The sequence below is a fragment of the Anticarsia gemmatalis genome, chromosome Z (genome assembly GCF_050436995.1).
Source record: "Anticarsia gemmatalis isolate Benzon Research Colony breed Stoneville strain chromosome Z, ilAntGemm2 primary, whole genome shotgun sequence".
Classification (NCBI taxonomy): domain Eukaryota; kingdom Metazoa; phylum Arthropoda; class Insecta; order Lepidoptera; family Erebidae; genus Anticarsia; species Anticarsia gemmatalis.
Window position 1 is genome coordinate 10,137,337 of NC_134776.1, and position 144,179 is coordinate 10,281,515.

General features: G+C 35.2%; 4 protein-coding genes across 9 annotated transcripts in view; 1 reads left to right on the top strand and 3 right to left on the bottom strand.

The window, feature by feature from the left end:
* Window positions 1-1,582: 1,582 nt before the first annotated feature.
* Fhos (Formin homology 2 domain containing) lies at window positions 1,583-96,201 on the bottom strand. 6 transcript variants are annotated; one of them, XM_076134940.1, is made up of 20 exons: window positions 66,099-66,244; window positions 37,969-38,244; window positions 28,499-28,608; window positions 17,632-17,690; window positions 9,834-10,018; window positions 9,275-9,753; window positions 8,885-8,973; window positions 7,796-8,503; window positions 7,376-7,666; window positions 6,738-7,261; window positions 6,622-6,624; window positions 6,166-6,372; window positions 5,702-5,824; window positions 5,325-5,582; window positions 4,797-5,014; window positions 4,351-4,543; window positions 3,993-4,132; window positions 3,654-3,769; window positions 3,085-3,145; window positions 1,583-2,903 (listed from the first exon to the last, which is right to left on the bottom strand). In XM_076134940.1, the coding sequence occupies exons 2-19, from the start codon at window positions 38,191-38,193 to the stop codon at window positions 3,114-3,116; spliced, it is 3,960 nt and encodes a 1,319-aa protein (XP_075991055.1). In that variant the 5' UTR covers window positions 38,194-38,244; window positions 66,099-66,244; the 3' UTR covers window positions 1,583-2,903; window positions 3,085-3,113. The 6 variants fall into 6 exon arrangements, 3 of the variants coding, with proteins under 3 accessions (XP_075991055.1, XP_075991052.1, XP_075991054.1); XR_012960368.1 differs by lacking the exons at window positions 1,583-2,903; window positions 3,085-3,145; window positions 3,654-3,769; ... (5 more) ...; window positions 37,969-38,244; window positions 66,099-66,244 and adding exons at window positions 68,680-68,713; window positions 69,147-72,577; window positions 74,068-74,148; window positions 96,147-96,201 and having other exon boundaries at window positions 6,232-6,372; window positions 6,622-7,261; XR_012960369.1 differs by lacking the exons at window positions 1,583-2,903; window positions 3,085-3,145; window positions 3,654-3,769; ... (6 more) ...; window positions 37,969-38,244; window positions 66,099-66,244 and adding exons at window positions 68,680-68,713; window positions 69,147-72,577; window positions 74,068-74,148; window positions 96,147-96,201 and having other exon boundaries at window positions 6,232-6,372; window positions 6,622-7,261.
* A 3,717-nt stretch (window positions 96,202-99,918) lies between these two features.
* Window positions 99,919-110,336, bottom strand: LOC142986332 (paramyosin, long form-like). Its single transcript, XM_076134785.1, has 16 exons — window positions 110,148-110,336; window positions 110,017-110,073; window positions 108,689-108,775; window positions 107,648-107,814; window positions 107,200-107,437; window positions 106,972-107,091; window positions 106,555-106,821; window positions 106,174-106,420; window positions 105,758-105,885; window positions 104,362-104,474; window positions 102,335-102,524; window positions 101,931-102,065; window positions 101,427-101,621; window positions 101,016-101,111; window positions 100,568-100,849; window positions 99,919-100,450 (listed from the first exon to the last, which is right to left on the bottom strand). Exons 1-16 carry the CDS (start codon window positions 110,256-110,258, stop codon window positions 100,247-100,249), a joined length of 2,637 nt encoding a protein of 878 aa, XP_075990900.1. The 5' UTR covers window positions 110,259-110,336; the 3' UTR covers window positions 99,919-100,246.
* On the bottom strand, window positions 102,566-104,287 carry LOC142986333 (paramyosin, short form-like). Its single transcript, XM_076134786.1, has one exon. The coding sequence runs from the start codon at window positions 103,509-103,511 to the stop codon at window positions 102,603-102,605; it is 909 nt and encodes a 302-aa protein (XP_075990901.1). The 5' UTR covers window positions 103,512-104,287; the 3' UTR covers window positions 102,566-102,602.
* A 28,958-nt stretch (window positions 110,337-139,294) lies between the features above and the next one.
* The window catches only part of Egfr (epidermal growth factor receptor), a 115,698-nt gene continuing 110,813 nt past the window's right edge, over window positions 139,295-144,179 (top strand). The window contains exon 1 of the mRNA XM_076135461.1: window positions 139,295-139,510. Within this exon, the coding sequence (XP_075991576.1) occupies window positions 139,441-139,510 (70 nt within the window). The 5' untranslated portion in view covers window positions 139,295-139,440. The remainder of the gene's footprint in view (window positions 139,511-144,179) is intronic.

Here is a 144,179-nt window from a genome sequence, read left to right on the forward strand (position 1 = left end):
AAGAAGAAAGTTGCTTAATATAAGATAATATACGTTTTTTCTGCATCAACATCGGTTTATTAATAAATTGTGTATTTTGCGTTCGTGTTGTTTCAATTTTTTTAATCTACTTTGATACCTGCTCGTCTTACGACCATCTAAAAGTAAAGTAAACGTGCTAATTATGTAAGAAGTACGAAAATTAATGTTTCTTTTATTTGAAGCGGTGGTGGAAGTGTCATTAGGCATTTTAGTATATCCGTCAGTATTTTGAATTGCAGTCAAATGTCGCCATAATTTACGACAAAGCAGGTAGTCGTTATTCTACGGTCACCGCGCTACCGACGATCGATTTCTTTATTATGCCCATAAAAATTAAATATTTATGCAAATTATAAGTTCTTTAATAAAGCATTTACGTAGCCGTGAATATTAAAATTTTAAAAACATTTCTACTGCAGAATTATAAACGATCTAAGCTGTTAGGTAATCAATTCATAATCAAGTTTTTATCTTTTTACGATACAAGATAATTTAGACTCTAGAGTTGAAACATAAAGTTTAAAGTTGTTTGAGATTTTTTTCCATTTATAATAAGATGCGTGATGATCAAATGTCTTATATTCAAAATACTTTGTCATCAATTTTGGGCTTTACGCAGGTAAGATAAAGTTAGTTTTACTGTAAATGTAATTCGTTCTGCTTGCTTTTATTTTTTCACCTTTGCAGTAAAGTTTCGCAATCTGAACAATATTGATATAACCGGTGACCAAATGCATCAGGTATCATTGGGAATTTATAAGACCTAAGTTTTGCCACTTTTTTATTCCTTCACGGTCATTTACGAGTGTAATTTGAACGTCATGCAATATCGATGTTATGTATGTATCGATTTGCTAATATTTGACACCCAGTAATTAGAATGCATATCTAACGAGTTTACGTACTGAATCCTATTCGCTTGCGTATTTGAAAGTAATTGTTGATACACACTAGATTATTTTGTTTAAAAAGAACTGAAGTTTTCTTACCCACATGCTTTATTGAGATATAATTTTGTCGTGATTCGTGGGTACTTATTAACAGATTTTATTCCTTCAATAAAGTTTGTTGGGACTTTTAGGAGAAAATACATTGTTACGGCCCCTTATTAATCTTTTAGTGCTCTTTATTTTTTAGTATTCGTATCACCTCCAGCATCGGTCTACTGGCGGGTGAAGGTAGGTACCTACCACCTGAGCATATTAAGAAATCCAATGTGGCGTGGTTTGCCACAGATGGGAGTCATTGTGTGATACGATCTACGTGCATCGATTGACTTATTGAAGTAGGCTGACTTTTCTCGACCGACCAATTTTTAGAGTTAGAGGCTTTTGATGGTTTCAAAGAGTATGTACCACACCACTTCTATAGTATTGAATAATTTTGCCTTTATTCTTAAATTCGATTGCGGATTTAAATATATAGAACAAAACGACTAGCGATTTAAGATGAGTTGAATAAATAGCTGATGAAGTAGGGTATTACACCAGCTGTAGACTTTCCTGAAGATCTTCCTGTTCAATGTTTCTTAATATCTAAAAGGATCAATAAAAGAAACTCGTTCAATTGTTTGAATATTTAATTGCAGAATAACAATAATGAAGGAATTATCTATTTTATAACGATTACAATACAATAATTACATAGGGTCACGCTACGAATATTCAGAGACATTGGTATTATTAAACATGCTCAAAATTAAATCTTTATTATGGTTATTAAAATGTTTGAAGCAAGGTGTATTGTTGTCAAGAGAACAAAAATATCCTTGCGACTGCCGTCGTGCGTTACACTACAATGCTCAAATCTGATTCATGCCATTGAACCTGAACATAATAAAATTTATACTAATATAAGAAAGAAGTGAAAAGATTAGATTCAGTTGTCGAAGTAGAAAAACACAAGTTAGACGTTATATAGAGAGTCTATTTACATGAATTATTTACATAAATACACTAACGAAGTTGGGAAAATTCTGTCGATACTTTCACATATAGCTCAAAATACACCGAGTTTCGTAGATCTACAATTGACATACTTGTAAATGTTGCATTACGTAGAATAACACTGTAAAATAGTAGTTTCATAAAAATACTTTATGAGTAGTTAGTTAACAGCCTCGGCATATTTTGTTACTAAGTCTTAACAATCTTAAACTACAATAACTATAATTTTAAAAGTCATTAGACGAAACATGCTACCAGATTTTTTTATTATAAATTTAAAATTGCACATAATTTTATACGGAAAGAGAGATCATCCAATTCTACGAATATTTGACACAACAATGTTAGGAGTTGCATCCACAATATTATCTACCTGTAATTATTCTAGAGTCCTACTTGCCTAATTACGACACAGAAACCCATGCACCATGAAATGCAGACAAAGAAATGCTGTCTTTTCTACCTTCTATGTAGAAAAAACATTTCTTATAATCGGGGCCAGTATTAAATGCTTTTGAAGTGGAAAAATATATGAATTACATGTGATTATGAATTTAATATAGTGTTTAACCATGTGTTACTACTGATCGTAAAATGATGATACTTTAATTTATTACTAGAATAAAAGAAAAATCACCATATAATTTTAAAATGACGACATTTACGTATCTATAATGAATTAACATTGAGCTACACATTTATAATTTAAAGAGCATTTAAAGGAATTATTTGATATGCTTTACTATTTAAAAACTAGTGAAACATTGAATCTACAAATTTAAAACTTGGAAATTTGCTAGAAGTGAGTTTGAAGCCTAAAGCTTATAATCTAAGAGTAACTGATGATCGAGATTCTTGAAACGATTAAAATAATAATATTGTATCGGTACTGTAGTCGGTTATGTGCCACTTCAGAAACGTCGGTACTCCGAATCCCTGGAACACAAAAAAAACTCTATGAGTATAATATCAAGGACAAAACAAAATTATTTTATTGTATCATGATTAGAGTAAATCTTCTTTTGAAAGTCTCTTACTGGTAAAATTCACGCGTAATTTTTAAAACAAGTAGGCCGTTTTGTATTCTTCCTGAAATATTTTTTTAGTAATGACTTACCTTTTCTCTTCTTCGTCATCATCTTCGGGTCAAGATTGGTTACCATCTAGAGTTCTGTTCACTGTAAATAAAATTGAATGTTAAAAATAAAACATTTTGCAAGAGCATACACCACGCAGAATCACGCAAAAATACTAATAAAAATGCGAACAAACATGTAGTAATATCTTTCTTTGAATATAATTGAGAGTATTAACTAATTTAATACTTCGTCTTTCTGGGTATCACCAAGACGGATGGTCCATATTAATAGCACTTCTTTTTTCAAAAAAATCGCACAGCAGCAGATTATAGTGAAAATCCATTTTTTTCGTTGTTTTCCATTGAATTGCAATGTTATTATTATTCGCATAATGACAGAATCAATTTTAAATCTAATCATCTATAAAACTACTTATTTTACATCTAAAATAATTGTCTATTTTTTGTAGGTATCTACACTTATCGTGGCATTACATTGCTTATTAAAGTCTTAGTAAAATAATAAATTAGATTCGATGCCAGCTTTCAGTAGAAGATAGCCCACAATTTTAAAACATGTAGGTATTATAATCTCAAATGAAACTTACAGTTCTTTCTGTCCGAGATTCTGTTCCTTCTGCGTTCCCTCGCCATTGGCTTACGTTTGGTGGTCGCTGACCTCACCAGGCTCTCCAATATCTCATCGTCTGCTGAGAAATCTCCACTGAAAGTAATAAGTTCAATATGATAGATACTGTGTCTTTTTTTAAGTAAACTTTGCTTTTGTAATTATTTTTATTCTAAAACTTCCCAGAGAAATATGTTTTAGAAAACTGATTGTTTTATAAATCTCTTCCATTCAGACTACATACAGACAGCCGCGGCGTTCACGGCAGTGTAGGCGGGCCGACGGGTTTTGTAATGTATAAATACGTGTATTAACTTACTTGACTAGAATCCTCCTGTTATTAGACTGGCTCTTCCTCCTGCCATCAGTCAGACTGTCCGTGTCGGGGTCAGTCTTCAGCAGTTCTTTAAGAGCGTTGTCCGCTGTATGATCGCCATTTTTGGTTGAATAGTTGCTCACCTAAAAATATATTCAGTGAATGAAAGCTATGTATGTTAAGGAATGACTAACCAGGCTTAAGTATGTTTACTTTGGTTTAACTTTACGCGTAATAAAATAAGTGAATGTTTAATTCACTTTGTGAGAGCATGTTATGTATGTACAATCATACACTATAAATGTACTTGTAAAGTGTAATGATAATGTAAAGCTACCACAGTTGGTCGTAGTAAACTTACATCAATAATCATTTTTCCTCTAGTCTTATTTCTCTCTCTATGGTTAGCCTTCTTCTCCAACTGTTGAAGAACTCTCTCCCGTGTCGTCCTGTATTCCAGTGAGAACTCCGCTATGACTTTAAGGAATTCAGCTGGTTTAGTCTTGGAAATGTCACATGGCGGCACTCCCAGGAACAACAAGAATTTGTTGAATCTGTAACAAACAGAAACGTCTTTGTGCTTTGTGTTCCTCGAGTCTTTAGGATGTTATTCGCTAGCGCGCAGTTCGTAAGCATTGCACATTTTGGTGGAAATCGCATCGGCAGTTTTTGCAATGGCTTTTTGTATACAACACATTTTGGGAGGCAAAAAGAACATGAAAATACAACCGTATATTAAATGCCGCTGTAACGTCGAAATTTATTTTAACATATACTGTTTGCCTTATTATTTTAATGACATATTACCTGCTCATCACCCTCTTTCTGATAAGAGAAAGTAAAATAATTCTTTCAGCAGCGTCAGTGAGGAATTCATTGATCTTAGTTTTAAAGATCTGAGAGCCATCATGTTTAGCGACGCGTTTCATGTGGTCCCACGACGCCTTGCAGTCCGATTCTAATTTCTGCAAGTTCGCTGTGAGGACATCAAAATCTACTTTAGATGCACGAATAACTGGACCGACCTGGAAAAAGAGAATTGGATTTTTAATATACAAGCAATACACATACGTAAATTTATAGACTGTATTTTTCCCCTAGGAGTAAGAAAAGAAAAATCAAGCTTGCTACGATTCCTGCGATCTTATTTTGCTTCTTTCAATTCCATGTTTCTTGTTATGCAGAAACACCGAAAGGAACGTAAGGATATCTCGATAGCAAAAATAAACGGGTAATTAGTAAACTTTTAGAAAAACGTAATACTATACCGGTTGGCTACTCTCACGTGAACTACGCTAAATAAAAGACCAAGAGTACACAAATCATACTACTTACTTCGCTGAAAAAGTCAGAGCTATCCGGGAATTTCTCGATGATCATTTCGCATACGTGATACAGGAGTGGGTGTTTGTGGACAGTGTCCTTCACCTCAACGACCTTGGACAAGTACTCCAGGCGGAACCCTTTGGCGTAGTTGCCATTCAAGTAGTTGCCCACTGTCCTAAGAGTCGAGAGGATTACTTTGAACGTCCTGTTCACCTTTAGCAGTTCAATCCCTTGTTTGAGGTCCATCAGTGGTTCAGCGATTTCTTTCTGTAAATTTAAATAGACCACAATGACGACTTATGTCTAATACAAGCTTTAAATAACGAAAATAAATGCATTATACAATAGTGTTATGAGAGTAAAGTACAAATTAAATAGACCCTTACCTCTAGATTATCAAAATCCAATTTAAACACCCAAAGCTTAAGTCGAGATGATAGTTCATTGATAGAAGCCAAGGTGAGTAGGAACTGTTCAGCACTGCCCAGAGGCAGATCTGGATTAGCATACTGGAATCAATAACATTTTGTTTTACTTATCTCTATAAAGAAATAATGGCCCCAATAGATAGACTACTACTGATAATCTTTTTAAGCTATCTTAAATAAAACTATTGACTTTTAGTAAATACACCTTTAAGTTACTCAACCTACACGTCGCGGCGCTAGATTTGTAACTATTAATGAAATAATAGGATATAAAATAAATATAACATAAGGAACTGAATATGAACTGGAATATTGATAGATATTTACAAACTTTTGCTGTCACCCTATCTATCGCATAGGGTATCCAACACTTATGAATACGGCATGGAACTGGCCTTGGATATATATTCAGTCTTTATTACCTGTGCCTCCTGTATCTTGACTTTCTCTTCTTCAGTTGGAAGCATGGTCAACAATTTTTCAATACCCTCTCTGCCGATGACGGTGGCATCCATTTTCATGATAGCCGCTTTGATGGTTTGTGGAGTCGGTAGTTTTTTCATGGCAATATTGATTGCATTAGACCGCTTAGCGTCTAATATAAGATTCCTTTTAGGTTCAGACAATTTCTGTAAATTTGACGTTAGTCAGAATAGCATTTCCAGAAATTAGGGACTATGTGACTTCTAATTAACTCATCAATAATAATAATATATCGCTGGAACTGAATACTCGAGACACTTAGATATTATTTATATACAGTTTTTTAGGATCACGCCATACGAATGATAAGTTATAAAACCGAGGTATAATTTCAAATAATACAAAAATATTGGAAAATGGGATTAAAATCATAAAACCATAAGTGGGATACTTACTTCCTGAAGAACGAAGCACATGAAAAAAAATAAAAGAAAACAAAATTAATAATCTTTTCTAAAGGTAAAATTAATCAATAAAATCTTATGAGAGTTATTGTTCTTTGATTGCCAACCTTAATGATTAAGTCGTTAGTCCTGGACTCGAACAAGTGTTCTAGCATGTGGGTATCCACATTGACTGTTGGGAGATCATCCCAAATAAAGCCGCCGATTTTGGGACGAATTGGCATAGGCGTCGGGTTCTCCTGAATTTCCCTCCAAAACAACTTAACAGTCTTTTTATTCTTCTTGATTGTTGAGCTGTCTGAGTCATTTGAAAGCTCTGAAGACAAAGCTTTTGGAGGTATAGGAACATTATTTTTAGGTGGGGGAGGGAAACAGCCTGGAAGAGGGGGAGGTATGCCCATTGGGGGGAACATAGTTGGAGGAGGAGGCGGAGGCCCGCTTGCAGCGTTCACCGCTGGTGACATCATGTCATCATCGGAGTCTTCTTTCAAGTCTGAAAAATCTAAATCGCATAACTGAAACTCCCTATGGAGACACCCTTTTCGTAGCTCTTCCCAATGCAAATCATTTTCCGAGACTTTGATTTCGTGCACCTTCGGCGACTTTTCGATTGAAGGGCTTTTGATGATTTCTGTAATAAATAAAAAAATGCGGTCAAAACCCGTCAAACTGATGGGTACTCATCATAGCATGTCATAAACACTTAAATAGTCATTTAATACATTTTGTAAGAGTACATAATTACCCTTAGATTGAGATTTGGCTAATTCTTCTTTCGCCTTTGAGACAATGCCAGCCATATCCGCAACCCTTATGGGTTTGTCTTCGGTGGTAGGACTCACTGGGCTGGTCAATCTCTGCGCTAAATCCTTGATACTGTGTTCTCTATTCAACAATATGCCTCGATCATCCTTCACCTCTGGAGTGTCTAGCTGCTTCTGTCGCATTGCAGCAATCGCATCCGCAGCGCTCACACTGTGACCCAAAGTCCCATTTTGGATCCGCTGTTTAAGTCCACTAGTGTATCTTTGGTTACCTGAATAAAGTCATAATAAGGTTTAATCACGAGTAGCAATAATATAAAATAAAATTATCACATCGAGCTATACAGAAGCGAAACAAAGCGGGTGACAAAATAAATTAGTGGGTTAGTGAAAGCACAAACCATTCTTTAAAACTTCTGCTAAATTAAAATTCTTCGTTGTTCTATTGATGTAGCTGTCGTCTTCATCTTGATGATTATTGACTCCATTGCAATTGCTCATACCGTTAAGACTACCATTGACACTCGAATAACTTTTGTTATTCGCATATGTACCATTCGTATAACTTCCATTCATATTTGTATAATTTCCATTTGTACTGGAGTAAGTTCCATTTGTACCAGTGTAATTCCCATTGGTGCTTGCAAAACTCCCATTCGCAGTTTTAAAACTACCATTCAGACTGGAAAAGCTGTCGCTTTGACTCGTAAAGCTACCATTCATGCTTGAGAAGCTTTCGTTCGGGGTAGAGAAAGTTCGATGACTGCTTGTGAAACTTCCGTTTGTTCCTGTGTAGTTTCCGTTGGTACCAGGCAAGATTCCATTTGTCCCTGTGAAACTCCCGTTACTGCTTGTAAAGCTACCATTAGTGCCCGTGTAGGTGCCATTACTGCTTCCAAAGAGTCCATTGTAAATGTCACTGGAGTGGTTCAACATCTCTTGTTGCTGTATTATGTGGTGAGCTTGTCTCGCAAATCTGTCTCTTCTTCTTCTTAAAGCTGTACTCAGTTCTTTATTCTCTTTGTTGTCAGTAATAGATGGCAAAAATTGTTGGCGATGGTTATTTGTTATTTTAATTTCTGGTTCCGCATGAGTGATGACTGGTTTTGCTGCGTTAGTTAAAAACAACACAAAATAAACTCAAGGCGAAAACATAAAACATATTGTTTAGAGGACTATGGGACCATAGATTATGCTTCGTTGATATTAGTTTAAAAATGTAATTATTTTGTTATTTAGCAGAGTTATGTGGTTATATTAGAATTAACTCGCATCATGAAGTAGTAGTTGATTCCCATATTAAGTCTCTCTTGCACAATATCTTACACACATCAACCAAACGAAATAAATACATAACAAAAACATCAAGTCAATTTAAAATAGTTTGAAAATAATAAAGGTATGGGAAGTCATACCATGCAAGACTGATTAATTTTAAGATATTGAAAGCACACTGATTAACAAACGTAAAATAATTCTGGTTGATGTACCTTTATCCCTATGTTTCTTAGATCTCCTCCTTTCTGTGCTGAGACTGGCTCTGCGGCGAATCGAATTTATAACAGAATCATCCAGTTGTCTGAAAAATAAAATAATGGAATATTAGACTGACTAAAATGCGATCTTTTTGGGTAAGGGATGTACTTCATTGCTAGGTGCGATTGCAGATTGCTAGGTTGCGATGTTATCATTTGGGGTCCCTTTTGAAGGAATGTTATGTATTAACAGCATGGTAATAAATATAATTAGATTGACTATAGATTGAGTGTTACAGTTTACATAGGCATATGTTATTAATTTCCTACAAAAAAGTAGAAGATTATAATAGGATAGGTACTCTACTTAGTTAATGAATAGTAAATAAAAACACAAAAACTTACTTTAATGCAGCAGTATCATCGTTGTCTTCGTAAAGGAGAACAGCATCGAATATTTGCAGCTGTCTGAGTAGATCCAAGTCAATCCCCTGTTTTGACATGTATAACTGAACAATTTCATCGATTCCTTGGTCCAGCAATGAATCGACTTGATCGTAGTAAAGATCTTTGTCAGGAGCATTATTAAGACATCTATTTATTAGTGTCATGGCATATATTAAAAGTTCTGTGTCAGAAGCATCGACATCTTGAAGGATCTTCATAAGGTTGTGCCAGGTCTGTCTGTTGTTCGAAGTATCGACGAGAACGATCGCATTAATTAGAATAAGGCAGTTCTTTGCCGTATATTCGGCGAAGACCAGAAGGAGCTTTAGTGAGGTTTTGATTATGTGGCGGAATTTGCAGCCAATCTGTGTGTACAGCCATGGGACGCAGCCATCGTGTGCCATCACTCCGTGCATTCCATCTACATACAGAAGAACCTACAAATTAAATAAAGTATTTTAATTTCATGTAAAATACGGATGTCAGTGACTATAATATGTTTTTATCGTATATTTACCTGGCCCATTGCTCTCAGTATGTAGTCTAAGTAATTGTGGTCGGCCATTTTGCCGACCTGAATTAAGCAGTCGAGACCTTTATTTAAAACAAATTCGTGTACCAAATCCTTGTCCGACTGTAAAATTTGTTTCAGAGTGAATAGAGCTCTGCGAAGCTCGCGACCCTGAGAATGGAGGAGCCTCTCTGAAATAAAGCAAAATGTCCATTATATGCAAATAATTCGTAAGTTGTTAGGGAGGAAGGCCTCTTCAATTAAACGACAATGACACTATTACAGTTCTTATTGACTTCAACAAATGCAAGTACAATACTTCAAAATTAAATTTAATAATTTACGCTACAACCGTAGCTTAGTATGATTCATGGGCGAATGCAATGCGTCGGCGACCGCTCGCCGTTCGCGTCGCCTCCCCCGCGCGTCTGTAGCCCCCCGTGCGAGCCTGCCCCGCGCGTCGCCTGCCCCGCGCGTCTGTAGCCCCCCGTGCACGCGTGAACATGCTCCCGACGTTGAAAGACTATCTTTCAACCAGCTCTTCTTCTTCAGCCGGCAGCCGGATAACGTAATGGATGGCACGGCGAATTGTTCCACGTGTCGTTAAAATGTCTACGACACGGCAGGTACTGTCTGCTCCACGGTGTAGACGTGTTATGCGGCCAAGCCGCCAGCGCTGAGGAGGCAAATTTTGCTCCTTCAGCAGCACCATGTCTCCAATTTTAGGGCCAATAACGTTCTTCTGCCACTTGACACGCTGCTGAAGCTCTGCTATAAATTCCTTAGACCACCTTTTCCAGAAATCCAGTCTGAGTTTGCAGATGACATTGTAGTTCGGCCTGGTGTCTTCCGCTGCGAAAGAGGGCACCGTGGTCAGTGGCCGTCCAATAAGGAAGTGCCCGGGGGTTAAAGGGTTAAGGTCAAGAGGATCGGTAGATAATGGAGAAAGAGGTCGGGAGTTTAAAATTGCTTCTATTTGTGTAAAAAGGGTCGACAGTTCCTCGAAAGTTAGAGAAGTATTTCCTACTGTTCTCTTTAAATGAAATTTGGCTGCCTTCACACCCGCCTCCCAGAGCCCTCCAAAATGAGGTGAATAAGCTGGACTAAACTTAAATTTTATGCCCTCCTGACTACTAAAATCAATGACTGAGTCACGACTGGAGCGAAGCACCTTACCCAGTTCATTGTTTGCCCCCACGAAGTTAGTGCCATTGTCACATCGTATCTCGTAGGGCTTACCTCGACGAGATATAAATCGTTTTAAACATAAAATAAATGCTGATGTAGTAAGATCGCTCACCAGCTCTAAGTGGACAGCTCTAGTACTTAAACAAACAAATAAACAAAGATAACATTTAGTTATATGATTACCTCTACCCTTTTTGCTAGATATTAGAAAAGGTCCGGCAAAGTCAGTACCAGTTGAGTGAAAAGGAAAAGTAGCCTTTAGCCTAGCCGCTGGTAAATTGCCCATTATAGGCTGTATAGTTTTACCACGAAATCTAGTACATATAGTGCATTGTTTATAAACCTTGCGTGCTAAGGCCCTCCCGCCTACTGGCCAGTACATTTCTCGCACCACAGACAGCAGCAGCTGCGGACCTGCATGAAATAAATGTTGATGTTCATTTTTCATCATTAGAAAGGTAAGTCTATGTTTAGAATCTAATATAATAGGATGTTTCTTGTTAAAATCAAAATCCGAATTGTCAAGACGACCTCCTACTCTTAATAAACCTTCAGAATCAATAAAAGGATTTAAATTAATTATTTTTGAATTTTTTGATAATCCCAAACCTTCTCTAAGCGATTTTAATTCTATCTCAAATGATTCCTGCTGACTTAATTTCAACAATACATGTTTTGAGTTATTCAACTCACAAGCCTGTAGTGAACCTGTTAATTTAGTAGTGTTCCTACAGTTATGTATGAATCGTAATACGTAGGCTATGGACCTAACTAAATGATTATACCTAGAGTGATTATTAAAATTTACTACCAAATTATGAGTTGAATCTATATGGACATGAACTTTTAGTTCTGGTAAGTCAACATTATTACAGGATTGCTGTGGCCAGGCAGCTGATCCCTCCTTTAAGAAGGAGGGTCCTTCCCACCACAAGGGTTCATCTTGCAGATGCTGAGGGTCTACTCCTCTAGAAGCGAGATCTGCAGGGTTGAGGTGAGTTGGAACATGCCTCCAAGAAAAACCTTGTGTTAGCTCATTAATCTCAATCACCCTATTAGCTACAAACGCTTTTAAAAGGCTAGGTTGAGCAGAAATCCAGCCTAAAACCACAGTCGAATCTGTCCAAATAATTTTCTGAGATATTTTATATTTAATAGATTGTAGTGCCTTTGTCGATAACTGAGCACCGAGTAGTGCTCCACACAATTCAAGGCGAGGAATAGTTAAAGATTTCAAAGGTGCTACCCTAGCTTTTGCAGCAAGCAATTTAACCGTTCTAGAATTATCACTATGAATTGACCTTAAATAAACACAAGCTCCATATGCTTCTTGGGAAGCATCTACAAAACAATGTAATTCAATTGATATAGGAGAATCACACAATACATATCTTGGTATACTAATTTTTGAGAGATCATTTATATTCTCTGATATCTTTACCCATCTTTTCTCTATATGGGATGGCACAGGATCGTCCCAGCCTAACTTTTCATTCCACAATTGCTGTAAAATAATTTTTGCTTTAATTATACATGCACTTAACAGCCCTAATGGGTCAAATATTTTACAAGTTGATGACAGAATAGTACGCTTGGTAAGTTTTTTACTCCCATCCATATTTACAGTAAAATCTAATGTATCCATCTGAGGTGACCAATTGAGTCCTAAAACAGAAGAGTGTTTACTTAGATCAAGAGATTTAGAAGTAGTCTCCGTTTGTATTACTTCGGGACAATTTGTGCGTATCTTATGAAGAGGAAAACCAGCTGAGGATAAAACCCTACTGACCTCATCATATATTTTAGCAATATTTTCCTCTGTCTGACCGCCAGTGGTTAAATCGTCCATATAGACATCATGTTCTAAAATATCCGAAATTATAGGATTATCACATTCCTGAGCTAACTGAATAAGGCACCTAGTGCTCAAAAAAGGCGCAGATGCTGTCCCATAAGTCACAGTACTTAGCTGATAGACCCTAATTGGTTCAGAACTCTCATCTCGCCATAGAATTAGTTGTAAATGTCTCTGAGAGGGATCAATTTCTATTTGCCTATACATTTTTTGTATATCACCAGTTAGTACATACCTATAAGTTCTAAATCTTAATAGAATGGATAGCAAATCATCTTGTACCACTGGACCTACATACTGTATGTCATTCAATGATTTTCCTGAAGTTGTTTTGGCAGAGGCATCAAAAACTACACGTAATTTCGTTGTTTCACTTTGTTCTCTTAATACCGCATGATGTGGTAAGTAATATCCAAACACAGGACGCTTAACTTCCTGCAAATGACCTAAATTCTAATATTCTTTAATAAATTCAGTGTAATTTTGTTTAAGTTTATGATTATTACTGAATTTTTTCTCAAGATTAAGGAATCGTTTCCTAGCTAAATAATAAGAATCGCCTAAGGCCTCTTCAGGAATTTCTTTGAATGGCATTTTTACCGAAAATCTACCATTTGGAAGACGTTTCATATTTTCTAAAAAATGTTGTTCACATATTTTGTCTTGGGGTGAAGTGTTATCAGTGCAATTAATTTCTTCTACTTCCCAAAACCTTTTGAGATCATCGTGAATCTCTTTAGTAAAATTACATGTTAAGACTGTCTCATTACTATATTCATTTAATCGACCACTAATTAACCACCCAAAGTGGGAGTTTTGTAAAATGGGTTTATCGTTACCCAAAGATATACGTTTAGTGCCTACAATGTTCCAGAAAACATCTACACCTAATAACATATCTATATTTGATGGGCAATAAAATTTCGGATCAGCCAGTGCAATATTCTTAGGTAAATTTAAATCATAAATATTTACTGGTGCACTTGGTAATGCTCCTGTAATCTGTGGTACAATTATGCAATTAATATCTAAATTGAAAGAATTCAATCTTGACTTAATCTTTACATTACAGCGCTCTGATGCATTAAAACATACATTATTAATACCTGAAATCCTTAACGGTTCAGTGATTTTAACTAATAGCCCCAGCTTGTTTTTCAGATGCTCTGTAATAAAACAAGACTGGCTGCCTGTGTCTAACAGAGCCCTAACAAGGTAAGCTTGTTGAGTATTTTCATTTACTAGCTCTATTATAGCGGTACACAACAGCACCTGACTCATAGAGAGTGCAGATAATGACACAGGTAATTGTTTTTCAGTAGAACTAGAACCTTCCTCAGTGTTATTATAATTTTTTGCTTTATCTATATGTAATAAACTATTATGTTTTTGTTTACAAAACTTACATGAGAGTTTCAAACGACAACGAAAAGACCTATGACCCTCTTGGAGACAGTTAGAACACAACTTCAATCTAGCTGTTTCTTTAATCCTATCTTGTACATTCATAGCTTTGAATTTATTGCATTGGTGTATACGATGACCTTGCTCGCTACACAATAAACACAAATAATCACATAAGTTCTCAGCCGAGGAGACAAATGAATTAGACCTTACAAGTTGTTTATTTTTCCAATTGTTGGATTGACTACCTTTATTAAAATTACTGTTATCACTATTACTTTGTTGTGATGTGACTGCTGTAGTTTCTAGTACATCAGCACGGTTACGAATGAAACTAAAAAACTCATTTAGGGTAGGTAACTTAGGTAAAGTTTTCTTAAATTCCTCCCACTTTTCACCTGTTTTGGTATCTAACTTGCCAGTAATTTGAAATATTAATAACGCGTCCCAATGACTAGTTGGCAAACCTAGAGTGTTGAGCGCTCTTAAATTTTTTGAAACAATGTCTACTAACTTTCTAAGATCTCTGAACGATTCTCTTTTTAAAGTTTCAATATTACATAACGCTTGAAGATGATTGTTTATAAGAATTGTTTCATTATTATATCTGTCACAAAGTAAATCCCATGCTACTTGATAGTTTGCAGAGGTAAATTCTAAAGATCTAATGACTTCAATGGCACCACCCTCCAGTGAGGATCTCAGATAATGAAATTTATTGATATTTGGTATAGCATTGTTTTGATGAATCAATGATTGAAAAGTGTCCCTGAACTCTAGCCATTTTAAGTAATTTCCATTGAACAGTGGTAATTTAATTGTCGGCAATTTTATTGAGTTTAAACCATGTTGAGATAGGCAAGTTGCCTGGGAGCACTTTTGGCTACAAGCATCATTAAATTTGTCTTTATCGACGCCTTGTTTGTCTAGAATGTCCTCAATAATTGACATGACAGAAATAAATTTAGATTCTATAGAATCCCTTAGAGATATTTGATCATTTATATCGGATTCATCACAACTGTTTTCTATTAACGTTTGAATTTGATCGAACTGCCTGAATAGTTCTTGACAGTTATCTAACCGTCTACTTAATTCTTTTATGTTAACACTACTTAGAGCACTACCTGACTTTTGAATTTCCTGTATATAATCACATAATTTAGTTAAACGTCCTCTAATATTCCCTCGTTTTCTAATAAGTTCACTTAACTCACTTGTGCATTCCGTATCTGTCATTTTAAATACACAATATCTGAGACAAAACAAACAATGAAATAGGTAATGATTTGTGCATCAAACCAAAACTCCAGGCGTGGCTGCAGCCACGTGGTGACACGGCGCCGCCGCCCGCCGTGCGCACGATGCACGACAAGATGGCCGCCCTGCTACTCTCGCGACGCCCGCGCGGCACGAGGCGTGATGTCTTTGGAGGGACCCGGGAGGGAATGCGTAGGTACAGCCGACGATTCCTGAAAACGTTCGGCAAAGCGATTTGAAGCGGATGCAGTGCAAGGCTTGAAGCGGTGCAACAGTTTTTATATAAACACTGAATAGGGACCTAAATATTAGTACATACAGGAAAGCAGTCGAAAAAGCCAACTAACAGAATAGAAAATAGAAAAGGCGTAACCTGTTAACACAATACCTAAACCTTACTTAGGTATATGGCTTGTGTATAGGCACCAAATAATATAATACAGCCTAGGTAAACTGAATTACCTAGAAAAAAAATAACACACGTATATAGACGTATTTAAAATAGGTAAACTGAATCACCTTACGTAAACTGAATCACCAGATAAAATAGCATGAATCTGCCAAATGCGGTTAAAATAGTAACCAAGCTATACCCGAGGAAGCAGGCAAACCCTTAGTACACAAATATAGGCAGAAATCGGGAACGGAAAGTGATAGGAACGAGCAATACTTCCCTAGGACAAACCACGTGCCGCGGTGCCCACTATAGGTGATAGCAGCCTCCTCTGGTCCCGCTTCCAGCAATTTCGCCGTCGTGTAGTACTAGGTGGTCTCGATGGCGCGGCGCCGCGGCGTGGCGTACCGCGTGGGTGACTCTCGAAAATGGCCACGCTCTGGCCCTTCGCTTCCTTGCAGCTTCTCACTTAGTACACGGTCGCCAAATGTTAGGGAGGAAGGCCTCTTCAATTAAACGACAATGACACTATTACAGTTCTTATTGACTTCAACAAATGCAAGTACAATACTTCAAAATTAAATTTAATAATTTACGCTACAACCGTAGCTTAGTATGATTCATGGGCGAATGCAATGCGTCGGCGACCGCTCGCCGTTCGCGTCGCCTCCCCCGCGCGTCTGTAGCCCCCCGTGCGAGCCTGCCCCGCGCGTCGCCTGCCCCGCGCGTCTGTAGCCCCCCGTGCACGCGTGAACATAAGTCGTTGGCTAAATATCGATTGTCTGTGATGTAGATGATTCAGAATAAATGCAATACCTGATGAAACTTGGGATATCGTGACTGAAACAGCTATCCTAAAATGTTTGCTAGAATTCAAAATTGTCAAATGAATGTCTTTGTGTCAGTCAGTTTGCGAACAGCGAAACGTGCCTTGTAACGTTAATTCCCGTATAAGTAATTAATCAATACTAAACATGAAACGCGAAAGATTCAAAGCTGTGTGGATACTATTCCATCTGAAGCAAACAATGTAATTTGATACCACGACGTATATGAAAATCTATGTCTATCAAGAATTATTCCTTCAGAAATCATGATGAACATGCTTTCAGAAATCAGATACTAGAAACTATCGGACCCTAGGTGTTAATAGGAATAGCTTATGTGCTGAAAAAAATGAAACCATATGTGGGAATTCTCCAATCGATTGTCATATTAACACACTTATTTGTGTTTTAATATTCTAGTGTCGAATAAAAGCGGCCTCTTAGATTTGTGCGCCTGTAGACGAGACGGTGCTCATTGAAAGGTAAGCCGATTACACTATAACAACATTAAAAAGAATCCCCATAAGCGCTTATTCTAAGAAACAGAACATAAAAATATAATTTCAAATTATTGTTTTTATAGCTATTCTGCTGTTCGCTGAAAGCTTCAGTGGACTTCAGCGGAGGTGTAAAATATATTAAAGGAATTCCACCAATATAGTAAGGGGCGAGTGGGTTCGAATTTATAAATGGACCCAATTCGGTACTCTGAGAAGTATTATGGGAATAAATTCTGTATTTCGTGAATTGCAAGTATAATTAAGTGAGTAAACCTGAAACCTGGCAATTATTAGTCTTGAATTATTTTCCCGTGAGTAAGGGTGATTTTCAATGTTACGACCCGTTTGAGTTGTGTTATTAGAAATCACAGCTTACCAATGATGGAGTGAACTCGCACCGACAGCTGCGTCCGAAGCACCAGCGCATTTTTACGGCTGAAAAAGAAAATATTTTATTAATATTCTGCATAAGCCTTTCTAATATATAAAATTCTCGCGTCACAGTTTTCGTTGCCATACTCCTCCGAAACGGCTTGACCGATTTTGATGAATTTTTTGTGCTTATACGGTATCTATGAGAATCGGCCAACATCTATTTTTCATACCCCTAAGTAACACAATTTTTTTTTATTTACGTGGCAAAACAACGTTTGCCGGGTCAGCTAGTAATAATATAAGTTCGTATAAAATTGTAACCTGTTCACTCTGAATATAGATTTACACAGAATATTATTTGAAACCCAGTATTATTTTCACATGTGGGGGCTTGCGCACACTTTGCTTATAAATATAGCTGCAAATATTGTGAGCTCTATAAATGCGATTACTAAGAATTTCCACTGGGCCTAATACTTACATATATTATGTATCTATAATATCAATCATCTTTAAAACATTATAATAGTCTACACAGTATCAATTAACTGTCGGAGTTTGGTAATCACCTCCATATTTATAATTATCAATTTAATCAAAGGAAGAACAAACCTAAAACCAATAAAAAATAGTAGTTCACGTTCATGACTGCCGACAGATGGCGCTAATGTAACCGTTTTTACGTTTAGTAGAAATATATTTCATATAAATTCTCTCTCCATAATTTCAGAATTTAAAAATATCTTGCTGTGTGGGTAGTTCCAATTAGTAGAATACAAAATATAATATTTATTCATTTTTATACTGAAAAATTATTGCTCTCCATAAGCTTAACATTAAAATCCAAGAAGAAAAGATTTAATACTTTTCTACCACCTCCACTATCGTCGGACCTTTTCGCAGAAGAGAAAATAAGGATACACGTGAAAAACATATTTCGATACAAAATATTACTGGGATTTCTGTGAATTTTCGTGCAAGAAAAATATTAAAACAATAAACAAATTCGAAGAACGTCTAGCTGCTATGTTTAAGTAGTTAGTTCAATTTTTTATGGTTATCTTTTGATGCGTTGTGACTAGAGTACAATACACTTGCGTGACTTTGAGCTTACATTAATTTAGTCCACGTGAATTTAGTCCACTGTCCATATTCTTGGAAATTGCTACCTGTTTATCGGGTTTAGGCTTAACATAAACCAACAAAGCGAAACTAAATTAACGAGGAAATGGTGAAAAACATTTTTAAGCTTATATACAAAGAGAGCGATATAAAAAGTTTTAAGTATATGCCTCTGTACTCTGTACTGTCTGTGTCTGTCTCGTTTATGAGGCGTGGTAGCTCCATAAAATGTTTTTTTCTTTAACTACTGTAACGAGATCAATCTTTGGTTGGTAAAAATAGAAAGTAGAAATAGTTTAAAAATAATTTGAAAATTGTTTTACCGACTTTCACAGCATCAAAGGTTTGGGTATTTATAAAATATGTAGTTATTGAGTACTTAGTTCTAAGGATCTAGATTGTCTCGCAAATAAGGTGTCCTTATTTAACCTTAAAGACGGCTCATTCTCGGCGTATTGTAGCAACGCCGCTTAATTAAAACATTTTCTTTTACTGTTTATCGCTTCCCAACAGATCTTAAAATTACACAACGTAAATATTGTAACAACGAGATTTTTATTCTTTATTACGGATAAAGAATAAAAATCTCGTGCAAGCAATAGCAATGTGGACATAAGAAGAAACGTGCAATATTGTGCACCGAAAGGATTTAGTGTTTTACATCCTCTTATATTTACTAGGTACTGTTGTTTAATGATATGAAAATTAAACATACCATTCGTATTGAGAATCCAGAATATTATTTCCATAAAGTTTGAGCCATATTTGTGTAAAACCCTGGCGACAAATATTTATTATTAAACCGACATGCCAGTGATAATATTGGTTGTTTAAAATTACGAATGGGTTATTTTAATTATTCGGTGTCACTAAAAAATGTGACGAATTCAGATTTAATGGATGGAATTTTTCAGTTATTTTATGTTATTGATGGGCTTTGGCTTCAAACATCAATACAGGTAAGGTTTTATGTATGTTCTAATTGAATGCGTGAACGCACTAATAAAAGAACTAACAAACTGTTTTAGATTTTGTTATCAGTTTATAAAGTTATAGGATTCTTAACTAACCCTGACTAAAAGCAAAATGAAATACCTATATCGTATAGAAAATGCTAAAAATAAAAAAAAAAGATATTTCTATTTATTCTCTTCAGATGTATTTTGATTCTGTCGAGAACTTACAAAAATCATGTAACGTTACAAGTATTTGCTGGTACATGTTCAAAATACTTCCTAAAACGCCTATTAGAGGTGCCGATCAGATTCTCATACAAAATTTCTCAATAACAAGTCGGTTGTCGGTCCTTAATAGTAGTGAAGAATCAAGTTAGGCCGCCTATAAAAACCTACTCGAAAAGTACGCCTATAACTAGAAAAAAAGCAACTGTCTCAAGATTCAATAATTATTTAATATCTATGTAAAATTCGCACTTTAAACCATTTCGCTAAAGACGAAATCTTGGAAATCGTAACTAGTAGCGTTTTTAAGCATGAGGCGAAATGTAAAAAAAAAATGACCGTAATCTTTCCGTAATCCGCATGTTTAGTTTTGTTTCGACCGGATACTAGTAAAGATATAATACATAAGATTTGATACGCAGAATACGTAAAGATTGGTATGGATACGTGGCACGTCTACGTAAAGATTTTAAGTTTACACTAATGGCAGTGAGACTCGTAGAAGCAGTCTTCTCACGCTTCAGGGAGCTTCAGCTAGGCCTTAGTCTAATTTCCAAGCAACATCTTCAATTATTTGCTTAGTGGACTTTGATATATCTACGTCGTGATCCTTGATGCTCTTTCTGTCTTCATATTTTTTTGTCACTTTTTCATGTTTTGGCAGAACGCGTTAGCCGTCTTTGTTAAGTCATGCGAGGCTTATTGTTAATTGGAATAAAGTTTGAATTCTGTTTTCTTTTCTTAGACTCACACAGCGCTGGATTTATAGTAGCTAAATATCGGATGAATTCAGGTGCTACTTCGAACAAATTTTCGAAACAATTTTTTGTTTAATTGGAATAGACCCATAAACTAAAAATGTTGTGACTTTATGAACATAAATTATAGCCTCATCACGACAAAGCTGCTTCCGTTTGTCTTATTCAGTATTTACTCGGCTAGGCATTAAACATATACCTGGTTTGGCGTGTAATATTATGTAGAGTGGGTCCACCAGGCTCTCATCACAACACGTGATGTCTTTATTAAACTATTAACTTAACATTCGTCAATAGACTTATTTATCAATGAAGTAGTAAAACTGATAACATTTATTAAAAACGCATATTGGGAAATGGATTATGATTCAAATAATTCTCGTTTACCTTTAATTTGTAAAATTGCACTGGATCGCAGGAGCGTTTTGTCTACGCTACAAATATTTGTTGAGAATTTGAAATATTTGGTTGGATCAACGCTATACAGATTCGATGAACAATCAAGTGTTCAACAACTAATTCAACAATTCCGAACTAACTCCGCCATGTCGTACCTACAATGTAAATATTTATTGACCCAAACAAAATCCTGACAGTTATCGAAAAACTAAGTTTTAATGATACAGGCATAAAGATGAAGCCAGACATGATCTTTTTATTTATTATCGTCGCTTCAATTTTTGCTTCTTTATTCTGTATCAATTATATTTCTGCTACAAGTTTCCCAGTTCGATGCACGTCTCGGATAAAATGGTGTAAAAAATGTACAAGATAGTTATTTTCTTTCAATGAGCAAGCACATTCTCGGTTAATACATTACATACTTCTTTTTTTTACTTTTCTTCTTCATTTTATTAATCCAAAATCAAGCATAAGAAGATATTTACGTCGGTATTGTTATTGATAACCAAGAAAATACGGCTTTGCTTACGCGATTATGCATGGATTAATGTTAATTTTGAACCCTGGTTTATAAAAACCCGAAAAGTATGGAAGATGTATTAGAGAAACAAAATATACCGCAATTTTAAGTGTGATCAAAGTAACGTTTAATAATAATTTTACAGAGAGCAGATCTATAATGACTTACATGTTATATTATTATTCTCTTTACTCTTATTAAAATGGACATTAAAAATTGCATCTAGAATAATAATACTATACATTATAATTATGTAACATTTAGGAATTCGTAAACCCACCTACTTCAACATATTTAGAATTATTTCGTGAATACGTATTAGAATCTTTACTAGTACGCCTGTACATTTTTGTTAGAAACATGTTTCCGCGCATTGTTAAATCGGTCTCTTTTACTTGAGATGTAAAGCTTAAGACTAACGCGACAGTTGAGAGTACAGCACATGTTTAGGTTATACATTTGCCTAGGTCAAACATTTATGTGTTGCAAAGTCTTATAAAATTATACAAGAACCATAATTCTATGTAAGTGCAGTGTAGAATCAAATAAATATGCTGTGTTAAACTCACGACACCCAACAGAGTGGAAGTTGCGTAGCGCCTACGTTAACTATTGCGCTACACAGATTCTACTGAGCGTTTTGCGATGAGTTTCTGCTCACAAATTAATGTTCTCTCAATATTTTAGCTTTTACATGATATTCAAAACCATCAAAAGCACATGTAAAGTCGGTAATAACAAGACAGGGTCCGATAATTTAGCGTTATTAACTCTTAGTTTCAAGAGTATTTAACATAGGTTATAAAAATGCCCGCCAATGATTAGCTTGTTAGCCAATGAACATGAAGTTCCCCCACCGGTTGTAAGGGATTTGCGTGGCATCAATAATAGTTGAACTCATAAAATTATCACTCAAGAGCGCTCCATATGACTAAAACAAATTCGTCAAATAAAAGTAGGCGAGTTAAAGATTGTTACAATAAGAATTTGGATCTTTGTAATTCTGGAATGACGGAATACATTTTTCCGACGTACGTTATTTAACAAACACATAGCTAATCTCAAATATTTCTAACATATATAGGTAATACAGGGTGAATTCATGAACCAAGAACTAAAAATATAGACTAAGACATTTGATTACACAACTAAAGAAAACCCACGGAAACCTTAAATTGTCGTTTAATTTAATATAAGAAACTTGAGGCAAACCTACGTAATACATAATCAATACATTAATCAAATCAATTGACAAAATACAAATCTTATTTAGTCATTTACTGTTACAATATTTTCCTCAAACTTTATTACTTAGAGCAGATTGTATGTAATACTTTTCACCAATTGAGGTAAATACGCTACGCGGCTTGTTTTATAATTCTTAATATTGATTTTTTGTGCCTTTGGCCACTAGATCAACTACGATTAGATAATCCTCTCGTCTTAGCATAGAAAAATACATAAATAACGCTAATTTGAACTGCAGCCCGATGAAGTGGTTCGATTATACAAATGCGCGTTAGATTTCAAACGAAACGTTTAAAAATTAATAATATGAGATCACTAATACAAAACAATATAGTAGGAGTAACGATAGTATTTATTAATTACTGAGGTGCAAAGTTGCAAGAATAAACATTCAGTCCCCCGGAAATGTAATCTCTTACGTATTTAATACTCTGGATTAAAAAAAATATTGTAAAGGTAAGTTATTTACTCGTAACTTACGTTAACGTTTTACAACACCAAACTTTTATGCAATCCGTATACTGTTTAAATCACAACAGTAATCTAATAGAAGTTCGAAAATATTTATGATAATAAATAAATCTATGAAAAGAAAACTCTTACATTATATAAATTTCCTCGAGTATCGGGTCCTCTTCATCATCATCGTCGTCGGACATGTCACTTAGCTCGTAAGCCACGTTGTACTTTATTTTAGCAGGATAATATTTCTCTTCGGCTGCAGCGCGTTCGGGGTCGATTGGTAGCTCCCAAGATTTTCTGATCCGTCGCCGCCGTACTGGCCGACTGGGTTGTGCATTTCCCTCGACTGAGCAAGACTGTGTGAACTTCGTTTCATCTGCCATTTTTCTCCCACAAATTATCTACAGGCTGTTTAATATCTTCTCGTTTCGACTAAATTATTTTTATAGTGCTATGAGATACAGAATCAAACATGAAAAGCACGTTGATTAGACTCTATTGTGAATTTGTAATCACCTATTCAATTATAAGAGTATGATCGAATTAGTGCTCTTTCAACTAGAAATTAGTCATAGTCTAGTAACAGGAGTAATTGAGCCCTTTACTAAACAACTTGTTAACGGTTGAACCTCAATGTGCAAATTTTGCATAAAAATTTAAGTTTTAATTAATAAAAATCACCGTTCATAATATTTATGTGTGTCACAAATGTTAACTTAGTATCACTTATTTACGTAAATATTTGTGTTAGCGTGATTGGACAATAGGTGAGCGCCTGTGTCCCGTCGATGCCCGTCGCCGACTGAGGCTGGAGGCTATCGCGTCGCTGATAATACGCTTTTACATACATTGGCAAATTTGCGGATGCAACTCACAAATTATTACGATTCCCGTGCAACGTTCCGCCTTCCTTTCTGACATGTAAGTGACGTGTTTAATTATAATAATATGTTTGCTATTGACGGTAAAATGTTTCGTTGTACAAATTGATTTAGGCAATGAAAGCACTTTGAAGCTTGTTTATTTGGATAGGTAAAAGTTAAAGTAACAATTTCGGCTATCATTATTCTTTCTAATTCTGAATAGTGCAATTTGTTCGATGTTTTCTTAAGATTTCTCTACAAGTGACTACAGCCTGTATGTTTCTTTTCGCAGTGTAAGTTCATTGTTCAAGCAGTGTACGTTTTTATTAGCGTTCGACTTCATCACGATTGAAACAGTCGAAAAAACTGCATTGAACAAAACATAGGCAGTTTCGCTTGCTAGTAATACCCATACTTTCTATCGTGACGATATTAATGACATTTTACAATGAAGACATTATGTTACACTGCAGCTTATGTAATTTTCTAATAGGTTATTGTTAACGTTTTTAAATTTTGCAGGAAGAATGTCAGGTTTTTAATAGAATAGTTTATTTCTATGATGAACAGGGCTACATTGATAGTATTAAATGTACGAATGAAATAGTAATACATAGGGACAATTAATATGGAAGTACCTTAAACTTGAACTTTTATCTAATATTAAGTATATCAACCATAACCATTGTACAGTAAAATATATTTGTTTACACCTTTTCCAGTCTATCGAACAATTCATGTGTGGCTGAAAGACAAGATGTAATCAAAGTCCCCCGATAGCCGGAAATTCAAGTTGTGGAGGTAAATCTAGGAAAACATTTCTAATATCCTGCTGCTACAGCCTTAAAACTTTTGAATTCTATTTACTCGTAGTGTTCAAATATACTTATATTTTCTTTATACATATTTAAAGTAACTGCTAAAGCCATTGACTTTTATTTGACATTTGTGTAGTAAAGGCAAATCTGTTTCTTTATAAAACTATTAGTGAATCGCGAAGAATCAAATTTGCCAGCCATTTTTACCATACTGCTATAAAATTGTTAAAAATGCGAAAGAGTTAAACAACGCAGTACGTACATTCGGTTCAACAACGTAGCGAATGGCGAATTTGTATAAAGGTGGCACTAGTTCTCCATATCTCAATTAAAACACACAATAGAAAATTGATTAAAAAATCCACATTCCTGTATGTATGAAACCGCGAATCTACGTTTACCGGGTTAGTTGTAACAGTAACCCAAATAAATGTACATGTGTCGAATCCGGTACCGATCTATTTTGAATCTCGTGGAAAATGGTGCGGCAACCTTTGATAGTTGTCTAATCGTTTCTAGAGCAGCCCTAGCTGATGAAAATGCGATAATATTGTTGATCAATAACAACAAAGATTTTCAGAAGAAATTGCAAGAATGTTTCGAATTTTTTTATCATAAAAATAATTTTGTCTCATTGCGGCACATAAAGAGAATTGAATGTAGTAAGTTTGATTCAATTTGTTTCTTAATTTGTGTACGTAGGTTTTCCTAAATACTTCACTTGAATTGAACTTCTACATAGTATGTGTAGGTATCACTGTGAAACCAGTTCGAGGCTTTTCCATTGTATTAATGCATAATACTAGAATACTAGTGGAAAATCTATTATGTTAGCTAGTTTGTAGTACTAATATTTGTATTGTAATGCACAATCCTTATTATGAAGTTCCGCTGGCGAGATTCTAGTTAAGACTTGATTTATCTTGGATTTTAACGTACTTGGTGCTCTTCGAATCAGTAAAAACATGAATTGTGGTGTATTAAGCTGGTATGCCTATTTATTGCAATTATCCCTTACATAATTTAATTATTTTTATCAATATTTTTGAAACTAGGATTTCAATTTTTTATTTCGTAAGTCATGCTACGGAAAGAGGTTTTATTTGGTTTAGCAATAAAGTTAATAATATAAGAGCGATCGTCGCCGCAACGGTCACCTGAAAGTTTTGTAAATCGCATAAGAATGACTGCGTCGCAGTTAAATACTGTACCACGTGCCGTCGCCACACGACAATGTATTGATGCTTTGTTAGGCTTCTCTAGACTACCTTAAAATGTAATTTCTTCACTCATGTATCGGAATATCCCCGTAATTGGCGGTCTTTAAAGAAACTTATGTAATATTATATAGACTACTTAGTATTAGGCAGAGATTCATAAGGAGGCATTGTAAGGTTCAGACGGCAGACGCTTGGAACCTTAGTACTTGTTAGTTTCTCATACATGTCGGACAACCGGCATGTGTTTACAAACTAAATGCATCTTCAGATGTCATTTAGCGTCACCAAAACTTGATAAAAACATTTAGTGTTTTCATGACAAATATGGCATAGGTAAAAAGGCCCATGCAGTCTTATAAGACCATTTAGATCTTTTTTCTTTTACGGGCTAATACTAAATATATCGGGCAAATATTTCATGAGACAGTCACAACTACGCCAGCGTTTCAGGATTACAACACAAGACTATGAGTGCCCTTGTACAGTTGTATATAGATCGTACTACAAGCACTGCATTTATATGTCAGCAACCATTATAGAGCTATATTTGTGACAGACCCTGCACTTGTCCATCATCTGTTGAACATAGTACCCGAGCCATTGCATAAAATTATATTTTTATAACCCGATACTTTAACCATCGTGTCATGCATTTAATGTTGGGCGTCGTTGAATTCAATTTCAATGAAACGATTATTTACTTAATAAAAATGTTCCTTCGCCAAATTGAAAATCATGCCATTGAGATGACGTCATTTTGAGTGCCCCGTTCCTCCGCGAGTTCAAGCTAAGGACTTTCAAATATGCATATTTTTGTACCTTTTTGATTGTGGGAACGTATTCTGGGTGTTTAGTAATGTGCTTATGTAACGGCACTTTGAATATCTGGATCTTGATCGCGCGTGTCTGCCACCAGTTAAAATGCGGTCGGATGATTATCAGTATATGGTGAATAACAGAGAAGTAAGCGTTTACTAATTTTACCGCATTTGTGTCACCTTAAGACCTGTTAGGTATACTTACTAAATATATTTATACATTTGGTCATTCTTCAATCGCGATATAAACTTTTATTCGATGAAAAGACAGAGATGCATGCTAGTTTTCTAAATATGAATGTTTATCTATACCTTTCAAAGATTTCAACGGCGAAACAGCTGAAATGACTTTGATGAAATTCAACATGAAGGTAGTTGATCGGGTAAAATTTTTGGTCGTCTGCTATGACTGACTTATTCTAATTTTTCAAAAATAAACCACTTAACCAAATTATGCTCGAGCGGATTCTGCCGCGTCGCTATATTGCTACCTACTTCGTCTGGTAGAGAATTCAACAGGTTGGTCGATGGCAGAAGTAGTATAACGCTATAATTGGCATTCTGCTAGTATCGAGTCTGAAATTTAAGTAACATTTCTTGCAAGAGGGCTTGTTTCAATTAATACGTTGGTGTGAAAATGGTCAAAATTTAATCAAACCTTAAAAAAGAAATTACAAATGTGATGCCATCGTCTGTTCAGGCTGCAACATTACCGTACCTACTTGGAAATCTCAGATGACCTTATTAAAATGCCCAAAAAATTGGATTTCAGTTGGAGTTTAGAGCGTTTTCGTCCAATAGTTAAAATCAGTAGAAATATTATGTAGGGTCAAAGAAAGCTTTATTCTAGAAATCAATGTCAATGGACTTGTATAGTCTCTCAGTGGATGGTGTAGTTCGTCATCAGATCAATTATGGGAACAAGAGGGGAGTATGGAAGTGCCGGAACAGAACAATAATCGCGGCCGGGGACAACGCACATTCATTCATAAATCAATATCCCTATTTATGTAACATGTTTGTAGGTTTATGCTTTTTGAGAACACCAACAAATAACGGTCACAGCATTGAATTGTTATATTTTTTATGGCAGGTGCATAGCTTCTATTCATTGTTTACTGTCGCCTATTTTTTTTAACTGCGAGGTCGCGGTAATACCTACCTCCTTGAAGGTCATAATACCCTTATCAGACTTTCAAGCTTTTGACTACTGGTAACAACGTCAAAGGACTTCGAAAATGACAACCAGGACCCACAATTTAACGTGCCTTCCGAAACACGGAACTCGATATGTATTAGATATCCACCCATCCACGGAACAACCTCGGCAAGAGTAGCTCAACCTCAGGGATTGATCTGTGTGGCTATTGTTACTTAGTCACGAGCTCTTCGTAGTAAATAGTAATAAGTACTTAAACTACATAAAATGACAAGTGTCATTTAACAACTGACTTACCTGTCTTGAAGGCCCTCCAACTCCTCATCCTGCTCTCCCAGCGTAGAGTCCAGGTCTAGGTAGGGTCCGTAGTCACCATCTTTGAACACCTGGAGAGTAGCATCATCCAGCTGAAACAAGCAAACAAGGAGATCTTAGCTATTGTTGTCCTACAGCTGGTCTCGAATTAATTAATTGAAAGGTATTTTTGTTTATATCATAGTCGTCCAATCGCCTTTGACCACTATTGACGAGTTAGTTTCCACTCAGCTCTAATACCACTATGTGGATCTTTAGAATGTCCACACCAGAAATAAGAAAGGGTTAGAATCAGTGTCTAATTTTAATATGCATCAATGACTGAACATTTATCTTCCGTCTTCCATTGAGTGCCTATTCTTTTTCTCATTCCAATGGTTTTTAATTATAACTTGCATCGACCTAATTTAGAGTAAGATAAAGGCATAGCAAAAATTATAATTTAGATAATGATATTAATTCTAAAAGAAAAGGCGTCGGATATCGTCTGTAGGTAACCGCTCCTTTTCTTTTGATGTATCAACGTTGTAATTTTCCGTTACCTTCTAAAAACCCACTTATAGACAGAAATAAACCAATCTTGGAATAGGACTTGAGATTTCTATTATCACGAAAAAAGTAAGCAAGTAAATAAATAAATAAATAAATATAGTGGGACAATTCACACACGGTCATTTGATTCCAAACTAAGCAGAGCTTGTACTATGGTAACCAAATAACTGATAAACATACTTATATACTTCTAAATACATACTTATATAGATAAATTCACAACCAGGCTCAGAACATATACTCGTGCTCATCACACAAAGATATGTCCCGGGTGGGATTCGAACCCACCACACGCGGCGCTACGGTTGTCGCGGCGAGGTGACCGCTTAAACCACTGCGCCAAACGTGCAGTAAGAAGTAAAATGACTCGGAATGTTTCCATGTAAAGGTAGGCGCGAGGAAAATCTTCACTATATAAAAATGGCTACGAGTGCCATCTAGCGAGGTTTTTTGTCATTACAACATAACAATGTGTATTATAGTACTACGTGAATAAGTACAGATGGCGCGGCGTGTCTTGACTAGACGCTAATAGAATGATAATGACAACAATGTTAATTAATAAAGGCCGTGTTTATTTATTAATCTCTTGTGTCTTCGATGTAAACATAAATCATAGCTATTCTGAGTTAATTGATTGATAAGTGAGAGGTACTTTCCACCGTTCTTAATGAATGTAGATAAAATTATCAATTAGCTAATGATTTACGTGTAGGAACATATGGTGACATTAGATTAGATAGTACTTGCAGTCTTTTACATTTCACGTGGCTGTAACCCTGTGTATTCACACGCGTAAAAACATTCATATGCGTATGTTTCTGCGTCCGCGTATCTGTGCGAATGTGGATGACCGGTATAAGAGGAATAATGTATATAATTATGGGAAAAGCGCGTAATCGTGCACCTGCCGCTTAACAACTATCTTAGCTTTCTTGCTCGCAGGTCGCAAGGAAAGACTTACATGTTTCTTTACAAGCAATAAAAGTAGATCTATCTGCTACAATATATACCACATTATAGTTTTGGAAAACTATTTTAAAAAAAAGGTAGCCTTTTTTTATACAGAACATCGTAATTAACCGCCTTTTTATCCGTCCTCGATGAATCATTATAGTATTTCATGTCTATAACTAAAAAAAATGTTAACAAATTAATTTATTTAGGAAACAAGTAATGTTGACCCGAAACCTAACAATACTCTTGTGAATAAGTTTAATTATGTAACCATTAATTTTTAAATAAGATGTTTAGCACAAGGAAACAATATTTATCCATTTTTATTTAAATTCTCACACATAACTCCAGTTTCCGTATACATTTGGTTTCAAAATGAGTATGAATATGGTATAGAGATAAATAGAATTCTTCAAGTTCATTCCGTTGATTGCAACTCAAGGTGCAGTTGAAGAAATTAGGTTTTAATTAGTGTTTTGAATCTATCACGCTGGCGAGTGGCGAAGTCCGGGTTAAAGGGCAAGTTTCTTAACGAAGTTTTCCTTTGCAGTTGTTACAGCGAGTGATAGATATCTTAGATGCCAAGGTTGTGAATTTTCATCCATTTTATTGTATCAATGATCGAATTCAGTCAAATTTGATCTGCCTTGGCTGTAGTACTATTCGATTTGAATCGTGGCATTAGAATTATTTATCACTGATTGTACCTTTGTCAAATTAGCGCTAATATTACAAAGGCACAATGATTGCAGTGAGTTCGTCAGTGATACAGGCTAATTATATTATGAAGGGCTGGGACTAGGTTTATAGCAACTATTTCCTATCAGTGTTTTTCTTCCACGCGTTTGAAACCCTATCTATCTAATGTTACATGAAGTCCGCGATCAAAGGTAATTTTAAATATCTAAAATTTTCAGTTATCTGTGCATGGCGATGACGTGTTTTTAATGCGGTTATTCAGTAACATATTACATTACAGTTGCTGTGTTTTGATTTAAGTTATAATTTCCAAGTTTAGGCAAACCTAAACAAAAAGATTTAAGGAAACTCAGTTAAAGTTTTTATTTCGTTGCTACGAATTCATATAGCGTCTGTGAAATTGCTGGAAAAACCAGACCCTGTTGCTTTAAATTGTTTCTATCTATTATTTTGAATATCTTTACATTGCCATCATACTTTATTATCTTCAGTAACAAATCGCTAATAAGTGTTCTATTGCATAAAAAAATGCCTTATAATAAATTGTTTGCTTACATGTCCATCACGAAGACGATGGACATTACAGTTTAAACACCATAAATAACTAACCCAAAATATCGGCTAAATGACATATTAATATCGATTCCTAGATATATCTTGTTTTCGGAACGTTCGCATTACATTGAAAGTCTTGGCATAATGCCAGAGTACCTGCTGGAACTCCCACTGGTATATATAGTCTTCACACCGATTAAAAACGCACTAAACTATAGTTTACAATTAACAGCCTAGATCTGTTTTCAGAACGCAATAGTTATTTTTAACGTGTGAATTTCAACAGAACAGAATTTCGCGTGCATATCATGTATTGAAATGGTTGTGCTCGGTAGATGGCAATTGGTTACGTGTTATCAAAAACATAATTTATACAATGTGGAAGTGTAATCAATTTATAGGTGTTCGGTGTAGTTATATAGTATAGTATATAGTTGGCCGAAACACAGGTCTTTTAGCACGAATTAGTTTGCTTTGTAGTAGCATGGAGTGGCAAAGACGATTTATGCACCGAAATTAAATACCGAGAGGCACCAGACAGCCACCAAATTTAAATAGAAACGAGGACTAAACGCACCCGCTAATGTTTGTGTGGGGTAGGCCTATGACTTAATTGATTTCCAGTCTAATATTACTAGGACTCTATTCAAACTAATTTGTTATTACAAACGGGATCAGCTTGAAATGGTTGTTTGAACTTATAAGGTTTCTCTGACATTGAAAGGTAATTACGTGGTCGAAAGTAATACGTGAGGATGGATCTACATACGTCACACGTGTGTGATTGCGCAAATTATAATATTGCGCGTCACTTTTAAATGTATGGCAGATAAGATTGTCGAATATTTAAATGAATAAACGCAAATTATCTCTAAACCGCTATTTCTATCCGGATGCTCTTATATAGATGTTGCTTTGACTGAACAATTTTTGTACCAAAGTACCTACAATAGTTTACAGTATTTTTAGTTTTAACTCGTTTAAATTAGATCATCCGATTCACGGTCATCCTTTTTGGTCAATTGGTACTACAATAAATGACGTCATGGTTCTATTGCACCAAATTGACTGTACAGTCTGTACACAATAGTTTATTCTTCTGCCAGCTCACTGAGTTTCACTTATCTTCCGTAAGTCTTACGTCAGACAATAAACAGAATAATAATTAATCTTTACTCTTTAGCCAATTTGCGACCAACGGTCGACAAATCCGTCAGGTAAAGAATTAAATTTTTAGCCCGGTCAAAGATATGCTGTTGTGATTAGTCAGCCAGTCAAATTCTATCTGACATCGCCCATGTTTTTGAAAGCTGCGGTATCTTTAGGATTGTAGTAGCGACATTAATTATAATCTAATAACAGGTATTCCATAGCTAATCTAATTTCTACGAAACAAAGTCTTAGTGATTCAAGTACAGAATTACTTGTTCTTCTGAATATAGCTATAGAATTTTTCCTATAATATGAAAGCATTTGGTTAATATAAACGTTAGATTATAATATTAACTATCGTTGATAATATAATCTCATATTATGATGACTACTATATGAATCACTTGAGAGTTTCTCTCCCAGTAGCACAGATCTTTTCCAGGAACAGAGTGGGCATTATTTTTGGCAGATGTAGTAACACGATGACACAGTTATGAGTCCCGGATGGAAAGGTCGGGACAATGTACGGTTACATCACGGATGGTATGCCATAACACGTCGCTTTAATGCCCCTCTGGAATTCTGGATTGATTCATTTAAGATGCTTCGAATAAATGTTAATGGGTAAGGAAAATTGTACGTATGCTAGTGCTTGTTTAATAATTTTAATAAGTTTAGTTGTGGCAAAGTAAGGTTTTCTTTTTTTTGATGTTGGTTTTTCCGTCGTCCAGTACTTAATTTATATAAACATTTTTACGTTTAGCGTAATAAATGATTGTAGGAACAATAAGTTGAAATCTGTTGAATGATGATGGCAAAGCCAATCCAGAAACGAGTAATAATAAAACTACATTATTCTTTTATAAGGAGTTTGAACAATATACGAGTATCATTTTAAACTAGTATCACAGAATCTTTACCTAACATTATTTACATCCGAATAAGATAAGATGATTAATAAACTTCTGACGAATTTTACACGGAAAATGTAACAGATAAAACTAATGAGTAACTGAACAATCATAAATGATTTGTAATACTATGCTTTATCTATACTAATATTATAAAGCTGAAGAGTTTGTTTGTTTGTTTGTTTGTTTGTTTGAACGCGCTAATCTCAGGATCTACTGGTCCGATTTGAAAAATTCTTTCAGTGTTAGATAGCCCATTTATCGAGGAAGGTTATAGGCTATATAACATCACGCTACGGCCATTAGGAGCGGAGTAGCAACGAAAAATGTTACAAAAGCGGGGAAAATTATGTGACGCAAGCGAAGTTGCGCGGGTCAGCTAGTGAGTTATATAATACTATTCAATTATAAGCACTTCAGTTTTATAGTGCTGATACTTAATAGGCAAATTTAAATTAAATGTCATTTATATGAGTAATAATGATACTTAAATTTTAAAGGACATATTAATACGCATATAAGACCTATCAATGATATAAAATTTTCTCGCATTCTAGCGATATTATGCATAATATTAAATCAAAGGGCCTATCGTTAGCGATGCCGATAATAATCTGATAGTTTCGATAGTGTATGTGTTAATTAAGGTAGATGAAGGTATTTAATTTCAAATGTGTTTGCACCTACTACGTCTTCGAATCTATTACGAGGCATTTCCATCTATACAACAATAATAATCGAAAATCGGTGTTAAGCAGACCAATAATTATCTAACAATCTCAATTGCTGCAAAATCAATATTATCCATACGACGAACGAAATCTAACAATATAAAACTTTTATTTTATCAATAAGTTACGTAAAGTTAGAAGCTTTCAGTCAGTCAAGGTCGCAGTATACCGCACTTCTATGAAAAACGCCTGTTAAACTGTCAACTTGTCAATGTCTACGTAACACGCTTTGTTGAACGTGGAAACCACGCTCACAGCCTTTTGTTGGCCGGTGAAGTCTTTGATCCACACGTCACCTGAACTGGTAGGCGTTTGAGTTTTTGTTCAAACATAATTATGTTTATCGACACAATGACATAGATAATATAGGTCAATCACCTTAAATAAAACATGCAGTTTTAAATTCTTCATTGTTTCGAAGTATCGTAAAGATCATTCATGCTCATCTACTGAGACGTGTCTTTAGTCTGAATATTATGATAAAGGTTTAAGGCAGATAGATTATTAAGTAAGCGATTGTTACTTTAGCAAAGAAGATTACGTGAATTTTGCACCTTTTCTTCTCGCACGGAAAATTGAAATGTTTATTTGTTTGTCGACTTTCAATCTTCCAAAACGTCTCTCCAGAATGACCTTGATTATAGCTAATATTATCGTGGTTATTAAAAGCAATATAAGTGGGCGGTTGCACATAACATTCTGCACTGCTATTTTAATGCATTTGCGATGTGTATTTATAGACGATCCTTATGAAGCATACTGTAGATAGCACAATGTATTTGAACTAAATCAATAGTAACAGCGTCATAAGAAATGCATCTTCAGTCTGAAGAGAGTCTTCGAATCCCGTACAAGGTTAATAAATCACTTAGAAATGTTTTATAGTAGCAGTGTCGCAATGTCGATATAACGATTGGGTTATAGAGGTCGTCTGAGCATCGTGGGACGGGAGTGCAAAAAACAAGAATGTATTTGAATGACGCATCAAAAGAGCCGTACATGTATAGTGTATACTGTACGAGTTCCATAGGCTTTGCACTTGCGTTGACCGACCAATCCACACTCAAGTACAAATGATTTATCCTTATCTCGGACATTCTTAAGAGAAACACTTCAGTCTTGTGGTATTTCCAGCCTAAATATTGACCATATTAAATGCTTGTTGACACTAAAGACTAAATGTTTTGTCTTTGACAAAACCGAAGTTTTTCCTTAAAACTGCTTTAACAAACCGTCACGATTCAGAGAAATGATCGTTACGCGGAGACAATGTGCCATTCAGGGTTTATCTTAAAAACGTCTATGTTATGATCTAGAAATTCGGTATTTTAACTTTGAACTAAACACACATCTTGTGCAGTACTCGTTCTCGTACTCGTTCGACTTAACTTATTTATCTTAAGATGGTTTCTCGTAAAATTGTTTGCAGAATACTTGTTAAAAATGTGCTAATTCTTTAAGTTTCTGCACTTATCTTGTTAAGTCAATCTCTTTTGTTCTCGTCTCATTGAAATTTTGACAGTAACGGCTAAACATTCAATAGGTAAATGAAACAATGCTAATATGCGTTTATGAATGAGGGTCTTAGAATTTATGGTACATTCGCATAATGATGAAGCCCCGCCCCTAGAACCAGTTCCTATTGTCATAGGAACAGTGCATTCTCAGTTACAATGCTGAGTAAAATCACTTACTGTAATATGCTAAGGTAATAAAATCAAGTGATAGATCATGAAGGAATGGCTTAAGCTTTAGAAATGATAAATTGTATGTTTAATCTATAAATTGTAATGTTAAAAACGCAAATAGAAAATAATGATAATATGCTAGAGGTGCTTTTGCGACATAGATTTTTTTGTGCGAGTATCCTTGTCTGACTGATACTGAGTGTTTTATTTTTCGGGGCTTATTTTCACAAAAAATCTTACTACGTGCCATTCTCTATCAAATTTTTTACTGATTTTATAGAAACACAAGTGTTAAAATGCTTGAAAAATTGATTTATAGGAAATGAATTTACTCTCATTATTCAAAGGACTTGACGCGAGACGCGTTGAGTTGTTAATGTGTCCTTTTCACTAAAAGTGATGTCATTCTACGGACCGTATAATCAATGTGAAACCTACAAGTGAACGAAACTCACGACACATACATACACTTAACAATGTCCTTTTAACGTAATCTTGTAGGAAAACCCAAGTGATACGTAAACCTAATCTACAAGTCAAAGGTTTGCGACAATCGTTATTGTGACTATTATACTATTTATTGCGAATTTGCGACTAAATGGTTATTGTCTTGGTGTCCTGATTTGGTGAGATCGGTCCCGAGTTGCGGGGGCGTTGTTTATCGATACGTGTTTGACATTGTTTCTACTATTGTTTAGTTAACCGCTATAGTCTAGACGAGAAAGGACTAATTTGGTGATTAAATGTTTTATTAGGTCTGTATAGCACTTTCAATATGGCTTAGTTTAACTATAACGTGGTATTTTTATCTGGTCCAAACCTTTATAAAGAGAGTGACTGTGATGTTTTGCTACGCGAATTTTATAAATTTCTGTAATCAATAGTAACTATTTCCATAGAAAGAAAAGCTTTCTTTGACAAAAGTACGTTCCTTATCTATAGATATTTTTTTATTAAGGTAAGGGATCAGTGACCCTTGATATCATCATCATCTTCAAGCTCTAATTCTGCTTCGCAAACACGATGACGTCATTGACCAGATAGGTTACAATTTTCCTCGACGATTAACATAAATTTAAATCTTTCATTCTGCAGATTAGATGAGTAACGCTATTCTTTGTTACGTTCTCACGACAAAGCATAACATAAAGTGGCTGTAGCAAAAACTTGTGAACACAACAGACTACAATGCTTTACATTATATCATAAATGATGTAGGTTGAGAGACCGACATTAGGTATTTGTTTAAGAAAAATACGACCTACCGCACCGAAATTAGTGTTGTGTTTTGAAAGACGGTACACCGTTTCATAAATTAAATATAGTTTATAAAAAACTTGCAGTATATAATTAGGTTATTTATTAAATATTAAATAATTTTTGTTTCCCAAAATTCTGTGATAGTTCAAGCTAAGCGTCTTTCTGAATCTCATTGGTAAATGGCCGTTAGTGATCACGAATGTGATGAGTAGTAATAATGTCCTGGTATTTTATAATAGTAATTAGTATATGTGTCTAGGAACCAAGCTCTCTGCCTATCCTCCTAACGCAGCACACCTGAGCTAGGTGCGAGAGAATTTAGAACAAGTAATTTTAGCCAAATACCACGATGAGTAAGCCTATTAGTAATGGGCTTTACAGCTCTATTACATTTATACTGGCCACTAATATTAGACGGGCCTCCCAGATTCTATTGTAATTTCACCTGCTTGTTCATTTCCTGGTTGCAGTTATATATTCCACGAAAAAAAAAGAACGCAAGAAAAAAGTTTGAAAAATAAAGTCTTCCTTTTTTAATCGGATTAAAAACATACTTCGGTCGATGATAACACGAAAATGTTCCTTTATTAATTTGGGCGCGTCATAAATGTCGCGCCATTATTTGTGTAACCCAAATTAGGAACATTTTATCAAATTATTATTTGCAAAATATTTTACGACAGACTATCTTTGACGACCCTAATAATTTCCAAACCCTATTTTCTTCGCAATCAGTCATTTCTTGTTATCTTAACTAACGATTATTATCAGTAACTGAATTTATTGTCAATATTTACGTGTGCGTGTTTCCGAACTGCGAAATAATCGGCGATTGTTTTTTTAATTAACGTAGGAGGTCGTATACAGGTATTATTGCGAGTAATAAAATTTTTACGACGTTCAAAATGCTTACAAAAATACATGTTTGATATAACCAGGTGACTTACCCGATGTGGGGCTTGAAGCAAGCGATGTACGGCGGCAATTTGATACGACAGAGGTATGGTCGTGTTGAATGTATGGTAGAGTGGTCGCGGAGGTTCCCGGACGTTGTACTCCATAAAAGGATCCAAGTCGTCCAGATATTGAACTCTGCACACGAACGAGTCTGTACCGATGTCCCTCATCGTTCCGTTTACCCTGTTATCGTTCACTTTTAACAGTTCAATCATATTGCACTAACTTAAAATCACAGTTTAATCACATTTTACACTAAAACCAACCTAATGAAAAATAAAAATAAATTGATTTAAAACATTCTGTTTTTAAAATATAAAAATACAAATGTTCGGAGCCGGTTAATTTTTAAATATTAGCGCGGAGGTTTTATGTTTTCCAGCCAGCAGCGTGTGTAATCGCGTGCGCGCGCGGACTGAAGACTGAAGTGTTTGCGATGGCAAATTCACGTCCACAGCTGATCGTTTACGATAAGCGTGCAAGATGTCCGAGATTAAGTTTTGTGCATTGAGTAAAGACGTATGGAGCGAGGTGTACTTTTGTTCGGTGATGTAGGTACCGTTATTGAATGATGTTAATTCAATTTTGCACCTGTATAATATTTACTTGCACACGAAAATCCTAATTCTTGTGCAGTTTAATTATAATAGTTAAACCAATCAATTAGGTATGCCTAATTTATTTGACTGCCGATTCTCGTTTAAAACATATGTTATCTAGATTTAATCAGTCCTATTTGACTGGATGTCAATAGGACTTGTTTATAATAATAGAGATGGATGTTCCATTCTTTCATATGCAATAGTTCGTAATGCGAATTGTATTGGCATCAATTTGTGTTGCGTTCCTTGCGATTTAACCTCGTGTAATGTTTAGTAGTAGAAATAAGCTGGTGCTTTGATTAATAAAAAAAAAATAGTTAAAAATATTTTTGTGAGCTAGAGATTTATGTATATATTGATGACTGGATGTTTAATTTAATTTATTTTGTAAAAAATAGCGTACAGAGTTAATTGTATTGTTGGTGTCCTTTTTGATACATTTTATTTAAAATATCAAAATATGTCAAATTCTAGACACTTCATATTATTATTAAGGTTATTTGCCCTTAATTTATGTATTAACCATATTAATACGGAAACCTATAGATATTCGTTGCTTTACTTAATCAGCTCCATTTTTTCAATAATTTTGTGTAAGTAGGTACTAATCTCATTAGCAAGATAAATATCGTAGTTCAGCATACAGTTTTTAAAAAACCCTACGTACTTGTGTGACAAAAGTTTTTTGTGAGTGCGTATTTCCGGAAGCGAATAACTTCCAATGATTCATAACATTATACTAGTAAGAGGTGATTCTACTGAGCAAAATGGGGAAAGCCCTCTCCACTGTACATAATGCATATTTAAATATTAATCAACACGACAACGCACGGTTAGACCAATGGGTTTTTTATTTATTTCCGACCTTGAATCATTAGTATATTTTAAATCAATAAATTTCTCTTTTATTTTAAATCAATATTCTTTATCTGTGTGTATTTTTTCTAATGATTATTCTTCGGCAGTTTCTGATCTAGCATCAAAAACTGCCGAAAATGTAATATTTGTATTACGATTTATAATTAACAATATGTTGAAACTCTGAGATTCGGGATTCTTAAAATTTTTATATATGAAGTTTCGTTTATCATTTTAATAAACACTATTGATATTTTAATTAATATAAGCAAAATTCGTTGATAATAATAATAATTGTACAGTGTACCCTACAAGTAATTTGTACTTTCCACTTATAACATAAAAACCGCACCGGAAAGATACTACCTATATAGTAATATATTATAACCTTTTCTTGTTTATTTTCTGAAATAGGATTTTCCAATATAAATGTTTCCTATCGCAGCAAGTGCGACGCAGTGACACCTAATGATAAATATCGTTAACTTTAATATCAATTAACAAGCATTCTCGAAACGTCGTTAATGTTATATATATTTATCTGTTTCATGTTCCGACATTGATAACTTGGAAATTAATAATTTACCTTACATTGTTGTACTTACCTTAAATAAATAAATCTTTCAGGAGACGGAAAATTATTATTAATTTGTTTAATCCACATAAAGAAAAATAAATGTTTGAGAATATCAAATATTAAATATTTTTTATCAGATTATGTTGGCAAAGTACCGACTCAATATAAACCACTAGCCAAATCACGGATTTGCTTGCGAAATTTAGAGAAAATATCAAAGAAAGGTAGATACTTATGTTTAATACCTGAGGTATCCGGGTACTAAGAAACAGTATCTTCAGCTTTAATATATTACTACAGACTTTGTACATACCTACATAAAAAATAAGTGCTTATTAACTAACAACACAAATGATTCCTTTAATAGTTTTTCGAACACAATCGTAAAGCGCCGCTTAACCGAAGTATTCCAATATTATTTCTTAAGAAAAATGTTTAAGTATCTTCCCAAACTTTCTGTTCGGGAAATTGTCTCACGTGGGGTCAGCGACCCCTGCGCACGCGCCGCTCGCTCTGTTTCTACGATTCATCGCGCCTCAGATTGGGGACTCAAGTAAAAAATAAATATATTTATATACCAAACTGATTCCGGATAGAGGCGTTTCATAATAAGTTTGGATGTTATTGGCAATCGCTGATCTTGATATCCTACCAAACGTAAACGAGTGAAGCTGAGAGTGCTTAAAATATTTTTTGTATTGAGTTTCCTTCTATGTTATCGCTGATGTTTATAAAATGTTTAAACAACGTACTTTTGTGATATTAGTCATAAAATATATCGGTTCTAAATATCTAGATTCAGGATGTATATCCACCAGCAGGACAAACTCTGTTATTTGTTATAAAAAAAACACTTATCAAATCTGAAAATTTGAATAACCGCGGGTTAATTTATTTTTGGACATACACTTTACCTAATTACAATCTTCATTCAGTTTCTATTGAATTAAAACGAAAGAAAACCAAGGTTCAAGTCGTGTCCTTTCTCTTTTACTGACATGAAGTGTAATAGCATCGGCCATAATAACAATAGCAATTATAATGTTTGTTCGTGGACGTCCAGTGGCCGTCCCGTCGCCGTCGTGATGTTCTCTGACCCCTCCGTGACCGAGGCGAGGGTCACCAACTGTTCCTAACTTACTGCCTTTCAAACAGACCTTTTACAACTTTTACTACCTTTACAAGGTCCGTGAGATACGATGTCCTTTGACAATTGGGTCTTTATAATTATCTGTTACCTTTGTAATAATTTTATTTGGAGTACTCGGATGGGCACATAGGCGAAATGTCAATCAGTTAGTCATTGTTAATGTCATTCTCGGCCTATTCCCCTGACATCTTACTTCAGATGTAGGATGTCATAAAACTAATTCTAAATATTGATGGCGTTTCAAAGCAACAAAATTCATACAGCAGTCTCAAATGTTTTTGATAATAAAATAATATAACTAAATTTTATTAATTTCAACTTTAACATTTTGGTCACCCTACTACCGTCCCAGGAAGTGTGGTCACGACTGCGCTTCAATCGATAGATACGGAGAGTGTATATTTTCTAATAATTATACTGCTTCTTTTGTCTCAAGGCCAAGAAGGTAACCCTCCCGGAATCGTCTTTAAGAAACCTTATAATACAAAAAGATTATCATTAAAATTTACTTGGTTTCGGAACTACTTATTTCAGTATTGTTACTTTGACTGCTACATTGTCTTGTGTTTTTCTAGTTATGATATTCTAACAGCTTATTAAACAATAACTGTCCGATAAACGTTTAAATTACCAGTGCTCTTTTAAAACCAATAACAAAGTTTACAAACAGAACAAATAAAACACAAAACATAAAACGTTTTGTATATGTGTTTCTACGTCATTAGACACATGATGGCTATTTAGAAAAATAAATCATATTTAGCACCTATTGCTACGTCTAAAAACGTCGATATGACAGGTCGTATTATTTTGACAGCCGCTGCATGTCGTCATTAGGCGGTATTCTATTCTAATTTTGAACGTTGCGCAATGCGCGTGGGCAACGAATGTGGGTAATGTTGAGCAATACGCGAAATTGTGGACACCGGACTGTCGTGTTCTATGTTCCTGTCATCATAATAGATTAGAACATTGTTTTCTTTTTATAAATTTGGAAAAACGTTGGAAAACTTTATAAGTAATGAGAAACGTTGTTTGACAACCGTTGTTTTCATAAACTATATTATTATTTCGAATAGAGGGCTAACCCGATTTATATCATACAATCTTAACACCAGTTTCATGAATCTGAACCTCATTTTCATGGTATTTAATGTACGTAGCCTAGTTCACAATATGCTCGAATGAAGATCTTAAGGAATTAAAAACTGTTTACGCCTAAATCGTTAATTGGGTCGTCTATTTTGCGAATATAGGCCAGTAATGTAACATTTACATTGCTTGTACAAATATTTAAATTTTAACCCAATTTTTATGTTTTGGAGGCCTAGATGGTAACTGACTGGATATCTTTTAATTGGTTGATGTTTATAACCTTTAAGCAGAAGAATGTAAGTAAAGATGTTATCGAATAATATAAAGGTCACGCACTTTTGCAAGCGACTGTAATTATAAAATGAGTCCACGTTAGAGAAGCAACGAGCCATGAACAAGTGATTAGGAAGAGCGCTCGAGTACATAAGTGCAATAGTTTATATTCAATTCGTTACGGTAATTAGGCGCGTATTTGAGTATTAAGTGGCGATTCTTTTTAGGAATTAGACATGTAGAAATACGTTGCTTACTGATTGTGTACTAAATATTGCTGTGGGTGATGTTTAACAGCTGGTTTACGAAATGAGTGTTTCTTATTTGAGAAATAATTTTGATGATATTGACAGTCTCAGGGAATTGACTGATAAACATTTCAACATTCGTTTTTCTATTAATAGCATCTAACGATGAGAAAACAATAGAATCGAGTCATTAATACTGAAATTCAATGAACACTGAAACACTAATATCAGTGACATTTACATCTATCAGAATTAGCTCATTTGCTCAGACGTATCATTAATCAACACACACAATTAACACTCCTAACACGGCGGTTTACGTAACCTCGGACATGCCATCGAGTAACAAACTAATACTAGATACAACACAGAAAAAGTGAAACTAAACGTCTAATTAAGATCGAAGAAGCTATACCCAAAATGTATAAACACTAACCCTCTTATTTATAAAAATATATGAAGTTATGAAGGCTTATAAAGAGTTTTGTTTCTTTCGCTCCTTAGCGAAATGAAAAAGAGAAAACATATTATAGTAGTTTTTTTAACTAAGATGGGTTTATTGTGTGTTTATGAATAAGAGGGAAAATGTATAAACACTAAACATTATGAATTATAAAAAGTTATGCTGTAATAGATTTGTTTTTAAGAACAGTGACGCGACAAATGTTGTCTTAGGTTATATAGAAACACACGTGTTATTCCTATGAGGTAAAACGAACCAAACGTCGCTTTTGTTACATTAATATGTAATACACGTTACTGAATTGATATAATTAGATATTTTCTTATCCATCGCAAATATAAATGTAACAAAAGTTTTTTTCAAACCTGTCAACGTCGCTTTACATTATCTATAGCATTACCTAAACATTGCATAATTGACCACACATTAAAAAAAAATAAAATATAGTATCTATGAACATAACCTCGTGTTTTGTACTCATTGATCGAAACACTGTAAACGATCGATTTCCTATATTATTATTCAATAGGAGACCATACTATTATATTAAATTCCAACACGTTTCATTTATGGAGCTCTGTTGCTGTTACAAAGAACATGTAAGGACTTGTCTTACCACCTACGGATAAGTGTTGGATAGTATCGCAAGCTTTATTAAAATGAAGTATGAGAAAATACCCTTAACGGTAATCTTAGAAAAATATCATTCAAACTTAAAAATTTTGAAGTCGGTAAAAAATAAGCTAACCTATAAAATTTTACTAAAGATAGGTTAAGTAGTCCATAACCTAAAACGACAATTAATGAAGTAGTTAGATACCTAATAGAGTAATCACACTTGCAACAAATCAACTAAACAAGTGTAGTAATTACGAGACACAATTTCCTGCATTGCAGTTAATATCATTATCAGATAAGAAACAATCACACATGCTTACCTGCCATCTATGCACTGATATTATTACTTGTATAAAAAACATAACTATTACTACTTATATGAACACCTTGTTGCCACGTGTACCCTAGTTAATAATCCGATCGCATCGCTTTATTTTTCAACGATTACAACCATATTTCCACCTTTTTAAAATGATAGTATTTAGACACTTTAAGCTTCCTTGTAAATTTCTCAATCTTTGAAAATCCGTTTAGTACTTTTTGAGATAATAGCGAGCGAACAACGCAACGACAGGTTTTGTTTTATAATGAGAACTACCCTGACACTTGAGTGACAAAGGTGCGGTTTACTAAGTAATATTCTAGTTATATTTAACACGGAACGGGACGGTGGACCCGTGAGAACATATTATGTCTTAGCGGGTAGGTGCAAATTGTTCGGCAAACTGTCGCCTGTCTATACTTAATGACTTGTGAGACTTGAGTTATAAGAAGTTTTTAATATTATTGAGTGGTTTAGTAGTCGTTGATGTGGTTTCCCTTTGAGCTGAGAATGTTAAGATGCCAGACTTCATAATAGCTGCTGGTGCATTATTTATTTGGTCAAGAAAGACTGACTTGGTTTTTGCAAAGATTTTAGAGATATTTGAATCTCCATTAATCTCATACATAAGTACTCGTAGTATATTGTATTTTATTGACTGTTGGTATTAACACTTATACTTGAAAATAAATAACCATTAGCTAGTTATGTAACAATAACATAATAATTTGATATTATTCACACGCATAAAAAGGAACGCACTTGTCACAGTCTGTCCATAGATCCCTTAAATCGCGATATAAACTTTCTATCCTTCGATTGGCATCATGCGGTGTTCGTGACGAGAATGCTCCATGGCTTGCTTCAACAGCGTTACTTCCGGTGTTGACGTCATCGTCTATTTTCGGCAGTGATGCACCGTTTACATCAGCCGTGTCGTCATGAACAACATGTTATAACAACATACTAAATTAATGCAAAAAATGCGGTACAATTACGCAATTTCTTCTTTGCGTTCCTAATACAAAGATTTGTTTACTTCTGTCAGCTGTTTGTGCATGTGTGCACGTTGGTGCGCTCGCGCATGTGGTCAGATGTAACTCGGACTGTGCGTCGATAGATGACGTTGTTAGAGTTCATCTGAATCGCGGTATTAAGATTCTCCGCCGCTACTATATAAGGTCCGTGGATCTAACGCTTCTTAAGTCCTCACAAATTGAAGATACGCTTTGATATTTTCAATTTGTGTGGCTTCAACACAAACCATAAAACATTTATACAATCCCTCCTTCGAGTGGTAATGGTATATACAATCCCTCCTTCGAGTGGTAATGGTACATCTCTTTATCGGAGTTGTTCAAGCTGCTGGAAGGTTTACAACTTATGATGTATTCTAAGTTGTAAGCGATTGACTGTGTCAATGTCGATTTTTTATAGTCCCATCGTAACTGTTTATCTTAACTATGTCAAAAGAATATGTCGCGCGTATAGAAGGCGAATACATCGCTGCACTATTCATATTTCATCATTACCGACCTCTTGACCTGCTAACCAGTACTCTGACCGTACTGCACCATCTACCTAGGTCATGGAGTTCATACATTGACTACAAAAAAACTAAAAATGTATTGTAATTTTATGTAAGTAGTTGAGCCTGTCTAAAGGTATTAGGATGAATCTTTACGCTTTGAAGGTATAATAATACTGTTGAGGATTAAGTTAAAGAATTATTGTGAACAGCCTGTATTTTTAAGGTTTCGTGTAATATCATGTGCTTCTTTCTCGTTAAAAACCCTATATTAAGCTACTGAAAAGCGTGAGTTTAATATTTTATGGGGCTTTTTATTTCGATTCTAAAAAGAAGAATACCTTCATCTTGCCGCCAGACTTAATGCGTTGTGGAAATCTCCTAGAATAACTATTTTCCGGATCGAAGACCATCGTTAATCGTAGGTATCTTATTAAGGTTATCAAGCAAGAATTTCTCAATATTGATAAGTTTATAATACTCGTACTGCTTTTACTAAGAATCGTACTAACGAGGTTACATGTAAATATTTATAACCAACAAACAAATCTAGCACATATAACTGAGTTTTATTGAACAACTATAAAACAAATTCTGTACGTAACAAAAACAGTAAGTACCGTTTTATATCACGCTGATTGAAGTCCAAGAGATAAATTGAATGAGCATTAGATGAACTGTTATTATGTTAAAGCCTATCGAGAGATGTTTAGCATATAAAATACAATTGATTTTACGTTCTTTACGGACCTGCTTAATTAATGACAACAAATACAATAGATTATAATTTCCTTTCCCAGTCCCCACAACACATACCTTTTATAAGTCAACTGCAGAACTTTTTGTAGAAGTTTATAGTCAAAATAAGATCTTACTAGTATTATTTTAAGTACGTAGTGATAAAATCGATCGTTTTAGATGTCTTTTGCTTTGCAACATTTATCTTTTATGTACAAAAATTCAACGCTCATTAGAGTATGACTCTTCAAGTCATAGAATCGTGATAACCCATCCAATAACACAGGGTCGTTGTCTAATTGTACTCGGATATCAGCAGATCTTTGCGGTTTAACGATTACTAATCGTATGTACGCTAAATCGATTCATTATGCGTTTGCACGTATTTTTATTATACGATTTTGTGTGAACTTTATAAATTATAATAAATAAATTCAACCCATTACTGTCCCACTGCTGGGCAAGGGTCTCCTCCCGTAATGAGGGAGGGGTTAGGCCTTGAGTCCACCACGCTGGCCAAGTGCGGGTTGGGGACTTTGCATGCCCTCAATAAATGTATTAAACAAATTTTAGGCATGCAAGGTTTCCTCACGATGTTTTCCTTCACCGTTGGAGCATGTGATAATTATTTCTAATGCACACATAACTTCGAAAAGTCATTGGTGTGTTGCCTCGGGTTCGAACCTGCGACTACTTGAGTAGAAGGTGTCAACTTGTACCACTCGGCTATCACTGCATTCAATTCATTTCAATTCACTGCATTTTTTTTTTTTGTGAACTTTATGCGAGTGAAAAATCTATTTATGTATCTTATTTTTTAAGTTGCATGGTTATTTAGATTATTATCTGTTGTCACAAAAAAGATGTATCTTTCCTTAATAGTGCTTGTCATTTCGGCGCTGGTATACACTAAACAAGGCAAGAAATTTATATACACTATATTGCAATAATAACTCCGTTGATTTTCATGCGTTAGTTGATCCAGCGTGATAAGTCTTTTTTACATATGGCTTTTGAGGTCCGTTTTGCCCAGTTATTGCAATATTTTTAGCATTATTGCGCAAGAAATATTGCAGCTATGAATTCAACAGGGGTCGATACATCATAGTAGCGTGAAATCAATAAGACTAGATCATTTATATATTAAGGAAGTTAAGCACTAACACTTACACCTTCGATTTTACTAAGAATTTCGGAATTAAGTATTTAGGACTGCAGGAGATTATGTTATTTCACAAATATAATATTCGTAAAATAAATGAATACAGTATGTAACTACCCTCAAGTCAGCAGACATTCTGATACTAGCAAATAAAAGTATGGTCTCCTCTTCTTTCAAACCCTACTTATATTATAAATGCGTGAGTCTTTGAGGATGGATGGATGTACGTTTAATATTTCTAACAAACAACTGAACGATCTTTTATAAGAAAATTGAAACAAATTAAGTTTATACTAGATTTTAGTACTACTGGAGTTTATACCTAGATTAACACGAAGAATTTTACATCGGGAAAACTTTTCCGGACAAAGACGCAAGCATAATCTAGTGGTTGATTGTCAACTGTAGGTGTTACATAAGTACTAGTATTTAGTACTCCACCCATGTAATGCATTATGTGAGTTGAAGTGTATCACGTGTTGAAACACAACAAAGGATTCCGTTAGCGTCACCGCGCTACGGACCACGTGGCATCTGGCACACTAACAAGATTGGCCGTGACTGTGCCGTGCTGTGTGATACAAGGTATACGACGAAGCGTTTTTATATTACGAAGCTTCACAACACACAATACTCTACAGTCGTCAATAGTGGCGTTGCTGTAGAGGAATGTATTTTTGCTTATAATTTATCTGAATGAATAGTGACATGATTAACTGTCCGTAGTGGTAAACTAAACGAAAACAAGTCCTAAAATTGTCCAAGTATTACAATAAACAGTGATTGAAAACTGATATTAAGTATTTTGTTAATTTCCAAATAACACTTTTCCTAATTCACTACTTGATATTGCGACATATTAGGCAAAATAGTACTATAAATGTTATTTTTATGCAAAATCGCTGTCCGCTTGTAACTCACTCTACAGCAGTTACCCACCAAGGTCGTAGGTCAATGTGTAAGCCGTACTTAACGCGAAGTATACGACATGCGAAACTTCTTAAACGGGACTAAAGGGACTATTCTTAAACGGAATAAACTCGTAACGATCGATTTTACTGCCACCTTCACCTCCTGATAAGTATCGGTTAGCAAACGGAACTTTTCAGCATTTTACTGTCTTTTTATCTATTGCTTTGTTTATTCGTAAGTGGTGAAATCAATTTTGCTTTTATTATAAGCAATGTTTCTTCGTTTACTGATATGGTTTTTAAATTAAAGCGTCATAGTTCTGTGTTTTTTTAATTTTGAACACTGTCCTTCGATTCGTTTCGGCTTTAACAAGATAATCCAATATTACGTGCCAGCGTTTTCTAGGTAGTAGAACTTAATTTTATTAGCGTTTTAATCACCTTGACCGCCGTAGTTTTAAATAACAAGTCATGATTCATATTGGGAAGAAATTAAACAGTAGGCAGTGTGAAATTAATCGTGGATCTCGATGTGTTACGTAGTGGTAGCACGGTGGAGCACGATAACTTTAATTTGACAGTTCAAACTTAATTACGTAGTTCACGACTAAGAACCGGCAATTAGTGATTTGGAAAATAACGCGCTTCTAGTGGCTTGGGGTTATACGTTTCTCGGGTATTATGTCAGTAGGGAAATACTTAACGCGTTTCAATTTGAATGTCTGAATCGTAATGAAACATCCGTATGCAATGACCGATTTTGTTTTATGTCCAAGACGGGTCGTTCTGCCTTTAAAGAAATTCTTATTACACTGATTCTATGTATTGTGGTAGGTCGTAACTTGAAGTTTTCCCGTAAATTTACGTTCCTAGACGTGTCCCGTTCGACGACATGTTTTACACGACCCCTAGGTTCATTCTTCATTTCGTGGAATATGTTAAAAACGCAACCGGTTTAACTGAGAGTAGCGGATCATGGGATTGCAGAAACAATAGTGCATTTGTTCGATAGCGTGTGCCGTTGATATAATCAGAATCAATTAATTGTTTGATTCCATCATAGCTGTTTGTTTGCCATGCATATGTTATGCTTTGAAAATGTTACTCATACTGTAATTATTGCTTGATACTACTTATACAAAGCAAAAAGCTTTTATTACATGCTTGTTTTATAGGAGCTTGAGTAGCGTGTTTATTTCATTAATGATTTATTCTTTAGTGTATTTGAATATTGTATAGACTGTGATCTACACTTTTAATCATTAATCAAACTTCTAGCCACGCTTGTGTCGGAAGCTGATATTATAATAAAATACTATTACTTCTAGAGTAAATTCGATAGCTGATTCGATAAATATAATTGCTAATAAAATATGTGACACCAAAATATAGCACCGAATCATTTGTATCAAAGGAAAGTGACTCGATAAAATATGAATCATTTATATACGGCCGAGTTCGTGAATTAGAAAAACCCATAAATGGTGAGATACGACTTTTCCGTAAATTACCTACCCATTAGGCAGTTTCGTGATTGCGAAATAGACATGACTGGACATGACTGTCACCTTCGAATATCGATCAGGAATATTATACCTGTCAGTTAAATACGGTCGATTTCTTTGTCATATATGTAGTCATGTCATCATCATTTTCTTGGTGTTATGGGAAAATATTTACATATCACTCGTCTACTACTACTATCTTCGTTTCTCCCCAAACGGGGGACGGTTAGACCTTTAGTCCACCACGCTGGCCAAGTGCTGGTTAGGTGCTAACTTAGATACTCAGAATAGGCACATGCGTATAAATCCTAAATTAAAAAATCACTCAGACTGAATGTTTTACCTCATCATTCATCACTATTGATATTTATCAACATTATCACAGAAGGAAAACCTAGTACATAGTGAATCTTGAATATTTGCTGGCTAGTCAGTATTTAGTTTAAATTACCGGACATTGAGCATTCGCCCTTGAGTTTGAGAAGTTTTAACTCAACAATCAGATATAAGGCAAGGCAAGAGTCTGCTCTAATTATTGTGGAACAGTGATTGACTGTCGGTCTATTGTCCAAAAGGATTTCAGAACAGTTATCGGTCCTTGGGAGATATAATCTTTTAAGTAGAGTAACACAATAGGAACGCTTGGTAGGCGGGCCGTGTTGTCGTACTATGTTATTAGCTAACAGTCCATCAAATAGTGTTAAGACGCCTGCAGATTTGCTAGGAATTTACTGTAGAACATAAGCAAATTCGATTTTACAAAGGCACGACTTGTAAATTATGTGTTAATATTGTCTTTGCAATTCATATCCATTGGAACACACTTCTTTAAAGTTATACTAAAAGTATATCAAATTCTAGAAGTATTTAGAAATATCCGGTGAAATTATTTGGAGGTTCGACAAATATCAATACAAGGAATTATTCATAGGTATTATAATTTGCCCTGTTTAGGAAATTTTCACGTGCTAGTAGACGTTCATCAATCACTGTCACTATCTTTTGAAGAAAGTGACATAAAGAAATAAAAAAAACTTCACATGACGTACGTGTATGTATGTTCCTCTACTCAGATAATTACCATATAACAAATGTATATCTCGAGATTAAGTAAAAGTGACGAATCTATCCGCCAGGTGTCAGTAGTGTTGTTTTTGTCGGTACCGTTGTAAGTTTGTTTTGTTTTTTGCTCTCGCTGTTATCGTTTGTGGACGATCTTTTTATACGAGACTAAAGTGTTCGCGGAATCTCGAATTGGTGTTTATTTATAAGTAATATTAATTATGTTTTGGTGTTATTGAATATTTGTTTGTAAGAATTTCGGATGTTTTTACTTTAATGTTTCCTTTTATTATTATATGAAGTGTCGGTTTTTTACCGAGAGGCTATCCGGAGGATTAAGTACAATATATGAATAACTGTGCATACTCTTGCTCCTCATTCAAGCGATACTTGTATAGGAGTCTCATTACTCAGTGGTATGACGATTTGAAATTCAAAGTACATACAAAGTCACAACCTTAACACATCAAATAAAACATCATCCAGTCGACCAAAACAAAGATACTTCTCAGTAAAAAGAACTATGAATAAAAGGATAATCAAAATTCCATGTGTGTATAATGATTGGCGACCGGCGACATGCGACAATGCCCTACGCGCCGACGAATATGTAACGGTATTCGCTATTTATACGCGGCGATAATCACTTACTAGTCATGAGTCAATTCATCAGCGGATTGGGTGTTACTTACAGACACCGTTCATTGATTTCAAATGGTTTGTTTGTAGTCTTCAATTCAAGGATTGTTTTAGACAAATCACTTGTCTCCATAGATTTTCCGAAATGGCCATTTAATCTGGTAGAATTTGGATAAGGAGGTGGATTCCTTTACTTGGTCAGACCATTTAATTAGCAATCGGCCTTGTGTTCTCTTTCTTGTTTGTATTATCTTGTGGATAATGCGATGATATTGTTAGTAATGTCGTCCCAGCCGAAAGTGTAAGCGGAGATTAGTAAAATACACTGTTTTCGGTTCTATCATTACCTAACAGTAGTTGAGCTTAATGCTCTATATGAAGACTCTCCATCTATAACCAAGTCGTTGTGAAAATTTTTAAAAGAAATTGAAAGAAATACACAATGTTCCACCAGAGATGTCGTGATCGCCAGTCTACGCAAGTAGTGATAATTCAAGCTTTGGAGTCATAAACCCTAACATAATATGCCCTTTTACCCATGTTTACTCAATTCAATGACCAATGTCATGTTTATTTTCAAAAGCAGTAGATAGGTATGACAATATTAAGTCGTTTGTATTACAGAAAAATATGTCCGCCATTGTACAAGTTGCAGTTAGTAAACATCTTAGCATAATATTTACTACTTAAGTATGTAAGCGTATGTAAGCCGTGAACTCAGGGAACCTAGACTATACGAAATCGTATTCATATTAGAAAACTAATTACCATTGTTTTAAGAAATTACTTTTACTACTTTTACCTACTTTAAATAATATTCTTACATTGTTATGTTTGCTGTATTCGGTATAATCATGATGTAAAATGGTCGTCGCGTTTAAATAAGCAAAGCAGAACTTTCTTATACGTAATATAAAATGGTCCAATGTTCAATAAAAAATAGTTATTATAACAAGAAAAAGGTCAATGACTTGATCATGACAGTAAGTGGTATTTCTCCTAATTGTTCGTCTAGTTAGGACTAGGTCATTGGACATTCCTACTGCATTCCTAACTTGATGCCAATCCGTCTGTTCGAGCGAATGTCTAAAGAATTTCCCAAGATATGAGAAGCTGTACGCAGCTAGCACAAATTACTGGCTAGTAGGAAGTAGCAGACGCACATGTCACAGATTTCATCTTATTAGATACATCCGGAGTCTCGAGAACATCATGATTTGATGCAAAATGATAAACAAGTTTAATGTCGTTCGTTCGACGATACCAATTACCCGTAAGAATATTATAAGTCATATATGTGATATATATTATTGCTTGCTGATATTATTAGATGCGCTTCCAATAGGATATGTAGTGCTAACGATAAATAATTTTATTAGTCAGTCATGTAAAGCCTAAGTGGTCTGGAAATCTAGAATAAAAGCATGGCAAAGAAAAAAATGAGCTAAGGACTGACTATACATAAATTTTTTATGAAATTTTGAGCCCTATGCTCTAAGTTAACTTTGACGTATAGATAAAATCCGCAACCAAAAAACTTAATAGCGATATGATTGCAAGTATCAATTTACAAATACATAATCACCTAGTTATTAAAATTCATATTAAGTAAGTAAAACTTACTGAATCGTTGCCGATAGTGATCTGAAGGCAACTGAAATTCTTTGCCGCCACGATGCAGATACGTGCATCAAAATATCAGCATACACACTTAGTTATGTATGATGCAATGTACCTAGTTTTGCTATTACTAACCACTTACAGAATGTGTGGCGCAAATATGATGGACTAGTTGATTTATTAGTGTTGCTTCATGGCTTAGCGAGAATTTTTACTATTATATACAAAGGAAACGTGATTGGCAAACTATTCTTTATATTTATTTTAATCCCTTGATGCATGTATAATAAGAGATTTGACTATATCTTAGGTCTACAACCGGTAAATGATATTCACAAAGTCCACGGCTCAATTTGTTGTCCAACATTGAGCATCTTGCGAAAAAGGTCTAAATAAGACGTTTTCATCCTCGGTTTTGTGCAAGTATTGGTGTTAATTCATTTATTTATTGTTGACGTTTATATTTTTATGTCATAAAGCTGTAGTTTAAGATGAATATCAAAGTAAAAGCGACCCGTAATAACTTATCATTATTATCATAATATCGAGTGAAATAAGTTTAATTCAATAAATATCGTTTTGAAATCCAGCTTAATACCTTTTCAATAAGTATTTGGCCAAACATTTGGCATCCGACCACACAAGGCACCAACGGGTATTAACCAATCTTGTGTGGTTATATTAATGTACTTTTTATCGACGGTTTCTTACTAAGCAGTTACTGTGGTTATTTCCCGTGACCATTCCGTTGGCCGTTAAAAAAATTCTTTAGAATCTCAGGAGACAATGTCTCGTCAGTAAACCGATAGTTATCCATCACAATGCAACCCTGTTCTTTCACCGACACCGTAATTTTTAGCGTTAAGTCTAAAAGGATTAAGGTTCAGAATGCTTTACCAGCAAGTTATTAGAATTTAACAGGAAAAATGCACCATTCAGGAACCCATTGACAGGTTGTAATCATGGGACTGCGTAACGCTACTGTATTCTGTAAGACATAAAACTATTAGAAACTTTACTGTTATGCAATAGAGCTGTATTTTGTCTAACAAACACGTAATTTATTCTGGGCCGTCCTTATTTTGAAAAGTAGTCGTTTCGAAGATATAAAGACAGGAATCTTTTCTGGTCGAGTGATCCGGTTAATGGGGCGCTTTAGTGTTTATATCAGTTTCTATGGAAAGTAGAAAATTATACATTCATAGATAAGTTTTAAAGAGAAAATAATACAGTGTAGTTTGACTTGGAAATCTTTCACAGGTATTATGTTTATTTTCATTGTTTCCTTTACGCTTTAGTTTTAAACGGTAAACATTCCAACAGTAATGTTTTTTCGGACTGTTTTTTAAATAACAATGACATTGAATTATAATATTAAGGAACGTCGTTAAGTTACTCCACCGTTACAGAATAATTACGAAATATACTTATATTAATAATTAATATTAAAAACTTTGAACTGATGCGCGTGACTTTATACCTAAATCATAACATTCTTTTGCAGAAATATAGTATTCTCGAATCCCAAAATAACTGCTCCTATGGTTATTCGATATTTATGTTGTATTGTGGTGCAACAGCCATAAATCTGCGTCTACGCGTCACTATCTCGAAATATCATATTACTCACACAATTAATAAATAGGAAGCAATAGTAATTAACACAAGGACAGATCTACATCAAGTGGCGTCGTTAGCGATCATAATTGATGCTGCAGACACAAAAAATCTTTTACAATGTCTATTACACACATGGTCATTGTTTGTTAAGGGCCCTTTTTATTGTCATTCATTATAGTTATTCAGTTAAAATTGATTGCGAAACTGATGGATGATGGCTAATGTGTACTGCGTCTACATTGTTGCTTAAGAAATTGTTTTAAGTAAATAAACAGCTTACAATGATTGGTGCAGAAATTCAATTCTAATGTGTGTCCATAATGTGAACTATCAAAAATGTTTTTTAATCGTTTAACCTGGGCATGATAAAGCAACTTTTTTTGGTAACTCAAACAAATGCTGCCGAATACAACTATATTTTTCCATTTTAGCGCATAGTTTTGTGCAATTATGGTCTCTACTTTTCTTTGACGGTTATCACAAATGTAATATAGTTTCAACACACCATTTATCCTGTTAACTAATATTAACTGACGAATTTTCCACACCTTATAATAACGATTTCTTAAACGAAATCCTATTGTTGAGGTATTATGAAAATTAAATTAATATACAATAGTAAAGATGTAAGATAAACTTTACTAAAACTACACCTTAGTGATAATCACGTATTGTTTTATCTACTAATGGTGTGTGACGTCACAACTCAGTGTTTGTATGTATAAATAGAGACAATGTTGCAAGGAAACAGGTCTAGGATAACAGGACGGTGACTGAAGCATACGATAGAGGTTTGCGTTCACTTTTCAGTAATTAATGCAATATGCATGTACTTATTTAATGGTTATAGACGAACAAATATAAGAAGACTTTTGCGACACTAAAAAAGTTATTAATTTATCAAATCAAAAATCTTAGGCAGTAGCAGAACGTTCCTGTATAATTATGTAATTTAGTAGCATGTAAACTGCCTTTAAATTAGGGTGATTTTGATGCAATTTGACATTAGATCAAATAAAACAGCAAGTATCGCAAAAGTTAACAGCTCATTGAATATCGGACTCAGGGACTGAATTATTTTCGTTCCCTCTTAGTGCTCGTTTTCCCACATGTAGTAGGTAGGAATTTACAAAATTTGTTATTGTTATAGGAGTAAATTCTTAGTATTAATAGCATACTCTGTTATACTGGTAATGTTTAACACGATTAACGTGCTCGAAGAACATCACAACAAAGCTATAAATAAAGAAATATTTATTGAGTCGGTACATTTTTAAACGTAACGTCCATTCCATACAACCCAAATAGTACCAACTTGATCCTGCGACTTAATCTACTTGCTGACTGACTCGTATTTATTTGTTCACTTTTTGCCACGAAAACCTGTATTCCCGTCCGTCTGTGCATTCTTGTTCCAATATAGACAACACCCACATGACCTCAAGTAGTATTTTCCCACGTTGTCTATTTATGCATAGGAATCCAAGTCAGGTTTTCCATCCTTCTCTTTTGTACTACGTCTGAGTGAGTTGGAGATAGTGTGTGTAAATTTGGGACGTGGTCCGTTTTTGTATGCGTGGTCGTTCCTTTAGGACTTGCAGCGCGTTTTATGATTTTATGTTACGTTGTAAGTGCTTGCTACATTTTAATGTGTTATGTCAAACTATTTCATTCAAGCAATAAAATGCTTAACTTAAGGTGAGGACACACATGAGCTATGTAACATTCAAACGGTTAACGTATTCCATAAAGGCTCGAGTTTACGTTTGACCAAATCTTTGTAAATAAATATTCCTAGGGGAGGATGGAGGAGGAGGAATATCTTAACATGAAAAACCGCAATCTTCTGTTTGTTGTATTATAATCTAGATTATATTTGCGGTCTTTAATTACACAGATACTCCAAAAAGTTTTAACCGTCAACACAAATGCAACCTGGGAAACCCCAATCCACCCTATGCACTGGTTCGTGACAAGTGGATCGAATTCCCAGCGAGTCGCATTAAGAATGATTGTTACAACTGATTAGCTATTTTTGCTATCCTTTCATAATTGTGTTCTAAAAACGTCACTTTGAACAGTTAGTCGCACCTGTAGCTCGATTCACAACTACTATCGACTACCGACAACCGACCTGTCATCGAGAAATTTTGTATGAAAATCTGATCAGCGCCTCTGACGGGTGTCGTAGGAAATATTTTGACTGTACATTCTAAATGTCAAATGTCGATAGCTAGCCGGTTGTCGGTAGTCGATAGTGGTACAGAATCGAGGTACTGTACCTGTAGTACAACTATTGTAAAATACGTTGCGCACTAAATACGCATTCAGATTCGCGTGCGCACATGCACTGAAGTTTCGCAGTGTGCATTCACGTACTAACCAAGTTGTTAAAAAAATATCGATATCTGTCGTTTATTTCTTATAGTCCAGCAACTTAGTAAAAAGCCTTGTATGGCGCAGCTTTCGGAGGTAAACAAATTCATCATTTTGAACATCAGTGACCCGCAGGCAGCGGCGGTGGCCTGTCTGACAGCTTTGTTGGAAGAACACAACAGTATTAATTACAATCAACATAAATCGTCTATGCTGAGGCTTTCTTCTAAGTTGTTATACTTCATTTATAGTTCAAGTTATCAACCCGTTTGTAGGACATTAAGTACAGCGATATTGACTCTCGATCTATCGATTATTTGCATTAAACTTTAATAGTGTGAAATTTAACAGGTGTCAATGCAGACGTCAATAGATTTCCGCGATATTACGTCTTATAATAGGAAAATGGTGTTATGTATGGAACCGGTCGCTATTACTTGCTAAGTGTTAACTTCTAAATATTAGTCGCGTTTCTTGTATACTTATATTGAAAGTTACGTTACATGTTACTTTGTATCATAAGAAATTACTACGGCGTCTCACAATCTAACGTCCTATATAATTACTGAAGAAGTAGTTTAACTTTTTTTTCATAGATAATGTCATCTAATGTCCCAATGAAGGCTCCGGCTCGTCTCCCGTATAAGAGAGACGTTAGACCTGATTCCAACACGGTGACCTAGTGCCATTTAGGCATTCTTTAAGAAAATGTTTTGCTCACTGCTGAAAAAATAGTAACCAGTTGCCGTAGAACTCCGCTTTCAATCTTTTTTATTTTAAGAAAACAACATTTTGTTATTAAATGTCACCGTCATCACTTTATAATCATATTAATAGCGATAATGATAATAATAGTTGCTTTAACGACCAAACATAGATGCTGTCTAAATAAATATTTTCAGTATATTTAACACTTCGCAAATCAATGAATAAACAAGATAAGTTTACAAATATACCTTGAAATGACATCACTGCAGTCTTACTTATAAGTAGACACTTCTTAAAATTACGTAATGTATTCATAAATATAAATAGGTGTTACATACTCCAAGTATTGCTCTTTGATCAGGAAAATATTATGATTTTAAAATCACGTGACCTTATCTGAAGCGAAGATTACCTACTAAACGTTTTAGGAATGTACATAATATATTTTCTACTGTGCAAGAAGAAAACTACAATTTTAATGGCAGACTGTCGAATGTATGACAATAAAATTTTTAGAAATTAGCACATCAGCATCGATTTTAATTCTACTTGTTAGACAGTTACTAAGAATTGAATTAAATTTTAAAATGGTCAGAGAAACAAGACAGGTTATCTCAAACAACCTTGGATTTAACCTGTCAGATTTTTATCAAACTAACCTAGAATGGCTTTATAATTAGCGGATGTTAAGAGTGGTGCTAAAGACAAATTACCTAGAAATAGTCCTTTTAACTTGACAATTTAGTCGCTTATAATCAACAGTTGGTTTCCTAATTTGCATAAAATCTGGATCGAATTTTGTTGGTTAAAACAAACTTGATTTGGGTGGAACGCATTTATTTGATTAATTGAAGCGAGAAAGGCGAAACAACCTGTTGTTGCGTACTTGTGAAATAAATTCCTGTTTAAATGTTTTATTGTATTAGGTAATTTGAATCATATTGAGACGCATCTAGTCTGAGAAATGAGTCATAAAAGTTGACACTACATCGCTTTTTTATATTAATATATTATTTATATTTCTTCTATTCAAGGAAAACCTTTTTACTTGTTGCAATGAAACCTCATACAATGGTTAGGGAAATGTAATGTCAGAATAGTTTCATCTGTTTTAGTTAAGTATTTATGAATTAAATTGAATATAATGATCATCGTAGGTAAGTCAGAGGCATCAGTCGTGCATCACGACTCGCCCAATAAGGCTTTATTTAACATCGACAAGACACATCGTTGGTTCCGGGTTACATCATAAATGTTTGAATGGTTCCTTGATTTAGAACACATCCCTTGTGTGACCCGTTGAAAACCGAAAAGTTGCATCTGTATTTATTCCCAAAATTGAATAAATGAGAACAATGTTGATTAAAATGTTGTTATGTTTTACTCCTTCACGGTCGCCAATCGAGTGTCTCACCCTATCACCAATAAAACGATTTATAATCGTAAAGATCTCTAGTTTATTAGAAAAACGAGTTTGGCCCATTACTAGCTAAGTGTGCTACACATAATAGATAGTTAAGTTGATAATAGCTATGCCGTTTTTGCCTAAATCTTGTTATATCATAAGTTTAATCTTCTAGCTGATTGAGGTATTTTTACATTTCGTAACATTTGTGGCGAAATATTATCGCTTGTTTCAGCTTAACATAAATATCTTCGTTTAAAACGTGTGGCGTTTTGGAAATGACATCATCGCAATCGATACTGCATCTTTAGTGAGTGATGGATGACAGTTGTCTTATCAATATCTCAGGATCGATGTGTCGATTTAAAAATCGTGATGCGAATGCTTTCAAAGCACCAATTTATCAATAGCACTGCGTTTGCATGTTAATCGACGCTTAGAGAAAGTATTTTAACACATTTCAAACACTAGATCAAAGCTCCTATAAATTATTTATGAAAACAATTATCAACACCCCGTGAGATTTTATTGAAAAATTAACACGTGTGTTGAAGCCATATTTGTAATAAAAATCGACTAAAATTGCTGTTAGAATGAAGTTGGGACAAAAAGTGAAGACCTGCGTCCAGTCGATTACACTTGCGACGCATCAGAAATCGTTATACATTTTTAGTCGCGATACTGCGGGGTCAACGTCTTACCGTCTTGACCGATCACATCTGAAACTCTATTATGGTTATATGCTATAGGTAAGTAATAAAATGACAGACTGGAAATCGAGGGAACAAAAACTGTGGCCACTGCTAGTCATCAATGCTTTACTAAGATTAGGCACTAGTTTTTTCAAGATATCTAAATAAATTGCCCATTGTGTATAGTGATGGTTTGGATTAACTTTAATAGACTTCGAAAATGAATTTATAGTTGATTTTCAAGACACTATAAAGGACTAACAGGAAATTTTAACTAAATTCATTTGATTTAGCTGTCAAACACTTTTTAAGTAAAAAGTAAGTAGTAACTCTCATATCGATTTTTGATATAATTGAAAATGAAGTCTTCAAAAGTAAGTTTATTATAGAGCAATAATGTAAAAGTTTCGTTATGGCTAAAATAAATTGTATAATTGTACATGCTATATGGCTACATTCAAATTTTATTTAAACACTAAACAAATGAATATGAATGTTACCGTATCGTATAAACAACCACTCACTTTCTTTACGTTTCAAAATATACACAATTAAATTATTATTTTTAGAATTGACCTCGTTTGTGTAGTGAAATTTAGGATAAGGTTATAATCAGTCATATCCCTAACTAACTAATTAATTTAAATTCATACATATTTATCACATTTTATTAAGTTTAAACCGATCCATAGAACTAGATCGATTGATTCAATAGATTGTTGTCGACCATTCTTCCGTCGACTTTTTAATTACATAGTCGACTACAAATGCCTAAAACTCAACCAGTCACATCACTCCCCAAGGCAGCTTATCGCGTAATTTAAATTTTAAAAGGAGAAGAAACCGTTTTTATCTGATCGCTAGTCCTTTGTAGTATAATCGCGGCCAAGTGAAAACACATTAAGTAAACCTTTCTAATCTTTTGTTAATTCATTAGGAAAGCTCGTGTCATATTTTAATTGCTAAGCGGATTGTTTCTATAGTACAAAGTACGCTGTGTACATACATGTGTACTTGTTGTGATGTTATGTGAGGTAATTTTATAAGCCAGAGCGTCTGCTTTTATAAGATTAAGGTACGATTTTTGGAAAATAAACGAGCTGCCCGTAGTTTTGTTCGGGGGAAAATATCTGTATCAGGTTAAAGAGTAGCTTACAGTAGATACTAAATAGGACACGATATCGATAGGTTGCATAATAAATAATGTTATTTATGACTTCGACTGAAAATATAATCTTGAATTGCGTTACATTAAAATCGAATAGGATTAAATAATATAGAACCCTTAGTATAGAAACCCTTCCCGTGTTAATCCCGATTCCCCGAGAACTCCGGGATAAAAGTAGCCTTTGTTTTATTCTGGGTCTTCAACTTCCTATATACCAAATTTTATCGTAATCGATTCAGTAGTATTTGCGTGAAAGAGTAACAAATATTCATACATACATACATTCTCACAAACTTTCGCATTTATAATATTTATAGGATTCGTCCTATCTTGATTGTTGGATGACATCGTCAAGCTTATAAAACTGCAATGTATACATTAGACTGACGAAGACAGGCTTCATGAAAAGGAGACGCAAGAGCGGAGATATTAGATAGACATGTGAAAATAAAGTTGACGAATTGCTCCTATTAAAATTAAAACGGTATGCATCATAAATTAGTTTTAGTTTACGAACTACCACAGGTCATTCGGTAGCAGTAACAAATTATGCAAAAATGTAATATTATGGTGTCATTGACCATAATGATAAGTTAATGCGAATCAGACGGCAGTTATATCATCCGTAGGTTACTAAACCATTGGAAAATGAGGATTTTATGCATAATTTTGTGTAGAAATCATCGTATTTATGTTAAATTGGAGACGACCTCGTTGTAGCAGTGTTTTATGGCCTATGACCATCTGGATCGTATGTAAGCTTGGAACATTACCTGACATAAAAGCAAGTATTTTAGTAAATTCTTATTCTCGATATCATGATTTTTTATTACGATCTCTATGTTCAGATCTATTTTCGCCCATTTAAGAACGATGTGATGTGACCCAAATTAAAATAGCTTCATTTAATTAACTATGATTTTAATTAGTTCTTTGTATTACGTTCATACAGTACTGGCATATTTATCACAAATAACGCTTAAATAAAATAATTTGTTAAAGAAGCACGCCCTGTTTCTTCAACAAATTATTTAAGAGTTTCTTTTCCGCAAGCTATCTCCATATATTCCTTTCAAAACGACAATTTAATACACGAACTCGATAAATCAATGGTCAAATCGAAGGCGTTTACTTTTTAAAATGTCGTTTAGCTTGCAGTACATTATTCCTAGCGGCGGCGACCGGTTGACGCGAAACTCGTCCGACTCGGCCCATTTCGCCTCGGTTTTCATTTGTAAAAAAATATAATATGTATTTTTCTTGCAACCGAACAAAGTTAAATGCAATTGAATGTTTCCGGCTGGAGAATGAGAACGATTCGCAATTTTTTGGACTTGTTTTTAAGTTTGTTTTATTAATGTTAAGGTTCTTGAAGGGCTTCATAGATAACCCAAGTACCTAATCAAGAAACAAGAAACAATTTTTGTTACGTTTAATTAATTGACCGAAAACAAAGACAGTTAACACAGGCAATGCAACTTTTAAGCCCGAAGTCATAAACATCAATGACGTACTATTATAACTCATCCACCAAGAAATATAAAATGAGAGGCAAAATATCTCTTTTATGTACGGTACTATAAGATCTGATTGAAAAGCCCGGTAGCCATTGTACGGAACGACTTCCGGCACCATAAGGTACTTACATGTCACCCGACTCCTTCCTAACTAATAACTTAATGAGTTAACTTCCCTTACTTCCTTTAGAACGCTTTCGCCAAATTAATTTTGCCGGAAGGACGCGGAATGATGTTAAAAAACAAGTTGGCAGTACGTGTGGATAATCGGCAAAAGCAAGGAATCTTTCTTCAGCATTGTGACTCTTTAATTATATCACAAAAAACTTCAAAAAGCAAATTAATAGTTTTGGTAAGGCCACAAACTCTATTAGATGCCATTATCGTCTTAGTACTTGGACTAAAACTACCACGCATGATCCGTTCCATACGTAAAGCAAATACTGTACATACAAAGTCTTATCATACGGAGAAAAACATCGAAATTCATTCTATTTCCTTAAACACATGTTTGCTATCTCTAACAAGCCTTCTTCGAACTACCCTCACATGTATTATTTGTTATCAAAACCTAGCACCTGGACACAAAGGGCACACTCGTAAAAATATTGTCTTATCCTTTGTTTTGAGGTGTAAAGCAATAAAGTTCGTTATCGAAGGCCGGACGTGTTAAAAAAAGCTTGGATTTACAACCACCAGAGATAACGTTTACCTGGTAATGGGTCATTAGTTGAGTCAAGATGGGAATGCTCGAAGTGCTCGGTTATTGCGGTTATATTACAATAAACTAGAAATTATCTGCACTAAATTTTGTATTAAGAAAACCTTAACTACAGTGATTTAGTTTCAACGAATAACTTTTACCGAAAAGCGACACATCTTAATAAGAACACTAGGAAGTATTGATTGTGATTCCAATGCCTGCAATCATACGGTATAAGGAAATTAAATTAGCTAATATTTGAAAAAAAATGACGCTTAAGTTAACACTCAACAAAGATAGAGAACGTCACAGACTACCTCAAATAGAGCTACTATGTCCAAAAAACTGAGCAATCAATCGTCTAGATTTACGTGGTTTCCTCATGATTTTATCCACATTTAAAACAATTTTGACTGTTCGTGCATAGAATTTGTATTTTTTTATTTGTCTGCCGAAGCTTCCTACCAATTTGGTACGGTGGTTTTTGTAACAAATTCCAACAAACATAGCTTTAGTTCTGTTTACACCGTCGTTGGAGTATTCTTTAAGTTTCTTGTCGATGTTCATCGGCAGTTGCAATCAGAAGTTGTTACTATTGTTAGGCGAGCAGAGATAACGATAGAGTGTTTGTGTGATTATATTATATCATAATTTGATGGACGGTGGCAAATGAACAATTAATTTTGTTTTAGGAGTTAGTAAGAAGTAAGTAAAAAAGTTACCTCCTAAAATTCTTAGCTACGTTAAACGTTTTAGGTGTTTACATACTTGATTGCTAAACAAAATCCTTACGAGCAAAATAACCTCGATTGATTTATCAATTCAATAGGAAACAGTACCATTATTTCCAATAGGATCTAAACGGAGAGAGTGGTCAATAGATCATAAAATAGAAATTCCAATAATTTATTTATGAATTGATCTCTTTTAATTGTTTCTTTGAACAAGTAAAGTATCACTGTGTAACATTTTGTTAGCGCTATTTGGTTTGTAGAGTGTAGAAATAACAATTCAAACGTTTGTTATTGTTGGAAATAACAATTAAAGTATTTGTTTACATGTAACACGTACTGAAGTATTATAACAGTTATGGGTCTGTCTTATTTACTGCATTTTGTTTTAACAATGATACGGTTATGTGTAATGATGGAAATGGTGACTAGCAACCCCGTGCTGAGTGCGAGCTTTAGAAATTTTACTTATTAACTAATCTCAAATGTCTAGTTTTATAAGTTACAAGTAGTAACAACCAATCTTTAAATTTTTCCTCGCAATCGTAAAGCGCTGCCTCCAGATTCGAACTCACTATTCGTTAGTTTTCCAACTGCTTTTCAAGTGTATTACACATTAGTACAAATGCAGTCACCAAAGATGTTAACTAAGTGCAATAAGCAAATAATGAGCAATCGATTCATAATGTTTATTTACAGGATTCTTTAAGTTACAAATCGATGTACCTATGTATGTTAATTTACTATCATGGCTTGCTTTGCTAACTGCATATGTTTTTTTTTGAAAAAATATGTAAGTACTATGTTATAATCAAGGTTTATCATAGCCTACTTAATATTTTAAATGCGAAAGGTGACGATGGATGTATGTATGAATATTTGTTTCTCTTTCACGAAAAAGCTACAGAATGGATTTACATAAAATTTGTTACCCAGATAGTTTATAATCTAGATGAACACATAAGATACTTTTTACTAGTTTTTACCAAGGGAAATCTTTTCACGCGGGTGGAAGGTAGTAGGAAATCTTTTTAGCAATTTTTTGTACGATAGCAAACACTCTTACAAAGTTACAGGCTTAAAATGTTAATAGTATTAACTTACTATGTTTTCATTTAATATTATTTTATGTTACGATTTGCTTAACGTTATGTTATCTTCAAGTATTTGTTAGGGATTCTTGAAATACTTGCTATGTATTGTTTCATCGTATTTGTAATACATAATTTAATGTTTAATATTGTCTTGTGATTATTTTTTTTTTAATATTACAATTTTAAAAATGCCTTAAACTTCAGTTCATACTATTTCATGCTAGTAAAGAGAGTTAAATGGCAAAATTATTAAAAAAAATTGGTAATGTGCACATTATTTTAAAATATTTAACGTTTAATCGCTCTATACAAGTTGTAAACAGTTGATAATTATAAAAGAGTATCAATAATTTTCATGCTATGTTACATGTAGATGTAACAGTTAAAACATGTATTAAATATAAATACAAACCAAACTAAATTGTTTCCTGTCCATAAAACATTTAACATTACTTATTACGTAAATAAGAGTAAAATAATTAAGCTTTCGAAGAAAGTTTTTGTCGGACTACAACTTCGAAGCCAACGATCTCAACACTACGAAGAAACGCGTACAAACCAAAAATTCAGTATCAATACATAGTACAAAAGTAAAACATTAACAAAATATTTTACCACGATGTACAGTAAGAAAGCTCGTGCATAAAAAGGTAAAAAAAAGCCTTAACCGGCTCCGAACAGAAGTTGCGCGTAAAGTTTGTAACTAATGAAATCTATTATAAACACTAGCCGTACCTTTGCGAGATCAAAACACAGTTTTTATATCACATTGAACACTGCATTGTTTTTATTTAACTTTTTGACACGTTAAACACAGTTTAGTTGATGTCCGTACGAAGTCATAAGTATAACTGAAGACCGACGAGCTTGCAAGACAACTTGCCTCAGGTACAATTTTCACGTGTTATGCGGCTAAATACGAGAGGCCAGTGGTGCGGCCGGCATGTTTGTGTCCGGCCGCCTATTGTGTATGCCAAGGTAATATCGAAAAGAACATTGTATCACTTGGTTCGGTAGGAAGAAAGAGATGAAATGTGAGTGACGGAGCCTTCGTATAGAACAGTAATGTGCACACGCAGACAGGTCACGCGGCAGGTTGATAAGGGCTGTTTACTAAAAAAAAATGTTTAATACCTCTATCTCTGCCTCTATTCCTCTATCTCTGCCTCTATTTGACTGGTTTCGATTAACGCATGAAATAAATATTTACTTACGTCATTCACAGATGGTTATTATTATATGACTCGTCTCTGTGTGCCTTTAGTCATATGGAAAACAAAATGTGGAAAAGTTGTTTAGAAACGAGAATGCTGGTAACGCAAAATAATCTTAAAAGCTCTATATGGACCACTGCAGATTAGAAAATCACGCAGGGTGGTATTTTAAATCGTCGTGAGTTTTAATAACAAATAAAATTAGTGATATGATGTTTTTATTGTGTGATACTGGTGCTATAACAAGAACAACAATGTTTTATGATTTCAAATCAATACGCTTATCAGTATCATTATAGCTTCCACTATCATTACTCAAGACAGAAAGGTAGTAGCCTCTACATTCGCATACTCTTTGGCTCTGACGTCATCGTTGTAGAATATCGGCAACGCGTACAATATTGCCGTCTCACTCTCGCGCCGAGCTCCCATACGACTCAAGGATACAGTGCACTCTTCAGTTCACTGCTCCCGCTCAGCGTCGAAGCCTTAGCTGCGCATGAGTGTCCAATTCTGTTTTTTTACTTCCCGAACTCATATAAATATTTTCGGTAGCGATTTTTATTTATTTTGGTACTTTTTATTCTGTTTCATTTAAAGCTTGTATAACAAGTACATACTTTCGATTGACGAATATTGCCTCTACTATGATTGAGAAGGCTTTTTTTTTCTTATAAATATTGTCATCATTTATAAAATCTATTATAAACATTTTTTTGGTAATTAAATCTATTCCAGAGAGAAGGCAAAACTCAGTCCGTCTCCATTAGACCGGTAACCGACTTGTCGGACTCAACTTTTTTTATTGGCACAGACAAGTTTTTGTATCGCCAGCTGATGTTATTAGCCGGTCGCAATTTATTTTAATAGCCTGAATGAATATTTGTCCCTATTCATTTAAAAATAGTTACGACCTTTGTTGATGATAAATGCAGTATGAGCTTATATAGATATAATTTGCTTCTTTAAAACAATCGGGACTGACAGGTTTTATCAAAGATTATTTTAGAAACGCCTTTTTTTAGTTTGACCTTAGGCTGTAGGTAATTACACACTGTTCTATGTTAATTTATGTATCCAGTCTGCTGGCTTCTTGTTTATAGGCTGTAGCTACTAGTTGGATTTTGTTGTATCATCAGCCTTTTTTATTATGTTACTTTAAGGCATAGGTGCTTTTGATTGTTGTCTCACATTCTATTTAGTTTTGCAAGAAAAATTATTAAGTAAAATTAAGCCACCATATATTGGCGGCTACTAGACAGTCTTCCGGAATGATATATAAGTTACACTGAATAAATCAAGCTGACCAAGTTCGCTTTAGGGTCTTTTGTCACCCAAATTAAACGTTTTCTGACTGAGATTGCGAACACGATATTCAAAATTATACATTAATAATAATTAACATTAGCAATGTATAATTTTGAATTGAGAAATAAAAACCAAATTATGACATTGATGTTAAAATCAAACAGTTGGAGAACCTTTTTATCTAACTGATCTTAGTTAGTCTGACAAAAAGCTGTAAACTATAATCTAGGAGGGACTACGCGCACCCAATGATTCATAGCCAAACATTAGATGAATGTGTCATGTCGGTTCCGATATAGAACCATTAGATAAATAAACCTAACATTAACTTTAGAACAATGGTCTAGGTTAAGAAGAAATATACCGGATATCTGTAATGTCTTATTAAAATTTCTCGAATTTTTTTGCAGGTTTAAGGCAACGTATTGTTTTTCTCGACAAAGAGAATGGAAAAATTGAGAAGAGTAAGTATACTCAATATACTCATTACCCTAAATAATATTTCTATAATACCTCTTTCTGAGCTACAAACGACATTAAGAAGCATTTGAGCTAAACGTCTCTACTCTTAGTGATAATTTTATTATTGATGGCCAGCCCTACCGGCTGCATATTTATTTTCAAAAAAACATGTTAATAAGTCATACATACATGGACTCTCAATTGCTTATTAAGACACGGTCATAATGGTTATCGTGTCATAAATATCGTGGATCTTACAGGGAAGTGATAACTTATCTTCTTCTCCTTCTAAGACAAATTGGGTCAGTACTATTAAAGTGAAAAGCACTTACTTGGTCTTCATCCCGATAGTCAATGATGTCGCTTCTGGAAATATAATAAAAAACTAATAAATTTCAATAGAAAACATCACTGATAAGTACGTGAAAGTTTTGACTTCGAGACAGAGAATTCGTGCACTACCATAGTTGGAAATCTCTTTGTGAGTAAGGAATACGGTCGTGTTGTGTGTTAAATTATCGAAGAAGTATATTATTATTACGAATTAGATAATTCACACTGAATAAAACATTAATTTAGAAAAAATATATTTAGGATTGCACTCATTTTTATGAGATTTGATGAATCGTTTGTTTATATGATTTATAGTAACTCTATCGATTGTATATAAACCCTGAGTAGTTATTGTGGTAAATGTATCTTATAAACGAATAAAACGTATTCGAGTCCCAAGGTTACACACATACTAGTTTTTTATCCACGTACAGAAATAACATCGTTTAATGTATTAAAGACTCACCTGGAACGAATCTTCTTAATAACAGGACGCTGCGCAGTGCTGTCATGTATTCTGACTTGTGTCGGATCTATCTCCTCGCATTCGTCGTCGTCAAACGGCACCTGACCCGTTCTCCTAGCTAGTATAGAGTCCATGAATGGACTATAAAGTTGGCCAGAAGTGCCAAGAATATCATCAATATCAGTATAACGAGATATGTATTTGTTCATTCCCTTCTGATAAGAACTGGGCGTCCTTCTAAATTGGCGATTGTTCTCGTAAGGCGATGCGCGCCCCCTGTAATCTTCATTTTCTTTGGGAGTCTCGAGTCCTTCAGGGCTCCTTCTCGCTCCTAAGGGCTCATCTGGTAGATGCAAGGGGAAAGGTGGAATGTGCGACGGTGGAACGTAAACCTGAACCTCGGAATCCGATGAATCACTTTCTTCCTGCGGTGGAGGCGTTGGCAACTTCTCTATCCCTTCTGGAATGTTCTTTTGACTTGACAACCACCAAGGTCTCTCACCAGATTCTATATGACGAATACGTCTTAATGGGAAATTGCGCTCCGAATCAGATTTACTTAAACTTTGACTATGATTTTGATGTTTATCTGGTTTACTATTATTGATCGAATTTTCATTACTTGAGACCCACCAGTCTTTTTTATCGCCGGATTCTATATGACGAATTTTGAAAAAGTTAAATTTCTCACTATTTTCACTGTCACTTGACGACTTTCTAGGTGGACTAAGTCGCTCTATGCCTTCTGGAATATTTGCGCAACTGTCCAACCACCAGGGTTTCTCGTCATCAGCAAACTTACACTTTTTAACTATTTTGTTTGAATTTGATTTTTCAGAGATTTCATTAGTATCTTTTTTGTTTTCACCGCTTATACTATTAGATTCCATCCACCATGCCTTTTCACCTGATTCCACATGTCTTATCTTTCGTTGAACGTTCTTTTCCGAAGGAGACCTTTGAGTTTCACCGTTTTGTAAACTACTCTTCTTCTCGGATTCAGAGTCTAACCACCAGGCTTTCTCACCAGAGTCAATGGGTTTGATTGATTTAAGTTTAACAAGGTTATCGTCATTTGAGGCAATAATATTTGTGGTGTCATTTTTTCCCTTACTTGATCTATCACTTTCTGTTGTAATATTAGAAACATCTTTTCCAGTCGATTCAGTGGTTGAAGTTTCTAACCAGCGACTGTTATCGCTACTTTCTTGATGCCTCATTTTAAATAGATTTGTAACAGGCGCCAATGCTCGTATCAAGAAAGACTTAGCTTCTTCAGTACCGTTTTCATTGCGTGATGGTGAGGGTTGCTTGGCAGATCGATCGGTAGGTATCGATAGTTCATCAGCAGAAGTTCTAGAAATATCATTTGTTTTCGATTTAGACACCGTTTCATCTTCACTTATAGATGATTGCGTTGACAAAGTTATACTTGATTCTGGGCTGTTACTTTCTCGAGATTTGGAATGTCTCAATTTAGAAGGTCCATTTTGTAAATTACTGCTAGAAGGAGTTTTTGATATACTTTTTGATGTTGGACTTTTTTCACTCGTTTCGCTACCTTGATCTGAATCGGTAGAACTGACAGATTTACTTCGCTTTTTTATGACTTTCTTTTTTGATCCTGACTCTGAAGTAGAATCGCTACTAGTTTTTTTTGCTTTAACTTTTTTAGTTTTTACGTTGCCTTCGGTTTTGGGAGCTTGAGGGGGTAATTGGCTATTTGTAATAGTAATTTCTGGTGATACTAAGTCGGTAGATGTAGCTGGGCTTTTCGCTCGTTTTAGCTTAAGATTCACATTTATTACTAAGTCTGATGGGTCACCTTTGTTTTGTTCCGGTGCACCCAAAGCATCGTTTCTGTTCTCAGCTATATTATTTAGTGAATTACTGTTGACTGGTTCTTTATAACTATGATCAGACAAGGAATTCGAGTAAACAGAATTTTCTTTTTTATCCGGTTCAGTACTGTGACTGCGACCAGATTTTTCACTGGCAGAATATGAATTACTTCCTGAACCTTCTCTTAAATTAGAATATTGTGTCGAATATCTTCCTGCGTAGCCTGTATAACTGCTACTGTTCGGAGAATAATATGACCAGTTTGTAACACTTGTTCTTGCAGTACTTGCAAAACGACTTGATCTAGTGGGGTCATCTAATCTGTCTGACTGAATTTCTTTGTCTATCATCTCAGGCTTTTTCTTGGTTCTAGTTATTGTCTTTTCTATAGTTTTAGCCATATCAGCTCTTCTGGTCCTGACATACGCTGAAGAGCCAGGTGGCGTAGGTGAAGTATGTCTCGTTACAATAGTTATTGTTTCAGTCTCGTCTTCATTTTCATCGGTTTGAGTAGCATTTGTATTACATTGTCCTGTATCCTCACCATTTTCATTCGTTGGTTCATTTTGTGGTTTTGGTTCTTCTATGATTGCTGGTGGGGAAACGCATTTTTCTAGTTCGCTTTTTGTGGGTTCGGAGTGGTTAACTGGTGAAACAGAAGTCCTTTTTACTGTGGGTGGACTTCTTAAATAATTTGAAGATAATCTATTCGCTATTGCGTATCTGTTGATGGTTATTTCTGGTTTAACTTCAGCCCTGGACGAAGGCCGTGAGTAACTATTGACAGATATATCGGGTTTTATCTCTGCCCTCGACGACGGTCTCGTGTAATTATTTACGGATATTTCAGGTTTTGTTTCTGCTCTTGATGAAGGTCTCGTGTAATTATTGACGGATATGTCTGCTTTGGTTTCTGCCCTCGATGACGGCCTTGGGTAACTACTGACGGTTATTTCAGGTTTTATTTCTGCTCTGGACGAAGGTCTAGTGTAATTGTTGACAGTTAATTCCGGTTTCACTTCTGCTCTCGATGCAGGTCGTGTATAATTTGAAGTTCGAGGGTATAACTTGTAACTCGACAGGCTGCTGTAGCCCGTAGACTTATCAGTCTTACTTGGAATGTCTTTTTCGCGATCCCCTGGGCTAGGTTCCCGAGTTTTATCTTTGAAATTTTTCGTAGGTTTCCTTTCTGGGCTCAAGTGCCGAGAAGGTCGGCTCAGACTGTATTTCGATGTCGGTACGGGACTAACGTCTCTACTTTTTGTGGTAGTTGTGATCGATGGAACACTGAGCTTCGAATAGTCTTTCTTTTCATATTTTGAAGTGGGTTTTTCCGTTTTACTTGTACTATAGGAATCATATTTGGAGGCAGTGGGCTTTTCGGTTTTGTTATAGTTTGCGTATCTGTTAGCAATGGTCGAAATAGGCGTGTCTTCTTTTGTTGAGCGATCTGGACAGAGGACAGGGATGCTTGATGACTTGTATGAAGGAGTGGTGTTGATGTATTTCGCTGTGACTGTTGTCGGCCGTTCCGTGGAGGTGTTCGACGTAGTCCTTTCTCGACTCCGGCCGTATGACGGCGAATCGTACTGAAAAATGTAAAAAAATCGACATTATAGTTGCTATCTTCCGCCATTGCAATGAAAACATTCATTGTTGTGTTCGCATATCAATCATAGTACTTGGCCATAAAACAACATGGGATCCATATTCTTCGTTCAACACTATCATATAATACCGCTCCTTTCGCCGTTTTATAAATAGCAAAGGGAATGTGTGTATGTTAGTTTGAAGATAATATACGGGGAGAGATTTTATTGAGCCCGTCGTGTTTGGAATATCTAAGATCCTAGTGTACTAATTAATCGTAGATTCTCTAAAAAACGAATGTTATTATATTATTCTGCTATAAGTGCATGTTTCATAAATTTTTTTATCTAAAATCAGCTGCTCGTTCGTCGATCCAATAAATATTCGGCGAGCATACTCATTGGAATTTCAATTTGAATTCCACATTAGGTCTTATCTGACAATGCATAAATATTTACAAAGTTATGCGGACTTCGATTATGTTAATCAATTATTCTAGAACAAAAGTTTCTGATTTCAGATTTTTTATTTAGTACATATTTTGTTGTTGTTACGTAGGAGTTGAAATGAAGCTTTTTCGTGTTAATATAAATTAGGTTGGCATAGTATTAACGTGTTCTATACATTCATGTAAACATAGAAACTGTACTGGAACACAGTACCGGTAAACATATGGACACTGTTTTCCACCTGACATTATAAATCCACCGCCTACAAGAATATATTCTTAGCCAGATAGAACAACATTCATAAATTAAAATAGAATTACAGAACGATATATAAATAAACATTTGACATATTATAATAAAACTAGTAGAAGAGTACTGTCTTGCCCTTCATTTCAATTATCGTTGATGTCCGATCTCATGTTCGCTTGCTTGTCGGCTCGCTAATAAATGTTTAACATGCTGTGTAATGTTCCGATGCTATTTCAGTAAGGAAAGCTAAATAATTTGCAAGTGTTTTGCATTTTTATCAATACTAAGAACCGACGTGGAATTAAAACCTTGTAATTGTATAGTCTTTACAATCAATTTATTGCGTTCGGATTTACTTATTGCCTTATTTTTTTCAATTAACATTAAGCCAGGTCTTCGTATATTTTTTACTGCGAAAATTAAAATGTTGTTTACTGGTGTCAATATCGCTATGTTCCTGTGGTATGAACTGGTATGGCGGAGAGAAAGCACAATTTCGGACACTCCTTTAAAATCAGTCAACCCAGTAGTACTTTACCCAACCCGGTAATCGAATTCGAGACCTAGTGCTAAGCAGTCGCGTACCTTATCTCTTAGACCATAGGCACATTTATATAATAATCATAATGTCAAATTCAGGAAATCATGAGTAAATTATTGAAGAGATACATGATTGAACTGTCAAACTATTTCTTGTACATACAAATTATATTGCAATCTGCTGCCGCGGTATGAAAATGACGACATTAGCGGTTTATAAAGTGTAATTTTATTAAGGAAGTGCTACTTACATAGTTCCTAAAAGACATGGCGATGAAACATCAGCTCTCTTCCATTAGCTGAGGGATGACTTTCCAAGCTTCCTCCAAATTCTGAAACAAATTTGCACGTGTTTATTAGAAAATGATCTGTCGCGGATATCCTCTGAGATGTATACAAGCCGCGCGTGTGTGTGTCGTGTGTGGTGACCAAACTGTTTACGCCAAATATTAGAAAAAAGTCTTAGTGAAATCAAATCTGTCGGTCAATTTTCTATGAGTTTATTTGACTTTAGATTACTGTATTCAGGGGGTCTCTTGGCTACAAAATTCAGATCTACCTTGTATACATATGCTTAAGTCTTGAGGGTTTATTTCCCGTAATTGGCAACTTAATATCTTTCAAATCGCGATCTTGTTCAAATCTCCGACAACGATAAGTTTGCGTGTTAAATATTGCACGCGCTTTCAACCAATTTTGTTTACCTATTATCAGTTTTAGTGAAGGCGGTGACGAGAATTTTGAAGCTCTCTGTTGTTTTGTTTAACAACTGGGAACAACCCACAGGCTTGACACACTTTGATGAAAATAAAACCGGTGTCATGAGGGATTTTACATACATATTGTTAATCACGAACTTAATTTAGTCGAGACTAAAGAGATCTGAATCACAGAATGTTGGTTTTGACCGAGAAAACCCCCATGCGTGTAACACTTTGATTGTGGAAACTTTTCTATTAAAATAAGAATGTACACAGAACATAAACAAATTTAAAATGAATCAAAGACCCAAATTATCTCAGGACTCCGCATTAAATCATCAGGTGCTGCTTCAATCGGGAATAAATTACCATTATCTGCGTTCATGGTTGACCCAGAGATGCATTGATTTACGACAATGTAACTACTTTTCGATCAGTTTTGTAAGACTTAACAGCTCCAAACAGCTTTAATGTTCATCACTCTACAGAAGCATTTATAAGCAAATTACTTAAATTCGCCATTACCTCGCACATTAATCAGTCAGGTGTTTCCGATAGCACTAACATACATGCAGACACTTCATTTAGTTCATAATTACTGGTGCGAAGTAACGGGAAGGTAAGATGGGATACGTAAAAGGCAGAATCTTGTTCCACAATTCACCCATATGTTGAATTTTACGATTATAACGTGATTGCTGTTATGTTCAAGACGTTGTAAATACTTATGGAACTAGTTAGTGTTTATTGTGGGAACATTGTTGATGGCAATTGTCTCCAAGAGCTGTACTAAGAGTTGTAAAATTCACTGCAGTGTGTTTCCAAAGTTAAGCATTAATTATGGATTCATAAAAAGATACATAAAGCGTGAATACTGTAAGGAACTTCTCATCAAATCATCTTCATTGCAAAGCTATTTAAAAGTACACCTAAAATTGTATAATTTATGAATACTCCCTTGCTACTTCCGTGGTACATGACGGTTAATTTATTTTTAGCAGTAAAGTCTTAAATCCGAAGCAAAATGTATAAACCCTCTTTGATAAATAGATAATAATCGGAATGTTTCTGTGCTAAAGCCAAGAAAAAATTAAATCTAAATTTTGTGAAAATCGGCTCTTGCTCTCCATTTTAACAACTGGCCGTGATGCTGTGTCATAACTAAACCAAAACAAACATACTTTAACTGTGAGTGTTAAACAAACACCAAATGTAACATCTCAAAAGTAATGAGAGTGCATTGAAATCCTTTCCACATTCAAACAAATACATTCCATACGACCACGTAACCAACACCAGTTTCTTTTTAGTTCCAAAATAGAAACGTTTTTAGTTTCCGGACTAACCTATATCGATCTAGTCAATGAACAAAAGATGGATGGTCAATGTACTAACCGGTTCGTGTATTAACAAATTTCAACCTTAATTTCTAAGAAGTAAAGCTCATGTTTGTTTGCACACACTTCCTAATTATTCCTGGTCGTTTGAAAATATAGATCACACGGACAGACGCAGTGATTACACTTGTTTTTATTTACGGTTGTAATTGTCGTGAATGTTGTTCTAAATTTTTGAAGCGATCGGTGAAAAATATTAGAGCATTCGTCTTGAAGTCAACATTCAGTGGATTTTTTAGACGTGATTATTTATATTTGTTGCATGTAGCTATATTTGTTGCGCTGATTTAATGCAGTCACGGTGCATACAGACTGTAGCAGACATAAAAACATTGCTAAAGATTTTAGTATGGCACTGAAAAATTACTAGCTATTACTCAAATCTGTATTGATTCTTACATGACATAGCATGTAGAATTGTCTTATTTGTATCTAGGGTACAACAGTTTAAAATTAAGAATATGGTTTCACTTGGAAACCTATCGTTCATTAAGGTTATTTCTGCAGAAAAAGTCAGTAGTTAGTAGTACTACGTGAAATTATTATAGTCTTTGCTATCATAGAAAAAAAATAGTTATTAATATTTATACTAGTAAACATTTAAATTCGTAAATTCTCTATACTGTATGACATCTAGACGTATTTCTATGAAAAGCTTTGCAATGAATAGTGTTATAAGTCATATAATAATGTCAAAACAATGAAACCTATGTACAAAAAAATATGAGGAAAGTTTGTAGGGCTATTATTTTATGCATGACATATGGGGTGCTTTGCACAGGGCATATAAAAAGAGACTCTCAGACGCGCACATGCGCAGTATACAGCCTCATCAAATACATAGATATGCAACTTTTAAGAACAGACAACTATTACTCTGGGCGATCAGCTATAAATATGGATGCAGTTACTATTATTTAAGTTTATTTAAGTAAAATAAATATCAAATGTAGTACATTTCGACTTGTTTTTATTTCTAACAGATTTTTTTGTTATATAAAGACATGGTCATATTCACTATGTATTGATGGCAATGTCCGAGAATTTTATTTCAATACTTCATTTATTTCCTGCTTAGGAATACAGCCTAAAAAGTTAATATTTATTGTAGCTACGCTAACATACCGTTAGCAACAGAAAAATGCTAGAAAGATGATGACTAATTAGATAACGATTCCATAAGGTTAATTTCTAGCAAACCTAAATACAAACCACGTTTTACCTCCCAAGAATTTCGTCACATTCACGAAGAAGCAATTGAGGGGCTCACTCGTTCATCACAAGGCAACAGGCACCATAAGTTTGTGCGACACAAATAGCTTCTATCCTCACTCCCTAACTAAATTATTATGTAATTACCGTCTTGGTTACTAGTGAGACGCATTACCATTGTCAAAGCTCGGCTCTTTATTACCATACGAACATATTCTGAATTGTTTTGCTCATGTCTTCTTATTACAATGTCTATGCGCGCTTTTTGCATTCAGTCGTTGATTAATTCAGCTGTATAGATTATAAAGATTTAATATTCACCGTTACTCTGATAATATTAGTGTGACAGTATGTCATGCGCAAATAAAAGAAATATTGCAAACCATATAGGTACTGTGAATATGAGATAGATAGATTTAAAAAACACATCTCGTATAAATTTGACTACGGTTTAAAATAAGGAGATATGAATATGAGTTTCACATGTGAGTATTTTGGATCGTTTGTTTATCGCTATGTCAATTTAGGCTTTTAATACTAGTCTAGGTAAACGGGCTCTTCAACTGACTTTACTGAGAACTGGTTAGGCGATTATTGCCGATCGTGCGAACGATAAATTGAGACAAAAAACATCAGGAATATTTACCAGTTAATTGTTCTGCGAGTTTACTATATTGTGTACACGGTTTTGGATCGAAAACTCGTGGGAATTTCAGGTGATGTCTGCAGTCGTTTAAGTTGAATGTACCGCGGCGTCTTAAGCTCAATAGAGCTAAGCGATTCCACTAGAGTGATCTGTGTAGAGGGTTTGGAGAAAAAAGTAGGATACAATGTGACGCATTTGGAAGTCTGGACGCACTACACCGTCTATACTAATATTATTAAGAGGTAAAATATATTATGCAAGTTTGTTAGTAATATTTAGGGTATAATCTCTGAACCTACTAAACCTGAATCCCTAACATGCAGCTGCGTTATCCTAAAGTGCTGTAGGCTATATTTTTTTTATATCATGGTATAAGCCGAGCGATTATAATCTTTGTCAAGCAAGACGGAAAATGTTACCTCTTATAATAGTTAACTTGCTTGCGCTGACTAAACAGTTGCATAAAACTGCAAACAACGTATGGCATAATGATCCGTCTCTAATAATTAAAAAAAAATCAGCGACACTATATTTCTATATTTTAGCAGATATTGGAGGATATTTATGTAATAAATAACCCATTAAACATACTTACATTTGGATGATTACTTAAGCAAACAATATTAATCCAAATCTATCAAAATAAATTATCCAATCACCACTGAGACAAGTATGTCAATAGATTGTGTATAAACTGAGATAATATAACATTACCGAAACGCAAAAATAGCACAAATTCAAATAAAAATTGGCTCCTTAAAAATGTTACATGAGCATTGCATTTAGTAAAGGACGCAATAAAATTTTTGGGACATGTGTGAGTGGTCAATAGAAGCGTTGCCGTGAGTTTATGGGGTCGCCACCCTTGTCCTCCGGCCGCCATCTTGGAAAAAGGAGTGAATACACTTTTTTCACGATGTATCAAAAACTATGTGGCATACAAAAAAAATGTAGCGTCATTATCTGTAGCAAATTGTTTTGCCTACAAATATGTTCCTATAACTTTTTGCATTAAATTAAAATTAAAGAAGTTATAAAGAAAAATGTATGACTTTTTATAAAATGTTTTTTTTGCTCTATATTATATTTAATACTTATATTTTACAAAAAAAAATACTTCACACCAATCTTGAATGAATTTATAATATTGAATGAAACGTTTTTTGCTTATAACTTCCTTAATTTTTGAAATAAGGCAAAACGTTATATTGACACATTTGTAGCCAAAACAATTTGCTACAAATTATGACTTTACAATTTTTTTTGTAAGACGCATAGTTTCCGAGATACCGTGAAAAAGGTGTTTTTTCCCCTTTTTCCAAAATGGCGACCGGGGGACAAGGGTGGCGGCCCTACAAACTCGAGGTTAAGCTTATATTGAACCCCCCACACAAGTCACAAAAATAAAATGGCGTCCTCTAAGCAATGCTTTATTCGGTCCTTAAACTATAATATTCAATGGACTAATAGGATTCTATTTATAGACGGAATCCGGTAACATATTTTCGACATCTATGTGGACAAAGTCGCGGGCAGAAGCTAGTATAGAATATAGAGCTGAACATTGGAAAATGCTGAAATGTACCATACTATAAGATTTTGCAGAAACTTTCACACGTCTAAATCCAAAAACAAAAGAACTATCCTAAACAATTTTGCCCCCTATTTTAACCCCTTAGAAGATAATTTTCTTATACAATAAATACTATAATAATTCGAAGTCAAAGAAAGAAGCGTCCAAAAATTAAATAAATAAACACTTTTGTCCTCCTCTAAGGGATCATCCTTTAGAGGATTAAAAAAATACTGAATCACGAATTTATTGATTTTAGCTCCTAGAACAAATTTACTCCTATATAAACTCTTATTTATATCACTACAAAGTTGGTACAAATATTCACTGATACAATGAATATTAAAAATAATAAAAGAGTTGTATCCCCTGTTTAAATACCCAAGAGGAAAAAAATTAGGAACATACATTCTTACCTGTCGCCTCCATGTTATATAGTACTTCCTGCTTAATAGCATGTTCAAAGGTCTAGTAGAAATTCAATAATGGCTGCACCTCCCTCTATATATAAAAGCAAAAGTATACTCACTCAGTACCACAGTATGTAGGTATACACTGTCTGACTAACAAACGCGTGTAAGCTACGAATAATGTTTTGTAACTTAAATCAATTTTGAAACTGTATGGGAGTGAGATATGCATTACACTTTGTAACTACCCAAAGCTTTATTGGTAAGACAGAAGAAACACAAAGAACAATGTGAAGTAATCCCTACACGTAGTCACAGACAGCTCGTGAGTGAAACACGCGGAAATAAAATCTTACGTATTTTAAAGTAGATGGCGATTGTCCAAGCTCCGTTTTATTTGCAAGCTTGTAAATTGAAATTATTCCTGCAATTCTGTTTAGTAAGAGATAAAATTTGTTAGCTACGTCGGCTAAGAGACATCGTATTTTTTATCAATACGATTTTTAGTGACGTTTTATGAGTAAAATAGAAGGGTGAAGTTGATACGTACTTGTTACATTTCTACTAACTTCAATAGTGAAGAAAAACTTCGTGAGATTCATGCTTTCAGAAATATGTTGATATACAGTCACCCGATCCATACCGTATCTGTATGTATGTATATCTAAAAATGGACTGGACTATTTATACTGAGTAATTGGTAAACAATGTCCTGCGTCAATTTCGTCTCAATCAGTTCATCAATTTATGTAAACCAGAGATAATTTGTATGATTTTAGTCAACGACAATGAATCTAGAAGTTCAAAAGGCTAATAAATACGAAAACTATATTAGATTTAGGAGCTATTGTCTGACCAAATGTGGTCTAGTACTGGTACTAGCTAGGTTAGCGGGCTCTTAAAGCGAAATCGATCAATGGGTGTGGGGCACCCTAGATAACTACTTACTCCAATGAATAATGCCTAAATGATAATTATTGTTTAAATTTGAAATATTACATAAAATATCTTAGAATATTACAGTTAATACATGACGTTTTTGACTACAATTGTTTGAGAGACTTGCGTACGAGAAGGTTATTATAAGCCGAAGTATCTAGTGTTGTCAGCGTGGTTTTATATTTGTCCACACCTATACATGGCTTTAAAATATAACTATATAAATAAAAGTGTTTATTTGCAATGTCTTTAAACCTTTGTTGTGAAAATGCCTCAAATGATTTTTGAAAACTAAAATAATAGTTTAGGACACTAGCTACTTTAGGTACGAGTTAGTGTTTCAATAAATAGAATTAAATCAAGAAGAAAAGCTTTATTTCTTATAAGCTTGATTCAGATACATATTTATGTTAACTACTAATGACATCGTAACTTAATATTTAAATATATTCCTTATTGGGAATCAAAATGCTTAGAATTTAATACTAACACGTAGATTAGAAGATCATTGTATCAGTTGAGTATGTTTCTCATTTAAGGTTACCTTCAGGTCGTCATTGAGAGTGTACACATTATTGTGGCATGTTCGGCTCAAGCTCTGGTGTTGAGCCAATCAGTGGATCAAAAAGTGGATTATTCATTTCCCTTAAGATGACCAATCTGTCATATCTTATCACCGCCAGGTTTCCTTTTGATCTTTCCACCTGCAATTGCTTTTTTAGTTCCTTCCTTTTAATTAGCACATTTGGTGGAAAATCTTCATCGATGCTGTATTTGGTATTCCTTAAAACCCTTTTCTGGTCCAATAATTCTAATTTCAAATTCATTGATGCAAATGTCACTATTGTCGGTCTTGGGTTTGCTCCCTTTTTACCAATTCGCCGGACTGCCTGGATGTCGCCATACTCAATTCCGACGTCAAAGTATTTTCGTATGAAATCGTATAGCGTGATTTCAAATAGGTGATATGATGTTTCACCTTCTTCCAAACCAAAGAAAATAAGATTTTTCTGCCTAATCTGTCGCTCCAAATAATATAAGCGCTTTTCCTGATTTTCAACTTTGGTTTTTAGCTCGTCGTATTTACTATCCATCGTGCTGAAAGTATCGTCTAATATTTTATTTACATTTTCAGGCACAAGCTCCGAAATTTTTATTCGATTAGCTTCGACTTGATTCTTCTGCTCCTCCAATTCTTCTTTGATACTTTGGTATTCTAACATTTCGGTATCCATTGTTTGTGATTGTCTATTTAATACTGGTCGCACACTCACTTGAAGTAACAGTACTCCCGTTGGTAATACTCCTTAACTGTTGCACCGACGCTGCGGCGGGCCGCGACGCGCCGCGACGCGCAGGTGCGTGGCCCGAAACGATATTGTCTATTCGCTGATGTTGGCGCCACTGCACGTTATCACACTATCAGAATCAATAATGGTGTTTATAGGTTATTTATTTTCTGCATCTTATCACTTTGTTTTGATTAAAAACAGACGCGATTATTATTTACTTTAGGAAATATGTCCTTATCTTTCGATTTAATCGAATGCTGAGAAGTTTTTATGAACTTTCGACCGTATAATGTTTATTTCTCTCGAGAGCATCGCTCATAACGTTCTCACCTTTTGACAACTGGGAGCGGAACTCCCGCAGTTAATCAATAAACAGTACGGGAAACCTAGAAGAGCGAACGTCGCCCCTCCTCCCTCGTCCCTCTAAAGTTGAGTCGGAACTAAATTGTTTGCGAAGTTAGTTAGTGTTTAGTATTTTTGCACTTTTGTTCATTGACAAAAAACTACTAAGCCATTAAATACAATCAAAACTTATATTGAAGTACATTGGTGGAATAGTTTTCTTTTAAATACGTATAGATTTCCATCATGTAAATTGGAATTTCTCAAAAAATATTGCAACACTCGGAATATTTCAGAAACTTGAATATTGCTTTAGCTCTTATAGTTAGTTCATGCAGTTTATTGCATTTTAGCTCTACTTTAGCGCTTTAGAATACGTCAAGTTATCAACAAAAAATAGATGGGATTATTTTAGTATTTCTATATTAAATTCCCGAAGAAATCGTCTTATTTTAGATAAAACTGTATGATTGAAGAAATAAACATCAATATCAATATCGTTTTCTAACATAAAGCCTTTCTCTAAGCGCTATTTTTTAGTTACTTAGTTTAAATCAGTCTTGGAACCAATGCTGATAATAATTAAATAATCAGTGAACAATGTAAGAAGTATTTGTTAAGGTAGAAAATAGTACAAGGCGGTTTATCGTTTTTCAATTAATATTGACTCTCACAATGAGATTTCGCTCGGGGACCACTATAGAAACCAAGAAACGCATTTCGCTCAAAAAACTTGTTCTTGTTTATACTGGTAATCAATTTCAACTGCCACAATAATGTAAAAAAACTTGTTGTAGAGTTGTCGAACACGACTGTAGTACAACTATTAAAGGCTGCATTATAATAGCGATTTTAATAAGTGAACCGGTAGGAAAACGTTCGTATTGAGTACGTAGTTTTAACACTTAGTTGTGTAAGACGTGGACTATATTTCTTATTTTTTGTGTTATGTTCGTGAAATCATATTGTGTAATGTAGAATTAAATTCCAAAAAAATCTGCAATAACTTGACAAACAGTCATACGCAGCGTACATACATAATTACTAAACACATAGAAGCGTGCATCAAACAATCGCTATAGGAACTGTTAGATTTATTTCTGTCGAAAGTACATTACGAAAATAAATGGCCTACTCTGTAGAGAAGTGTCAAACAGTTTGAGTTCGGGTTATTGCCTCGAGTGAAATGGGGACGGATTGGCTTCCCGTACGTGGACGCCAACACCTATGCCAATCTTTGAGGAAATGCTTTTTTCTAAGGTGTTTCTTGCCCTTTATATAGGCTAAGAGAGTAATATTTTTGTAACAATCTATTTTTACGGTGCCCATTTCGGTTTTCAGACTTCTTTAATGCGTATCCATGTCTACACATGCCCTCCTATAATCCTTTAAATAGTAATATAACTCTTTCAAACGTGTACTTCAAATGTAGTTTTTGACATTCATTCTACTAAGTCTTGCTCAGTTTGGCGTCTATAAATCGTGGTCTATCTGATATGAAACCCATTTTCATTCGTCTAAGAATCGGAATTAAAACCATCGAAAGCATGACCTTGAATGCCTCGTAAAGGTAAAATTATAAACAACGCAAGTTGTTAAACTTACAAACGAAAGTATTTGCTTCTTTATTTTTAATCTACTTACAAACAAACAAACAGGTACTTACGATTTATATTCAAGGTGTTTGTTGTTCTTAACTTTGCAATAATTTATTGAAACTAAACTTTTCGAGCAATTTTACGAGAGGAACAATGTTCGAGCGAATTATTTTAGGCGTTAATTAAGACCAATGACCTCTGCCAATCTGTTTCACGTAGATGCATTATGTTTAAGAATCCGACAAATAGTGAGATGTTCTGATAGAAATTTTACGTTTCGTATTCACGGCAACCAAAACTTGAAAAATTAACTGCTATTGAGAAACATAAATACGTGTGTATATGCTTTGCTTCATGTGCTTGCTTGATAGAATTTATTGAAAAATGAGTCGGAAAATAATACGTTTGAAATGTATCTAAAACATCAAAAAGTTGACATTAAATTATTGCTAACGGATGTGTTCGTTACGTTATTAATTTCATGTGTTTTATACAAATGTTAGTGATTTTATAATGATGACTAAGATTAATATATAGGCAATAAGATTGTGATCGGTTTTGAATGCCTGTGTTAGACTTTCTTCCTCAAGGGCAAAGCTGAAGTTGGCGAGCGTAATCATAGATATAAACTTTCTGAAAATTAATTTTAGACATTCCGTGGCCTACTATACGGCATTTAAACCACGTTCGTTGAACATAGATCTGAGAAAATCATCTGTTACTTTACTCCTTAGGGCTACGTGCGACCTAGAATACCTAATGCCTAGATCAGTAATTACTATGCCAGTTACGACGACCTGAATCCAGCCCGTTTAAAATAGACTATAGCTATTAATTTTGCACAAAGATTTATTATAAACTTTTGCTAGATTTATGACTTGCATCAAACGCCTAAAAATGAGTCAACACGATTTCCTTTACTTGGGTTTTCATGTCGTCTTTGACTATGATTAATGCTTGAAGTAAGATTTCAATATAACTTGAAAATTTTTTCGTGCTATCAGTATGTCTATTTTGTTGTTATACAAGCTGTTCTGGCTAACTATGTACTACCTCAGAATATAATAGTATGTAAAAGTTTTTGTTTCCTAACAAATAGTTTGTCTCTGTCAAAGCGGGTGCGTTCAGAAACTTAAAAAATATTTATCAGGCTACACAAACCAAATGCCTGTCGTGGTAATAAACTAATACTAGAAAAATTATAATGACTATATGACCAATCAAAACATTTGTTTAAAGTGGCTCCTTAATCAATGCAACAAAGCATAGCAGTTTTCACGAAGTCATACGGCTAAATGTTACATCGTATTTTATATTACATATTTGTGTTTCATATCGTTTCTGAAAAGGTTGCGTTCAGGAACTGACTAAATGTTTGACTGATGTGACCACTGTATGGAAAGACACTCTCAACTTTTGAGCTTTCGTAAGATTTGTTGCTTTTAAGTAAGATAATAAATTATTAACAGACACATAATTCTAAATCAATAACACAATTCCAAAAAACACGTATTTCACTGTAGAGTCACGCAGAACACTGCGATGACAAAAATAAATGAAGGCATAAAAAAATGAGTCTACGTGAGCGATGATGTGATTGTGATGAAACTACGCCGACTCACCGTTGGAAAATCGCCACGTGGCATTTATGTTTACAAACCCGTACTGCCCGAAGGCCCAAGAGTTCAATCACTAGAGCAATCTCTTTTGTATTTTCTCACTTAAATCTCCATCCCGCACCTGGCCAGGGTGGTAGACTCACGTCTTTACCCATTATTCTGGGTGGAGACTGTCCACTGAGGCAGTAATAGTGGCGTAACCATGGTAGATTAATAGTATTCTTGTATAAGGTGGTAAAATGGAGAACGGATCTTTGATGGAATGGCGATGCCGTCCAATCATAGGGTTTCAGACTTGATGGCACTTCCTAAAGACCAGATATCGGCTATTGAACATCTTTTCGCATTGCGGGATCCCACATTTTACGCAATAATGCATCTATCAATGCCCCTTGATTAATAAAAGGATTCCTGTTCTTCGAATCAGTTACAACTTGTGTTCTTACTCTCAAATCATATTTCTATGTCATCTTATTCTGTACGTCTCATGAGACAGAACCATGGTTCTATCATATTTCACAAAGATGCTAGAAATAAAGTCTAGTTAAGAAGTACTTGTTAGCAAAGTATTGGACTTATATTTTTTTACAAGTAAGTTCATTTCACATGTCCACAATGTTTTACTTCATTAAGAACTTTTAAATACCGCATTATACATTTGTGTAGTAAACACAACGTAAACTATTTTTTATATTCATAGCTCATGAGTCACAGAACATTAACGACTTCTAGTTTGTTGATTGTTTAAGCCTTTGGAGTGTGGATAAAAGCCAAAAGTATGCCAAAAATATCTCTCTAAAGATAGCTGGTAAGAGATTGGTTCTCAAGTGGACGACCCCGTACCCAAGTGGCCTATATTCTTGCAATAATTACAGGAAAACCTTAATTAGTTCCATCGACATGGTAATGTGTATATTCCTCGAAGAATATCGGGTACAATCTGTAAACAGTTGTCGCTCTAAATTCACAAATCACCCAAATCTTGCCTCCAGTTTTTAAAATAGACAAGCTTTACCTGTGTACTACATTTGGTGGAGCAAAAATCTAGTAAGTAACACTAAGTAACTGACACATTTTAAAATTCAGATAATATCATAAAGTGATATGTTGCCTCGGTTTTGCCTGCAGTGGTTTATAAAAGGTGACATCGCCATTCTATGATGAACACATACTGTGCAATGGTATAATTGCATTAAGTGACTATGTTGGTAAATACATTATTGTAAACACTGCACAAAATAAAGATAAAACGTAATGTTTGTCCTAAAAAGCACCAAATTTCGTTAACGCATAAGATACCTCCATTTATTGCCGGAAGCCTTAGCATTCTAAACGCGATGAGGCAAGCAAATGTTTGAAAAACTAAACCTGACTAAGGTAACTAACAAAACTTGATTACGATCTTAAATATAAACATTATAGCGAAAAAATATTCAGGACTTGTATTTATCATAAACCACATATTGAGAACGGAAACATACTTTCAAAGATGCAATCTTGGAATACTATTAGCAATAACTTTAAAAAAAGAATAAGTTTAAGTAAGCATGGTCAGACACCATGTTTACTTAAACTTTTTCTTTTTCACTCATAATCGAAGTTGTTTACGAATCTTACTTAATGTATGTTTGAAAAACTGCTATTTCATAGTTCATCTACGCGAACAAAGTTACAGGCATCTGTTATATAGTTATCAACACAAATATAAAAGAAAAATTATCGTTAAATCTATATTTGATATACTATCATTCATGAGAGTAGAAGAAAAAAACTATTTATTAAAATTTGTTCACTCTAAAACAATTAAACCCGCCCGTACCAAAAACAATCACTCTAAGTAATTACTTGTTTTCACGTGTCATTGCCTTTGCGTTTGATTAAAATATTACAGCTTTACGAAACAGTCGGTGGTTCAAAAATAACTTCGAAGCATTTCGATGCGATGGGATATCCTGACAAATTATTTTTATATATCCCAGTTTGCCTCTATTCCGCTGGGGACGCCCTCCCCACTCCTAATTGTTCCTAGGGGGCTATTTTAAGATTTACACGGAATACGTACACTGGCTGTGAATTGTACCAAAATGTTTGCAGTTGTTTTGAAGATCGACGCAAATATAAGAACGTGCTTGCGTCTCCGATAGTATTGTTGTATTCTCGTGTTTCAAAGAAGAATGTGTTGTTTTCAGTAGGAAACGTAGTGATAGATACGTATTGAGATACTTGTGGGTACTACTAACTTTAGTTAGTAGCCATATCTCTCGTTTCCACTTGGTTTTCAGTAGCAAGAACTAAAAACAAATACATGAAAGGGCTTGCTAAGACATTTAGTCTTGAAGTAGATAATATAACAGCAGGACTTTAATTTACCCATTTTCACACCATTTTATCTAGCTCCATTCCTTCTATTATAACTTGATGTTATATAGTCTTAAACTTGTCTATTGTATGACAATAAGTTAGATTAATATAAGATTTAGGAAGATCAAGCTTATGTCCCAGAAGCTTGGTTTCAATCTTACTTGTGGACTCAAAACAACGTGTATTATAAAATTAATAACACCGTATTCTGATAATAACTGATAAGAAAAAAAAACTGGCCTTTATCGTTAAGAATTGCCTGATATAAGTTAGAAACTAACTTTAGTTGATTGGAAACTTTGTGAAGGAAATGATTTTGTCTACAGCACAGTCCAACAAAATATTAATAACATACCGCTAGTTGCACAAGTAAACAATAATTCATAAACTACCTAAGGTTACAAGATGGTTGCTAACACCGAAATTGGGCCAATAATTTATAAATTACTGAAAATGAACTTGACACACATTATAGCGAATGTTTGTAGTATATGTTTGAAGGAAGTGGTGAGTGGTAACTGTTATAATAACCTTAAAACTGACGGTGTTGGCCAATTAACTAGCGTAAACAAAACAATTGTGTTTACAAGTTTTGCACGCTTATACTTCGTCGGTAATAAACCTACTACCTAAAACCAAGACTAACTTTTGAGTATTCTTACGTCTCGGATCAATCATTGGGATACACTTTCTGACTTGTGACTGTCCAGTGTCCTTACTACAAAGAAAATTAAAAATCAATGCAACGATGTTCAGAATCATATAATAAGTCTTTAGAGACTATTAAGTCTTAAAATACCCATTAGTGGATCTTCAGTAGTAGTATATTTAGTATACTGGTTCCTGAAGACATTCAGGGACCCAATAGTAAGTCTGTTTGGTTGGTTCACGCAGACTTGGCGGCATTTCCTGCCTTATAATTTTCCGTACGACAAGGCAAACTAATCAACACTGTAACAGTATCACTTCCTTGTTGGTTGAATTGTCAAGCCGACTAGCAGTAATCTCGATATATCGTCCTAGTAGTCAAGTCACCGTGCCAGCCTACTGATCAGCTTGGCTAACGTGCTTACTCTAAGTTGATGGCAAGATGAAAAGTGACTTGATGACAAGCTGTTTCTGGTTATGTATGTGCACACTTTACTTCATAGTCGCAATAAAATTACTTATATTAATATACATTTGGGTATAAATACTTATGTTTATTGTTCATTTTATTAAGAATTGATTGTTATATTCAAATACTGTTTCTAGTAAAATCCCAATACGCTTTTCTGTAGCGCTTGTCTGAGATGTGTTACTAAGAATTGAATATATCTCAAAAAATGTTTGATTAACCATCGAGGAAGTATGTTATTAATATGTTTAAAATGAAGAAAAACCTTAAATTTGTTAGCCTAAAAGTTAGTTACATCAATCTAATAGCAGTCTAAAATGTAAAAACCAAATAACTTGCCCTTTGCGTAATCTTCTGGTCTTAATTGTACAAATATGAGCTTAGTATCAAACTAAAAGAAAACGAAAAATAACATTTCCTAATGCGATATATTTTTTATTCTATCTAAGTGTCAATTGTACAGCGGCACTATCAAAAGAAACACAATCACCTGCATTCCCGGTTTCAAGTATCTTAAACAATAAATTAGGTATTTCAAAGAATTCCCACGAGTGAAACTTGAAGCGCAATGTGTCGTATAAAATATCGAAGTCAGGTAAACTGAAGCTAAAATGTTGATGCGGTTGAAAACGCTGACAAAAGCTCTATTGTGAACTAGGTTGCACGCCACGACTTTGTTTAAATATTTATTATTTATTTCCTTATTAGAATTACCTACTAATGTTTTTCTGTCTGTTACGCATTGGTATTATTGTAATCGTAATATAAAACTATTAAACGTCTTAATCATTACATAAAAAAAATAACTCAACATTAAAAGAAGTAGTTACGGAAAACAATATTTCTTTTCCCTACACAAACTTTTCATACCCGTTAAGGATGCGTTCAGATACTAAATAATACACTAGGTAAATAAAAACAAACATTTGCCGTATTACTTAATGCTAATTTGTGAATGAACATGCTATTAAATCTTATTGTCACTCAAATTCAATTGTTTGATCAGTCATTTAGTCTTTAATTTTCGTCTATTTTACATTACGTTTGTGTAGTTCGCTCAAATTTTATTTTTCTACCTTTAAACTACAATTTTGAGCCTTTCATAAATTAAAGTTCTATGTTTTGCATATTATCTACTAACAAGTAGATAGAAATATCTTACATTTTTATATTTAGTAGATTTACGTTTAGGTCTGTATCTTCTAACTACGGAACGCAACTTTGTAGTTGCATTTCGTAATTTTGGAACGCATCGGTTGTATGATTGTTGTGGCAGCATTGATGAGCTAGGATGTAAGGGCGGGGGGCGCGTAGAGACGCCATGTGCTCCCTCCACCCCTAAATCAATATAACGCGGAGGGATGTTCAAACTCACTGGCGACAATCAACAGAGTTTTATAAACACTATGTTTATAAAAGTATTTTATTAAAAATTATAATGTTGCGATACGCGCTCTAAACAGTCCAACAATATATCCTAAAGAGTAGTTACTTATTCTTCGACCACCCAATCCAGTCAACCCCAGTCTCCAGCTGAACAAAAAGTTTCTTATTGAAGTTCAAAACAATCGCTGATTTTATTTGTAGCATTCCATAACACGCGACTACTGTTTTTGAAGGGTGTCCGGCCTCTCAGCAACGAATGAAGGGAATTGCAAAACATGTTCTTTTTAACTGAGCTTAAACAGAGCAGAGAGCAAGGCTACGGGAGCTGCCATCTATAACGCTTGTATTTAAATATGAAAGTTATTTGTGTTACTTGCAATGCTGTAAAGGAATTTGTTGCAGAAAAATGTTTGGAAGAATTTTAGTTAACCTGTTGAAAGTGCAATAATCCAGTCTACTTGACCCTAATATTAAAATACTACTGTCTACTTCTTTTGTAAATTGAATTTTCAAACATGATAGTGTTAGAATAGAGACATAGAGTTGAATGTATTGTTGATTTTTCTTTGGATTTTGAAGTTGGGTGTTTTTGTGGAGGCTTTAAAGAAATTGGCTAATGGTGTTTGGGGTATATTGTGTTACTTAATATAAACATGTAACAGTTTTGATTTTTATGGAGTTAGGTTGAGTTTTAAAAGGTGGTTTGAGTTTGGTTTTTTGACTATCTTTCGTTTAGCTTAGCTTTAAGCTTAATTCAGACATTAGCACAGTATTAATAAACTTATTGAAGTAATATTTTAAAGTAGCATTCTTTCGACTGCTAAGCAACCATGTTGAAATAAAAGCCAACTTATCTTTAAAAAAATTTAAAGCTTTAGGAGTATATAGAGAAAATTATTATGTGTCACAACACATAGATTTATATTAATAAACATAAATAAATAACATAGTACGCACACTGTCATAGCGCGTATCAGCTAGCTTACGAAAGTTGAGTTCAAATGCGGACGAAAATAGCACCGATCAGACTCTCTTGTTTATAAATAATACACACAAATGTCTCTGTCTATTCATCTTCTAGCTAACAACGTATCGGGGTCGGCTTACAAATATATTCGATGGGTCTTATGACTGATAACAATGAGTGTTGGGAAGTTTTGCAACTATAGGGTAGGAATAATGCTGGAAATTGTGGTTTTAATCACTGTTTGCATTAGGCGGGCCGTTGAATAAAACATAAGTATCGGAGTTTGAGACTTTAAAGGAGTTGGTTAAATGTATTTTTACACTTTATTTAACTAAGTAGGAACAGGAAAAAAGTTTCAAGAATTTGGAGTTTTCCTCTTGTCTGACTCTTCTCTGTGTTTACGCATGATTGCAACGACTGAATTTGATATAAAAACTTAGTGTGGATTGGCGAAGGGCGTTGTTCATGAGTTTCAAGTATTATAATTATAATTATAAGTACCTAATTGAAGCCAATTACGCGTGGCCAAGACTTATGCAATCTTAAACCGTTTACACGAGAAACGACACACATATTTGACTTAATATGAGTTAAGCAGCATGAAATATGAGGAGTTTACTTTACATTTCGTTACATTCTAGTTCTACGACTTAGAAAGCCCAAAATAAATCGTTATATGATGAGAACCTAGTCTGTTACTAAACATTTCCAAGACTACACGTAAACATTTCTAGATAATTAAGGATTTAAGGGTAAAGACAGTAAAGGTAAAGATCTTAGCTATCATAACGGCATTTATGGTGGTTTGTCAAATATAAGTCATTCTAGTAACAATGTTTATTTAGTTAAGTACCATGCCGTCGCATGTTAGACTAGTTTACTTAATGAAGAGGGACCTCATTGGGACTTAAAATTCTTGCCAGAACGATGGTGCCTAGTGCTTATAGTTTCAGCACATCTCAGACCCGACAGACAATGGTCACAATACGCTTGTTACTACAGCATCTTTAGCTTGCATAGCGCACGAGTGCATGAGCGTGAGTGCGTTAACACTTAAAACATTGTCCCAAAGATCTTATAAACTAAAGGTTACGCCCAAGTGATGTGTGTTCATATTAGTGCGAGATTTAAAGTGCCTATCCGATTTCCGTAGCAACAAATACAAGAAAACTAGAAACATGGGTTGAAAGGAAGCTTGCAGCAGTGGTCTACAATCCACAATTGTGTTACTGAGTATTAGCCGTGCTACGAAGCCGGATGAAACTAGATCGAAAGACGTCAATCACAAGTCTTCTCCACCGGCCGTTCACATGATTGGCTCCTTTCATTTACTATGTTTCCCAGTGAAAAATGCGGGAAAACTTCTTTGGAACATCTAGGCTGTATTGTAAAGTGTTTCTTCATTGTAATTTTGAATGTTAATATTGTATTCAATTATATTGTGACTACACAAAACAACGGGACTAAGAAACCTTTCTAAGAAACTAAGGCCCAGTCCTACAGCTTATGAATAAGTGTCATATAATCTACCTATCAGTTAGTTATAATGCCAGCAAATGTATGAAAACAACTAACAAAAATCCATCAGATAAGGTATCCAATGCATTTAGAAGTGGTGACCGACCATAAGTTCATTACTGTCAGTAAACATTAAATATTAAAATATAATATAACAAACAAACGAGATTATAAACGTACAATAAATGTGAACTAAAATACACTAGGCATCAAAACTACTCCGGTCAATTTAGACATTTGACCCACGACAAATTCAGGGGAAGCTGAAAATTCTTAAAATTGTTTAAATTATAATTATAAACATTGTCTTAAAAGTCCCAACCGATCCCATGTAAGGAAAAAAAATTAGCGGGGTAATAAGGTCCAAAAAATGAGTTTTTCGCGATTTTCTTGAAAACGGTAAGTTTTATCGCAAAATTACCCCAGACATAATTTGTAGATCAGGGAATTTCCTATAAAAAAGGTATCAAAAAATTTTTCCCTAAAAGCCACCGCTTCTGAGATATAACGATGCAAAACCTCTGGAAAAGGATTATGTATTGAGAACCATTCCAAAAGTTTTCGTAAGTCTTTAGCATCTTTTTTTACTCGTGAATCACTTGCAGCAACATGCTGCTCGGTCGTATCCATCCTAACATTAGCCAGATCTTCTAATTTTTCACAAACTGTATTCATTGCATGCATACTATAAACCCATTTACTTATGACACTCTGTTTTGTGCTTCTTCCTCGAGCAATACCTCCATCTGTCTTCATAGCTTTCATCATAGACTGCTCAATTACCATGTCCGTTGAAGTGCCACAGCTTAATTTGTCTGAACGTCTCACAGTGAAGAATCCTTCTGAAATTTTTTTATAGACTTCAGGATCTATGAAATTCTCTAATTGTAGCATATCCTGCAAGTATAGGTGTGCAGACTTAGCATACGGAAAATGTCCAGACGCGTGAAAGTAAGGAAGCATTTCTTTGACGCAGTTTAAATGAGCTTTCCAATCCCCCATACGTTCAGCTCTTAAAAACTCTTTAAGAATTGAAACCATATAAAAATATTGAATCCAAAGTTTCGCTGTTGGTCCTCGTTCCTCATAATCCTTAAGTTTTTGATTCAGTTTATTAAGTAAAGCTCCAGATATTTCATAATTTTCAATATCATTGTATGAAAAAATTTTATCTACTATATTTTCGATATTAATTATTAAATCAGCATCCATGATGTCATCGATTTCAACTTCTTTTAATATTATAATTGCTAAAGCAAGTTGAAGTAGTGTATGAGTGTATTATGACGCTCGCAATTTTTTGCATCGTTATATCTCAGAAGCGGTGGCTTTTAGGGAAAAAATTATTGATACCTTTTTTATAGGAAATTCCCTGATCTACAAATTATGTCTGGGGTAATTTTGCGATAAAACTTACCGTTTTCAAGAAAATCGCGAAAAACTCATTTTTTGGACCTTATTACCCCGCTAAAATTTTTTCCTTACATGGGATCGGTTGGGACTTTTAAGACAATGTTTATAATTATAATTTAAACAATTTTAAGAATTTTCAGCTTCCCCTGAATTTGTCGTGGGTTTACTGATTTTTTGGTCTAATTTGACCGGACTAAACAAGTGTCTAAGCAAATATAAATTTCAATAAGCGCATTAAAATTGAACATCACAGCGAGCAGTCGGACACCGATTTACTGGAGTGTGACAGACGTATTGCGATCGGCGCGTGCGCACCTACCTGTGTAAGTAGTATTCTCGCAATACATAACAAAACCACTATACCTACATATTTATAGAGTTAATTAGTTCAACGGTGTGAATGTACTTTATGTAATAGAAATAAACACTTTTACGCGTGTAGACAATTCATTGAAATTTCACAAAGAATATTTTTGGCTACAAATATCTGTTTTTTTGTCTAGGTTTTATATCGAGTGTGAACTTTATTCGGGTTCGATTTCCGCCCGAACCAAATTTGAGTAAACAACTGAAAGTTTTATTTGTTTGTAGAATACGTGACATAGATCTTTTAACGTTTCGAACTCTTTTTTATAGAGTAACACCTACACTGCTGCAACAGCTGACTCAAAGGTATGTGAATGTTTCAATGTGAGTAGGAGTACTGAAAATGCTCTTCTGCTTGTCTCTTAAGAAGAAACAGGTAAAAAATACCTTACATTGCAAAATGTTAAGTATTAAAGCTAAGTTCTGATAAAATTATTAAAAAATGCATGAAATAATTAAACTGAAAATATGGTCTGTTAATCAGAAAAAATATCAATTCTATTAATTTCATAAGCGTTTGTGTCAAGAACAACCGCTGTTCGTTTTCAGTAGTTCGAAATACATAATTATGTTTGAATCAATGAGGCGATTAAAAGCAGATTCTTTCAAAGTGGCTGCAGGCGAATCGATTATGTGTCTACAATAACCAATTTTTGCAAAGATAATGCTTTTAGAATAAAATGTTCATCCTGTTATGAATTTATGTTGTAAAAACCCGGTTGCACAGAGGCAAGAACCGTGTTTACGAGTCAAATGTTGTTCTGTGTTGCTAAAAGATTCACAGTCCTTTACCCAACCGTCCTTAGTCCTTTACAGAGAATAAAAAAATCTATAAAAATACCTTCAAATATGAACCGAATATCAGATCAAATAAAAACAAAGAACTATCTTTCAATTAATTTAAGTGTCGTTGCGTGAAAAATAATGGGAAGATGAGCAATAATGACAAATATTTCACGGAGTGAATTGTCCATCGAATACATTTACAGACCGAAATAAACATACAAAAGTAACAGAGAAATAAGTCGCGAACAATATGGATTAATTTGGATAAAACATTCTAAAAACAAAGTAAACTTCACACGTAAAGAACCACTTTTAAATAACTGTAACAGAAATTATATCAAAGCCTTGCCAAGCAATGACCCGGTGTACAAAATCACATCGTCCACATACACTTGTACATTACAACACGTGAGACTTTTATCAAATAACCCTGCACAGTTTATCAGCTAAAATAACGTCAAGTTATTTCAGTGCGACGTGTGTTTATCTAAAAAGTGTTGCAATCCCTACAAAATGCCGTTTTGGTTAATTACACATTCAGGACGGTCTTGCATCCAATGTACCGCAAACAGAAATACACCGTCGAAAATAAATAATCCATAATGCACACAGTTTTGTTCCGGGAATACAAAAGTCGGATATGACATGGAGAGATGTATTTTAGTAGAAAAATGCAGTTTGACTGACCTGTTTGTTTTCCGTGTGTGCGCGCGCGCAGAAGGGCGGGCGGCCGACGACTGGGCGGGCGGCGTCTGGCCGCCCGCTCCCCGACGAACCGTTTTAGACCTAGCGAGACGTGCACGGAACGAAAACGAGATTGCTATTTACTAAAGTCGTTGGCATTTCATCTCAATAAAGCTATGTTTTATAGAATAACATAAAATATGAATTTGTGTAATTAAGGATATATACCTGGAAAAATATCGCTTGTCCCTCGTTTCTTTGTTCCCAGACACTCGCTTAAACGGAGTAAATGACCCTAAATTGGTTTAAAATAAAACTGTTCTGAAAAAACCTCTACAGTATAACTTTTTTAAACGAATCTGCCTAATCGATCTGTTTGGAAAAATACACTTAGTTCATTGAGACACAATATTTCCATTTAGGTCGTACAAAATTCAGCGAGAAATTTGAGGTGTTTGTATTTTGGATTCCCGACGGTTTTATTTTAGGACTTGGTTTAGTTTAAACCGACTAGTTTTGTTTTCTACATTTCATTTGCTTAGAGTGGATTCTATCGTCTGGTAGTGGTAAAAACCAAGACCTACTAGAGGTCTTGGTTTACTACAATATAAACTATAAAATTTGCCAGCCCTAAACTATAAAGCAGATTGCGCAATACTTGAATGATGACATGCTCTGATGCACAATAATATTATTGCATCGACAAATATTCAGTAGTTTAGCAATTATAACATACCAGTCCCAATTAGCACTGACGTAAAACCTTATAATAGAATGGAAATGATCGACTTTAAGACTTTTAATTGACATTTCCACAGATTGACTAAGCCTATAATAGATTGCCACTAGACTAGAAAGATAAAACTTATCACTTAGGAGTTTTTTGAATATGTTTTTGTTTATTTAAATCATGTCATAATTATGAGCAAATTACCATTTAATTCATGTTCCTAAAAAGTTCTTCTTCGATCTTCAGCTCCTTGCTGCTCTTTGCTACCACTAAAATATACGTCACTCCACCTAGCAGCTTAAAAAAATAATACTATAGATTATACATGTATTAAATATCAGAGTATTGGCCCTGAACTGAAATGGAAATAAGATACGAATACAGTTTAAAATTTTGATATACCACATATGGGCACATAAATAACAATCGTAAGACGTTTCAACTGGTGCTTGACATTTGACACCTTCAATCCCTCAACCTAACCCCTACTTGAAAGATTTTAAAATGGTCGGTAACAACTGAGAATAGAACAGCTATTCTAGCCTTCTTCAAGTTTGATGAGAGTGCTCTATGGTGTATAATGTTTGATAAACCGCAAATGAATGATCGAGTTTATACTCTTTTAGTATGAATGCTACTGTAATAAACATAAAAGTTTGTTACGAAAATGTAAGTGATTTATACCGGCCTCTTATTTTCTAGGAAAATGCCACCCCGATTCGTCAATAAATTCTTGCATTCTGGTCGGGGAAATCCATTGTTATGGTGTTAAAGAAACTATGGAAGGCAGAAAAGATGTACCTATGTATACGTTTACACGTTAGGTTTAACACACTCCCGGAATCAGATTCACTATTTAGTTCAAGAGTTTTGGGAGGAGTACCGTTCTCATGAGATTAAACGTAGACTCCAGTTCTCCTGCATTTAGCTACGGACTCCATGGAACAAGGAGCAGCGTCAGTAAGAAAGTCAGAATAGACCGACAGCTTACTTGTGTCCTCTTTTACTCAGAACCACAGGGGTAACTCAAAAATAGCTTACCTTGTGTTGAAATCTGTTAATTGAAATTTGTAAAAAAGCTAACCCCGATAAAGTCAGGATTTTCGTTATGTTCTCCTCAGTTTTCGAAAGAATGCAAGTGAGCTTTTTGATATACTTCAACGACAATGGGATGTCTTGCCCGTCGGTCAGCGTATCCGCCTATACCAGTACTGCAAGTGTTTCATAATTAAGTTGAACTGTTTAGCTTGCCAATACTATAATAATCAGGATAATGCTCTTGTCTCTGTTGATTGTTGTTTCCCTTCTATTTAACTGAACGTACGCTGCTGAGCACTGCTCAGCTTCCCTTCTTTTTGCCCACTTGCAATTTTGTGTAAGTATTGAAATGTCCTAAGATATGTTTTACATTTTTCGTTTGCTTTCTTGTACCTTATTTCATTTTGTACAGGTATTTTAATCTGAGCGGATACTGGTACGTAAGGTTTTAGTTTCCGGTATTTATTCTGAAGATTATCTAACAATTTCTGTCCAATACACAAGACAATATCAAAGGACTAAAGGAATAACTTCGAAAATAAGAAATTTTGATCATATCACAAAGAACCTGTCTCATAAAAAGATACCTTTCTATCTGTCTGGTCTTAAACTAGACAGTCTAAGCATAATGAAAATATTTCATTAAATAGTCGGGGCCTCATCATGGCATTCATTCGTTGTTGTTGGTTGCAATATCCTGAAACTTTATCGCTTTAAGATCTTACTGTGTCTTAGGTATGATGCTACACCATAGGAAAATTGTTTTGCAGAAGGGTAACTAAACCAAATTAGACAATAACATTCATCTTTCTATGTTCCACATAACCTATATGACCAAAGTAGTAAATCAAATAAGATGTGTGAAATTCTCTACTTACTAGTATTTATCTTTACGTTCGATTCTATCGGTATTAAGAAATACATAAAACTAGGAAGTCTCGACAATCTTCTCACAAATGCATTTGACGCATAAATTCCCCATGAAACGTTTTATGGAATTCCTTTGACTTGATTCGCCTTATCCAGTAATTAACAGCCACTTTCCAATGAGTGGAAATGTAAATACGAACGCGTAAACTTTCTACATTGATAAGTTTAACCTGTTGACGGCGCAGCGAGGTGTCGCCGTGTCTTCGGCATGCATTCTTAATTACCAATTGTATTATCAGACTTAATTTTATTCGTTTCTTCAAGTTTTATAGATTGATTTTTGAATATGCTCTATTAAAACTTGCTTTGACTTAAACATAATTAAGTACAATAAAATATTTAATTTTTTTTTCTATATATTTTCATTCTCATTTCTTATATATGAGAATAGAATTTCAAGTAATAACGATCATCTTTTTTAATTCATAGGGTACTTGTTGCTCTGATAAAGTATTAAATAATATCGATATAATATATAGACGCTGATAGAATAACCAAGTTCATTGACAAAAGTGTGGAGCATTAAACAGTTCAACAGATAAGCGCTCCACACAAATCAGTATGCTATCACTAACAGTAAACATATAAGTTTCACACAAAGATCTTGGCAACCACCACGAATTCAAATTGTCTTACAATAACAAGTTATATAAATCTACTTTTCAGGAATTTGCATAAAATGTTCCTACTGATTAATTACACTAGGCCTGCCAAAGTATTCTTATAGCAGAAGCATTCTCAAATTGCTTAAATAATTTCTTTTGTCAGGGGTGTGGTAATGTGGTTTTGTTATTTTCTTTTTGAATTTCAAGATTCGTTCTCCAAACTGGTCGAAATAAAATACCAAGTTTCTTTTGAAGTTTTATTGCTTTTTTTGTTTCTTTAACATAAATAGCATTTATTTTTAAATATTAAAAGTTACAGTTACAAACGTACAATATGCATTGCACCATTAATAAATAATAATATAAAATAATTCTTTTACTTTAAACTACTGCACCTAAATTACGGTACATAACGACATTGTGTTGTATAGCGCCGGTGACCTTATAATAGAAAAATATTGAAAAAAAAAGCTTAAAGTTTTTGGTTCCTTTATTTGGTTGAATTAGCGTTACATTTAAAAACGTCCGTTGGGACGAGCGGTCGGCGTTTGGCCGGAGTAGTGCGGAGACACGGCAACGTTAGGGCGAGCCGCCGCGCCGAGCGCCCGTCCCGAGCGAGCGAGCCGCCAGCGTCACACGTGTCGCTAGTGCGCACACGCATAAGGCGTACTAACTAGCGCCACCTGTGGCTTTGTACATCACTTAACGAACGACTAGGCTTATTATACCCGACCGGAATTGCGCCCCGATATCGATAGATGGAGAGAAATGCTGGTGTGTTGGGGCGAGGGGTGGGGCGCTCACATGCGCTCTGTGCTGAGGGCGCGGGACTCCTGCACCAGGTACACCTGGGAGCCGGGCACGGTGGAGGTGGTGACGAAGGTGCGGTGCTTGGCGCGGATCAGGGACAGGTTGCTCTCGGCGCACTCGGCGCGGTCCTCGGCGGCTTCCAGCTCGCGTTGGAATCGTCGTACCCGGGTGACGTTCTGCTGGGATACACCCTCCTGTTGACACACATCACAAAGATTAAGTCAGAATCTCACTTAATACGCAAACGTTTGAAACGCAATAAAATCGTCAGAACAAAACAAAACAGATCATTTAATAATGACGGTTCTTACCTGTTCCTGCAATTGCCTCTTGTAGATGTTCATCTTCTGGGAGGACTTCTCGAGAGAGTCCTGGAGAAGGACGATGTTCTTCTGGTCCTCCTCGCATTGGATCATGACCTCCTTGAGCTGGCGCTCCTTCTTGCGGAGGATCTTGATGGTCTCGGCGTGCCTCCTCTTCTCCTCGTCCATTTCCAGTTCCATGTCCTTGATACGGGCTTCCAATTTGCTGATGATGCGCTTGCCACCGACGATGGCGTTGGCCTCAACCTCCTCGAGGCGGACGGAGATGTTCTGTAGGGATGATAAGATAAATCGTTAGATCGCAGCTAAAATTCCTTTTAATTTACTGGAACAGACTGAAAAAACTTAAAATAAAATGCTTGTATAAATCTATACCATGATGTATTTCATCGTTTATTTATAGAATTTTAATTACTTGTCAAGAAAGTGAAATTACCTTGACTTCGATCTCGAGAGACTTCTTGACAGCTTCGATCTTGACGATCCTTTCCTGCTCCTCGTGCAAGTGCTCGACGGTGTGTTTCAGCTCAGTCTGTAAGTAACAAACAAATTCATCAAAAAATGTAAAACTGTCATGTTTTTTTTTTGGTGCCAAGTAATATTAAAGCCGATTAATCGCAATAAACACCATATAACCTCTGACCGACGTATAACATTACAGTGAAATAATTTTGGTCCGTCTCATGAAAACTAGTCTATTAAACTACTAATAGTTTAGGCTGCTACTGGCAGATAATCCCAACTATGTATATTATTTTCGAGGAACATTCGGCGATACTAAAATACTCCATTCGAATTTCTACAGATATATGAGATTTTATATTTAGGTAGGCTATAGTTGCGTTACCTGGACGCGCTGGTATCTCTCGTCAGCGACGCGCAGCTCCTTGGTGATCTCGTCGTAGTCAGCGGCGACGGCGGCGAGCTCCTGCTCGATCTTAGCCTTGCTGCTGGACAGGTTGACGTTGATGACGGTCAGCTCGTTGATGCGGGTAGTAGCCTCTTCATACGACTGCTCGACGACGCGCTTAGCGCGGAGGGCCTGACAATAATAAAACATTTAGTAAGTACCAGTCTGTTTCTTATGAATTTATATTTACAAACGGTGAAGTGGGCTTGTTGTTTTTTTAAATTTTCTATTTCCTTGGAACTTAAATGGTTGGTTGGATTGTAAATGGTTGGTAGCGTCACCATTCTCAGTTATGAAAAAATGAATTTGAAGAAAAAAGTGTTTGTGAAAACGATGAATTACACTATCGAAAACTGCAAAAAATACTAAGACGCTTTTTCTGCCTACTTCAACTTCATGATATTTTCATTTTATTTATCTTAGTGAGTTAGTAATACTGACCTGCTCGTAATTGCCACGGATCTCCTCAACCTCGCCGGTGAGAGACTGTATCCTGCGCTGGGCGACGCCGTACTGGTCGAGCGTCACCTGGAGCTGCCTCTGGACCTCATCGTAGTGGGTCTGGATCTCAGTGAGCTACAAACAACAATATATTTTATGAAATTCCTGTTCATGAAAATTCTAAAGTTCATGTTCCGGCCGATTCAGTTCTGCAATTTTTATTTTTATTTTTATACACTTACAGTGTAGCAAAGCTGAGTAGGTACTAGTTAAAAAACATTGTTCCTGGTTTTGGACTAGACCCAAAAATAAAGTAATTGCCCAAGTAAGTACTCTAAAGAAAATGTAGTATTGGACACTTTTTTTTGTCTCTCTTAATTTCTTTCACTCAAAAGAATAATTACCTGCAGCGACTGCTTCTTGATGGTCTTCTGGAGATCAATGTTGGTCTTGTTGGCGACATCAAGGGACAGCTCGAGCTCGGTGATCTGGATCTGGAGCTTCTTCTTGATGCGGGTCACCTCAGACTTCAGCTTGGTCTCGGCCTCAACCACACGAGCGTTCAACTGCTCGATCTCGATGCTGGTCTGCTTGCTGTTGACAATACAAAACAATATTCACACAATGTCCTTACGAAACAAGTCCCTTATGTTAAACATTCATTTACACACTTCACCTTTTATCTATCATAAAACTCGTATTCAGTTCATCGAACTGTCTTATCGTTTGTTTCAATTCGTTTAGCGGTTGCAAATATGATGACTCATCTATTGTCGGTATTTCTATGTTCTGAATCCTAACGATACAGGTAGAGGGCGATGTTGCCCTTATACTTCTTCTAACTGACTGAGTTACAGCTTCTTGTAACTTGCTCGCTGATGCACTCGAAATTCTAGATTCCGCCACTGCGTGAGACATTACATCTTGCGTTATTTTTGACAGATTCCTATCAATCGCACTACGTTTTCCATGAAACTCAAATTTCTTCATTCTGTCTTCTGAAACATTTTTTCTACTTTCTCCCAAGAGAGTTTGCGCGATCGCTTTAGCTGATTTGCCTCTGTACATTTTAGCTTTTCCCCTCAATTCAGCACCGACGTTTATTTCTTTCTCATACAATTCCAATTCCTTTTCTATTTCATCCATCCTCTTTTTTTGTCTTTCCACCTTGAACTTTTCTCTGTCTACCTTTTTCTTCCTCGCTTTGGTTACAACACTTTCAGTTCCAACGTGCTTTGTTACATTGGCTGCGGCTGCGGTAGCTATCACTGAGAATGGAGAACGTTTTGCAACGTTAAAAGTATTCAGGTCTCGCTTTGCTTGCTCTGCGATTTCGTGCGATATCTTGGTCACGTCCTCTTCAGAATAAGCGCGTATTGGTTTATCAAACCTGTATTTGTCTAACGCTCGTTCGTTGTTCCACGGCAGGTGGGGAGGTTTGGCTGAAACTCCCTGCTCTTTAGCACTGATGTAGTCTATCATCGGTTGATAGAAGTGAATACCGTAGCCATAATTATCTTCGTATATTGCGGTCGGTGGTTTGTTCCATTTATTATAGTTAGGCACTTTAACTGGCGGCATGATGATAGATATACAGCGTCGCGTCGGATAACTACGATTGTTGGTGCGCGATCACATCGACATGCACCGCTCGGGGCCGAGGTTGCGTAATTGGGGGCGCGAGAAAATGAGCATCGTCTTTTGTACATTTTCAGTCGAACTTATTGCCAAAGCTGTGTGTAGTCACCGGTAATAAGCACCAATCAGATGAGCGGTTATATATAAATGGAATTCGTGCCAATTATTTACAATATATTTAATGTAAATTGCGTTTGCATTGATGCAGTTTTAGTAGGAAGTGCGTCAAACTATGTCTGGATTTAAACTTTTCCTATCACACTTTTGCGTTTAAGAGATTTTTGTGGATTACGGTGCTCAGATATATGATTTATAACAGAAACAACGTATAAATCTTTCAATTGGCGCTAGTCCATGATTGAATGGTGTCATGGTTGTGATAGTTAGTGTTTGTTGATTGCATGTTTGGATGACACCTATCAGTCAGCGCATTGGAGGGGTGGGGCGGACCGTTGAAAGATGTACTAGGCTTGTAGTTCCGATTTGGCGAACGTTGAGTGTGGTGTGTGATGATGCTTCAGTCATACGCGATCGTCTCTGGTGTAAACATTAGTATTGTATATCTTGGGTAAGTGTTTCAGCTTGCGAATGTCAAGACTCATGATGATTAATTAGGTTGTAATTAATCCATTTTATGATCATCATTTTTAGCCAGGGAGACTCATATTTTATTATTTTGATTTTGAATAATGGAATTTTTTTGAGTTGCTATAAGTATAACCGGTATAACCGCTGCTAAGATTCGTGAATTTTCAGCTGATTTGTCCGTGATTGTAGAGGTTTGTGTACTTACCGGATGGCTTCGATTTCCTCCTCCTTCTCCTGGAGACGGCGCTCGGCCTCGTGACGGAACTGGCCCAGCTCGGTGGTCAGCCTCATCGCGCGCTGTTCCTCAGCTTTACGGCCCTGTAAAATGCGTTTCATTATTGTTTCGGCCTAAATTATAGGATTCTTCTGGCTAATGGTATTGCATCCTTTTAAGATTAGCATGTTGTAGAGGTTGCTACCTAAGGCTTGTTGTATTCTGCACTCCCATCATTCGGCGTTGTCTGTATTTATTGTTGAAATTCCTTGATATTGTAGCAGTATTGTACACTAGCATTTGAATTAGATTTATGTTTTTTTCACATTATCGTAACTTTATTTATACTTTAATTCCGTGATTATTTATTAGATCGTTATACTTGAGCGAATGTATTCACTTATTACGTAAAGCGATTTATTTTCTAAACGGCGAATTGGTTTACATTCTTTATATTAATAACTGTCATTCTTTATCGGTCAATAGCATCTTCATGAAAAAAATACAAAATTGCCGGTATTACTTTAAAAATATCGTGCAAATAGTCGATTGTCCTCGTAGATATAAATACATGTACTATAAATAGATGTTACGGAACCCTGGCAAAGTCTGTTGGTATCGTATTTAATAGCTGATTAGTTGCCAAAGTGTTTCTAACTATTCCGAACAAGAATGACCTATTAATTACTGCTGTCAAACATTTCGTACGGTTGCTTAGGTGCTCATTTATTTTTGCCTCATGTCGGCTTGAAGAAATACGATACATTGCATGAAAACGAAATTACTTTCACTGCTATTTCTTAATGGTAATTTAAAAATATATCACACAGTTTGTTTGTATTTTGTCATTAGGTTTTCACTTTGAATTACTTTTTTCTAAGCAGTTGGTATTATGGATAGAGTCCTTTGGTTTACGTTACATGAAGTTAAATAAAGCGACGTTTTGCGTTCACGTTCTACAATAAGCGTATTTTATTGAATTGTTACCTAAATTACATTCTAGGCTAATAGTTTGTCAAGAAAGTGTAAAGGTCGGTTTTACGGTTTAACGATAATTGTTGAACTAAGTTCGTTAACTTTAGTAATATGAGTGTCTCTTAATATTATGTCTGATATCAGATCATTGCTTGTACATCACTTTCAAAAAATGTTTTTCCGTAAACTCAGATACTCAAATAGCTTTGGGCAATGTGCCCCTTAACAGGTCGATTAGTATCATAATGTGTCTTATAGTTTATTCAAAAGTTTAACCTAAACTACTACGCAACTATCAACGCAAGAACGTCCTATTGAAATGTATGAATCTAATAACGCTTATGGTGAGAAAATAAATTGTCATGCCAGACAACTGTTTGGAAGAAAAAAGAAGGATTTAAGTGACACTTACGGCTTCAGCCTCCTTGTAGGCAGCGGTGAGTTCCTCTCGCTCGTTCTCAAGACGGCGCAGCTCGATTTCGAGCTCGTGAAGACGGCGGTTCAACTCCGTAAGATTAGCGCGGGCGTCGTGCAAGTCATCTGATGAAGAAAAATCACTCTTTATATCAAGCTGATCACGTATCAATCAAAGACTCGAAAGAGATAATAGGGGCAGGAAAAGTGAACCTGAACAAAATTTGCAAACACCCAAAGAATTGTCAAGTCCCTGGAATTGTTGAAGAGCATGAGAAAATTATAAAGAGAAAAGAGCTGAACATTTATAATTTTCTAGATTAAAATTTAAGAACCAGCAACAGCTTAAGACAGACCAATGTTCAATAACATTGTTGCAACACAATCAATGTAGGAGTTTTAATAATAACTTACCACCCAGCTTCTTGTTTTCGCGGCCAAGGGCATCCTTCTGTTCGCGGGTCTTGTCAAGTTCGTGGGTGATGCGCTGGATCTCGGTAATCTTGATACGGAGGTCACGCTGGGTCTGCTCGTAGATTTGGACGGTCTCCTCCAAGCGTGACTTGATCTCAATGTTGACACGCTCAAGCTGCTCAGTCCTCTTCTGGAGCTCCCTAGCAGTTCCGTTGGCCTTCTCCAGATCGATGATGAGGACCTCAACCTGGTTTAAAATGTGCAAACTATAATTCCACTCATTTTTCAACATGTGTATGTGTTTCACTTTAACTCATAGTTAGAAATCTGGAAACAATTTACTGAATTTCATAGGCAAGAATAAAAATAAGAAATACTTACTTCGCTCTGCAGACGAGACTTCTGCTTCTCAATGTTGCTGATCTTAGCGATAAGGGTCTCGATCTGTTCCTCCTGCTCCTGGATGCGGACGGAGTACTTGCGACGGATCTCCTCGATCTCCTCAGCCCTGGCAGAAGCCTCAGCCTCGAACTTCGAGCGCCAGTGTCCGACCTCACCGTTGGACTTGACCAGCTGGCGTTCCAGGTCCAGACGAGCCTCGGATTCCTCCTCAAGCTGAACGCGGACGGACTCCAAGTCGATCTCGACCTGCATTTCAATGTAATGATTTATTAGTATAAGTAACACTAAAGATTCGTTCAGAATATATTTGTTACAAAAGAAATGTATACCTTAGTTAGAAGTTTGTAGAATAGTGTATTTTGAAAGAAATTTATGTTTAAGTAAACCTATATTTACCTGGTGGTAGCTAGCTTCAAGCAGAGAGCGCCTCCTCTCCTCATCCTCGAGCCTGCGACGAGAGTCCTCGAGCTGGCTGACCAACTGGCTCCTAAGGTACACTACGTTCTCGATGTTCACCTGAAAACATACAACGCTTTCGTTAATACTTGCAATATGTTGTAAATAATCAAGAAATATAATATGCATTTGGCATATATTGAAAATTTATTAGAAATGTTACGTTACCTTAAGGTCTTGAACTTCCTTGACGAGCTCAACATTCTCCTGGGACAAGCGCTGCTTGTGCGAGGTGATGTCCACAATAGTGCGGTTCAGCTCCTCGATTTTGATGTTCAGCTCGCTGATGGTGATTTCGAGCCTCTCACATGTCTTCGAGATGGTGATCTTTTCCTTGGAAACATTCTCCACTTGGGCCAACAGCTCGTAAACTTCAGCTTGGAACTTGGACTTCTCCTTCTCAGACCTGGCAACAAAGAAATATATCTTGCTATCACGGGGAACGGCAACATACTGATCATGATGTAGGTGGACGTTTATCAAATGATGGATTAGTGTTTGGAGACGCTCAGCAGTGTTCGCAGTAGTTTTCGCATAGCAATAGCTTAATTTTAACAAAGGAATAGTTAGTAGAATGGTGATAAAATGTATTTTAGAGGATAGTGTGGGTCCTCACCTGGCTTTGGCTTTGGAAAGCTGGTCGATTTGGTCCTGGAAGTCGACCACGATCTCCTGGTGCTTCTTCTTGAGCAGGTGGGCGGTCTCCTCAGATTCCAGGTGGACATCTTCCAGTAGCTTGCGGAGCTTGGTAAGTTCGGTGTCGCGTTTTCTGTTGATCTCGAACTGAAAAATGTATGGCGCCATTTCAAAATACGACCCCAAAATGTAGACATTTTGAGGTGCACATTGAAAAATTACTGCTAGCCTATTTGCACAATTTAGATTACTTTCTGCTCAAAAAAATACAAAAGATTTACATAAAAAAACAATACCCATTCCTATAGATAGATATTATGGTGATAATAGTATCTTTGTTAATAAACTTATGATCTAACAACAAGTCCATCATTTACGATGACTCTTCGGTTCTCAAAGATTCCCTTCGTTCGTGTTAAATCGTGAATAAATGTTTATGAAACTTTGTTTTTAATTACATAAGGTTGAAGACATGTTCACTGTACATTCGAAGTTATATTTCTGAGCTGAAAAAGACATGAATATACAACACAAAATTCATAGCTTAGCAAATATTCGCAATCGCAAACTAATACATGATTTCGCAAAGCGTTGTTATTGTGAATAATAATTCCGACATTTGTTTCAAAAAGATGATTCTTCCATGACGATCGTATTCAATATTCAGTTAGTCGATCTTGTTATACTTTTCTTCCTTATTTATTTAAATTATTTTCCTGTTAACTTGAGATGGTACGTTGGAATTTTCTAGAAATTCTTGAGATTTCTGTTGTTTGTAGATTCTACGTCATTCATAGAAACATTCTTGGTTCAGGTATGGTGATTAAAACATAGTCGTACTTTTCAAGTTAATTTAAAACTTCTAGAATTTCTTCTTCAATTCTTGTTTTCTCTGTTCTTCATTTATATCTTAATTATTTCTGCTTCTGGTTTATTGTTTCTTTTAAATCGATGAATACTTATAAACTTACCAACTATATTAAAATCTAGTTTTAGTAAGTAATTGTATGATGATATCTACCTGACTCTCGGCCCCGCCTTCAGCTTCCTCCAGCCTCTCAGAGAGTTGAATGACTTGCACGCTCAAATCTGCCTTCTCCCTCTCAATCTGCAAGATAAAATATTTTGTACCAGTATGACCTGCTTTTAATGATTGGTTAGTAGATTAATGCCTCACAATGACAAAAGTTATAGGTGTAATAAAATAAAATATTTTAAAATGTTTCGAGAATTTATGAATTGTCAAGATGAGAATTGATGATATAATTACGAGAATACAAATTATTTCTTATGTTAATAAAGTTTAATGAATTGTTGATGTTAATTGTTGGCATTATTAATAATTATTTTTCTATGATTTTTTTATGTGGTATATTATGTCATTGAACCTTAGTTATTGTGCACCGGTGTCATGAATGATCATTAAAATTTCTTAATAATCTACCTTTTCCTAATAAACGAATTTTTTACATTATGCAATAACGGGTTTCTGGGTAGGTTGTCCTTCGCATATTTCAGCATTGTACCCATCTAAAATAAGAAACGGTTTATGTCTCACGGTAGCTCTGACTAACTCGGATATTTTCGCTACTCATACCGCAGTCTATTATTATATTTCAATATTGTGGCATTCTCAACGGGAACGAGCATCATTTGGCCCAGTTTCAAAAGTGAGACCGGAGAGCGAGAAGTTGAGATTTCAGAGAATGCTTTCGCTACAGAGCTAAATATATCACGGAGTGCGCGAACATCGGCTGCGCGGAGTCGGCGCTGCAGCCGCGCGCTGTGCGCATGCGCGCCGCGCGCACGCAACACCGCAACCAAAATAGCATGCGCGAAGCTTGATCAGATGTCTCTCCGGAGCGATCCCTCTGAGTCTGAGACACCCACGTAACGTGCAAAGTGTTACGTACATCACTTGTATGATATTGAACCCTATGATGCGGATATGAACAAACTAGGAAACACAATATTTAAGGTCACTTCAATCCTGATTCCACTGACTTTTTACGACACATTATCTCACCAAAATAGTTATTACGATTTTATCACATATATTTTTTTATTAATGTTTTCACGGATGAAACGGTTAGTAAGAATTAAGAACCCCATTTGACCAATGATGTTAAGTAAACACTTAAGAGTTATTTCAGCACTGATAAAATCATAAATTTGTTAGGGTGAAGCAAGATTCACAAAAGGGGTGGTAAGTTAGAAGAAGGCGTAGGGCGGGAGGTATTAATAGAGGTGTTGGTAATGGCGCGCGCCCCGCCTACACCTGAACGGCGCGCGCGCCCTGTATGGCCGGCGCACTCGCAGTATCACATTTCGCATGCTCGATCAGCTTACCCTCTGACGCAGCTCCCTTTCGGATTCCAGATCATCATGGAGGAGACGGATTTTGTCCTGAAAAATACAACATACTCTATCATGTGTCCGCAAACACTTCACAAGCACTGCACTATGTCGCGGGCCGGTACCTCCAGCCTGGAGAGAGCACTCAGGTCGGCGGTGTACTCGATGTTGACGTCGGTGGTGCCACCGCCGCTGCTGCGGTAGGTGTACTTGGAAGTCTTCGCCACGGCGGACATTGTCGCTGGTTCGTCTCTCGATCGGCAGTCGGCGCTACGTTACCGGTCGGGCACCGTTCGACTAGTGAGAGCGGGTGCGGGCGGCGCGCGCGCACCAGCCGCCGCCCCGCGCGCGCCCTCCCCCGCGCGCCCCGCACCCCGCCACCCGCCGCACACCGCCGCGCCGCCGCGCGCCGCTCCAGGGCGGCCGGCCGGCTGGAGCTCGCGGATCGTGTTACCACCCCCGCGCACCCCCCTCTCAGCCTTTTATAGACACGCCCGTCTTGACGCCGTCGCGGTTCTCTTTTATTTGTTTTGCCCAAAAATTTGGCGAAACCCTTCATGTCCTATATAGTGGCAGTGTGCACCGGTGCAGCGGGCGCAGCGCAGTTATATCGGGGGAGACGAAAGTTGTTGTAAACAAGTGGAGTCGTGGGCGGGGAGGTCAGGTCCAGGCGCTTCCTGGTGGATTCCTGTCGGTCCCTGGCAGGCGCCCGCGCCCCGCTAAATGCCACCAATCGACTGAACTTAACAATGAACTTCTTGTACTCTTTAAATTAACCCCCAACAGCCGACGACTGCTCACTGTTTACAAACATTAATTAAATCTAATTTTATCGGTTGGTCTTCAGAGTAAGACAAGTTTTTGAATATTAAAACAATTTTAGTAGAATCTCGTAATGCTGGTCGTATAGTGGAGAGAAGTTTCATAAGATTAATTCCGAACAGTTTTTGTTAAGTATCCTCAATGTATCTGTTTGTAAATGTTGTGTAGTACTGAGCATCACATCGCGAATGGATCGTCGCCGCCGCGTCGTAGCACTTCGTAGCCGCCGCGTAGACCTTATATAGAAACAATGCAAACGCATAACCTATACTTCAGCGGTCCAAGTTTATGCCTGAAATAAATTAAGGTTTACAACAAACAATAACATAACTCACTGTATAAATATTGATATTTATTTAGGAGATCCATAAGAACCTTCATTTGAACCTAAACTATTTTCTCCTCCTTTTTTTTCTTGTACGTCACATGGTAAAGCCAAAACTTAAGGCAAATTATCTTTTTATATGTTCATTTTCCTATCACTAATGCCCGGTTTCTGGGTACATTTAGCGGTAGTTCATCTATTCTATAGCTTTTTTATAGGAGTTTAAACGTTATAGAATAGATAAACTAACGCTACATGTACCTCAGAAACCAGGGGTAAGTGTTATATAGTTAACTGCATACAAGTGATACGGTTTGTTGGTTACGAATTTAAGATCAAACCAACCAATTTTGTATATATTGTTGCATATTTGTGAGATGAAGATGACCCTTTATATCGAGAGATTAACCCAAAGGTATCGTCATGCTCAGTACGTTTTTGAACAAGTCACGCTGACATTGCGTCCAAAAGTCATCCGATCTATTAAAAAAGTCAAATACATTTTGTAATGTCATTGAACCGGCAAATGAACGGAAAAATAGTTGCATTTCTATTTTTCACATCGGATTAAATGAAAGGACACTCGTAGATGTGAATGAGTCGATTAAAATATACACATACATACGTGTACATTACATTCTTATAATGACTGTAATCTTATATTTGACTGCCTCCGTGGCGCAATGGTTTAGGTCACCACGCCGCTACCATTGCGACGGGAGGTCGTGGGTTCTATTCCCACACGGGACAATTATTTGTGCGATCCACAAATAATTGTTTTGGGTCTGGTTGTACTTTCTGTCCGTTGTTTGTATCTTTGTAAAAGTCCTCGCGACTCAAGAGCAATTCATAGTGCGGGAGTTGTCTGTAAAAAAAAGGTTCTCTAAATTGTTCCAGGGCCGCGCGGGCTTTACAAAACTTTGCACTCAATAAGAAACTTATTAGTTGGGTTAAATTAGACTTCTGTTCACTGGGCATAGAATATATTATTATTCTAGACACATTGGTACAATTGCTGCATTCGTTAGTCTCTTTTCAAATACGTTCCAAATATACTTTTGTCGTTATGTTTCTCAGATGATTAACTTATTGCGACTATATGATGTTGTTGATTGCCATGAAATCTATTTTTAAAGATATAAAAAAAAACATATATTGCACAACTGCCTAATGGTAGGAAACAAATAAATTAAGTTGTCGAACGCAGGCTTAATTTCAGGCTAATATTTTAAGTATAGTGAGCAGAAATAATCAACAGTGCAGTGGTATGTAGAAGACTTTTTCTACTTCTAATTGGTTAAGACATCTGTCTCAGATCAACTGCAATACTTCTGGGCTGATTCAATTCTGGCACAGGCTCGCACGAGAGAAAACAAATAAATAGTGGCATGTTCCGCGTTAAAAAGAACAAAACATTATGCTCCCAGTTTATACAGAGAAATAAATGACGTCACCAACCATTATGTAATTAAAAAGTAAAGAGAGAATTGAATATACCGAAAATAATGAGTAGAAGCAGTCGTCAAGTGCTCCGAACTAGAAATACTCCAAGGTAAGCGAGCCGACTATGACGAAAACATTGTTCCAAAACAAACATGTAGTCTTCTAACGTATTTCCATGTTTTATTTCAACCTTTCAACAACTACCACTTAGTACAAATATACAACAAAAATAAGTATGTTTTATCAAACTTCATTACCTAGTCAAACGTCGGATTTTCAATATTCCTATCATGATTTTTGAAAATCCATGCAATTTTTGAAACCCAGCTCCACGAAATTAATAAAATTCCAATATCATAATGCATTTGTCTAAGTACTTATTCCAAAAAAACTATTTACAAAATCTTTTCAAAATTTTTTTCAATTCAAAATTTTTGAAACCCAGCTCCACGAAATTAATAAAATTCCAATATCATAATGCATTTGTCTAAGTACTTATTCCAAAAAAACTATTTACAAAATCTCGTAAACTACGACACTGCATCTGAAAAATATAAAATTCTTCCACTCGTGGTCGTTACTCCTCACAATGTGCATTTTTGTTGGAACTGAATCGTATAAACACATTAATGTTCCATTCATATATCTCTCCACATCTCCTAATATATGTGTATTTATATTTTCAACTTTTACTGTTCAGATTTTATTACAAAAAATTTCTTTATACAAAACTGTTTAAAAGTTAACACACTCATCTGGATTTTACGGCTAGCTCTAGCGGTATACATTTCAAAAACAGAACACCTGCATTCGCCGCGGTATATGTAACTCCGTTAGTGAAATGTCATAGATATTTTCTGGTAGGTCCTAATGTACTCATATTAATCATAGCTTTATTTTAGCTAGTGAATGTACCGCCGACGAGAACTTATAGCGTGGAATATATCAGATAATAATAGAGTACAGTTCCCGATCAAATTTACGAACCAAATTTTCCATAATTTGTTTATTTTATTAATTTATCTCACATTAAAACAGTTTAGTGTTAACGATCTAAGAATTTCTGAAAGTTATGACTGCGATAAACTAATTATGTTTACTAGATATTTTAAAAGCGAGTCCTTGAACTATGAGACGCACTATTAATAACAGCAATGCTTTTATTTCATCCACGCATCGAGATGCGCCGTCCTCTGCTATAACTCATCGTGTGGATACTTTAAGTACTAATTGTATCATCATAAAGGCGGTACTGAGTCGGCGAAATATTATTAATTGCTGATAAACTTGTGTATGTGACTGTCCCGCGTCCCGATTTCCACCGCGCGGGCGCAGGCGCAGGTGGGAAAATATTCGGTTATATTCGTACCTGCGCGAAGTGGGACGACCGCTTTCCGCGTGTCCCCTCCCTCTGGCCTGGACCCCCCTCCATCGTGTCCGCATGACTCAGTCGCCGCTGGACACGTTGGAAATTATTAATGCTAGCTTTTCCAACGTGTTTATATGTCGGCCGACCGTATTTTATCTTTATGTTTCTTCAAATAAGAATAGTTGTTAATATTTTGTTATTTTAGAACCAATTTATTTGGAATGAGATGACTGCGTCTTTTTAATTTCAGGCTCTAGTTTCAGTGACGACATAAAGGTGAGTGACGTTAATATTTTTCTGCTGTCGCTTTGTGATTCTTGTTTGTGACATTTTTAGGTTTAATAATAACCTCAAAATATGATGTAGTGAGCGAAGAATGTAACTTCACAGCAATAAAAGTATTTTTATGGATTCGTCTGCATTTATTTAATATTCTTAAAATGAATTTGAAACCTATTCCAGCTCCTACACTATGTAGGTACATACTTGCATTCGTATAATAAACATGTTACATATTATTATTTGCTGGCAGATATAAAACGAAGTTTATCTTTCCTCTCGTGAGATCGCAAAAATATGCTTTTAGCAATAATCGTAAACAAATTGCCACCTCAAGCATATACTGATCAATGAGATCTCAAAAATTCCTAAATGCCATCTATATTTATTTAGAATGAAAGGGCATTCACTTGTAAGTAGATTTATCTGTGGCGAAAACATTTATATATGGTGCTATTGAACTTAGTATTTACGGGGTAATTGATTTTTGCTAGTTATTTATGGGTTGTGATTGTTTTGACTAGAAAAACTATCTGGAATGCTTTCTCTGTGAGATACTTGCCACATTTCAGCCTACGCAGCAATCTAAACAGGTAAAAGAAATGTTGAGTACATCGACCTGGGAGGTGATAGGTCATGTTCTATCGCCAAGTCACAGGCGAAAAGTGAAAGCATCAAAACAAGAGTGTATTATTAGCGGATGAGTCAGAACTATAAATCGAGCGCGATTTCAGTGATGTGCATAACGTTATCGAATCATCCTGATTATTTTGACGTGGTGAGTCCCGAATACATTCTGATATCGCGCGTCAGCCGCTCTTAGGTGTCTTAAGCTGTGTTATAATGGACTCCGGGGCAACATCAAGGAAAAGTATACAGAATCTTTGCCCCAGTAACATAAGCAATAATAGACGGGCTGAATTGCTATATCTTGCTATTAAACTTAAAGAGAGCCTATGGATAGGGATAAAAACTATGAATAAATCACATGAATTATTCTCTGGGGCATCAGTTTTACGTAAAATGGCCAGTTACGTAATTACGTGGTCGCAAAACCTAAATCCAGCAACGATTCGAATGATACGAAACTAGCTGGTCAAACACGTGCTCACGTTTCTTTATCAATGACGCATTCGTCACAAGTTTAACTCGAGAACTATGGTTTCATCACGATGTTTCTCTTCATCGTTCAAGCGAATCAAACTAATTAATTAACGTCTACTTTCGAGAGAACACATGAACAAACATGAGTAGGTGTAGAGTGTTTTGCGTGAGCAGTGTGAGCACTGGAGACGCGGCTTAACTCGTCGTCTTCGCACCCGATAAAGTTTATTTTAATCTTTACGCCCGTAACAGTCATAAAGGAGTAAGCTTCGGTGCCAACAATCCTGGTTATTTACGTGACGCCTGAATACTTCTTCGCTTTATGGATGCCGTTAAGTGATTTAATTGTTGAGGTAGTGGTTTATTCGTTTAGATTTTGATTTCAGTACCTTGATTCTCTACCACTATCGACTACCGACAACCGGCTAGCTACCGAAATTTTGACATTTAGAATGTACTGCCAAAATATTTCCTACGACGCCCGTCAGAGGCGCTGATCAGATTTTCATACAAAATTTCTCGATGACAGGTCGGTTGTCGGTAATCGATAGTAGTAGAGAATCGAGCTACTATTCGCTGAATATATATGAAATAACTGCAATGGTAAATAAAAAGATTTAATTCGATTTAAAAGTTTTTCTTCTTACAACTTCTATGTTACTATTAAGTCGTCTTCGTTTTCTTTGAGGAGTTTAAAACTGGCGTAAATTATCACTATTTATTGATGATGAATGGTAATGAACAATAAATGATTAGTGTATGAAGGACCGTGACTGTAACAAGCCAAGTGTGGAGATTGTAAATTAAAGCGATATGTTTATTTCTGTGTGACTAAACTCCCTAAGATACTCATAGTATGAAAACGATGGTGACAATGACGCAACCTGCAGACAATATTTACTCATGGATTATAATTTTGGAAATGAGAAATTGGAATTACTAAGTAAATGATTATGCTTCGTTCTAAAATGCTTGTGTGACAAATACTTGTTTTCTATATAGAGAGATGCCGATAAATTATCATACTCTACTAAGTGAAAAAGAATTCAAGTGAAATGTGACACATTGTCATGAGTTTAGAAGTCATGTCAAGAAAACTATAGACAATTTTGAAAAACTTACCTTAGAAAACTTGACTTACCTAGGTTTATTATGCTTTAGAAATTGCATTAGATCAAATCGCCTGGCATTTAATTGTCCAGAGTGAAGAGATCCATGAAGATGACGCTTCGGGTAAACGAAGCGTGGTCGAACGAGTCTTCTAACCTGAAAACATGAGAAAAAAGTCGTTTTAGAAGAGAACGCATGGTAATGTAGCTTATAACACTTTATTTCTACTACAAGTGGTCATAAAATCCCCGGGCAGTTACTGCTCCTCAGAACAAATGCTAAACCCGCCCTTGTCATGTTCCACATTTTAGTTGTTTTGGCAACACGTAAGAGCAAGTGCGTTTGACAGTAGTCTAGAACAACTGTAAGAGTATTAGTAGTAATTAGTCGTTATTAATCAGGGATCAATAGTTGGCTCCAGGAGACCAAAGACTGGGTCAGCTAATCCGTTCATTAGTTACTGTTAATTATGTAGGCTAGTGTATTTTAAGTTGCTTAATTGAAGGACGATCGCCGTAATGATTTCACAACAGCAAACTAAGATTTGGGTCCGGAAAAGAAAAATACTCCAAACATGTGATATGTTGCAATCATACATTCTATAAGCCTAAGATTTATTTAAGTTTTTAATACTTAAATTACGAGTACCGACAACCAGCTAGCTATTGAGAAATTCTACACGAAAATTTGCTTAGCGCCTCTTCCGGGCTCCATAAAAACTATTTTGGCAGTACATTTCAAATGCCAAAGTCTCGATGCACGACAGTAGTACACAGAACTGCGCTACTAATACATCCGCACTGGAAGCTTGTTCATCGCTATGAACTGACGATCAAATATAATAATATCTCCAACCAAAAATACAAAGTCAAAAACATCGGTAGTTTATAGAAAGTATGTCAATCAACACACTATGCATATTTGCATAACACCGAATTGACCACATTCCCAATATTCTATACCGGCCATCAAACACAATAGACGTTAATAATGAATTCCCTGAACTCATTATTAATTCATACATCCTTTAGAACAATAGCGACAAGTTATGCCGACTACAGATACATCTAAACCACATTATTTAACAAATATACATACACATACATACATAAAATCACACCCTTCTCCCATAGGGGTAGGCAAAGAGATACATTTAGCGGTAGTTTATCTATTCAATAGCGTATAAACCCATTTTCAAAACAGCAGTTTGAATGGATAGACTACCACTAAATAAATGTACCTCAGAAACCGAGCATTAGTACGATCCATACAAAACTAATTAAACAAACGTATGAACGAAATGTCAGTGGTTTATTATTATCTCGCTATATACAACAGGTATGAGGCCAGCTAATAAACAATGCTCACTAAATTGTAACTAGTAGGTTACATACAGTTTATCTACTAGGATACCAAGCTTGAAATATTTATGCTCGTAATACTATGTAAGTGTATTATTGGGCCAAGTCATCTTTATTGAGACCTTTCTCGCTACGTAGCACGTCGTATCTATAGAGGATTTACGATCATAAACATTTAAAAACTGATATGTAAATTGAGTAATATTATTTTTAAGAAAATTAAGTTGTCCCGAACTACTTATGGCAGCACATTCATGAAGCAATCAACAACAATACAGTTTTATGTTAAGTGTCTTAGATTGGAATACGGTTAAAAGTAATTAATCTGATACTGTAAAGTAATATATTGTTGATATAAAAAAACACCTCAAGTTGCAATAACGTGGTAAGCCTTTTCAAAAACTTAATATTAAATTAAGGAAAAGCAATCATGAGACAAAACATTAAAATAATTTCACATACTGAAACAGGAACTGAGATTAATCTTTATAAAGATATTTTTGTCATAACATCATCAACAAATAGTAATTCTCATAGAAATGAAACATACGTCCGGTCTATTATTGTTGGAACGAAAACATTTTGATGTACTAATGTAATGTCTCGTCTCGGGTCTCGAGGAAAATGATGTGGAAATATACCCCTCAGTGCGCAATCAAGTGTGGGAATTAAGAGCTACTACACACTGTCGACATTTCGACAATTGAAACGATACGTTAGTCGCCCAAGCGGCTTGTGCCTACCAAAGTTACAGTTGCCTTCGGACGCCTTCCTTGCGACTAATCGACAGCGCGTAAAGACCTTGCTCGAGTTATTTAAATATCTCTTCATGAACGTTCTGATACATACAAATCAATTATCTATTTAGTGAAATTCCTATTCAAGTGATTTCCAAGAAATATATGCCGCCTTTATTAAAATGATTTGAATATCAATCAGAAAATAATATTGTAGCTACCATTCATACATTCTTAAGAAAATTCAAGAGTCTTTTTCATGGAACGAAGACCGATAAACTTTATGATTATTTTCATAATTGGCGTAGATAGGTATATCAAAAAGTAACATGTAATTTCAATCAAATTACAAACATAAGTAATACTCGTATCTATACCTATACGCATCTATTTCACAAAGTCTTGCTAAATCAGCTGCGACTTAACTAAGGATTATTCTCGTTAATGTTCAATAGTATGACAAAAACAGGTATAACGCCCATGTTGTTGTTGCTGTGGCCACCGCTTTTATTTTTTAAGCTCAGCATAATTTTTTTTTCATGAATTCATATAGATACTAACCTATCCTAATGTAGGATTTACATGCCGCATAGGCGCATACTACGTGTAACACAACTTAATCTTGTAAGATGGTCTTTAAACCAAACCAAAAAAACAACATGTATACAGTTGTTGGAGTCTTCTTTCTTAAATATTTTTTCGCTACACCGTAAGTATCAATGTATGAAATTCCTTGGGAGGAGGAAATGCTGGCACTCATGACTGATACTGCCGATGACGATGACATATAAAAATAGCGGCACTGAAACATCGAACTGTACGTAAAACAACTTGTTGTGTTCAAAATAACTACAGTGCAACGCTGTTCATTTTACACACACGATAATTAAAACATTTTTTAGCTTTTCCAGTGAATGGAGACAGTGACAATATCGTAATTAACGTGTTGAAAGTTTTACAAGAAATAAATATTAAAGCATTTGAATACTGTTTTTGTTTTCCTAGTCCTAGACCTTGATGAGTAGACTTGACGATTTTTTTCCAGAGTTTGCCGCGGAACTTGTTGAACGCCGCTAATACTGCATTATCTTCTTGTGATTCAATTTGTTTCAACATGCTTTGATATAATATGCTCTCAGAGCATCAAAACTAATCAACTTGGTAGATGCACAGTAAAAGCTTCTAGGAGGGGTTGAATTTGCGCTAATGTGTCTACATTATCTATCTTCTACGTTCACATAACATTATTTCCCTAGCACTTATACCAAGGAGTGAACTAAACAGCGCCCGGATACATAAGCTCTGCATAAAAGTTAATCTCGAAAATCGTATCTGTTGACGCTTGCTCTGAAAGTCATATAAACTTCAATAAAAATCTTAAAAATAGCATCTGTTTAACTGGTGCCTTTCACTCTTGTAGCCAAACAAACGTTAAATCTCATCTTTGTTTTCAAGATAATCGTCTGTCAGAAATAGCGAAGGGCGCATCTATATTCGTACCCAGTGACGTCAGCTTTCATTTTGAACCGATCAAAATCTAATTTTGACATGATCGGATAAACTGAAGAGTTTAGTAGGTTAAGTCAGTTTTGATATGAGAAGGAATGAAAACATCATTGCGTTTCGCGGTAGAGGGATAATAATACACTTGTTCTATAATCCGGCTTCACAGTAAAGCACTAAACAGTCTAATTATCTGTTTCTGACAACCAGTTGCGCATACGAGATGGAGGTGGAATACAAATGTTTTCCGTGTTACATTTAGGTGTGTAATGATATCTCTAGAAAACGAGGCTATTTTCATTCTTATAATATAATTATAATAACTAGGTTCAAGGTAATAACAAAGGATCAAGTGTAAAATTAAAAGATTGTATATTTAGACTTTTTGTGTGGTTTCTGTAATCGCAATTTCTAGAATGTATTTTTTGTTAAAAATGTGCATGACGTTAAATGTCTCATGAAGCACAGAAGAACAATTAATGTTCTCTTGTAATAAGTACATATAATCGGTGGAGACCCAGTTTAACATTTTCTAAATATGCAGATTTATATTTTTTTTCTGTTTGTTAAACCTGGCAGGTGACCACAGCGAATGCGCGAAAGTTAAATCAGGAACAATAGCCCCGATACAAAGAGAATGTAGTTAAAAGTTTTCACCGCTCCATGCAGTCCACAAGTTAATTGGTTGTTAAAACTCCTGCTGGTTTCGTTGTCAGGCGCACCTCGCGTTACGTTGGTGCCGTAGTTGTAGTGAAGTGTAGTGTGTATGTAAGCTCGAGGGCAGTTGCCTGATTGCATATTTTACAAAATGCTGATTCTAATGATAATACATTTATTTAATTTCTTTTTTAGACCAAACAACTATATGGTATAAATCACATTACTAATTGAAACAATTAATTTCCACCCTGGAGTAGGAAAACTTCCTTATTCGGTATCGGTTTATAATATATCTTTCATGGAAATTTTTTGACACAGAGCCAGTGGTGGCTTACTTGTGTTACCAAATTGTGCTTCAAGTAAAAAATTTGTTGTTGTTACACGCGAAGAAATATGTGAAATAGCGGATCCACATTTTCAAAATGTTAAAAACTATAAAGTTACAAAAAATTCCAACTAAATATTGTGTAGGTGTAACGCCTATAACACTTATAGCTTAAACTCTCTCTTCCATGCTATGAATCCTATATTGGGATCAGCCTTCTTGATCTTTCTCTTCCACTTCGCTCTGTCCTGGACATCGTTTTCGGAAAAACGCGAGTAAGTTAGACGTAATTCTAAATTAAATTTAGTTCTCAAGTAAAGACACTAGTTTCAAAGAAGTATTCCACAGGATTATTGCTAACACGGTGATCAGATTCATGTAGAGGTGAAATTTTATAATTCACGTGAATGTTCGGTATTACCCGAGTGCACGAGAGCGAGTGCTGGCGTGATTCTCAAGTGTGTGGGCAGAGACAGCTTGCGTCGCGTGACCAATATATTTTAATTCAATAGTATTATACTCGTCTTACCTTTCAGGATATTTTTAAAGAGGAACGTATTTTTAATACGTAAAGGTGCTGTCCGAACGACATCAGACTTCTAATTGAGAGTTTAGTTCAAATCCAACTGGATATTAATGTGGCCAAACAATGTACACAATTTTGAAACCATTTAAACCAGTGGTTCCCAACCAGTGGCCAAGTATTGGCATGATAATAACTCACGTAATAACTTAAGATGGTCCTTTAAGCAGAGAATAAATAAATTAACTGACTAGGTATTACATCGATCTCAAATTTTTTTACGGCAAAGAGACTGAGCTGCGAGACTTGGAGTTTTTTACAGGATGTTTTTGATGGGATCATATTATTATTTATCTCTGAAACGGTGAATCCTAATTTAAGTTGGTAACAACGTGTCGTCAGTAGCCTATAGCAGAAAGCAGATGCAGATTATTATCGACATTGATTTTTGGACAACCGTGTGCCAACCACTCTGTATTTAATATTATTTACTGGAAAACTGATTTTTACAATAATTTTTGGATGTAAGTTATTATGCGTCAAACTCGAACGAGTCTTACTCTGTATCGATATTATGAAATTATAGTGAACCCGATTAAATTTTTCTTCTGATAAATAGGCCAATGAGATTAATGTAAACAAAGTTTTTAACTCACTTATTACGTTATTAGTCTAGACCCAGATTCAAAAGTTATTACGACAGTAAGCTATATTTCTTATAATCTTTACAAGTACAAATTGAATGGTGAAACATAACTTAGTTTTCACGACTGATCATGGAAAAAGAACCTAAATTATTTATGCCATCCTCTGAATTTCGGGCATTTTAAATCAAAAACTTTTTAATTTGATTTATTTCTAGGTTGTAGAACAATATATTACTTATCTAGCATATTATTATGTAGGCGACTTCGTCTGCGGTAAAAGGTTTCTTGGAATTCTGAACTTCCTAGTACTATTCTGTGTTAATCCAGCTTAAAAACCATTATGTGAAAGAGTTAAAGCCTCCAACAAATGAGGATTGGAACCTGTAGCTCGATTTTCTACAATTGAAATCGAATCATCGAGTATCGAGAATTTGACATTAAAAATGTACTGCCAAAATAGTTTCTACGACGTCCGCTAGAGGCGCTGAACCGGTTGTCATACATTTTTTAGGTAGACAATCGCGGTACTCAAAATATACTTATATACATATAGATAAAATAATTAGAAGATTTCGAAAAAATGTCGTTATTCTTCAAGAGTGTTCAATATAAGTGAAAATCGCTGAATATTTCCACCAGCCCCCTGTATTGGTGAATTATTCACTGTTGTAAAACGGGCTCTGGCGTAAACATGAATCATTCAAAAATAAACATTATATGAGTCAGCGGCTACTTCGCCTCTTCAGAATGTGTAGGTAACGTAAAAATCTGGAAATTAGCGCACCACTGAAAAACTCAGCATTATTTTCAATCATGAAATACGATGGCGCGGCGCTAGGGTTTTTAAACTTAATTTATGTATAATTGTTAGTGAACTTGGGCTTTATGGATATTAGAATAAGCGATCACATTGCGAGCAGCAGATATCAATGAAATTAGTTTTATCATTTTATAAAGAGCTGTACATTTATTTTGTGAAACAATTTTCTCTAAATTTCTGAAACAATTTTCATGAACTTTAACGTAAACAATACAAATATGTAAATCTATTCTACCTATCTTATTTTTAAGGTAGCTTGCCGCCGGAGTATGTTTGTGGTTTAGAAGTACTTATTCAAGATTAGTCAAAATAGTTTAAGCCGCCCGAGCGGCGTTTGACACGGCTTATAACGACCGTTATCTTTATTAAGAACAATCAGGATCGACTTTAACGTGCCCTCCGAGGTACGGAAACTGTCATTATAAATAACACTATGCGGTTACCCATCTGATTCTATACAATGACCGCACTAAGGGTTGCTTAACCCACTGATCGTTGACAGACCGGTCGGATCGGTGGCTAGAATCAAATATTCCATAGCACAAATATATTCATAATTACAAATATATTTTGTATTTAAAATGATATCAAAACACATAAATTAATATGACAACACGACAGTAAAATCTTTGAAATGGATCTCGTACATTCTGGACGTTTCAAAGATAACCACATCTTAAAATCGTAAAACCGCGAGATATGAAGTTAAAAATGATAATATCAAACTTCAGATTGGATGGCTCACCTCATTGCCAAAGGTGTATACATTCCGCAGTGGCAGAAATAGCCTTGCGTAGGAGTCACCTCCAACGAAACTGAAAAGTGACGCTCACAACAAATTGAGCAGTAAACGAATGTGTGTTAAAAGGTTAAACAATGGAAGCTTGGAATAGAAGCTGTTTGGAAACGCTTAAAACATTTATACTATAATAAACATAACTCAAGTTACGAATTTCAGTAGCTCTAAAATATGTGTAGCGGCAAAGATTAGTTAGATGAAAGTGTAGCAGTAGCGACAAAATTCGGTTAAATATAAAACTAGTTTCAACATGATTCCCTATGAACAAAAATAGGAAAACGATTTTTTTCACACACCACTGATTTTGATGTATTCATTTAGCGCAAAAGCCTTCACTCGTACTAGGTAGGACTTATACGAATGTATCATAATTAACATTTCTAATTATCATGAGTGAAGGCACCACCAAAAAATAGCGGTAGCGGCTGAAAAATAGCATTATAGAATGAAGAAAAACACATGATTTTACCTTCCCTAACAATTTTAATTAGTTGAAATGAAACACTTCATTTATTTAACGATTTTTTCTAGTCCATTCATATTAACAGCTTAGACCTCTTCTCTTCCTCGAAAGGTATGATAGCGAAATGTCGCATGTTGGTCGTCAAAACTTTGAAAAATAATCATAACGTAATTGTTAAGCGAATTCACTGGCAACAAAATAAAGGAACATTTATATGGGTTCTCCGCGAACGTGTTATTCACTTGCTTAAATCTAGAAACAATTTGACCAGTTCCCTTGCTTAACTGAAATGTCTTTGTAAGGTTATTTATATGGTTTCATAAACATTTTTTGAATACATTCAATACAATTACGTTTCCTTCACAGTGTTGTTTCCGGCAACGTGAGCTTTACCGTGTTTTGCTAAGATATCTATTTAGGGAAAATTATATTTCACAAGGAAAATGAAAGGTAATAAGGTCTCAAGGCGACATCCGCTGATGTCTTTGAGCCACTGAAGGCATTAAGACTGTGTGCAGCGCACTTTAATGACAGGAAGCTCCACATGTTCGTCTTACAAATTGAGTTTGATTCACTTTCTTGCATCATATTACCGTAGCGTCTTGTTTACTATATGTAGTTTTAAACAAAATTATAATGAAAAGAAATATTTATCCAATACTTTTAACTAATAGTAATAATATGAGATATCGAAAAAATAATAATATATAAATCTGGTCTTTCAGAGCTTTCTATGGTTTCGTGCGCTTACTTTGGTTCATCGTTCAAATTACGTAGATTTGGTAAACAAAATTAGTAAGAGCATGAATAGTGGGTATCTTCAGTATTAAGAGACTGGCTGTAGCAAGAGACACTAGTATTCATGTCAATAAGGGCTTGATGCACATATAAAGTTCACTTCATATCAACTTCCTTTACAGTTTCAATTGATTGCTCTATTACTCACTAAAGTTTCGCCTAATTTGATAAACAATAACACTCGTAATTGGCAACTGACAACGTACCAAAAAAAGTGGATGCTACCTATCAGTCAAGTGTCGTCGCCAAATCTTCACAATGAACTTTGCCATAGTGAGTAGTTTGCCAGATAAATTGGCCATAGAGCGATCACAGGTGCATACTCACCTGATAGACCGTTAGTCATCTCTTGCGACACCCACGGTTGTAATCAACTGCGCTATTCTTAGACATCTAAGAGCAATCGTCAACAAATCCAAATACAATCTTATTCATTGGCTTTTAATAGCTGTTTTATGATGTGTAGTAACTTCTAGTCTTTGTATCTTCATACGTATTGCAGGCTATAGAACAAAGAATATGAAGTTGACAGTGGTTTCAAATATATGCATGATGTTTTACTATCGGAGTAAAAGTAATTGTGACATATAAATGATGCTGGGTTCTAGTTTAATGTAATATGTGACGTGCGTTGTAGGTACAGCTTTACATATATTTTTGACAGCCGGTATCTGAAGGACTCGCTTAAGTATGCCCGATAATTTTAATACTCCTTGGAACTGCTACGAGTTTGTTCAATGTACCGAGTTTAAAAACCCATCATTATTCAAAGCTTGCATTTGTATCCAAGATACAACTTCATAAATTGACTGATTGCATTTGTCGATGCAAGATAAATATGTTCCGACTTTCTGAATGATTGCGTGCATTAATATAAATCAGTCACGAAATTTTCTAGATATTTTAGCCATCTAGCGTGCCAAAACAAATTCACCAATCAATTTATAATTGAGTTATGTATACGTACAAAACTATCAGCACAGTCTCATATAAAGAGCTCACATTTTAAAGAGTTATTGCTACGTCGACATACATTACAGTACAGCTGCAAACTCAAAACAAACTCAATATCTTTCAAAACAGCAACACTTCAGGCTGAATAAAAGTTTATGCGGTGCTATAAATAGAAAGGGCTTTTTTGTGATTTCTGCTTGGACATCCGAGCCTAATACCTATCATGTAATACGACTTACGATAATAAAGAGATATCACACGATCTAAAAGCAGTTAAAGATTTCTTATTAAGCGCGTTTCCAGGTTAACTGCAATTTAGTAAATTGGGTATCTTTCGTACTGTTGATGTCACCGAAAGACCGCCGTTACTCGTCGTTTGCCGACAGTGCATAATGATTCTAACTGCTCTGAGTTAGTAATAGAGCTACAGCGGATGCGCCGTGGTATGCGGCCGGCCAAGCAATATCGCACGTCATCTCATCTCACGAGTATAACGAATATTGCAATGTGCATCATACTATATCTATACTAATATTATACAATTGTATAGTAGTAGTACTAGTATTTATTTGGTTGAACGCGCTAGTCTCTAGAACTACAGGTGTGAATTTAGAAATATATTTTTTTACTGTTGGATAGCTTATTTATTGAGGAAGGCTATATAACATTACGCTACGACTATTAGGAGCGGAGTAGCAACGAAAACTGCTTCAAAAACGGGGAAAATGATGACCAATTCTCTCTTATGTGACGCAAGCGAAGTTGCGCGGGTCAGCTAGTTACATGATATATAACTTAAATGAAACAAGTACTCATCTTTCCTAGTTATTATTAGTTATAGATTATTCATCCTGTTCCACTATATTGTAAGCTTTACGAGTTATAAGTAGCTGTAGTAACGTGACGTGCGAATTGGCAAATGGCAAAAACAATACTGAAAAGTCATAAACCATAAATATGTTAGTAGGTGACACACTTACGATGAATGAATCATTTCTTTAAGAACACACTCCGATCTGAGGGCACATTTGGCGCGATAATTTAGGTAGTCATATTTCTATAAGCAGTCGAAATATTATGCTTTCAAATTAAATTCTCTTGCGGGACAAAATTTTATTTGGGACATATCAGATACAATTTTGTCAAAATTGTTTTGTACTTCGGCGTCTGAATTACATTTGTATTTTTCGCGAGACAAAGTTGACAAGCCAGTGAGGTGCCATCTTTTTAAAAATAAATCTTTAGAAGCAGTGCAGAACGCAATACATCATATAAAATGTCATGAAGTAGTAGTAATATCACTGAGATTATGATACATATGATTAATTACAGGTGATGTTGATCTGTGCGATGCGGGTAGGAAACGGGCGAGCGTCCCGCGGTATATTTAGATCGTTCTACATCCGAACAACGTTTCGCAAGCACAAGCGCCGACATCGGCCTTGTTGGCATAGACTAAAGAACACCTGGAACCAGAAGAGATTCGAACACTGGCCAGTAGCGAGAATCTCTACAGCTGGTACTGTCGAGCATCGAAAGTGTGACATTTAAAATGTGCTAATAAAATAGTCCCTAATGTCCCTAGAGGCGCTAATCAGATGTTCGTACAAAATTTCTTGACAAGTTGCTGGTTGTCGGCAGTCGATAGTGGTAGAGAATGGAGCTACAGTACTAGCCTGTTAAAGATGTAACAATACTCTAGCACTTACGGTGTTTGAAAGGATTTTCAAAATAATTTCGTCTTTAAATCTTCAGTCAAACATTCGCTTCTTGTATCTATTTTTTGACAAAGAGTTTCATGTCTCTCTTCCAAATATCTAGGAATATTGCCACTAAAATTGAATACGAAGCGCATCAGCAACTATTTAGTTTTCATACTCATACTTGGACTTCTCGAGTGATTTATAACTCCAGCTCCTAGAGGGGCCTCTGATTCCCTCATAATCTTTGACTTCGTTTAGTATCTGGCAATAACCAAGAGATATTTTGTGACGGCTTTGTTATTTGTTTATTACTTGGCTGAAATATTTCTTTTGAAGGTCGTTTTTATGGAATACGTTTATTTTTGGAGCAACTACTTCGAAAACTTTGTACCGGCCGATTTGGCTGTGTTCTTAGAATGTTCGCGCCGTTTACATGAGAATCAGAGATAAACCGGACCGCTTGGTTTCGCATTTATACTTTCTTGGATACGTTGCTTTGCTTTCATTAATAAAGTCACAGAGATAGGCTTTCTTTAAAATTTTCTGCTTGATTGCTAGTGTTGTGCAGTCATTTAAGAAGATTTTGACTAGTAATAAAAGAATTTCAAGCTCTGAAAAATGTATTTTTTCTTTGTTACAGAAATAAACGCTATTTCATAATCATGCCTCCATTATACTTGTTTTAAGTCATATCCCCACCGAAGAACGCTTTCTTATAACAACATTTTGTTGTGAATGTAACCTGTATGTGGGCCATAAAAATACGTAATCAGATTACACTAACTGCGCCGAAGACAGCTCGCACTCAATTATTGTTTCCTAATTCAACAGTGTAATATCTCAAAGCGCTTTTTCCAAGAAACGATGGAGCAAGACAAAATCAAAGAATTTGTAAAGAAAACGGAATGATATGACCCAAATTCTATTTACGAACAATAATAAATAAAACAACAAAATGTATTACGTGATTCAGAACAAATTCAACGGATACATTTAGGTTATGTTGCACCTACTAAGGATTAGTAATACTCTATTGAAAACCAACATTTTAAGTACTTAACAATGTTTAATATTTTCCATTTGTTATTCATAAATAAGTAGTTTTCGACCAAATTTGAGCTTCGTATTGCAAAACAGTTCAACAATTTGACCAAAACAAGTCCTGAAATAATTGTTTGATAACAGAACTATGAAATAATCCGCTTATTGTTGCATTTGTTTCAGTTGTTCAAACAATTCACGCCATTATTTTCGGTTCAGATATTAATGGAAGTTTTAAATAGGGATTGTTTTGATGATTGTGGGAAAGGGAATAGCTTAATTGCATAAAATAAAGGTATTAATTGGTAACATGACTATACGAAGTACTCAAATATTATTTGTAAATTACTAGTTAGTACAAGGAAGGAGTAAAATACCCAAACAGCAAACCGTGATACCTGATACAATTCTAGATGAAAATCAAAATTAGCTTTTAGATACTAGCTACATAACAGTCAAAGGCACTTTAAACTCAGTCAGTTTGCTTATTCCTGTTCGTTCGGACTATTTTTATGAACATTTACAGAATTTTAGAGACATTTTTTTGGTAACTCATACTCCCGTTGCCGTGTCATATTTACAGGTAACCGTTGCATGAGAACGTGATAAATCCATTAGTGGTTTATTTGCGGTATATCACGGTCTAAAGTTGTGTAGATAATGTTAACTCAGTATGTTTTCACGTGGTGAATCTGCGCACGGGCGGGCTCGCCCACGCGTACCACCTAGATGTTTATGCTGCATACTTTGGTAAATGTCTATTTAACATTTTCCAAGAATGTTAAATTTTTGATCCGTAATTATCCCACTGCTGGGCAAGGGAACCAAGTGTGTTAGACATCTCGTTTTGTGCAGACGTTTTTCTTTAGTTGCAGCACATGATGTATTTTCGGCTGGAAAATCGGATGCACTTGTTTTTGATTTGTTTTTTGCAAGACTGTTGTAACTCGATAGATCGATGTCGTTGTCGATGGCGTTCATAATCACCCCTCGTAAGATGTTTGACTTTATTGACCCTTTTTGTGGACAATGGGAGAGGAGTGAGTATAGAGTATGAATACGAATCTTCTCCCCTTGAGGCAAAGGTAAGTAGTCAACTACATCATGCCTGACAAATACGGGTTTCAGACTCTACATACGTTTGAGAACTATTAACAAAGTTTCTTCACCTTGCATGTTATAGTAAAAAAATAACTGTGTATTATGCCTAGGTTTTGAAAACAAACTTGATATGCATATACTTAGGTAAATGCTTATCTCAATCGGCGGCCAGTATTTTAAATACGAATATATTGCTTGTACATCTTCACCCTGTATCAAGTCATGGTTACAACCGTCATTAATTCAAATCAATGCAATGAGGAACAATTCGAACCTCGATCTTGTACCATCAGTCGTTTATCAACAATGTTCCGATGACTCGCGATGACGACTGATCGCAGTCAACATTGATTCATTACATACTAAATATAACAAGTAACAATAATAGAGAATAGATGCAATATATTATTGCACGGACATTTTTATATGGTTATAAATAGAACGTATTGTTTTACGTTGCTCGGTCTAGTGTTGCTGCCAAATATGAGTTGATAGGTGATTATTGTGATGTAACATAATTATTTGTATTAGTATATTATTAGTTTTACACATGTTATGTAGCGCGGTTTTCCACACTCGGCTACTAAAAATATATCAAAGAAGGTTTTAACATAGCTTAAAAAAGTTCTTCTAAAATAATCGTTCTGTTTTCTATGGCGCTGACTTACCGTCATACATCCTTAGCCTAATGGTGGTGATATATCGAGTGACAATGTATTCTCCTGCCGATTCATATTCCCATTAACAAGTCAGACCAAATATTTTTTTGATTCCCTTATTTAATATTGAATTTCATCGTAGCACCGTAAAATTACCAACCTAGGCAAAGTCGCCCACTGTTACGTGAGACCAAAACAATAAACGTCGAAATATTGATAACCAATTTCTCACTTATGGCGAATCCTTTTATACAAAGGCGCGATGTGATAAAAACTGTTAACCTGATGCACATAGATACGAGTAATAACAATCTACTAATAGTGAGATAAGTACATATTACTATAAAGAAACACTACACTTAAATAAACTAAACCGAAATCGACTAAACTATAGTTCCTGTTACCCGATTTTCAAAGACTTCTAGGTACTACGACATGTGGACGTGCATACTAAATTGGTTCCTTTGATGCACCGAGCTCACATCACGAGCAGACTTTCTGTAAAAATCCTTATACGACGATAACTCCCTGATGACAGTCACAAGATACTCGCAATATCCTCTCCTGTAAGTACTCGTTTGTGTTCTCGATAGAAGTACAGGGAACTAATTCCCGTGACGTGAATAAACTTTCGTATTGTTTCGTATTGCTGCTACTATATTATTTCGATTATTATTTAACTCATAGTTAGATCAGTTAATTATTTTGTAATAATTTTAAAGTTTAAATTGACTGCCTTCGTTGCGCGGTTTAGGTCACCACGCCGCTACCATTGATTCGGGACGTGGGCTCGATTTCCACACGCGGATTATTTATGCGATCCACAAATAATTGTTTCGGGTCTGGTTGTACTTTGTATCCGTTGTTTGTATGTTTGTAAAAGTCCCCGCGACACTAGAGCAATTCTTAGAGTGGGAGTTGTCTTTAAAAAAAGCTTCTCCTCCTCTACTTTAGAGGACGAAAAGTAATAAATACCTAAGTTGTCATTGTTTTAACGAGAATTCTTACTCACTTATTGAGATTTAATGTCTTTAGAAAGAACTCAATTTTATAAAATCTAATAGAAACCATAAATTATGTGAATGACACCAATTTTTGTTCCGTATTGAAATGAAAGCCAACACACATCTGTACCGTGATTTCCTACACTGTACAATAGTAGGTATCGTTTATAAGTAACAAGTTCGTTCGTCGTTCATTTCAATGATTTTTGATATTCACAAATGGTTTATGAACTCTCTACTATAAGACATTTGTCACGAAAAATCTTTCCACACGAAGTAGCGGATAGCAGCTAGTTCATGATAATTGTTCAGTAGTATGCGTAATCTTGAAATAAATACTTCTCGCCGTCCAGCTTCCCACGTATACTTGCGCAGAATGAGTCACGATACCCTAAAATTTGTCTCAAAGTCTCAAGTCTCATCTAAACGTCTCGCAAATTCGACAGACTTTACCTATGTGCAATACTAAACATTATTCTGGAAGGCGATCAACACATTTTTAATCATTTCAACATTTTTAACTAAAAATTTGGTTGCTCAGACTCCCACTATTAATTTTGAAGACTTTAGTAGAACGGCACAATCTGTTTCCCGTCCCGGGTTCGATTTCGGTTCTCAAGTTACCGAATAGGGAAGGAACATACATTTAACTATTTGTTTGAACATATCGGAGGGACTATTGATGATTTTTTAAGGGATGAACAGCAGTACATATTAGTAATAGGTACATAGGTGTTAAAAATATTTCTTTGATCTAACTCAAGAATACGTTGCGCCATCTAGCGAAATATGAGGGAATCTTACTTTTTATTTAGATTTCAACAATTCATCTCTCTTCTCAAAATAGTCATATTTACAATTTAACTAATTTATAAGGGTTATAACGCTAAGAAAGATACTTAAAAGCTGTATTTATATATAAAAAAGAGAATTGAGGAGAGCGACATCTATTAATCGTTTAGTAAACTTTTGGTAGTGTGCATTGCTTTGATCGATTAGCATCTATTCGTATTTGCAATTAGTAGCCAACAGATGGCGCTATCATAAACTTTAATTTTTCACATCACAATCAACACTCCATTGGTCGTATATGAGTGAGTTTGTTTTTAGCGGAATCATAAACCGCAGTCCAGCCTGTCCAGCTCATTATTGCCCCTCGAAGTCTCTCTGGAGCACCAAATCCTTGAAAATATTTGTAAGTTCTGTACATTTACAGCATTGGAAAGAAGCAAATCTCTGTCTCTCTATTAATGTACTCCAATGTAGTTTTTCATTACTATTACTGCGCTATAAACCTACTCTTACAAAATTCCTAAGTTTCAGCTTAATTACTTTCCTTCCTAAATGAGCACAAATGCACGGAAGATACCTAATTAGGGAGATAACCTACAATAGGAGGTCCGGAGGTCTAGGTCCGAATGCATGCATGGTTAAACTTCATTCAAAGAAAGATTTGCTTTGATATCTCTAGAACGTAGAGCAAGAAAATTCCTCAAAATTAGACGTCAAGTTATATTTAACGTTTACTTTGATAAAAAGATTTTAAAAAATACCTCTCTACAGAATTATTTTTCATAGGAGTATTGATTCAAAATCTCATACCAACCCATTTTTAACGTTCAACAATGTATTCCCATAAAGTACAGTAAGAATATCAGAATTTCAAGGCTTTCGAGCGAGAATCTATCACCAAGTAATGGTGCATGTAGCATAAAGGCAAAAATAGTACATATATGAGGCAGGACTCATTCATTTGTGGTTTTGTCTCTTCATTTAATTTTTTTCATATATTTTTTGTCGAAAAATAAACCCAAACCTTTTAAATAATTTCACATGACTCTACGCAATGAACTAATGACATGGCACGAATATGAAGTTTTAATCTTGCTCAAAAGAAGAGTGTGTGCCTTTGAGGCTGACATTATTTAATTAGTGCTTGTTAATTAAATTACCTTAAGTATGTCAAAGCAACATACGTAGTCCAAAATATTTTAGCAAAATTTTGTTAGTTTGTTTTAAGTTTCATTTGCAAAATTACGGATTCCAGCCCCTCAGTTTCACAAACGTAAAACAGGAATATGTGATATGTAATTATCTAATTATACTTTTTGAATAGTTATATTAGGGTCTTACACCCCTTTTAACACAGGTGGTAGATTCAGTATTGTGGCCTTGAGTTTCGAATTCGAAGGTAACAATTGTCCTATAAAAATGAACTATTTTTCAATATTTAAAATGTTTTGAATACTAGTATTTTTAGTGTATAGTGTTTTTATCTAGTTTTTTTTAAATTACTAAACCATAGATGCAGCTTATCATATACATTTGGAAATTCTAAGATAATCGTTAGAACAACCTAAAAAATGATATATGAGTTGTCCACGAGGTACTTTTCTTTAAAAGTAATTAAATATCACAAGATTTCTATGCAAATAAAGTCGAAGACAGCTTCTTCAACTTAAAAAAGGAATGTCCATTATTTAGATTGCGAATTAATACTTTATACTGAAATTTAAATGCAGATAAGACCACTTTATAGAACTCTGCGACTCTAATATAGTCCGTATGAAGATCTCTTCGAAATATATAAAACGTAAAGCTTCATTCTAATTAGTTTTTAACGCACAACTGCTTTGAAAACTTATAACCAGAGCCGACTGACACTGGACTTCTAGTGTACCAAAAAATTATTAAAGACGATTTTTCTAGTAAGAATGTGCTCTAGAAACCACTACCGTGTAAGTGTGGACAGCATAGTCCAAATAATACCCAAAGATTTTTCATTAAAATATATCAAATAACTTTGAAAAATACCTTGCCTACCTATAGTATTCTCTAAATATACAACCGACTCAGAAAATGTTTAAATAGGGAAGTGCACATTCTAATTGGCATAAGCAGTTTTTCTTTGAAATCTTAAATGCGAATGAAGTCACTGACTAGAGCCAGTAGCAAGTTCCAAGTGCTACAACTTCAGGTAAAAGCTAATGGCGACGCGACTTCTTCCACTACGCTCCTTTCCTCTCGTTCCATCGAACTTTGACTTAAGCTGCTTTGCTCTCCCAGAAATGTTTTCTGAATTGTAAAAATCGCGAAGAAAACTACGTCTGTTGCACATCATTAGAGAGTGCAGCGTATCACAAATAATTACCAATTAGAAGAAACGATCATATTGAGAAAAGTTAGCAGACCAAAATAAAGCATTCATGTTGCGACTAGGTACTTAAATTTGATTATTCGGCGGAAAGGTCTGTCTGTAAAATTTAAAGAGCAGTGTCCTGAGCGGTCAAGTGTCTTGACTTGCAAAACTATCAAGTGACGTAGCTACCAGAAAAAGTAAAAAAAAATGTCATTCGAATTTGCAGGTCTCGTCGCGGGACAAACTGATAGTTGCCAGTTAGTTCCAAACTTTCATTAGTTAAATTTATGCAGCGCACCGTGTGGTCTAAACCACTGACTCTGCGCCCTGTACTCGCTCACAAAGGCCCAGCGATTTTAATTAGTTGTAAAATAAACAATCATTAGGTCACAATGGACGCGAGAGGCAGGGTGCGGCTCAGCGCGTCGACCGCGTCAGTCAAATAACGCACCCGTCTAGTGATGTATCAACAATATCATTGACTAGCTGACCCGCGCAACTTCGCTTGCGTCACATAAGAGAATAGGTCAAAATTTTCCCCGTTTTTGTAACATTTTTTATTGCTACTCTGTTCCTATTGGTCGTACCGTGATGATATATAGCCTATAGCCTTCCTCGATAAATGGTCTATCTAAAACTGAATCAATTTTTCAAATCGGACCAGTTGTTCCTGAGATTAGCGCGTTCAAACAAACAAACAAACAAACTCTTCAGCTTTATAATATTAGTATAGATATTCGCAGAGATATAAAAAAAATTAGGTATATGTTTGTGTTATTGAAAGTTTGTCGATTTACTTATCTGAGTTTCGATTTGCAATGTTTTATTTATAGGTTGTATTAAATATGATCGATAACTCAGCTAATCTTTTAAACAACAAAAATGAAGATAAGTAACAAAGAATTTGTCATGTGTATACTAATACTAAATTACGTAGATTTATCCAAAAAGTAGAACTAGAGTCATTTATATTAAGCCGATTTCGTTCTTCCAAACATACTCGTTTGTAGAGTTTTCTAAGACCCAATCTTAACCCAAAGTATCAATAAGTGGTGAATTTAAGCCTAAACATCTACGAGGATTAGAAAATATAAATGCGAATTCGTTACATCACTACAAATCTATGAAGCTCCGCGCCGCAGCGTGTTTGATGTGCAATGTCTCATACATAATGTATAGCAATTCGGCAACCGCGGCCACCACACTCCTAGCCACCGTTCTGTGTGAAACTGCCTTTTACCATTTATACTAATTAAATGATTCATCAAAATCATGATATTTTGATAATTTGTAATTATTTGTCATCAATCATTATTAACAATCAAATAAGTTTTGCGCTCGGACGCTCAATTATCAAATACAAAATAACATTTTAGGCATAATTATCACCATTACAAATGTTGCTAATTATTTACACATGCCATTTGTTTTCAAAGTTTCTGTTGTTTTAAGTTGCTATTATAAAAAATTTAATGGGTACTTACGTGATCGTCTTGTTTAGTACTAAAACGGCAGACAATTTCAGCGTAGGTACTATTTATAACTACCACAATAAATATTCACTTATTATCGCAACAAATGAATAGCTAAAAATAACAAACACATTGCGTAGGAACGCAGAACGTAGTTAATAAACTCGCGAAAAATATTTGCGAAACAATGACTGTTTTCTACACTTACAAACGAATTTCATCTAAAATATTGTCCACTACTACTTATTTTAAGCAATAAATCTTCTTACATTAATTCCGATTGATGAACACCATAAACAAAAATATGCATACGTCATAACAAATGTCAAAAGGGCGTTGAATGTTCAACCTGAACATATGCACGAGTCTGAGCAATGCTTTCATATTGTCTCTTTCTCGCATAGGGTGGTAAATCTCAGCTTACTTCGGTCCTAAATAGCGGGGTGCCCGGCGCAATTTGCCGTGATTACATAGCCGTAGTTTTCCATTGAGAAGCTTTTTTGAATGATTTATGATAGTACGGTCGGTGATAGTATTTATAACAGACAAGATATTATATGGATGTGAATGGATGGAAAGATGTATGGAAGTAAATAACAACGATATGGTTTTTCTATACGATGTTGTAAAATCTTTTGCCTGTTATAGTAAGCACCGTAGCAAATGGAGTGATACTCTCTGCTGGCCTACGTTAATAAAGGCTCGTATTTTTGTTTTAAGTGCGCTATTCCCGATCAGAGTAAGGGATTATTATGTCATGATGCCGATTTAGCGGGGCGTTCTAATATAGTGTAGGCGTTTTTATATAGATATGTCATGTGATTTTACAGGTGGTAAGTTTGAAAAGCTTGATCTTTCGCCACCGTACCGGGTGGTGCTATTTTCAGCTAGTAGGTCTAAAACTTATGAAATTATTTATTTTCTAAGAATTCATGATTGATAAATATCTAACCAAAGCCTTTACTAGTTTCATTCAATTGCTCATTTACTTTAATGATATTTATTAGTGACTAGCTGACCCGCGCAACTTTGCTTGCGTCACATAAGAGAGAATGGGTCAAAATTTTCCCCGTTTTTGTAACATTTTTCACTGGTACTCTGCTCCTTTTGGTAGTAACGTAATGATATATAGCCTTTAACCTTCCTCGATAAATGGACTATCTAACACTGAAAGAATTTTTCAAATCGGACTAGTAGTTTCTGAGATTAGCGCGTTTAAACAAACAAACAAACAAACTCTTCAGCTTTATAATATTAGTATAGAAGTATAGATATTTGATATCTTATAAATAATAACTTACACTCTTTGAGTCAAAACAAATCTTGGGAATCACACACAGTAACTCTTTGAATAAATATGAACACAAACTGAGACATAGACATACTAATAATTTCTATTCCATGTGAATATTGAACCTGCGACCTCCTAACTCAAGTTGGCATAATGACCACTGATCATTATGCCACTGATGTCCTTAATTGAAAAAAGTATTTTATATAAGTATTAATCCTGCCACGACATCAGAAATGGTTGGTATATTTTTAGCAAACTATTAAGAGCTAAGCTACAGTAATAAGTTACAGTATTATATAAGCAGAAATTCGTCTATAGACATGAATACTTTTGAGGAAAGGTAAAGTGTTTCAGAAAATTATTTGCATGAAGTAAGTATATGTTTTATATCAACATACGCAAGAACTCTCTGTAAATAAGAATTAGAATTAAAAAATAATAGAGATTAAGAAAACACTAAATTTTTTATTATTATACAATATGATATATTATATACTCATCCTCTTAGCAAGATAACAAGACTTAAATACGTCTTTGTATGTGAAACGTAACAAACAATACAGAAACTTTTCCGAATCATTGTAAGATGTTCATAACTAAATCTAAGCAAATACTTAGGTAATAGGCGCAACATGCGGTAAGAGGCAGCCCACTATATTAATTTAAGCCCCCTTCATTCCGGCCGAACTTAATTAATCTAACCGCATTATCATAAAATCAAAAACAAAACGAAATATGAATATAAAATTAGGACGAACATCAACAACGTTGAAAAAAACGACATAACTCAATGGCTCTACCACTACGCCAGACGCATTTCTGTCACACGCTCAACATTTTGTTCGAACTCACCGAATTTTAGTTCCCAGTCTTATTGAATGGGAGCTTTGAGAAACACGTGAGCCTTTTGAGCCCATCCCGTTTGGGACAAGTGCATTGAGCGCTGCACACTCCCCCCTCGCTCCTCGGTCCACCCCTCTGTTCTCCTGCGCGCCCGGGAGGCTTACCTGCGCGAGCGCAGCTCTCCAATGTAGCCTACCGCTACTGCTACGCTTGCGCTGACTAAAAATAACACAGACGCGACACGACTCATTGTGCTGCGCGATAAGTAAACGTAGGTTTAATTCCATCGCTAGACTTGAACTTCTATTACCGCAAATACTTTGATCTAAACTATTTAAAAATGACGGTAGGGGTTAGTTATCTTCCAATTACTATTTCAGGGCTACGACTCCTACAGAAACTAATTTTACTTATGCTATTGAAGATCCTATTTAAAGGGTACAAAGAAATATCTATCAACTTTTACAATCTTAGTTATATTAGTACTACATAACATCATAGATTCATCACAATATGTTCAACAATTATGTGAGTAATCTACAGTAATGGTAAGAATACGGATTAGCAAATACATTCTACTTCCAGTGGATCAGTAATTCCTATAATATTGAATGAGAACCTTTCTGAATAACAACCTTCGTTCAACCATCTCAAAAAAATTGCTGAACTTTGGTTTAATAAACTGGTAGCAAAATCAAATCGCAAATGGTTGAAATATTGGACTTTCAAATCAAATTGCTGTCTATTTTTTTGACTCATACTACAAAATACCTACTTGAAAACTGGAGTGAATGCAGACATTCAGGTTTGAAAACATCCGCAATTTAATTTTGGTGAAAATTCAAAATGGATCCTCGCATTCGATGCTAAATTCACGACTTGGTTTGGGTTGTGAACATAGCGATAAGTGAGGCTGGCGTGGCGCGTCTGTGCGATGACTCTCTGTGCCTGTACTTTGACAGCTCTCGCTTGGTTCAGTTGGTCCGTCCGTTGTCACGTCACAAAGGCTGCGCTTGCGAGCGGTGTAGACGTGTGTTTCGCTCCGCACGGTATCGTGTTTGACTGTTAGCATGTATCGTGCCGCAAGTGTTTAACTGTTTAGTGTACGTGAACTGTGATAATGGGAACGATGATATTTCTTCTTCTCTTCGTCACCCTGGCCGGGACCAACGCCGAGCTACAAGAACGAGGTAAGTCTAAAACTTCAAAAAAAGTTGATAAACTTCCGAACTTGTTGCTTAGTTGCCAAAGTAATATTCGGCAGCTAGTGTAACGAGTTAATAATGTTATTCTTACGGTAACTTAATGAGAATAAGGCATTATGCTAAAACTGTTATGTAGTATTGTTTCCGTATTACTTTTCCTCTTAGTTGAAGTGAAAACAACGCGTAGACACCTCTTGTGATTGTTTGATAAGTTTGTAAAGTTAGTTACACGTTCAGTTCATTTTAATGGAACTATTCAACAATAGAGTTGTGCCGTGTTTTGAGGGTTCCGCGACCGACTGCGAGAAAAATTGTTTTTGTTTATTTTTATAAAGCTTTGAAAGGCTGCATTGTTTAAAGATTTTCTATCGCATTCGATAAATAAATAGCTATGTATTTATATTTATAAACCGAACATGGTGATCGTCTAAGAGAACCTGATTAATTTTTTTTAAACCTGATCAAAATAAATAAACAAAAACGGGCATTGAAATTTGATATTTCGCCGCGTTTATCAAACGAACATAATTTTCAAGGCATTCATGTCGTGTCTCGTTTTTTTAATGATGAAAAAGGTTTTGACCGAGCTAGAGAGCTATATTATTATGTAGCGTCTCCTTGCTAATTAGGAAAGTAGTTTAAAATATTCTTAAAATAACAAAATAGGTAGGTATACCAGTTACAATATTTTTATTGTAACTGGTATACCTATTTTGTACCTTTGTGAAGCAAAATGATGTCAACATTTTGAAAAAAAGAGCTCTTACTCTGCCTCTTACACAAATTATGAACCTAAAATTTAATCTGAGCTCATCACATCTTGTCTTTTTTAAGTGAGACTTGCCCTTTTCGTTACACACCCATTTCATTAAATCATTTCGATAAGTCAAACAAAGATCTACCTAATTACCTACCTCGTCGGTGCTTGATGCCGCTACCTTGTCGGGGATGTGAAGAGGTTGCAAATCTCACTCGCATCATTACGGCTCAAGAACGTACCTCGAAGCAAACTAATGCGAGGCTTACACGTACTAGAATTCATCAGAGCACTCTAATTAACTACGAGAGTTTAATCGCCTTACAAAATATTTATATCATTTGTAGTCGAAAAAAGAATGGCTGGATTTTCTTCTGTTCTTTTTGGCGAGGTCTCAAGTTCGAAGTACTTTGAACCTACTGTGAAAGATTGAAAAGTTAAGTTTTATGGCATTTTTTTCACAAGTGTGGTCCGAATTTAATGAAGGAAAAATAATTTTTCATCATTAAATGTTACCCCCCTCCGTTATATGGGAGGAGACCCTTGCCCAGCAGTGGGACAGCTATGGGTTAAAAAAACAATAACCCGTTTCTGAAATACATTTTAATGATATTTTGCAAATAAGTAATCACAATAAAATTTTGTCTTTTTCATCAAAACTGGCTCTAAAAACAGAACTAACTTTATTATCTTCGTTTATTTGTCAACCTCAACTGTAGCTTATTATCTTATGTTAACTAACAAATTCTTTCTCATTAAGCGGCAGTCTATCCGAGAGATAAAATCTCAGTGTTATGTATGAGACATCTGAAAAAAGGCCGTCGTCACTAATAGTTAACTATTCGGTACTAATGCAAAGGTGCTGAAACGGACCACACCCGAAACAGTAAATACATGATAGAATGCGATTAAAACTGCTGCCTGAATGTTCGTTAGCTCCTCACTGTTGCACTCCTCAATATTAACTACCAAACTTCAGAGGCACGATCTAATTGACTGTCTATTGAAGGCAATCTAAGTTATGATTGACTATTCTCTGCAAGGAACGATATAGGCTAAGGATTAACACACAATGCCCTACCTAAACTCATAAGCCGATCGCAACACTATACCTTTATATATTTTCCAATTTCATCACCATATACACAAAACTGCAAAGAAAACTAAAATTTGTAAAACAACATAATGGTTCTATTAATTTGATAAATAAACTGTAGGTACATAGGGTGCAGTAGCTTTTAATTTTATGGCAATTAATGTAGTAAAACATACAGTCACGGCGGGGTCTTTCTTCAGCATGTAGAATTTTCGTTAAAATGAAAAAAATGAATTTTCAAAAAATTTTATTCATTGAAAACATTTTGGTAAATATTCGCTATAAACTTGGTCTTAATATTCGATTGCAGATATTAATCTGGGTTTTCAGGGGTATTAGATGATATCAGACGTCAAAGCAAGGTAGATTCAAAAGCAGACAGTCTCGTGGATTAACGAGTGAAGTAGTATGAATGCACACAAGCCGATTAAGTGTCGTATAGAGATATTAGTGCACATTGCTTTTAATATTTTGAATATCATGTAGGTACTATGAAGCCTTTGTGGTTGGGGTCTTGAAAAGACTGTCTGACTACTTTTTATTGATGCAGTAATAATTCTAGCTAATCAAAGGCGTAAAAAGAGATACATTCGTCCATATTTTATTAATGACGTGGTTAATATGAACCTTACACCGACATCTTCTTACAAATTTGGGTCTAAGGTCGGGTCAATGGGTTTTGAAACTTTACAATATCGCTGTAGTTACAACAGTTTCAGTATTAGTAGATTTAACTGTAGAAATCAAACAACCCTAATAAGTACTCTTTCTAACCCAACATTTCCTGCGATTTATTTAAATCTATTTGTAGTTTTCTTTCTTTTCATTTTATCAATGTTTCGGAAGTTTATCAACTAAGTACAAAAATGTTACAATTTAATATGCTATGTCAATTACAGGAAAAGATCGTCACCATAATTTGGCCTCTATCTCAACTAAGCACCACTAACAAAACTAAACTAAATAAAATAACACAAAACTACAAACTAAAGAAAAATATTCAACATTTCGTCTAAGATTTGGTCATGAAGAGTTGGAGAGTACCTTTCAATAAATACGCTGGCAAAAAAATCTAATTCAATTCGCGCTTTGTCTCGGCAGCCGGCATACAAAGACGGACAAGTGTACGAAGCAAAGGTTATCTTAGCTTAAAAGGGCGAGTTGTAATGTGCTACCAATCAAACAAAGCTTTGTACATATGTGCGCAAAATGACGAAGTTAGCCGAGCGTTTTATCACAAAGGCTAAAACGGAACACGATGTCACAGATATGAGCAAGCATTTCAGCTATCTCTCAAAATGAAAATTAGCCTTTGATACAAACGGACATCAAATGGTACTTCATTAACCCGTATTAGATTCCAAATATGCCATTCGGCGCCTAATACTATGAAACAGCGAACAAAACGTGTACAGCGTCAAAGGGTTGCAGTCATCAAACCGCTAGTCCGAAATGCAATCAGCTCGAGTACAGCTTAATACGTGATTTGAAATACTGAAATACACGTTATTGACGGGTCCCTTTTGTCCTGCTTTTAATAGACGCATCAATCAAACCGCTCCTCTTTGTGTTTATACCGAAAAGCGGAATCTAATATATTTTAGAACGCCTAGGTATTGTGTTGTAACGAGAATAATCTAGCTGAAATTCTAATTTTCTATAATATAATCGGATTTCCAATAACCATGTTTTCAATTTAGATATAGAGTCTTCCAAAATGTTGGCGTACCTTCCACATTATTTTCGATTATGGGCAGTAGAATAAAAACACTTGAATACTAGTATCCTTCTATTCAAACAGAAAAATTGCTCTACCGATACTTTTTTGAAAATCGCACCAAATTATTAACAATCAATTAAAATTATGATAAACAAAGCCAATAAAGAAACCAGTTAAAGTAAAAAAGCTTGACATTGTCGTAAGATACCTTATAAAAAAGTACATTTGAAATTAAGGGTATCCTGACATCTAACATCCCGCCGGCGTAAAATCACGCTAATTCATAAGCCGCACATAAATTGATCTCGTTTTACGACTTCGTCGGCAGTTTGTCATCTAATATACCCACGACTTACGGATACAGCTGCTTAGCTAAATCCGACCTTACCCCAAAGCTAAGAACCGAAGCGTTCAACAAGTAAGCCACCTGTTGTACAAAAGCCTTCAGTCTTGCCAAAACTTGTGACGGTGACAAAAAGAAATCGTTTTTTTTTTACTCGACAAACCGCTTGAGAAATGTAAAGATGCTTCGCCTTTTGGATTTTAAAGGAATGATCTATGGACTAATGCTTAAAGAGAAATGGGGAGTAAAATGGTATAGAATCGTTTAATTAACCCTTCATAATAACATAGCTCTTAACGTGACATGACTGTCGTGTTTCAACAGTATAGGAAGACACCGCTGCAATCTTTTAGTCTGTTCTTGAAGTAATGCCAAGTCTGTCTCATTCTTGATCAGCTCGGAACAAAAGGACAATAGCTCTTTACTAAGTGGTATTGCAGCTTTATAAAAAAAAATGTGTTGAAGAAAGAAAAAGTAATTATACATTTAAAATTTCATAAAAAGACAACGTCGTAAGTGGGACCTAAAGTAGTATTTTTCCATTCCATCCCTTACACCTCCGACTACTTTCATAAGTCATTCTGAAGGTTCCACTACAAATTGAAGAGATAGCTTATAAAGAATCTCTAAATTATGATCGACGGCTCACATTACTACTGATTTAATTAAACTAATACAAGGGGCTAAGCAATTTGTTCGTCAGCCTTTGGTTCAAATAGTTCCTCGGATAAATAACCC

Excerpts from the sequence above, each read along its gene's own strand:
- LOC142986333 (XM_076134786.1), bottom strand. The coding sequence starts at position 103,511 with ATGCCGCCAGTTAAAGTGCCTAACTATAATAAATGGAACAAACCACCG.
- Fhos (XM_076134937.1), bottom strand. Across the intron at positions 68,714-69,146 it reads ATTAAGAAGATTCGTTCCAG|AAGCGACATCATTGACTATC; the intron begins GTGAGTCTTTAA and ends TTATATTTCCAG. Across the intron at positions 10,680-17,631 it reads GCGAGTTCACTCCATCATTG|CGGAAGACACCAGGCCGAAC; the intron begins GTAAGCTGTGAT and ends CCTCTTTCGCAG.
- LOC142986332 (XM_076134785.1), bottom strand. The coding sequence starts at position 110,258 with ATGTCCGCCGTGGCGAAGACTTCCAAGTACACCTACCGCAGCAGCGGC. Across the intron at positions 105,886-106,173 it reads CGAAAACAAGAAGCTGGGTG|ATGACTTGCACGACGCCCGC; the intron begins GTAAGTTATTAT and ends TTTCTTCATCAG. Across the intron at positions 102,525-104,361 it reads GAGGAAATCGAAGCCATCCG|CAAGCAGACCAGCATCGAGA; the intron begins GTAAGTACACAA and ends TATTGTCAACAG.